This window comes from Dendropsophus ebraccatus, chromosome 13 (genome assembly GCF_027789765.1).
Source record: "Dendropsophus ebraccatus isolate aDenEbr1 chromosome 13, aDenEbr1.pat, whole genome shotgun sequence".
In the NCBI taxonomy this organism is placed as follows: Eukaryota; Metazoa; Chordata; class Amphibia; order Anura; family Hylidae; genus Dendropsophus; species Dendropsophus ebraccatus.
Genome location: NC_091466.1, coordinates 39,223,449 through 39,367,627, shown reverse-complemented (window position 1 = coordinate 39,367,627; position 144,179 = coordinate 39,223,449). Strand labels below are relative to the sequence as shown.

At 44.0% G+C, this 144,179-nt stretch overlaps 1 protein-coding gene and 1 long non-coding RNA gene across 2 annotated transcripts; one reads left to right on the top strand and one right to left on the bottom strand.

Annotated features, from left to right (window-relative positions):
• The first annotated feature begins 47,057 nt into the window (after window positions 1-47,057).
• On the top strand, window positions 47,058-133,861 carry OTUD7B (OTU deubiquitinase 7B). The gene is made up of 11 exons (XM_069951342.1): window positions 47,058-47,284; window positions 92,662-92,826; window positions 98,626-98,841; window positions 113,369-113,470; window positions 113,547-113,674; window positions 114,333-114,445; window positions 115,915-116,042; window positions 120,803-120,952; window positions 122,589-122,706; window positions 131,244-131,328; window positions 132,014-133,861. Exons 1-11 carry the CDS (start codon window positions 47,272-47,274, stop codon window positions 133,328-133,330), a joined length of 2,535 nt encoding a protein of 844 aa, XP_069807443.1. The 5' UTR covers window positions 47,058-47,271; the 3' UTR covers window positions 133,331-133,861.
• LOC138771537 (uncharacterized) lies at window positions 107,659-131,518 on the bottom strand. Its single transcript, XR_011359639.1, has 3 exons — window positions 131,468-131,518; window positions 112,715-112,849; window positions 107,659-108,174 (listed from the first exon to the last, which is right to left on the bottom strand). It is a non-coding gene; the product is annotated as an uncharacterized lncRNA (long non-coding RNA).
• Window positions 133,862-144,179: the final 10,318 nt, after the last annotated feature.

Genomic DNA, 144,179 nt, shown 5'->3' with positions numbered 1-144,179 from the left:
GCCTACCTTGGTTGTAACGGTTGGCTATTTGAGTCACTGTTGCCTTTCTATCAGCTCGAACCAGTCTGCCCATTCTCCTCTGACCTCTGGCATCAGCAAGGCATTTCCGCCCACAGAACTGCCGCTCACTGGATGTTTTTTTCTTTTTCGGACCATTCTCTGTAAACCCTAGAGATGGTTGTGCGTGAAAATCCCAGTAGATCAGCAGTTTCTGAAATACTCAGACCAGCCCTTCTGGCACCAACAACCATGCCACGTTCAAAGGCACTCAAATCACCTTTTTTCCCCATACTGATGCTCGGTTTGAACTGCAGGAGATTGTCTTGACCATGTCTACATGCCTAAATGCACTGAGTTGCCGCCACTGATTAGAAATTAAGTGGTAACGTGCAGTTGGACAGGTGTATCTAATAAAGTGGCCGGTGAGTGTATATATATATATATGGGAATACATGGGACTGTATGTATGAGGTTACATGGGATTGTATATTTGAGGGGGTTATCCTTTTTTTTTTTTTTTTATTTCACTTTTTTAAAATAAATAATTTATTGAAAAGACCTCTGCCAGGCATATTTACTTGAGGGCTTAAAAAGCAACTCTTGTGGTGATAAGAAGCTGATTTAAAACCCCCAAGAGTGAACTCCGTGAACTATATGTATAATATGTACTGGTTTAGTGTCATTTTGTGCCATTTTGGTTGGTGGTGTGCCCCGGGATTTTTTAAGTATAAAAAGTGTGCCGCGGCTCAAAAAAGGTTGAAAATCACTGCGCTATAAGAATGGGAATAGAGCGATTTTAAGGAACATATATTTGTTAACAATGTTTTACATTTTTTACAATCCATCAGATACAAGAAAAGTTATACATGTTACATATCGTTGTAATCGTAACGAATTGAGGAACATGCATAACAAGTCAGTTTTACCATAGGGCGAACGGTTTAAATGCAAAACTTCCCGAAGTTAAAACAAATTCCTTTTTTTTTTTTTTTTCAATTTGACAGCCAAATTATTTTTTTCCAGTTTTGCAGCATATGTTATGGAAAATTAATGCCTGTCATTGCAAAGTACAATTGGTTTCGCAAAAAATAAGGGCTCATGTGGGTCTCTAGGTGAAAAAATGAAAGCGCTATAGCCTTTTAAACATAAAGTGGAAAAAGCAAAAGTGCAAAAACGAAAATTGGCTTTGTCCTTAAGGGGTTAAAGTCCCATTAAATGTACGCAACAGCCACAAGTGAATAACATAAACATTAATTTGATGGCTGCTGTGAACAAATACATTTCTTTTCTCCACTTACCTTAGCTCTTTGTGCCGGCAAATTTGAAGTTGTTTCATGTGTTTGATGCTGAGTCCGGGGAAATCAGAGCCGGGGAGAGCGGAGGAGGCTGAGACGGGGACGGAAGCCGGAGAGAGAGCTAAGGGGCAGCGCCGGGGATCGGGCAGCAGGAGCCGGCACATATAGCAACAAGAAATCAATAGTCCAGGCGATTTTAAGAAACTTTGTCATTGGATCTATTAGCCGAAAAATGCATTTTTAACAAGCAAAAAAAGCAGTTTGAAACTCTCCCCCCTGTCCTCATTGTTCTCCTATGGAGAGAGCTAAATAAAAGACCAAAACAGGACAACAAAGAGTTAATCTACAAATCCCTCACCCTCTATCTCTTCTGACAGTCAGCACTGACCTCTCTGAGCTCTGATTACAGCTGTCACCCAGCTCCGTGCCGGACAGAATAAAGTTGTCTACTTGTTTTAGTTATACTCATAGCTTATTTCCAAGTGCGGTGTGCACCAATCCGGGTGTAGTGAGAGTTCACCCGGGAGGATCACCACGGGAGTCCACAACATACATGCCGGAACTGAAGACTCTGGGAGGACTTCCAGCAGTAGAATACCGCCTATCCTAATACAAGCGATCCGGGCAACGGGGGGGGGGGGGGGAGTAGGTCGATCTCTCCTCCGAGAAGTGAGTGAACATTGTTTTACCTTTCCTTTCATTGTACAATAGAGCTGGTTTAGAAGTTGATCGCTCCCCACTTTTATATTTTCCTTGTGCTTGTTGCCGCTTTCATCTACATCCACTTAGCTTGGTGAACTTCCCAGGAAAACCATCTAGGCCCACGTCACCAGGACCCACACTGCCACTGAATGCAAAAAAAGAGCTCAGTTGCCAGTGTTATAATGGGTGTGTTGGCGGCATATCAGGAGGAGACAAGTTTGCTAAATTAATGTATTTGCAAAAATATTCAACTTGATGAGCCCTACAAGTATGACTGTTAGTTGAGATGGGAATACATATTTAAGCGTGCACACATGCTTTTTCCAGACTACACTTGTTAGACACATCAAAGGTGTAGTCTGGAAAAAGAGAGTGTACACACGAAACATTTGTTTATTTGTGTACTGGGGTCTAGACCTGCTACAGTGTCTTCAATGTCCATTTTTAATTTGGCCAGTGCCGTTTCAAATTTTTCTTGTTTTGCAAGTTTGTATGATTCATTTACATTCTGTATAGAGAGCACCCCCAAAGTGACCATTTTTATGGGCTTTCCACTGTGAGTGGGAATAAGACTTGCTGGTCCCAGCAGGGTAGTGCCGGCCACTAATCCATGGTTTTATAGCCCCAAACGTAGTTTTGGAGAACACAGCTTTTATGACCAAGTTAACTGTGGCAATGCTCAGCTGCAGGGAAGTGGTAGAAACCCTCCACTTTCTACTCATGATCCCAAAGGTATACTCCATGAAGAAAGTGCCTGGCGCAGTCTCTCATTAAAGACTTTCCTTTGAGCATCCCGGGAAAGCCTGATCTGCTTCCATTATGAAGGGAATGTGAAGGTTGGTTAGCTGAAGAGGCCTTGGAGGAGGTAGAGTCACATGCTCTATTAGATTTCATCTCCCAAAAGTCCCCAGTACAACCATAGGCACAGACAACAATAGCTTGGTAATGATACGTGGCAGCAGCCCCCAGGACCACAGAAAGCAATCCTGACTGCAGTGGCTGTTGCACGTGTGTGTGCTTACCATCATCCATGCCTGTGCAGTGGGGGAAATTGGCCAAAGATCTAAAGCCTTCTGCTGCCTGCAACCAAATCTCCTCAGCTGGACTGGGCATCATGACGGGCTGCAAATGCTCCCAGATCACACTGCATGTGCAGCTGGTAATTCATGATATGGTAGACTTACCAACCCAGAATTGAAGGTGCATTAATATCTAACTCTGCCCTATTGCCAGAAATTTTAAACTTAAATAAATATCCAAATCACTCCATGAAGCTGCAAAAAAAAAAATATCACCTCAATGACGTTATATGCAGACAGGTGGCTACAGAAGTGATGGCTTGCTGCATGTGCGTATCTTGCCCCTGAAAATGTGGGGGCAACAGCTCCAGTAAATGGTCAGAGGCCTGAATGGGCATTCTTATGAAGTTATAAAAAAAAAATAAAAAATATTCTGACTATGAGCAAATCAGACAAATTGGGGGAGATTTATCAAACATGGTGTAAAGTGAAACTGGCTCAGTTGCCCCTAGCAACCAATCAGATTCCACCTTTAATTCCTCACAGACTGGGAAATGAAAGGTGGAATCTGATTGCTAGGGGCAACTGAGCCACTTCTAATTTACACCAGGTTGATAAATCTCCCCCATTGTCTTACATAGATTGAAAATTCTGGGCCATTGTGGGGAACATATGCTGGCAAAACCACTTCCCCATGGATTCCCTAATGGCCGCACTGTGTTGCCAGGACATTTGGCAACATTGTGTAGCCATCGGGGAAAGCAAGGGGACTCTTGTCCTTTTTGCCTTATGTAATCTGAATTTGTTTTGATGACACCTACATTTAGATGAATGGAAAAGTTACAGAAATTTCTGCAAATCTTTTGTGTGAAATTATATAGGAAACTCCCTGAGATCAGTGATCTGTTTCCCGTATGGTTCTACTAGGCATTGCTCCCAGCTAGCTAGAATCCTGCTCCACACTGATTAGGGGCAACACCCCGAAACAGCTGTCTGTGGATACCTGGACTTGGTTCTTCCCTTGTCATAACATTGCCTTTTAAGACCACTTACTATGGTGGTTTCCCTACAGGAGCCACCCTTTGGCTGGGCCCTTCCCGGAGGAATATCAGGCTAGTCCTGCACTTTGAGACTTTTAAATCAGGCTCCACTGGCACTGAAAGCAAAGTAGACTAAACATTTGGAACCCACTACGGTCATTGCCGCCATTGAGAAAATGCCAAGTTATCTCTATCAATTAAAGTGTCACTGTCATGAATTTTTTTTTTGCAGAAATCAATAGTCCAGGCGATTTTAAGAAACTTTGTCATGGGGTTTATTAGCCGAAAAATGCATTTTTAACATGAAAAAGCAGCTTGAAACTCTCCCCCTGTCTTCATTGTTCTCCTATGGAGAGAGCTAAATAAAAGACCAAAACAGGATAACAAAGAGTTAATCTACAAATCCCCCACCCATCATCTCCTCTGACAGTCAGCACTGACCTCTCTGAGCTCTGATTACAGTGTTCACCAAGCTCTGTGCCTGTAATCCTCTGTTATTTGCTTTCTGCTGTCGGCTAACTCCCTCCTTCCTCCTCCCCCCTCCCCTCTCCCTAGATCAGACTGGGTACGTCTGATGCAACAAGTCACAATTTCCTGATTTTTTTTGCAGTGGATGGAAAAGAGGATGGAGGGGGGGACCTGGGAAAAGGCTTTTTAATGCAGATAATGGCATATTTGGCTAATAATCAGAATTACAAAGTTTTTTAAAATCGCCTGGGATATTGATTTCTACCCGTACGTCCAGGGCCGCCTCACCGCGTTCAGAGCGGGGCCGGGCTCTGAACAGCCGCGGTCCCGGGTGCCGCTCGTAGCTCGGGACCGCAGGTATTAGCGGGCACGGTCCGATCGCCATGCCCGCTAATACAGTAATCGGATGCAGCTGTCAAAGTTGACAGCTGCATCTGATTACTGAATGCAGCCGTTCCCTGGTGTCTAGTGGGGAGGATCGCTCCTCCGGGAGAGCGATCCACACATCTTACCCCTTCCGGGGTCAGCGCCGTGATGGCGCTGATCCCGGCTCGGCACTCGATTGCTTCCGGCTGCAGCAGGCGGAAGCAATCAATGTGCCTATCTCATGGATCTGTGCTGCAAATCTATGCAGCACAGATCTCAATGAGAGATCAGTGCACTTATACTAGAAGTTCCCCAGGGGGGCTTCTAGTATAAGTGTAAAAGTTAAAATAAAAGTGTGGTTATTAGTAAAAAGCCCCCTCCCCTAATAAAAGTCAGAATCACCCCCCTTTTCCCATGTTATAAATAAAAAAAAAAATAAATAAACATGTTTTCTATCGCCGCGTGCATAATCAAACTATTAATCACATTCCTGAACTCGCACAGTAAATGGCGTAAGCGCAAAAAAATCACAAAGTGCAAAACTGCGCATTTTTGGTCGCATCAAATCCAGAAAAATTGTAATAAAAAGCGATCAAAAAGTCGTACATGTGCAATCAAGGTACCGATAGAGAGAACACATCATGGCGCAAAAAATGACACATCACACAGCCGCATAGACCAAAGGATAAAAGCGCTATAAGCCTGGGAATGGAGCGATTTTAAGGAACATATATTTGTTAACAATGGTTTGGATTTTTTACCGGTCATCAGATAAAAGAAAAGTTATACATGTTACATATCGTCGTAATCGTAACGACTTGAGGAACATGCATAACAAGTCAGTTTTACCCCAGGGCGAATGGCGTAAAAACGAAAACCCCACAAATAAAAGAAATGTGTTTTTTTTTTCAATTTCACCACACTTTGATTTTTTTCCTGGTTTCACAGTGTACTTTATGAAAAAATTCAGCCTGTCATTGCAAAGTACAATTAGTGGCGCAAAAATAAGGGCTCATGTGGGTTTCTAGGTGAAAAAATGCAAGTGCTATGGCCTTTTAAGTACAAGGAGGGAAAAACGAAAATGCAAAAGTTGAAATTGGCAGGGTCCTCTAAGGGTTAACCCTTTAAGGACGGGGCCAATTTTCGTTTTTGCGTTTTCGTTTTTCCCTCCTTGTGTTTAATAGGCCAAAGCACTTGCATTTTTCCACCTAGAAACCCACATGAGCCCTTATTTTTTGAGTCACTAATTGTACTTTGCAATGACAGGCTGAATTTTTGCATAAAGTACACTGCAAAACCAGAAAAAAATTCAAAGTGTGGTGAAATTTAAAAAAAAACACATTTCCTTTATTTGGGGGGAATGTGTTTTTACGCCATTCGCCCTGGGGTAAAACTGACTTATTATGCATGTTCCTCAAGTCGTTACGATTAAAATGATATCTAACATGTATAACTTTTCTTTTATCTGATGGCCGGTAAAAAATTCAAACCATTGTTAGGGTGCGTTCACACCTACAGGATCTGCAGCAGATCTGCAGCAGATTTGATGCTGTGTTCAGTTATTTAAATGAAATCTGCTGCAGAAAATAAGCTGCAGATCCTGTAGGTGTGAACGCACCATTAACAAATATACGTTCCTTAAAATCGCTCTATTCCCAGGCTTATAACGCTTTTATCCTTTGGTCTATGGGGCTGTGTGAGGTGTCATTTTTTGCGCCATGATGTTTACTTTCTATCGGTACCTTGATTGCGCATATACGACTTTTTGATCGCTTTTTATTACATTTTTTCTGGATTTGATGCGACCAAAAATGCGCAATTTTGCGCTTACGCCATTTACCGTGCGAGATCAGTAATGTGAATAATTAATAGTTCGGGCGATTACGCACACGGCGATAGTAAACATGTTTATTTATTTACTTATTTATCTATTTAAAACCTGGGAAAAGGGGGGTGATTCAGACTTTTATTAGGGGAGGGGGATTTTTACTTATAACAATACTTCCGGCCGGCAGCAGTAACGGACACCAGGGAAGTGCTGCATCCGGTAATAGGATGCAGCTGTCATGTTTGACAGCTGCATCTGATTACTGTATTAGCGGGCATGGCGATCGGACCGTGCCCGCTAATACCCGGGGTCCCGGGCTACAAGGGGCACCCGGAACCGCGGCGGTTCAGAGCGGGGTCACCGCGCGGCCCCGCTCTAAACACCTCTTACGGGCGCATGACGCACGGGTAAGTCATGCGTCCTTAAGAGGTTAAGTACTGCTCAAGTGCAAATAATGACTATGTTCACACATGAACGTCTGTTGTTTAACGCTACCCACGGCTGGAATTGATGATCATGATCATTAATTCTAGCCGTAGGTAGCATTAAACAACAGCCATTCACACGGAACAGCCGTCATTGCACAGCATGTGAACATAGCCAAAGAGACACCCTCTCGAGGGATAACTTTTATCGCTTGTCAAAGTATGGTGTGCAGGAAGTTGAGTTAGGGTTGCTGTGGTGACAACACAGGAATGCAATGTGTTTTAGGGTGCCTTTACACAGAGAGATTTATCTGGCAGATTTAAGAAGCCAAAGCCAAGAATGGATTTAAAAAAAGGCAAAATCTCAGTTGTTTCTTTATGACCTGCTCCCTGTTTATAGTCTGTTCCTTGCTTTGACTTAAAAAATCTGTCAGATAAATCTTTCTGTGTAAAGGCACCCTTAGAGGCAATCACTATACAACTGTTCTGTAAATGAGATGTCATTTTTTCTTATGACCAGTAGATGGTGCTATAATACAATGGTTTTGCATCATTTTGTAGATATTTTTATTGATTAACCCCTTAAGGTCAAAGCCAATTTTCGTTTTTGCTCTTTTGCTTTTTCCATTTTATGTTTAAAAGTCCATAGCGCTTGCATTTTTTCACCTAGAGACTTATATGAGGGCTTATTCTTTGCGAAACCAATTGTACTTTGCAATGACAGGCACTTTTTTTCCATAAAATATGCAGCGAAACCGGAAAAAAAATCATTTGCGCTGTCAAATTGAAAAAAAAAAAACCGAATTTGTTTTCATTTCGGGGAGTTTTGCATTTACGCCGTTCGCCCTATGGTAAAACTGACTTGTTATGCATGTTCCTCAAGTCGTTACGATTACAACGATATGTAACCTGTATAACGTATAACATTTATTTTATGTGATGGCTTTTAAAAAAATTCAAACCATTGTTAACAAATATATGTTCCTTAAAATCGCTCCATGCCCAGGCTTATAACGCTTTTATCCTTTGGTCTATGGGGCTGTGTGAGGTGTAATTTTTTGCACCATGATGTGTTCTTTCTATCGGTACCTTAATTGCGCATATACAACTTTTTGATCACTTTTTATTACATTTTTTCTGGATTTGATGCGACCAAAAATGCGCAATTTAGCACTTTGGGATTTTTTTGTGCTGACTGCGTTTACCGTGCGAGATCAGGAATGTGATTAATTAATAGTTCGGGCGATTACGCGCGCGGCGATACCAAATATGTTTCTTTATTAATTTATATTTATAAAATGGGAGGACTTTTTGGACTTTTATTAGGGGAGGTTTTTTTTTATTAATAAAAACACTTTTTTACTTTTTTTTTTACATGAACTAGAAGCCCCCCTGGGGGACTTATATATACACAGCAATGATCTCTCATAGAGATTAATGCTGTGTATATACACAGCAAAGATCGATTAGATCGGTCATAGATTGCTTTGGCCTGCTGCAGGCCACAGCAATCTATTGCCGAGCCGGGATCAGCGTCATTGAGGCCCTGCACAGGCAGAAGAACGGATCTCCCCCCCCGCGATCGCATCGAGGGGGGGGGGAGGTCCGTCCCACTAGACACCAGAGATATTGTGTATAAAGCACTTCAATGCAGCTGTCAGGTTTGACAGCTGCATTGAAGTGCTTTATTAGCCGGCGCGGCAACGGGACTCGCGACGGCTGATAGAGGCACTGCCCGGCTGCAGATTGCAGCCGGGAGCGGTGCCATTCAGAGCGGGGTCCCGCAGCACCATGACGTACCAGGTACGTCATGGGTCGCTAAGGGGTTAATGGTTAATCATTCTCTTACCATTGTTTTGGCAAATTTGGTGTTTTGGACGTTTGCGCTATTTTGTAAACACTTTATACCTGCTGAACTGATTTTTAGTTTTTTTGTGCTCGGTGGGGGTGTGGTTTCATGTTAGTTACTTTATTAGCCAGATTTATAATGTTCATTTTTTTTTTTTGCACAACCACAAAAAAAAGTGCAAGATTCATCAAGTACGGGGGAAAAACGCAAGCGGAGATGATAAATGTGACCCCATGTCCTCAGTTTTTCTTAACATGTTGACTACTCTTCCTTAGAGTCCTTTGCACACATTTGACAGATTTTTTAAGCCAAAACCAGGAACAGACTATAAACAGAGAACAGTACATAAAGAAAAGATTGAGATTTCTCTTCTTTTCAAATCCACTCCTGGCTTTAGTCTCAAAAATCTGTTTGCATCTCGGACTGTGCCATACACTCCATTCCTTGCACGGGCGGATTACGCCATCTGTCCAAAGAATGAACAGGTTCATTCTTTGAACGAATGTCAGAATCTGCCCAACCATAGAATAGAGTCTATGGCACGGGCTGAGATACGTGTAGTGGGGGCAAGCAGTGGAATCCGCAGGGGGTGATCCACCCGGATTCCTCAGTGTGCACATACCCTTAGGCTGCATTCACACGTCCAGTGTGCTGCCCATGAAACACGGACGTTGAATACAAACCCTGGTTTGTTTCCCTGGACAGCAAGACGCCATGATGATTAACATCGTTCCGGCAGTGGGAAAACTTTGAATCACCACTGCACAGTAATGGCAGAGCCGCGCGGCTGTGTCAAGACTATAAACAGATCAGGCCATAAAGAAAAAAAATAGATTTCTCCTCTTTTCAAATCCATTCCTGGTTTTGGCTGCAAAAAAATAAAATAAATGTGTGTGTGTGTGTGTGTGTGTGTGTGTGTGTAAAGGGACCCTAAAGCAACATATGAGAGGATATTGATGCAGTATTTAAGCTGTACTGTAAATGCATACAATTAAAACCCTAACCAAAACTTAAGCAGAAATTTGATAACCTACATTGGAGCAGAGTTTTCAGGCATGGTCTGCTTCCCAAAAGTGTTAATTTTTGACATTGTTAATGTCTCTTCTCCCTCCTGGCTGTAGTCCTCAATATAACAAAAGTTCAGCTCTGTCCCCTGGTCCTACCAGTACATCAGTATCCAGGACAGTTCAGTGGACACTGCTGAGCAGGAATTTTTTAATGATCGGCAGCATGGCCAAGTTTCTGAATAATTGGTGCTTGCCTACCAGACAAGCACCTTGTGTTATTTCAGGCTGCTGTATGCAACACTGTGTAATAATACAATGTACCCTCTGTGCTCGCTGTTCACTCACTATGTGACATTCCAGCTGTGGTGCATTCTGGGTAAGCAGTAATGACTTGGCCCACGTGTTCTCCAAGCAGGTTACTCATACACATTTAGTGTTCAATAGATACCTGAGTCACTGACTTACTCATCGGCACCTGATCATAGCTCCTACAGTGAACATACTGTCTTCCACAGTTACTTACCTAACCACAGCCTCTGCTGAAGTCAGCGCTCTTCCTGCTGGACCCTGAACTGCAGACACGTAATGAACTTGGTCTAAAACTCTAGTACTGTATGACTAGGCCAGACCTTGGTTGCAGCTGGATGCTTATTCAGTGCTACATTATAACATTGCGGGGAAAGTTTCTGTGTTACTGTGCTTCATGGCAGGGAATAGAGTACTGTAAAAATAAAACTGCATCTACCCTATTCTGCAGTAATATCTCCAGCTGGAAAAGGTGAGTTGCTATAAGAGTAGATTCAGACACAACATTTTTCTGTCAAAATGCAGACAAAAAAATTGTCAACACATAGGCCCAGATTTATCAAAGGATGTAAAATTTAGACTGGTGCAGACTGCCCACAGCAACCAATTACAGCTCCACTTTTAGCTATAGTAAAATAAAAGGAGCAATAATTGGTTGCTGTGGGCAACTTGCACCATTCTAAATTTTACATCCTTTTATAAATCCCCTCATAGAATTCTTTATTTGTGTCAATACAGGATCACTGATCTCAGTAGACCAGTCAAAGATAGCACTGTCGGCTGCTGGTTAAAGCGCTCAATACAGTGAAATCCAAGATGCATTGCTCCCTGGGAAACATGAATATGCAAAAATAAAAAGCCTGTGGAGCCTCATTTAAGAGTCTTGAAACACAGGACTAGCCAGATATCCCTCCGGGAAGGGCCCAGCCAAAGCGTAGCTCCCGTAGGGAAACCACCATATTAAGTGGCCCTATAATGTAATGACTAGAAAAAACAAGGCCCGATATCCATCCACATACATTTTTTTTCGCTGTGTTGCCCCTCATCAATGTGGAGCAGGATTCTGCCTAGGTGGGAGCAATGCCTAGTAGAGCCATACAGGAAACAGGTCACTGATCTCCAGCTAGAATCCTGCTCCACACTGATGAGGGGCAACAACCTGAAACAGGTGTCTGTGGATGTTAACCTGGCCTTGTTTTTTTCCTTGTGATTACATTGACTTATAGGGCTACTTCATATGGTGGTTTCCCTACAGGAGCCACCCCTTGGCTGGGCCCTTCCCAGAGGGATATCTGGCTAGTCCTGTGTTTTGAGACTTTAAAATTAGGCTCCACAGGCTTTTTATTTGCATATTCATGATTCCAAGGGAACAATGCACCTAGGATTTCACTGTATTGAGTGCTTTAACCAGCAGCACTTGAGATGAGACTTGAGAAAGAAACCGGTTTAGAAACGCTGTTAATGTTTTTACAATAAATTTTTAACCATTTATTTTGTGTATCCCTTGGATCTCCGCCTGAGCAAGAACACCCCGGTTGGAGGGAGTTTTTTTGTCTGCAATATTTTTTTTTTTATAATTGTAAATTTTTATTGTTTTTTTAACAAAAGTAAACAAACAATCTGACAGACTAGATAGGTCATAAACATTTCCATCAAAACATTGTAGTAGATCCAAACATAAAAGGCATTTAACAGACTCCAGCTATTATTCCTGAGTAGAGGAGAGGTATATCTCTTTAAAACATCACAGGTCACCCGGATTCCAATTGGAACATATAACGCTAACAGTTGCCTAAGGAGTTTCAAAAATGAAGAGAAGGAACTACGTAGCAGTCTAGTCACTTTGAGGACATATGACAAAACAAGGACGTAACATTGAAAAGGGGGGGGGGGCAGGGGGGGGAAGACAGCGAACAAGAAAGGTAGGGGAAGAGAGAGGGGTCTAGGATGTACCGCTGGTGGATGCCGAAGGAGAGCTGTAGGAGTCCCAAGGAGCCCAAACCAGGTCAAAGGTGTCCAATTTATTGTTTAAAGATGCCGTAAGGAGCGTAGCTCCCTGATCCTAGCTCGGAAGTGTTGGATAAAGGGGGGGGGGGGGAGTCTGCTTCCAGCATTTAGCGATCAAGGACTTTGCAGCTGTTAGTAAGACTAACAGTAATTTGGCTTGTTTTTTAAGAAGGGTCTTGGGGAATAGGTTATTTTGTCTGCAATATTAACCAGCAGCCGGCAGTGTTATCTTGGTCTGGTCTCCCTGAGATCAGTGATCTGTTTGCTGTATGGCTCTACTAGGCATTGCTCCCACCTAGCCAGAATTCTGCTCCACACTGATGAGGGGCAACACCTCAGAACAGCTGTATGTGGATGGATACTTGTCCATGGTTTTTCCCTTGTCATTACATTGACTTATAGGGCCACTTAATATGGTGGTTGGTGGTTTCCCTACAGAAGCCACCCCTTGGCTGGGCCCTTCCCAGAGGGATATCTGGCTAGTCCTGTGTTTTGAGATTCTTAAATGGGGCTCCACCGGCTTATTTGTGTCAAAACACTGCTGTCAGTTGTTATCTGGGAGTAAACTGGCAAATATGAAAAGCCATACCGACATGGCACTTTGTTTCTGATGGGGTTTTTTTCACCACAGCATGCTGTGGCTCAAAAGTCCTAAAAAAAAAAATCACATTAAAAAGCCTATACTAATAGACACTATCTTTTGAAAAAAAAAAAAAAATGCCACAAAAATTGTCTTATGGATAAATTTGTAAAGCATTTTTTTCACTCTTTCTAAAACTTAATGAATTACAAACAATAAAGCAATCACTAGAAAAAGATCACAAGGAGATGTGGGTCCATGGATGTTTAGGTACAGGCAGAAGACAATGCTGTCCCACAGGACAAGTCCTGGGAGCTTTGGTGCCAGCACAAACTTCATAAGCGGTTATATATGGTCCCACCTCTCTGGATAGAAATGGGCTACCAATAATTTTGGCCCAGCAATTTCTTTGTGTTATTCACTCCACAGTGCCCAGACAAAACGTAATTATGTAAAATGTAACGTAATTGGAACTGGGGTGGCACACAAATCTTGAACACAGGTGCTATCCCGTGCTAGAATCTCATGTGATTTTTGGGTAGAATGGGTTTTGAATTTTCCCAGTTGGGACTGAGTAGCACAAAAGTTCTTGAACAAAGCACTGGCATTAAAGGGGTACGCTGAAAAAATTCTTTCAAATCAACTAGTGTCAGAAAAAGGTAGATTTGTAATTTACTTTTATTACAAAAATCCCCAGTCTTCCACTACTTATCAGCTGCTGTATATCCTGCAGGAAGTGTATTCTTTCCAGTCTGACACCTCTGTCCGTGACAGAATCCATCCAGAGCAGTAACAAATCTCCATAAAACTCTCCTGCTGACTGGAAAAAAAATACACCACATCCTGCAGCATATACAGCACCAGGTACTGGAAGACTGGGGAATTTTTTAGTAGAAGTAAATTATAAATCTCTGGCACTTTCTGATAACAATTGATCTGAAAGAAACAGTTCTTTCACTGGAGCACCCCTTTAACAGTTTTAGACCTAGGTATATAAGTAGCAACAGTGCCCGGGGCGCATAGCGCATAGCCCAGCTATAGCAGAAGCCCCTAGATGCATGGAATCCTCAGAGGGAAATCCAGGGTAACAGGAATCGGAAAAGCAGTGGAGTCCCAGACTTCTTACAATGTCTCTCCCTAAAAAGTCGGTCAAACCTTACAGCTAGAGCCATTGCTTTGTCAAGGGTATGAGGGGGGAGGGTAAGCAACAAGCATGTCTTTTAAGTGATCAGCTAAACCCAACCTAAACTGGCATCTAAGTGCCAGGTCATTACACCCCGAAGGAATACTCCACTGGTGAAACTCAGAACAATACTCCTCGACCAGCCTTATACCCTTTCTCAGAGTAGTCAAGTGTGTCTCCACTACAGCTGCCCTGTCAGGGTCATTGTATAACAGATAAAGATGAGTGAACCTCGAGCATGCTCGAGTCGATCCGAACCTGAACTTTCGGCATTTGATTAGCTGTGGCTGCTGAAGTTGGATAAAGCCCTAAGGCTATGTGGAAAACATGGATATAGTCATTGGCTGTATCCATGTTTTCCAGACAACCTTAGAGCTTTATCCAAGTTCTGCAGCCCCCGCTAATCAAATACCGAACGTTCGGGTTCGGATTGACTCGAACCCGAACCCAGTTCGCTCATCTCTAATAACAGACTAAAAGCTGAAAAAAAATAAATCAACCGAGACTAATTCAGCAGCACCTGGAGACAATGGGAAGGTCCACTCTTGCGTTGGCCCCTGAAATACAAACTACAACCCTTGCGAAAGGTCCAAAAACCTTTTCTATCCCCACTTAACCTATCAGAAAGCTGAACTTGGGGTTTTTGTGGGATAGCATGAGCAACATAGTGTGACTGGGAAACTTCTTGCTGCTACACTAAATGAGTAAGGCCTTGCATTTGCTCTGCTACTGCAGTCATGACCTTTGGCCAGAAAGTCAGTTCTGGCTGGTGATATTCTCACATCCATAAGTGAACAGTGAACCCTAATTGATCCCAGCCCACTATCCCTGCCTACTTGGAAGTACTACCCTAGACCCAAACTAGGCAACAGTCCCTATACTGCTAAGTGCAGGGCCAGTCAGGGAGGACAGTCATCAGTAATGTACCAGGTACGTATAAGCCACAAATAGGAACCACAATCACAGTCAAAAAACAAGCCAGGTCATTGCAATGCAGTACAAAATCAGAACAAAAGGGAATACCGTAGGGCTGGGAAAAGGGATAGGCATATACTAGGGTGCAGGTGGAGGGGTGGAGTATCAGAGTAGATGTGGAGAAAACAAGGATCCTCTATAGCTGTCTGAGTGCCCTTTTCCAGACTGAAGTCATAATGAACTAATTAGAGCCTCTATCAGTCTGAATGAGAACTGAAACCTTCATTGGCAGAGGAGAAGGACTGCCTAGGGAGGGAGCGCAGCATATGGACTTGGAGCAAGGTGAGAGCCTAGTGAGAGGTGAGTGCTGCCCTGCTGAAGGTTCCCCTCTGTCCTATGCAGTAAGCAATACAGGATACTTATGGGTCAATTTACTCTAAATGTCCTATTGGTCATAGGGTTTCTTCTACATTTCTTCTGGTTTGTGGCACCAGTATGCTGTGTGTATTAATGGACTATACTGCAGCCTTGTTGCACTGTCCAGTCCATTTCTACAGAGATGACATACTGGTATAGTGCATAGCGCTGCATGCTGCACGTAGTTGTACCACATCAGCAGAACCAGAAACAAATGAAGATCACAACTATGTGACCAACAGGACATTTACAGAAATAAATTACATATTACATTGTGACTTACATGGAAATACTGCATTGGAAGGGAAATGTAGGAAATTGACAATAAAATTAGCCTTCTTCCACCTGTGTACTTCATCATGTCAAATTATGAGAAAGATGACATTCATCCTGTCCATTCCACTACCCTTGCTCCAGAAGTTTAGCACCTAGAAAATGCCAGGCAGCGAGTCTCCAGATCCTCTCCCTATCTCCATTACCCCTGGCTGCTGCTATGTCCTAACCTCCCCAGAGTTAACCCCCTGCCCGCATGAGAACATAACTGTATGTCCTGATGCTGGTGGGGGTGTTCAGAGAGGCGTCGCGCCCGCTAATTATACATTTAAATGCAGCTGTCAAAACTTACAGCTGCATTTAAATATACTATTGGCCCCTTTCCCTGGTGTCTGGTTGGAGGATCTGCCCCCACGATGCGATGGTGGAGGGGAGATCCCTTCTACTGAGACGGCCGAGGCTCGGAAATAGTTTTGTCTGGTCTGCACCAGTGATTAAAAAGTCGCATATACGCAAACAAGGTACTGATAGAAAGAACACATCATGCCGCAAAAAATATGGCCCCATAGACCAAAGGATAAAAGCGTTATAAGGCTGGGAATAGAGCAATATTAAACACATTTAGTTTTTTTTAAAAGGTTTTAATTTTTTAAAAGCTGTCAGAAATAATAAAAGTCATGTAAATTACTTATCGTTGTAATCCGGCTGACTTGAGGAACATATATAACATGTCAGTTTTACCATAGGGCGAATGGTGTAAACACAAAACCCCCAAAATGAAAACAAATTCCTTTTTTTTCCAATTTCACTGCACAAATAATTTTTTTCTGGAAAAATTAAGTCTGTCATTGTAAAGTACAAATATAGGCGCTAAAAATAAAGGCTTATGTCTGTAGGTGAAAAAATGCAAGCACTATGGCATTTAAAACGAGGTGAAAAAAACGAAAATGCGAAAATGAAAATTAGCCCGGTCCTGAAGGGGTTAAGGTAAGAGGTCATTAAAAGGGTACTCCAGGCAAGGGCCTTTTTGATATATGCCCGGGCTGTGTTAGGGTTTTACTCAATTAGTACCAGACCGTTCCAGACTGCTCCGAATTAAATACAGTGGTACCTTGGTTTAAGTGTAACTTGGTTGAAGAGCGTTTTGGTTTAAAGGGAACCAATCAGCCGGTTTGGGCTGATATGGTTCCCTTGAGCATTGTATAAAGCACCTGGAGCGGCCCCGGCACGTACCGACCACGGCCGCAGCAGGTGCTTTATAACGGAGAAAATGACTTTTATGTCATGGTGGGCGGCTCCCCACTCGTATCTAGTCACTGCGCTCTGCCTGTCAGCGCGCTCAGAGGGGATGACTGACAGGCAGAGAGGTCCGTTACTGGCCTCTCTGCCTGTCAATCATCCCAGCGAGCGCGCTGACAGGCAGAGCACAGTGAGTAGATAGGAGCGGGGAGCCGCCCACCATGACTACTACAATATTTGTTTATTATTAGTGTTACTCAAGGTTATACAGTATATCTGCAAGAAGCCAGAACAAAGAGATTTTACATTTGCATAGTAGCTTGTCATTACATAGTTCAAGGATTACATAGTTATAAACAGACTCTCTTATTTTGGTGTTGTCCAGGATATAGACACCATCTCTGGCACCTTTGGTATCTCACTGCTGACGGGCCAGCAACGTCACAACAACACGGGACAGAGAGGTAAGTGTTCTTTATTAACAATGAATAAAGGATAAAAGGAGGCACTCACCAGCAGTGTATTCAGACCATCCGGCTTTTATTGCTGTGCGCAGGGGGAGCGGGGGAGACAAGGTGGGTGACCGCAGTTTCGCGGCTTAGTGCCGCTTTGACGAACCCTCATGTGACTGGTACGTCACTTCCTTTTATGTGGAGTGTTCTTTATTATTTCTAAACAACCCATCCGTGGCATATATCAAAATAGGCCTTTGCCCAGAGTACCCCATTATTTATTTTTCTATGTTTGTATGACACTATGGGGGGAGATTTATTAAACATAGTTGACCATAGTAACCAATCAGATTCCAGCTGTGAGCAACTACCGTGTTTCCCCGAAAGTAGGACCCCCCCGAAAGTAAGGCAGGGTGAGGGTTTCGGGGGGGTCCGCCAATGTAGGGCACCCCCCGATTGTAGAGCAGGGTAGCTGGGAGGGGGGAATGTAAGGCCGCATATGGGTGGGGTCCCTGGGGAAAGTACAGGAACTGCTACGGTACCTCGCTCCATCCAGGAGCCGCCCGTATTCCGCCTTCAGTAAATGGCCTGCGGCGCATCCTGCTGCTCGAGCTGCGATTGGCCAGTCAGCTCGAGCTGCGATTGGCCAGTCAGCTCGAGCTGCGATTGGCCAGTCAGCTCGAGCTGCGATTGGCCAGTCAGCTCGAGCTGCGATTGGCCAGTCAGCCGGCTCGCAGCTGATTGGCCGAACGTCACCTCGTCAGCCCGGTACCGCAGAGGAATCGCGTTGAGACAGAAGAAAGGTAAGGTGTGTATGTGTGTGTGTGGAATGAGAAGGAACAGGGGAAATGGAGGGGAATGAATAAGAAGAAGGATAGGAAAGGAATAAGGAGGAGTGGGAGGAAGCATGAGAAATCCAAAGGATCAAAGAGGAATAAGGGGGAAATGAATGGGGATGTATACAGGAGAGGAATATGGAGGAGCGAGAGGAAGCATGAGAAGTACAGGGGGAATGAGGAGGAATGACAGAAAAAAGGAAGGGGAATGACTAGGAGGAAAAACAGTAGAGGAATTTGGAGAAGTGAGAGGAGGCATGAGGAGAAGGCCAGGTGGGGGTGGGGGGGGGGGGGTCAAAAGGAACGACAGGGAAAATGGAGGGAAGGTAGAAGAAAGCATAAGAAATCTAAAGGAATGAGAAAACAATGGGAGGCTGCAGGGATACTGTATGGGGAGGGATGTCGGACTGTACAACAATGAGGAGGCTGCAGGGATTGCTTGCTTGTTGAACAGTCTACCGTAATGTAAAGTACCGTACTGTAAAACAGATACGGAACCAGAAACAATGCTGATACCGTATATTTTTACCCCCAGATGAGCTCTTCCGGTCCCAGTAAAAGAAAAAGCTACTCTGTGGAGTACAAAAAAGGGATAGTAGAGGAATCTCGCGGCAAGAATCTTGCGGAATTCTGCAAACAAAAAATGCTGGCTGAACGTTTGGTCCGCAAATGGCGAGCTGATTATGATCGCCTCAGTGAACGAGCGGAGATCGGAAAGGCTAAAATGCGTAAGGTTGGATGTGGTCGGCAACCAATGTTTACTGAGCTGGAAGCCCTGGTCTCTGAGTGGGTTGCTGACAGGAGAGCGAAAACATTGGTGGTGAACAGGGCTCAGATTCAGGAATTTGCTCTTGCAAGTGCACCACAGTTTGAGATTTCCCCTGAGGAATTCAAGGCCTCACAGCACTGGGTGGATAACTTTCTTGAACGCAATGACCTATCTCTGAGAAGATCCACCACACTCTTTAGGCTGGAGGATGCAGAAATAGTGAAACGTGCTTTTGCCTACAAAAAGTTTGTGAATGACACTGACTTCACAAAGTACAGTCTCTCCAACATGATTGCCATGGATGAAACCGCAGTGTTCATGGGTCAAGCTGCTCAAACCACCATCGAACAACGAGGTGCCTCCTCCGTGTATGTTCCCTCCACTGCGTATGAAAGTGCACGTGTCACCTGCATTTTGGCAATTCGGCTGGATGGCACTAAAGTCCCACCGCTACTCATTGCAAAGGGCAAGAAGGACAAGATTGAGAGGGTGTCTGGCATTTATGTGCTGGAAACTGAGAAAGCCTGGGCCACACAAGCGGTTATAAGGAAGTGGCTTGATTTAATGCTGCCGCTTGTTATGCGAGGCACCCAAAGAGCAATGCTGATTTGGGATGCAGCCAGCACACACCGCGCCAAAAACATGAAGAACTTTCTTAATGAGCGACGAATCGACCAGATTATGATTCCGGCAGGGATGACGGCTTATCTCCAGACTCTGGATATCGCCATAAACAAGCCCTTCAAGGACAATCTCCGTGCCGAGATCAATGACTACATTGAGAACAGAATGGAGAGAAATGTGCGTGGGAACTTTGTGAAGCCCAAACTGCTAGAGATCGTGAATTGGGTCAAGAATTCATGGGCTAAGATCACGGACACTTGCATTCAAAATGCCCTACGAGCTGGCTACCTGGACAAGACCTGCTCATTTCTGGACAGTGCCGTAGCTAAACATGAGCGATATGGCCCAATGATTTTGCAGGAACTTGAGTCCCAAGCAATTCCAGAGGAACCTCAAAACTTGGATGTTTATGATGATGTTCCAGAAGAGGATGACATGGTTGTTCTTGAATAAATCTTGCTTTATGTTACGGTGTTACCGTACATACGGTATTGAGACTGTTCGTTACTGTTCATTGTTTTTCATATTGAAAATACCGTAATGATACAGAACTTTAGTACGTAAAAAGATATTCTTGAGACATAATTTGTTTGACCATACTGTTCAGCCTGTTAATAAATGTTAATTTTATTGTTAAAAAAAATATTTTTTCCATTTTTTTTCCCAATGTAAGGCCTCCCCCGAAAGTAAGGCAGGGTGGGACTTTTGGGAGTAAAATTAATGTAAGACAGGGTCTTACTTTCGGGGAAACACGGTAGAGTCTTGTTTCTTTGCACGATCCTCCCCACCCCCCTCCCCCATGTATTTATGCTTACTAAATCTGTCTAGTGAGTGTGTTGTATGTGATACAGTACATATGTATTAAAGGGGTATTCTTATTACAGCTTGTTGTCTCTTATCCACAGGATAGGAGATTATAAGATGACCGTGAGGGTCTGACCACTGGGATCCTTACCAATCCCAAGAAAGAGAACTCAAACATCCTCAGAAGGGTGCAGCATGTGGCAGTATTATATTTAGGATGTACAGTGTTTGGTGGTATTCACACAGGGCCAGTTTGCAGTGGTATTATACTCAGACGGTGCAGTATAGAACACTAATAGAAGCTGTCCTTAGTTTAGAGCATGAAGAAGGTTACGGCAAACTGAATCTTTGCCCCGGGTGCAGGAAAAGCAAGCTACACCTCTGGTTGTAGATACTGTTGATCAGGTAGCTTCTACTACTAAGACTGTAAAGTGAATTAAAAGAAACAAAAGATATAAATTATTTTTTTTTATTAAAATAAGCCCTCCAACCACCCACCCACCTACATTAACTATTTTATAACATAAAGATCCTCAAGACACTGTAGTCCACCAAATATGTAGTAGTCCTCAGGACATTGGTGTTTGGCACTTTGCTATAAATTACTGGGTTTTGGGTTGCAGTTTTGGCACTTGGTCTCTAAAAGGTTCTCCATCACTGTAATAAAGGAAGAGGAGCTGATGTAAATCATATGTAGATTTATAGGACTTGGCGCAGGATTTCTGACAGAGTCCTGATTATACCACCCCCACCAAGTGGCTGACAGTTTTGCCTGTATTGGTTTTGTTGTCAATCAGCGTGTCTTGTCCATCGCTCGAACACCTTTCTCACCACTGTCTCTCTGCACACGAGCGCTTTCTCCTTACTTTGCAGCTTCCTCTGTAAAATGTCGCTCTCATATGGAGGAGCATAAATAACCTGTTGGGTTCACTTTAAACTGGAGCAAGAGGTACATTAGGTAGGTACATAATGACTGGTATGGCAGTACATTATGCCAAAACCTATAATTACAGCTAATCATATCTTAATGTTATCCATATATCATGACCTGTATGGTGAAAGGTATGAAAAAAACTGAACGTAGCTCTGATTGTGGCCCCGTGTGTCTGGTATTGTATATGGAGAGACTCTTTATGAAGAGTTTTAATGGTATTGTGTATATTTTTTATACCATACCAGGGCCATACCAAATATGAGTTGAACTGGTAGATCAGCACTTGTTTACATAGCTCAGTTATACATAGCTGTTAATAACAGCTCAGGCTATCCCAGGCCGTTGTTCTTTCGTTTGGCTTGGGTGGGGGGCGGCCTGGGTTCCTTTTAGAGTCTTGATTTTATTGAAAAGCATTACCTCTATGACCTCTACCCAAGGGTACTCAATGTGGTATTTGAAACATATTGGGTCTTCTCTTAGTATTTCCTATCTTTAAAGCGTAACTGGCATGTTTTTGTTTGTTTTTTTGCAGAAATCAATAGTACAAGCGATTTTAAGAAACTTTGTAATAGGCTTTACTAGGCAAAAAAACCCTTTTTCTGTACTCAAAAGGCTTTTTCTAGACGGGTTCTGCTGTGTCCATTATAACCTATGGAGGGGGGAGGGGTTGAGGCAGAGGAGTGAGCAGGAAGAACAGATACACATACCAGCTGTTTACTCAGTGTCTGGGCACATGAAACGCTGGATTCACAGGTCAGAAAGGTCGGTGCTTATCTAGGAGCTTGGGGGGCAGGATTGCAGGAGGATAGAATGGACAGAGAAATCCTGCTTCATCGGAAGTGAGGGGGGTGGGGAGCTGGCAAACTGCTTTTTGAGTACAGAAGGTAACTCTTTTGCTTAATAAAACCTATTACAGAGTTTTTTAAAATCCCTTGTACAATTGATATTTATTGTTTTCTGATAAATGACCCTGAAATTACAGTTACGCTATAAAGCTGTGTTCACACTACGTATATTTCAGTCAGTATATTTCAGTCAGTATTGCAACCAAAACCAGGAGTGGATTAAAAACACAGAAAGGATCTGTTCACACAATGTTGAAATTGAGTGGATGGCGGCCATTTAATGGCAAATATTTGCTGTTATTTTAGAACAACGGCTGTTATATTGAAATAATGGCAGTTATTTACTGTTATATGGCGGCCATCCACTCAATTTCAACATTGTGTGAACAGATCCTTTCTGTGTTTTTAATCCACTCCTGGTTTTGGTTGCAATACTGACTGAAATATATCCACACCCTCCCCCCCCCCTTGGCCTTCATTATTAATGTTCTTGTATTATTAGGGTTATATACCCATCTTTCTTCTTTTCTTTGTTTGTGTTTCCTTGAACTGTCCCTTTTCCTTTTGTGTGAACCCCTCTCCGTGACTGGATATTCTGCCACTGGTAAATTGGTGAATAACTTGTACTGGTACTGGGATGGTCAGGTTACTTTCTGTAAACGTACATGGTCTTAACTCTAATGCTAAATGTAGATTAAAAACCCCTCACTTACGGGATAGTCCAATTCCTTGAAAGAGTACTATAGAGTCAATGTGGGTTCAGTTAGGTTCCCGGTGGTACTCCGGGAGCCGCATAAGACAGTAATGAGAGGACCTTTTATCTCTCTAAGTTTCAAGCTGAAGAAGGACAGAAATCATGTTATAGGAAAGTTTTCTGCTCATTTGCGTGCCCTGGAAACTAAGTTAATGGAGTCCCCTTCGGTGGCTCTGTTGCATAAGGTCATAGGCCTTAGAGTCAAAGTGAAGAGTCTAACTTTACATAAAGTAGAAAAACTGCTACTTTACACCAGAGATGTTATGAGAGGGGAACCAAAGCACACACGTTTTTTCTACTCAATTAAGGGCCCGCACTGAGCAGTAAACGCTGCCCTCAGGGACAGAGATGGTACCTTGATTCATGACCCCTCCGCCATAGTGGAGAAGTTCAGTGAGTACTTTGCCTAGTTGTATAACCAGCCGGATGTGCTACCCAGAGCCCCCATGGACGGAACAGCATTATTTGACGCTTTTCTAGAGAAATGTCAGATTACCCCCTGAAGCACAGGAAAGCTTATATACAGCATTAACGGCTGAAGAGCTAAAGGACATCCTTAAAGAACTGCCTACGGGTAAATCGCCAGGGCCAGAGAGACTTACATACTTACTTATACATATGTAAGTAAGTATACTTTCAGGCTATGTTCACACTACGTATATTTGAGGCTGTATGTTTGAGGCTGTATAGCAACCAAAACAAGGAGTGGATTGAAAACACAGAAAGGCTCTGTTCACATAATGTTGTAATTGAGTGGATGGCCGTCATTTAATGGCAAATATGTGCTGTTATTTTAAAACAACGGCTGTTGTATTGAAATAATGGAAGTTATTTACCGTTATATGGCGGCCATCCACTCAATTTCAACATTGTGTGGACAGAGTCTTTCTGTGTTTTTAATCCACTCCTGGTTTTGGTTGCTATGAGGACCTGACATGAGGACCAAATACAGTCTCAAATATACATAGTGTGAACCCAGCCTTAAGGCATTTGCTCCAATACTTACTCCCCACTTGAGTATTTAATGCTTTCTAGGCTGGAGAGCCCATTCCCTCAGCTATGTCCCACACTTACATATCTTTAAACCCCAAACCGCAGAAGGGTCCGTCAGAGTGGGGCAATTACCGTCCTATAGCTTTGCTTAATGCGGACCTTAAAGTATTTACTAAACATGGGGGAGACCCAAAATGTCTGATCTTTGTGGGGATTGAAAACATTAGACCACCAAAACGTGGTGGTGACTGGGAAAACTTAATTCTTCAGAAAGAATGTAAATGGATTTTTAGACTCAAAACGGTACAACCCCTTGGTCTGAACAAGCAGATTTAGTATGTTTGTTCTTTATCGATATATGTGGGGTGTAAAATAGTTTATGGGACGGTCATCCTATAAATATATAAAAAATTGTTTAGTGTTGGACATTAATAATCCTAAATGCCTCAAAGAATGAAAAAATAACATGATTGGAGTGGGCACTGGTTACTGGAGTCCGCAGATTGGAAAGGTTAAAAAAGTGAAAAGGGCGCCATAGGGTGATAACGTAAACAACAGATTGTAGGTTAGCTATGCTAACTTATACATGGGCCTCTTTGAAGAAGTCTTTATTTATTCCAATCCCATCTGGCTTCCGAAAATACTTTTGTTCAAACGGTATATTGATGACCTCATCCTTATATGGAATGGTACAATCGATGAAGCAAAAAATTTCGTATCTTACCTAAATGAGAACTCCTGGGGACTCACCTTCACGGCCACGTACTCCCGCGACCAAGTAGAATATTTGGATCTAGAACTCAGCACAGAAAAAGAGAAAGTCATCACAAAAACACATTTCAAAAAAGTAGACAGTAATAGTTATTTGGATTATCATAGTTCTCACCTGAAGAAATGGAAGGACAACATCCCCTTCAGTCAATTTAAGAGAATTAGAAAAAATTACACTAAAGATAGCGACTATGAAACGCAATGTGGTACTTTGAGGAATAGATTCGCAGCGAAAGGCTACCCTACAAAAGTAGTCGACTCAGCTCTAAGAAGAACTAATAATCTTACGCAAGAAGAGTGTTTACAACTATCACGACAGAAAACAACTGTAGAACAAGATAAAGTCAAACAGTTTAATTTAGCTTTTATCACTACCTTCAATTCGAACCATAAAAGAATGGAAGACCTCTTCAAGAAACATTGGAAGATTCTACTGTGTGATCCTATCCTCAAAAAAGAGATCCCACGTACTCCAAGGTTCATTTACCGTAGGGCAAAAACCCTTAAAAATTGTTTGGCCCCCAGTAAACGACGTCCAACCAAAATACCTACTAAAAATACTAACATCATAAATGAAACCAACAAATGCGATAACCCTAGATGTAAGTGCTGTGAGAACATCATATGTACAAACCAATTCTCCAGTAAAATCACTAAAGAAAAATTTCCTATAAAACATCACTTAACTTGTGCAACAGATTTTGTAGTATACTTACTCACCTGCCCCTGTGGACTTCAGTATATAGGGAGAACTATAATGCCCCTGAGAACAAGAATCAATAAACATCGTCATAATGTAAACACAGGGTTTATGAAACATAGCGTATCAAGACACGCTTCCATACACCACAGCAATGACTTCTCTGGCTTCAAAATCTGCCCAATTGATCATATACCCGCAGATGCTTCTAATCGATTCCAGAAATTAAAGAGATGCGAGATGTTTTGGATCTTTAAACTGGATACATTGTCTCCTAATGGCCTGAATGAAGCTTTCGAAATCAACCTTTAATATATTCTCTCAGCCATAATATCCTTTCACCTTACACCACCTTCCACCCATCCATAATAAAGTTTTAACTCAGTCCTATCCAGATCATTTAGCCTATTTAGCTTAATCTATGGTTACCCATTATCATAGGCACACATGTACCTCATGTATATGTATATTAATTAGACATGTTTTAATCCCCATTCCTTATGTCATTTTTTTTTTATAAAGTTATGCCACTACAAACAAATAAAAAGTGCATACAATAAAGTTTATTCAACCCCCCCCCCCAAAAAAAAAACCAATAAAAAAAAAACGATCATGTGATTTTTATCATTTGTTTTATAAATAAAGATATGCCCCTACAAACAAAGAAAAAAGTGCACACAATAAAGTTTATTCAAAACCACTATAAAAAAAAACAAAAAACTGATCAAGTGATTTTTATCATTTGTCTTATAAATAAAGTTATGTCTCTACCAACAAAGAAAAAAGTGCACGTGCAATAAAGTTTAGTCAAAATCACTACCAAAAAAATGAACATGTGATACGGACCTCTGTGATGTCACTTTTATTTTATTTTATTTTAAATAATAGAAATCGTGATTGTATGCACATAAGAGTCTTTTATACTTTCAACAAATGTAATCATGTTGTATTCAAGTGTATATTGTTAGCATTTGATTTGATCTGTTTCAGTCACCTCTGACCCCAGGGGGCGGCACCTTTTTTACAATTTCCTGCCAAACAGATACTTTGGCATATATATAAAGGACCCTCTGCCTATGATACACTATGTCTCTCCTACTTGACAAAGGGGCAATTAATGCCTCGAAACGCGTTGTTTATGAGACCATTAAAATTAATTGTTTTACTTCATTAAACCTGAAGCCGTGAAGCGCCGTCATTCTGGCTCCTGTGGTCCCCGCCTACCCCGGGGATCCGACACTTCATCTAGCAGATTGGAAAGGTGGCGTTTTGAGTAGTTTTAAACCTCAGGTAGTGAATATGTGATTAGGGCTGCCATACGCGGGTGCAAGACCATACTTGCAGCACCTCCAGAAGTGTTCTAGATACCCACTGTATTTGTTTTGAGTGGCAGGTTATGTCGCCTGAAGAGTTCCCCAATGGAAATGAAATGCATAGGGATTTGCATAGTTTGTATATAGGGTATATCAGGGGTAGTGTAGGGAAAGAGTGGCAGAGTCACCCTTATTAGGGCAGGAGCTCTGTCTGGAGGGGCAGTATTTTGATTTTAATTATAGTAGGGCATTGTAGGGACTGGCATCCTTATCTTTATGCTTTAACACTTTACCCTCCAGCCCAAGTTCCAGAATGATAGATCCGCCACTGATATGGATGTCGTAATCCCTCACGTCTCCTGGATCTGCTGCTTACTGTCATCAGAGTGGTAAGACAACAGAATTTTTGTTTATATTGTGTATAGTTGCCACATGTTTTAATAAGTAATAAATGAATAAGTATTAATAAAAGGTATTTTTTAGACTTCTTCTGTGAAATCTGGTTGTAATTGAAGATGCTTGTCCATTGGTCATTATTTAGTTTTCCAATTTCTTCCTCCCATTTTCTTTTACATTTAAAATCTACCTCCTCATTACCCTTTAAATTGGCGTAAAGCTTAGATATGACCTCCTTTATTATGTCTTGTCCCATAATCCAAGTGAAAAATGGGTGAGCTAGAAGCTTGAATTCTATAGATTTCTTGGTAATAGATAATGCATTGTATAATCTTACATATTCATACCAATACATTCCTGGCATATTGCACTCTAATTTAATATTCTCCCAGTTTTTAACTTTTCCAGTAGAAATCACATCTCTTAAACTCACAATGCCTGCCTCTATCACCCTTTCAATAATCCAATCTTTTTTACCTCAACTAGGTTATTATTAGACCATAGTCTTTTTTAATGGCTACCAAGTTTTCAAGATGGCATCTTCCCCCATACTCCGGTTTCTTATATTCTTTAAAAAAAATATATAAAGACTTATAAAACTTGCTTTGATGAACGTTCGTTAGGCAAAATATCTGGGAGGCAAGAAAATACTACTTCAAATCAGGAAGACCCAACACACCTCTTGCTTTTGAGATAAATAGAGTTGCCAATTTAATTTGGGCTCTCTTTCTACCCCATATTAGTGTATTGAGCAGGGCATTCATTCTCCTAAAAAACTTCTCCCCACTCCCACCCTTCTTTGTGTGTTATGTCTAGTCTTTCCCCGTCTTTCTACTTTCTATTTTATGAGCAGGTGATATTGCTTAACTCCCCAAAGTTTTTTTAATTGGACGATTTGAAACATGTTGAAAGATCACAATGAATGATTTCTCTCTTGTCGCTTGATCGTTCGCTGCGTTTACATGAGCTGATTATCACTCAGAAGCCATCGTTATTGTGAAAATTTGAGCGATAATCATTCCATGTAAATGCACCATAATTAAAACAAATTAAAGAATTTAAACAAAAATCTAGGTATACATTCCTTTTAAAGGGAATCCATCAGCTCCCGGGCACTAACTAAGGTGCTGACAGTGTGCTGTAGCTGGCAGCCCCCAGTGAGCATGGTGACTTTTTGGTAATTTTCCGTGCAGTGGATTATGTACAATCTTATGTCTCCTACTGTCACAGAACTGTTGTTCGTGCCACACTTGTCATGCATCCTCCTCCGTCTTCATGAATAATCAATGCTGCCCGACCTCCTGGCTCAGCTGTTAGATTGCAGATCAGTGCTCTATAGGCAGGTTATGTCTGAAAGAATCTTTCCTCTGTAATTTGTTGGACCTGTGGTCTAGGGGTAACTCACCTGTCTAGAGACCTGACAGCAGTTCATTTTCTGGTTCGAATCCCCTGATGGTAATTAAATAGATGTCTTTTTTTCCTCATTATTGTGTATACACAGTATTTTTGCTCAGTGTTTTGGTCAGTATTTTGCAACCAAAACCAGAAGTGGATTGGAAAGACTGAAAGGCTATGTTCACTGTTCACACACTGTTGAAATTGAGCAGATGGCCATCATTTAATGGCAAATAATTACTGTTTTTTTTTTTTTTAAACAACGTCCGATATTTGCCATTAAATGACGCCCATTTGCTCAATTTCAACAGTGTGAGAACATAGCCTTTCTGTGTTCCTAATCCACTCCTGGTTTTGATTTCAAAATACTGACCAAAATACTGAGCAAATGTGAACATAGCCTTAAAAATTATACAATAATGAGACAAAAAAAATAGACATCTATTTAATTTCCATCAGGGGATTCGAACCAGAGAATGAACTGCTGGCAGGTCACTAGACAGGTGAGTTACCTCTAGACCACAGCTCCAACACATTAGGGAAGAGATATTCTTTCAAAGATAACCTGCCTACAGAGGACTGATCTGCAATCTGAAAGCTGAGCGAGCAGGAGGCGGGGCAGCATTGATTATTCATGAAGAGGGAGGAGGATGCATGACAAATGTGGCACAAACAACAGCTCTGTGACAGTAGGAGACATAAGATTGTACATAATCCACTGCACGGAAAATTACCAATACAAATATAGATCCAGATTGCGGGAAAGTACCATATAAATTGCGTGTGCCAAACAATCTATCCCACATATCAATTATCCCAAATGTAACTGGAAAAACTCAAAACTACCATAATTTACCAAAAAACACCACTTGAGCTTACTTTCCTTAACTCCTTAAAATCATGTAAAGCAGAAATATCATACATAAAAAAATGAGGGGAAAAAATGATAACAGTACATTGGTCCAGGGGATCAGAATAAATATGGGTCATAAGACTACTTGAAAAATATATTGCATACATGAATATATTGTGACATTAAAAAGGCATCGGATAACTAACAGTTCAAAAAACTGTTAGTTATCCGATGCCCTTTTAATGTCACAATTTATTCATGTATGTAATATATTTTTCAAGTAGTCTTATGACCCATATTTATTCATTTACTTTTTCAGTAAACTAATATGTTGCTTCTGATCTCTTCTACAACTAACCTCAGATTGTGTTCCCATGTTCTTGAGTTCAGTTCTTTCTTTCAATTAAAGACACTTCCCTCTTGAACCTTATTTAACTAAGGAATGACAGCAGCTAGTAAGACAGGAGACGGCTCAAAATACTCATGGGGACTTGGTGAGTAACACCAGCTAGCATTTATTTTTTTCACTCTTAGGCTACAAACCCACTTGCCGGATCCGCAGCGAGTCCCCTTGCTGCGTATTTGCAGCGAGACTCGCTGCGGATCCGGCCCTATTCTTTCAGTGGAAGACAAAATCGCAGCAGGGATGTACATCCCTGCTGCGATTTTGTCTGCAGCCCGCCCCATTAACCCCCCGGCCGCTAGACATTATACATTACCGGGTCCCCGTTCCTGCTTGCGTCGGGGCTCCCGGTGTCTTTGCGGCCTGCCCGGCCAATCAGTGCGCTGCAGAGGGGCAGCGCACTGATTGGCCGGGCGGAACGTGCCGGAAGCCGCCCAAGCAAGCAGGAACGGGGATCAGGTAATGTATATCCTGCCCGCCCCCCTGCAGCCCCGAACGCCCCCAGCCCCCGGCCGCACGATCGCCCTCAGCCCCGCAGCCCCCGGCCGCACGATCGCCCCCAGCCCCGCAGCCCCCGGCTGCATGATTGCCTGGCGGGGGGGGGGCTGCAGGCGATCGTGCGGCCGGGGGCTGCGGGGGTGGGGGCAATGGTGCGGCTGGGGGCAATGGTGCGGCTGGGGGTGATCGGGGCTGCAGGGGGGCGGGCAGGATATACATTACCTGATCCCGGTCCTGATTGGCCGGGCGGGCCGTGGAGACACTAGGAGCCCCGAAGCAAGCAGGAACGGGGACCCGGTAATGTATAATGTCCGGCGGCCGGGGGGTTAATGGGGCAGGCTGCAGACAAAATCGCAGCAGGGATGTACATCCCTGCTGCGATTTTGTCTACCATTGAAAGAATAGGGGCCGGATCTGCAGCGAGTCTCGCTGCAAATATGCAGCAAGGGGACTCGCTGCGGATCCGGCAAGTGGGTTTGTAGCCTTAGGTGGATAACCCCTTTAAGCTGCGAAAAAACCCTACCAAGAAATTGCTACAATATTAGGAGAGGCAAAATCCACAGTTTGGTACATCCTGAAACTTTCCATGGTGAAGAGAAACCCCTTCACAACAGCCAACCAAGTGATCAACACTCAATCAATATCCAAATCTACCATAAAGAAAAGACTGCATGACAGTAAATACAGAGGGTTCACTGCACGGTGCAAGCCACCCATAAGCCTCAAGAATAAGAAGGCTAAATTGGACTTTGCTTAAAAACCATCTAAAAAAGCCAGCACGGTTCTGGAAGAACATTCTTTGTACAGATGAAACTAAGATCAACCAGAATCATGGAAAGAAAATTTGTTTGGTTATGGTGCGTTTACACTTACAGGATCCGCAGCAGATTTGATGGAGCAGATTAGAATCTGCAGCAGATCCTCAGCAGATTTGATGGGCCAGATTAGAATGCTTTCAGGCTGGGTTCACACTACGTATATTTCAGTCAGTATTGTGGTCCTCATATTGCAACCAAAACTAGGAGTGGATTAAAAACACAGAAAGGATCTGTTCACATAATGTTGTAATTAAGTGGATGGCCGCCATTTAATGGCAAATATTTGCTGTTATTTTAAAACAACAGCTGTTATATTGAAATAATGGCAGTTATTTACTGTTATATGGCGGCCATTCACTCAATTTCAACATTGTGTGAACAGATCCTTTCTGTTTTTTTAATCCACTCCTGGTTTTGGTTGCAATATGAGGACCACAATACTGACTGAAATATATGTAGTGTGAAACCAGCTAAATCTGCAACTTCAAATCTGCGCCATCAAATCTGCTGCAGATCTGCTGCAGATCCTGTACGTGTGAACACACCCTAAAGGAGTGGTACAGTTCATGATCCAAAACATACCACATCATCTATAAAACACGCAGAAGCAGTGTGATGGCTTGGGCATGCATGGCTGCCAGTGATAATGGGTCAGTAGTGTTTATTGATGATGTTAGACAAAACAGAAACAGATGAATAAATTCTGAGATGTTCAGAGACATACTGTGTGCTCAAATCCAGCCAAATGCAGCCAAACTGATTGGTTGATGCTTCATAATACAGATTGACAATAACCCAAAACATAAAGCTGAAACAACCCAGGAGTTTATTAAATCAAAGAAGTGGAATATTCTTGAATGGCCAAGTCAGTCAGCTGATCTCAACCCAATTGAACATGAATTGTACTTAACTCCAGACAGAAAGGCCACAGACAAAGGTTTTTCAACCGAGTATTAGAAGTTAACATTTTATATGTACTGTAATTATTTAATTTGTCCAGTTACTTTTGAGCCCCTGAAATGGAGGGACTGTGTATAGGAAATGCTTTAGTTCCTCATGTTGTTATGTAATCATTTTCTCCAACCCACTGAATTAAAGATCTGAACTTTAACTGCATCTGAACTGTTTTTGAGGGTATACTGAAAATGGGAGAATCCTGGTGCCATAACCTGTGCCAATAGTGGCTTAATTTGCGCACAAGGATGAGGCTGTTGAAAATCAACGTGCCTGGCCCTTCTCTTCCCTGACCTCTGCCTTTGGAGGAGAGTGAGGAGACCCCTATACACAATAGATGGTTGGTTGATTTCACTGAATTAGGCTTATTCAGCAGTCTTTACTTTACATTAATTTCACTCACCCCGCTGTCCCTGCCTACTTGCTTCAGAAGCCCTAAATGGCAATGGACAACTGGATGGCAAAACCCTGTACTCAACTAGGTGCAACATAGAGCACACACACAAAATAAGGTAATGTCATAGGTTCGGGTAAATAACTCACAAGCAGCGCAATACAATACAGAACCCAAGAGGGTAGTTGAATAGTCAAGAGCCAGAAGTCAGATAACCAGAAATGCAATGCAGGAAATAAAGTCAAGATACACTAGTAAATTAGGCACTATCGCAGGCAAGGACTGAGGCAGAGGGGAAGATACTGTAACGCCTGGAGTAGTGGATCCACTGGACCGGCACCAGCGATGGCACAAACCTCACCAGGGAGCGGAGTCTAAAGGGCCGCTGGTTTTCACCAGAGCCCGCCGCAAAGCGGGATGGACTTGCTGCGGCAGACGACCCCCAGGTCGCTACCCCTGGCTTGGTTGCTGGTGACGGCAGGCGAGGCGTGGCAGGAGTAGGTACTGACAGTGGCGTGTAGGCGTACCGCAGGTGACAGGCTGAACACAGGAACAGCAGTGAGACGGGAAGCAGGAACCAGGGACTAGGAGTAGGGACTGGGTAGCGGGCAGGAAACAGGAACAAGGACTAGGGACCAGGTAGCGGACAGGTATCAGGAACAACAGGGAGCTGGGCCAAACGCTATGGGAAGCATGTAGAGGCTCCAACACAGGGGACAGGGCATGCTGGGATTTATAGGGAGTGATTGGGTGCAACTATCAATTAGGGACGGACTGGCCCTTTAAATCTGAGACAGCCGGCGCGCGCGCGCCCTAGGAGGCGGGGACGTGCGCGCCGGCCGGCACAGACGGAAGGCGGAGCGGGACGAGGTGAGGCGCCCCCCGGGGCCGAACAGACCGCAGCGCCGGGTCCCTGCACCAGGACCCCGGCAGCTGCCTGGGCAGGATGGCGGTCGCGGCGGCGGCCCGGAGCACGGGACGCCGCCGCGGCCATGACAGTACCCCCCCCCCTTTGGCCTCCCCCTCTTTCTTGCCTGCAGGAATCCCTTGATGAGATCTTTATCCAGGATGTTAGCCTCGGGTTCCCAGGACCTCTCCTCAGGACCAAATCCTCTCCAGTCCACCAGGAAGAAACGTCTCCCTCTGACAGTTTTCATGGCCAGAATATCTTTAACAACGTAGACGTCGTCTGAGACGGCTTGTGGTACAGAGAACGGAGACTGATCGGAGAACCGGTTGAGGACCACAGGTTTCAAGAGGGAGACATGGAAGGCGTTCGGAATCCGCATAGTAGGAGGCAGGCGGAGTTTGTAGGTGACAGGGTTGATGCGTTTTAGCACCGAAAAAGGACCAAGGAATCGAGGACCCAACTTGTAGCTGGGAATCTTGAGTCGAACATATTTGGCCGAGAGCCAGACTTTGTCACCTGGACGAAAATTCGTGGCAGGTCTCCTCTTCTTATCCGCCTGGTCCTTCATGCGTTCAGAGGCTTTGAGTAAGGACTGTCGAGTTTGTTCCCAGATCGACTGCAGGTCAGATAACAGCTCCTCCACGGCTGGGACCCCAGAGGATGGAGAGAGAGGCAGAGGAGGACGAGGATGATGCCCGTAAACCACATAGAAAGGAGACTTGCCTGTGGAACTTGAGTCCAGATGGTTATAGGAGAATTCCGCCCATGGAAGGAGATCGGACCAGTTGTCTTGGCGGCTGGACACAAAATGCCGTAGGTAGTTACCCAGGATCTGATTGACTCTCTCCACCTGCCCGTTAGACTGGGGATGGTAGGCTGATGAGAAGTCCAGCTTTACTTGGAGCTGCGAGCAGAGGGAACGCCAAAACTTAGAGACAAATTGAGAGCCTCGGTCGGACACAATGTGAAGAGGAAGTCCATGCAGGCGGAAGATGTGTCGGAAGAACAACTGAGCCAGATGAGGAGCAGAGGGTAGGCCAGGAAGAGCCACGAAGTGAGCCATTTTAGAGAAGCGGTCCGTCACCACCCAAATAACTGTATTGCCCGCAGATGGAGGTAGGTCTGTGATGAAATCCATCCCAATGTGGTGCCAGGGATGGTCCGGGACTGGCAAGGGCAAAAGTAGGCCGGCAGGTCTTTGACGAGGAGACTTATTCCTGGCACAGACTGCACAGGAAGCCACAAAATCCTTGACATCCTGGAGGAGATTGGGCCACCAGTAGTGACGGGAGATCAATTGTCCAGTTTTTTTAGTTCCTGGATGCCCGGCCACCAAAGAGGAATGCCCCCACTTCAAGATGCGTTTACGGAGCGCGGGGCGCACATAAGTCTTCCCGGGGGGCAGTCTCTGCAGAGCAGAAGTAGCAACTGGTACTAGGCGGTCGGGAGGTATAATGTGACGAGGAGATTCCTCTTGCCCCATGACATCGGATGCTCGGGATAATGCATCGGCCTTTAGATTCCTCTCGGCTGGACGGAAATGGATGGTAAAGTTGAACCGAGAGAAGAAGAGAGACCACCTGGCCTGCCGAGGATTGAGGTGTTGAGCCGACTGGAGGTAGAGGAGGTTCTTGTGGTCCGTATAGATGTTAACGGGGTGTTTAGCCCCCTCTAGTAGATGACGCCACTCCTCCAGTGCCAACTTAATGGCCAGGAGTTCACGGTCCCCAATAGTATAGTTCCTCTCGGCAGGGGAGAAAGTCTTAGAAAAGAACCCGCAGGTTCTGGTCTCTCCTGATGAGTCCCTTTGCGAGAGAACGGCTCCTGCGCCCACAGAAGAAGCATCGACCTCGAGAGAAAACGGCCTGGAGACATCCGGGCGGACTAGGGCAGGAGCAGAGGCAAAGGCAGACTTGAGGCTATTGAAGGCTTGTTCGGCCTCTGGAGGCCAACGTCTGGGGTCCGCCTTCTTTTTAGTGAGAGCCACGATGGGTGCGACCAGGGTGGAGAAGTGAGGGATGAATTGCCGATAATAGTTGGCGAATCCAAGGAAGCGCTGGATAGCTCTAAGTCCCACAGGGCGTGGCCATTGGAGGACAGCTGAGAGCTTGGCCGGATCCATTTGTAGACCCTGATCGGAGACGATATAGCCAAGAAATGGAAGACTGCGCTGATGGAAAACACACTTCTCAAGCTTGGCGTATAAATGATTGGCCCGTAGTCTTCGGAGGACCTGACGCACTTGTGCCACATGAGTCTGCTGATCTGGGGAGAAGACCAAAATGTCATCCAAATAGACAATGACGCAGACATAGAGGAGGTCTCGGAAGATGTCGTTCACGAATTCCTGGAAGACCGCTGGGGCATTGCATAGGCCGAATGGCATGACCAGGTATTCGTAGTGCCCATCTCTGGTGTTGAAAGCGGTCTTCCATTCATCTCCTTTACGAATACGGATCAAGTTATACGCTCCCCTGAGATCCAGTTTGGAGAAGATCCTAGCTCCACGAAGACGGTCGAATAGTTCAGGAATAAGTGGCAGAGGATAGCGATTTTTAACAGTCACCTTATTCAAGCCCCGGTAGTCTATGCATGGGCGAAGGGAACCGTCCTTCTTCTGGACAAAGAAGAATCCTGCGCCAGCGGGAGACGTGGATTTACGGATGAAGCCCTTTTGTAAGTTCTCCCGGATGTAGGAGGACATGGCTTCCGTCTCGGGCACAGAGAGAGGGTATACCCGACCACGTGGAGGAGATGCCCCGGGAAGAAGGTCAATAGGGCAATCATAGGCCCGATGAGGTGGTAGAGAGTCCGCCTCCTTGGCCGAGAAAACATCACCGAAATCTTGATAGTCCTCCGGTAGACCGGCTAGAGGCTTGACATCAGCAGGTGACCTCGTAGAGCACTTGGGTTGAGGAGATCTCAGACACCGGTTATGACAGTCCTGGCCCCAGCTGAGAACCTCCCCAGTTCTCCAGTCCAGCTTAGGGGTATGAAATTGCAGCCAAGGAAGGCCCAGCAGGATGTTGGACGAGGAATGGCACAAGACATAGAAGGAGATCCTCTCCTGATGTAAGGCGCCCACCTGGAGGGCTAGGGGTGCCGTCTGGCAGTGCACAGTTTCGGTAAGAATCTCCCCCGTAACCGAAGAGATAGACCGGGGTTGGGCTAGCTGGATCACGGGTAGCCGCCATCTTTGGACCAAAGAAGCAGAGATGAAACTGCCAGCAGAGCCAGAGTCGATGAGGGCAGTAGTCTGGAAAACTTGCCCTGAAGGCGTCTGGATGGAGACGGGTATAGTCAACCTTGGAGAGGTGGCATTCACACCTAGGGAGGCCTCTCCCACCGGACCTAGGTGCGAGCGTTTCCCGGACGCTGAGGACGCTGGGGACATCTCTGCCGGTAGTGATCTGCACCACCGCAATAGAGACAGAGATTCAGCTCCATCCGACGGGCTCTCTCATCAGTCGTCAGACGAGCTCGTTCCACCTGCATTGGGACCTCTGGAGAAGACTGGGGTATAGGAGCAACGGGACTCTGGAACACCGGTGCCAGCCGAGGATGGCGACGGGGCAGGCTCAGTCGTCGTTCCTGCCGGACCTCCTCCTCTCTCTCGGAAAACCGGTTGTCGACTCTGGTAGCCAGTAAGATAAGATCGTTTAGAGAAGAAGGGAGGTCGCGGGCGGAGAGTACGTCTTTCACTCGGCTGGATAGGCCCTTCTTGAAGGTGGCTACAAGGGCGGCCTCGTTCCAGTCCAATTCAGCTGCCAGGGTGCGGAACTGGATGGCGTAGTCACCGACAGAGGAGCTCCCTTGAGAGAGGTTGAGAAGAGCAGTCTCAGGAGAGGTGGCACGGGCAGGTTCCTCAAAGACGGAGCGAAACTCGGCCAGGAAGGCCCGGAGATTGGCAGCAACAGGATCATCACGGTCCCACAGTGGCGTGGCCCAGGCCAGAGCTCTACCCTCCAATAGGCTGATGATAAAGGCCACTTTAGAGCGCTCGGTGGGAAACTGACTACTTAACAGTTCAATATGCATTGTGCATTGAGTCAGGAATCCCCTGCACAGCTTGGGATCGCCTCCATATTTATTCGGGAGGGCCAATCGAAGTCCCGAGGTGGCTGCAGGTGGTGGTGGGCGCTGGCCTGTAGTATGCTGCTGTAGGGCGGCAGTCAATTGCTGGATTTGCTGCGACTGCTGCTGGATCTGTTGAGCCTGTTGAGCGACCACTCTGGCGACGTCACGGAGATCAGGCACCTCGCCGGGATCCATGGTTGGAGCCTACTGTAACGCCTGGAGTAGTGGATCCACTGGACCGGCACCAGCGATGGCACAAACCTCACCAGGGAGCGGAGTCTAAAGGGCCGCTGGTTTTCACCAGAGCCCGCCGCAAAGCGGGATGGACTTGCTGCGGCAGACGACCCCCAGGTCGCTACCCCTGGCTTGGTTGCTGGTGACGGCAGGCGAGGCGTGGCAGGAGTAGGTACTGACAGTGGCGTGTAGGCGTACCGCAGGTGACAGGCTGAACACAGGAACAGCAGTGAGACGGGAAGCAGGAACCAGGGACTAGGAGTAGGGACTGGGTAGCGGGCAGGAAACAGGAACAAGGACTAGGGACCAGGTAGCGGACAGGTATCAGGAACAACAGGGAGCTGGGCCAAACGCTATGGGAAGCATGTAGAGGCTCCAACACAGGGGACAGGGCATGCTGGGATTTATAGGGAGTGATTGGGTGCAACTATCAATTAGGGACGGACTGGCCCTTTAAATCTGAGACAGCCGGCGCGCGCGCGCCCTAGGAGGCGGGGACGCGCGTGCCGGCCGGCACAGACGGAAGGCGGAGCGGGACGAGGTGAGGCGCCCCCCGGGGCCGAACAGACCGCAGCGCCGGGTCCCTGCACCAGGACCCCGGCAGCTGCCTGGGCAGGATGGCGGTCGCGGCGGCGGCCCGGAGCCCGGGACGCCGCCGCGGCCATGACAGATACTTATGGAATTTGGAGTCCCAGTCCCAGAAGTGATTGGGGCTGAGGTTCCAGGTCTGGCCGAGGTGCTGACAGCTGACTGGTCAATCAAACACATTATGCCAATCGGCCAGGGGCGGTGAAACCCTGGCCGTGACTACATCAAAAGTCACAGACGCTGTCAGCCTGCGTAGTTACCAAGGACGCCGTCGGCGTCTCCAAAAGCCCTTGAGGTCTAAGTCTATGTTCACGCCATGTATAACACTGGCCGTTCTGTGACCTGACCAGGTAACAGAACGGCCGATGTTACTAAAGATCATCCTGCCTGGTACTGCAGTACCGGCTGGATCATCTTCACTTCTGCGTGACACACACGCATTCAAATTCACAGAATTCACACAATAGAGTGTGACAAGTTCTCTGTGGTTGCTATTCAATGAATAACGGCTGCTGAGAACGGACACTGTCAGTTTTTTGCGTGGCTGCTAGCGATCCCAGCTGAAGTGTATGTGTATACACTCCGGCCATGATTCCATAGACGACAGCACAATGTAAATTCATATTAATCACGGCAAATCGGCCGTTGCAAATCGGCCGTGATTAATATAAAACTTACGTAGTGTGAACATAGCCTAACGGTGCGTAGACACATTTTTGAAGCCAAAGCCAGGAACAGACTATAAACAAGGAACAGGTTATACAGGAAAGACTGAGATTTCTCCTCTTTTCACATCTATTCCTGGCTTTGGCTTCGAAAATCTGTCAGATAAACCTGTTTGTGTAAACGCACCATTACATGATGGCTACTAGCAAGGCCAAACCCTTTCATTTCGGCGCTTAAACCTGGAACAAAAAATTGAAATAGTGATTGTGATCTGATTGTGTAATTGCAATGTGTCTGAAGGCATAGCAAACAATTTGTAACAAATGGTAACATAATGTACAGTCAGGTCTAATGAATACATTATCTTTCGGTGAATCATTACAGCTTGTGCCACCACTAAAACAATTTTACATTTAAAAAAAAATGTGATCGCAAAATATATTTGTACGTCCAGAGTTATTAGACTTTTTTTTTTTACAAAAAAAATCATAAGTATGTTTTATTGATGGTCATGCTATATTCAATCTTACAGCAACAAATATATTGATTTTTATAGCATTTAAAAAAAATAGGATTTTTTTTATTTTTTAGTTAGAATTGTGTTGTAATGTGCCTGATGACCTAATAAGTGACAAGCCTTTGTATACAAAATATATTCTAAGGGCATACAGGACAATTTGTTACAAATAACATAGGTACAGACAGGTATGTTGAATATATTAGCCTATGTAATGCCAATGAGTGATGTCACAGGATTAGTATTACAGGTAACACACGTTATTCCTGATTCACTTGTGCTCACAGGATCTCTGCTCCCTCAAGGCTTGGATATATGTTTTAGATATTTGTCAGTGTTTTGTTCGTTATATAATGCGCTCTCTAATATAACAGCAGAAGCTTCTATATGTTGTTAGTTTGTGCGACAAGAACACTAAGTGAAACCTGACCATTTCCAACTATATTTTATTATTTATGGGAATCTAATCTAATCTTCTACAGAGGATCACATCCAAGAGAGGTAAGACACCTATTATACTAGGACAAAGCTGCATGCAGTCCTCTGTTTTAAGTTCTTAGACTTTATTTTTATTATAAGAAATAAGCGTAAAATACTTTTAACCCTTTAATACGTGTTTGCATATGTAGAAACACACAAATTGTCTATGAAAATATTATTCTTCTATTTACATGTGAGTTTTATAGTCAAGGTAAAAAAAAAGGTGTAGAAAAAAGTAACTTCAAATAATATTTTTAAATGTGTAAAATATTTATATTTTTTTAATCACCAAATTAGAATTTAAATTTCAGATTGTTTTATAACTAATTTCTAATTAATTTCTAATGTTGGTATATAATTTGATCAAACCATATTGCCCCATTCACCACGTGTCGGTCTCCTGGCTCACATGGGTCCCTACACTATCTTCACACTGTGTCGGTCAGCAACCGCCAACCCCGCAAAGCGTGCACAAGCAGGGAAGGGAGGCCATAGAATGGCCCTGCAACCCCAATGTCACAGGACCAAACCCCACCTATATAGTATATAACACAATAAAACAAACACTTATACTCACCTGGGTCCGCCCTGTCAGTGCTGCTGCTGCATGTAACTGTGAGCGCTCTTTACGAGTGCTCATAGTTACAGTTCAGATCACAGAAGCGAGCGGGGCAGTGGCCCTGTTTAGAGACAAGAGAAGAGCGGGGCGTGGGAGCCCCCCTGGATGTTGGGGGCCCCAAGCAATTGCTTGGGGTGCTTGGTGCCAAAGACCGCTATTGTGTGCAACAGCTCCTTTCTCTCCATGTCCTAATTTCAAATTGTTATTAATCTGTTTTTGTACTATTTTACTATTTATTTTTGTATAATTAACACCTGAGGAGGTGTATAATGAACCTCCCTCCCATGATCAATACTTTGTACAATTCCTGCTCTGAGAATCTTTCACATACTGTACATTATTAATCCATAATAATGTGTATCTTTGTATATCATGTCTATACCACTTCAGGGTGTGTAAACCCTTACTGACAATCTCTTCACTTTATGTCGATTACAACTTACATACCAGGTGTTGCATTGGAAAAAAAAAATGTGGGCGTTTTACTGATGAGACTTTTTTTTTGCCCTTCAACTGTACCTGCAACAAGATCATAATGCGTGTGACCCCCATTGGATGCAATGGGGCCATGCCCATTATAGAATTCGACCGCTATCGTGCAAATTCGCTTGATAATCGTACTGTGTAAACGCAGCATTACTGTGCAGTCTTTGGATAATACAGAACACTTTGGCAGCAAATATATAATCTTTGTACAGGTAATAGTGCTCAACTGGGTCTGTGCTGCAGATTTACTTGAAAGTGCTGAATACAATAGAGGTAGTTGTAGCGGTGCTTGGAGAGTTTAAAGCAGCGTAGAGGAGAAGAGTTTGTCAAGGGAGTCCCAACCCAAAGTAGCATTAGGCTCTGCCGGCTCTTTGGAGAAATACTTGAGAGTGAGAAGTTAACTTATACCTGTGTTTAGACTGATGTCTGACCAACTTCTGCTCTACAGTGTCAAGTTTCCCATCCTAATAGGGTGATACAAGCCCTAGTCGTGGTTACCTGGGTCAAGCTAAGTGTTTGAGGTTTCCCGGTATCACCTACACTGCGAGATAGAATACGTAGACCTTCTGGTATCTTTGTTCCATCCAGGCTAGTTCCTCTGTAGATCAAGATACTGCCCTGTACTTTGTAGAGTAGTTCTCGGTGTGGGGTGGGTTTATCCCCGACTTTCTCCCTCTTGTAGGTTCTAGCACTGTATTGTGAAAATAGTGGATAGACGGGAAAAACTCAGTGTCTCTGGTCAATTCATACACGTGTCTTGACTCACTAAAAAAACTGGACTGTCTTGGACAGTGGTCCTGGCAGAGCCAGGCCCTGCCTTGGCTACAGCAGGAACGTATGCTCTGTATGTCCTTCTCCCACGAGAAACATGATAACACTGACGCTACACTTCCTGTCACAAAGTGACTACTTTTGACAGGGATGTGTAAAAGACCCTGTGAGTGGTGGAAAGGAATGTGTGCAAAGAAAAGAAGGAAAGAATAGGTCAGAAGAGTATATCTATTCGTCAATAAGAGTACATAGTAAGATAATAAGAAACAGTAACCCTTTGCTTACTTCAGCTGTGCAATAATAAAAAAGAAAGGAAAAAACTTTGGGAGCGGTTACACAGCTGTCCAATAGGGATGAAGAATTTTGTTTTGTTCATGTTGAGCTTTACAAAGCAGGAGGAGAAGGAGCATATAGCTCATAGACAATCTAGGATCCTGGATAGAGGAGAAGTGATATTTTTTGTGGTCTACTCCAGGCCAAATAGAGAAGAGTAGACGCCCCAGGATGCAGCCAAAAATGGAGGGGCGAGATGGGGAGGTGGTGTGGGAGACACTGTATGTACAGTTGGAAAGGTAAGATGAGGTTTAGAAGAGGGTCAGGCCACTGACGGTGAAAGATTAAAAAAAAATTTCAGGAAGAGGGAATAGTCAATTGTGTCAAACAGTGGTGTCGCTAGGCATTAATATTCGGTGCCTAAGCCCGAATGAATTCAGCCTAGCCCTGAAAGTTTTTTCGCTTGCTCGCGCTCCGACCACCCGTGTGCTGCTCCAGTGACATCACTCGTTCATTGGATACTGGCGCCACGGCCGGCTGCAGCCCCACGTTCCTGTGCTGGGACACGCACTCCAGTGACGTCCCCACGCTTCTGCCCCGCCGCGCTCCTTTACCTCGCAAATTACAGCATCCAGATGACCTGAACCGTAACATCTTGGTGAGTATCGTAACCGCAGGGGTGGGGGGAATGGATCAGGTGGGGTAGTGAGTGTGTGTGTGTGTGTGTGTGTGTGGGGGTGGGGAAGGGATGAGGGTCAGGTGGGGTAGTGTGGGGTAGGGGGTCTAGGATGTTTTAGGACCCTAGCAACATCCCTGGTGTCAAAGGCAGAGAACAGGTCAAGGGGGGCACAGAGAATTGTGAGGTGTGTGGGTTTGGCAGCTAACTGGCCATCAGTTTAGTGAGGGCAGTTTCTGTAGGTGGTCAAAGAGAGAGTTGGATGAAAAGTGGGAAGATAGTTCAAGGTAGAAGTGTTGTTCCAGAATTTTTTTAGGCAACGGGGCAGAGTGATTTGGGTGTGTAGCTGAACAAGGGAGATGGCTTCAGGGATGTTTTTTTTTGAGAATAGGTGTGACGTTTGCCTGCTTTAAACCACTAGGAATTTAACCATTAACCTCTTCAGTGCTCTTGACTACCAAGTACCACTTATTTGGATTAGAGTGGCCATATACATGCTATAGCTCTGGACAAACATTTGTTGAGCTAACAATCAGAACAATAAAAGACAGTAGCTGCACTCACCCTTATATGCCTTCACTTACTTTTTTATTCCAGTGCAAAAATACATACACCAAGGTTTATAAAAATCTACTGTCTATTATTATTCTGATTGTTGCACTTTGTTGCATATGAAGCTAGCAGCCCCCTGCTACCCATAGGAATGACTGACCTATACCTCATATTTTTGGCTTATATTGATGACATGTCACAAGTTATTTTGACTCTTTAATCTGACCTCTAAGCTTTGACATTTACATGTCATACTTTTCATTGTTTCAGCACTTTTTGCACAACTTGCTGTTCTCTTACAAGGAGTTTGTTAGGTGGTGCTTGGTGGTGGTGTTACAGTGTTGGCAGGTGTGTCTAGTCAATACAGGACTGCCCTACACTCTATGAATGATACAGTGACAGGACCATACTACTTAATGAATAACATCATTAATCCAGTCTTTGAGCCTTTGCATGAACAACATAGCCACCTAATTTCATTTTCATGGACAACAATGCTTCAGTTCATTGAAGACAGATAATAAGGGAACGGCTTCTAGAGACTAAGGTACCTCAAATCATAGTGCCTAGGCGGATCCTGCTGCTACACCCCCCATAGTTAGGTGGAACCTATGAAAACCCCTGCTATAGAGGAGATGATGTATTACATGGTATCAGTGAGTGCACAGATACCAGCAGGCTTTTATAACATGAGCTGCCCTTTCAAAATGGCTTCTATTCTGGATAAAAAGGGGTGGTTAATGGTGTATGGACTGTCACCATATTGGTTATCATGAAAGGATTCTGATTTCCGCAGAGATGTTCTGTTTGGAGAGAAGCCGCAACACTGGACAGAACTTCTACTGGGGATCGAGCCTCAAAGGAGAATTCTGGCGAAAATTTGTATTGTATTGTATTGCCCCCCAAAAGTTATACAAAGCACCAATATACATTTACTACGGGAAATGCTTATAAAGTGCTTTTTTCCCTACACTTACTACTGTATCAAGGCTTCACTTCCTGGATAACATGGTGATGTCACGACCCGACTCCCAGAGCTGTGCGGGCTGTGGCTGCTGGAGAGGATGATGGCAGAGGGATGCTCAGTGTCCCTCCAGTGCCCTGTGTCCCTCAGTGTCCCCCCTGCCATCATCCTCTCCAGAAGCTACAGCACGCACAGCTCTGGGAGTCGGGTCGTGACATCACCATTTTATCCAGGAAGTGAAGCCTTGATACAGTAGTAAGTGCAGGGAGAAAAGCACGTTATGTGCATTTCCCGTAATAAGAGTATTGGTGATTTGTATAACTTTTGGGGGGCAATACAATACTTTAATAAAAAACTTTCACCGGACTTCTCTCTAAGGGAAATCAGAGTCCTTTCATGACAGAATTTATTTATATATATCATGCGAACCACAGACTTCCTATAACTTGCTGTGAAACCAGGGCCATCTTAACAGTATTATGAGCCCCTGGGCAAAGCTTGGAACTGGGCCCACCGAACCGCCCCTCCTCCCCAGCCTCCCGCTGCAGCTCTGCTAAACAACTGTGCTGGGGGCCTCCACTGGACTGAGAGGGCCACGTGTCAATGTGTCATTCAGCCACTGTGAGCTTCCAGCGGTGGCTGTCAGGGACATATCCTTGGCATAAAGGTAGAATTAGAGGAATATTGTCCTCACTCAAGACCATTTACTGCTTGTTTTACTGTGTGTTTTTTCATATACAGCATATCCTTGTAGTAAGAGGTTACAATGAACTTGCTGCTGCAGCTAAATTCCTGTAATGTTTTCGATTCTGGCTGCAAATAATTTACTCCTTGTCAGCTGGACTTCAGTGTCAGCCATTCACAACATTGACCTCAAGAAAAAGATAAGAACAAGACTGGCTTCACAATGGCCTGTTAAAGGGGTAGTGCGGCGCTAAACAATTATTCACTAAATAACACACATTACAAAGTTATACAACTTTGTAATGTATGTTATGTTAGTGAATCGCCCCCTTCCCCGTGTTCCCCCCACCCACACAAGACCTGCCTCTTGCTGCTCAGCCAATCGCGGCTGAGCAGCTGATGATGCGGCAGAGGGCGGCCGGCACTAGGGTCGGTCGGAGCGGTTCGGCCGTCCGTCTGTCCGAAGATTACATCATTGGCACAAGATGGCGGAGGGGGGTCGGCAAGAGGCAGGTATGTATAGAGCACTACACTTCCGGGTCTAGCGTGGGTGGGGGGGAAACACGGGGGGCGATTCACTAACATAACATACATTACAAAGTTGTATAACTTTGTAATGTGTGTTATTTAGTGAATAATTGTTTAGCGCCGCACTACCCCTTTAAATACTAGTAGAGATCTAATATTATTCATTCATATGTGGTATCATTTTCTGCCCCATGCACTTCATGTCAGAAGTTGTCAGTAAACAAAAAAATGCAGGGACAGACAATCACTGTTATAGTCCATAATGAAGAGGTGTGGTGTGCTTGGCTTGGTTTGCACAGTGTATGTTTACAATTCTGGTTCTGCTAAGACTTATAGCTCTTAAAGGGGAACTCCAGCAAAAGATTTTTTGCTTCAAATAACTAGAAAGTTATACAGATTTTGTAAATTACTTCTTTTAAAGGTTATGTTCTTTTGTTTTGGCCATTTTGCTGCTGTTTTTTTGTACAGCTGTCATTTAGGCGCCAAAATGCAAGCGATTTATGCAAATGATGGCCATAATTTGCATAAAACCTGCATTTTGGCGCCCAGATCCCATAGCTTCCATTACATATCAGCTGCTGTACGCCCTGCAGGAAGTGGTGTATTCTTTTGCAGCCTGTCAAAGTGCTCTCTGCTGCCACCTCTGTCCAGAGCAGTAGCAAATCCCCATAGAAAACCTTTCCTGCTTTGGGCAGTTCCTGTCACAGACAGAGGGGGCAGCAGAGAGCACTGTGTCAGGGTGGGTTCTCACTACGGAATTCTCGCGGATAAACTCTGCGGAATTCCGCCGGCTGTACGTGCTCACAGACGCGTGCCTTTCTGCCGGCTCCATAGACACCATTCTATAACGCATTCCACCGAAAGAATCGATATGTCAGTTCTTTCGGCGAAATGCTGAATCAGCCGGCCCATAGAATGGTGTCTATGGAGCAAGCAGAAAGGCGCGCGTCTGTGAGCACGTACAGCCGGCGGAATTATGTGGAGTTTATCCGCGAGAATTGTGAACCCTCCCTCATACTGGAAAGAATACATGACTTCCTGCAGGACATACAGCAGCTGATGAATACAGAAAGACTTCGGATTTTGAATTTACAAATCCATATAGCTCTTCCGTTGATTTGAAAAAAATAAAATAAAAATAAAAGTTCCCCTTTAAGGGTATGTGAAGGTCAGGTCAGCTGGAAGGTTACCATGCCTGTATATATAAAAATTCTTATGTGCTATTTTGCAGCTCTTTCTTGCTGGGAGTTGTAGTTCTTATACAGAGCCTTAGTGCGTCGGGATTTATAGCCCCTGCTATGAGTTGTAGGTGTTTTTCTAGAGCTCTTTCTTGCTGGGAGTTGTAGTTCCTATTTGGAGCTTTGCTGTATTTGCAGAGTTCTTGTAGTCTTCATGGTGTAGGACAGTAGATGAGGCAGCTGGAGGAGCTCAGCCTCGCATTGAGCCTCCGGGATGTGAGGCGCACCACGAACCAGTGTCCCGGGGCGTGGCACCAAACCTAGTCACATGACCGGAGTGTCTGAGGTGCAGACTACAGGTCCCGTCATGCCGTGCAGCGCCCGCTGAGTAGTTGGATTGAGCTGAGCACCGTGGGGGGAGCCGGGAGCCGGGAGTCGGGAGTGTGGATCCGGTGCTGAAAAGCTACGAATAACCGGGGTGGAGGGGGAAGGCTTCAGGAGATGAGCGCGGCGCCTCGGCCTGAGGTGGCCGGTAGAGGACATGTTTCTCTGGGACTACTACCCTACTCAAGTGCCCGGCTTTGGCCTGGAGTAAGCGTGGAGCAGCCACCCATCACAGTGACTGTGTGACACCGAGGACAACATGACGTCCAAAGGTGAGTGGTGACGGCGAGGTGCCCGCCTGACACTTACTGGTCACGGCTAGGAGGGGGCGCCGCTGCGGACGGCAGGAGGTTTTCATTTGCCCGGTGTGGACGGTGGGCTTCTGGGGTGCCAGTGTCTCTGATAGCGCTGCCCTGGTGGTGGGACCACCTATACAGATACATGGCATCTCGGGCACATGGACCCTTTGTTGGGGGCTCCTGGGATGGTGCTGTGCCTAGGAGGTGGCACTATGCCGGTGGCTCTAAGTTGCAGTGACTACCCCAGTGAGTGGCCTGCTTGGCTACATGTCGGGTGAGTGGTCAGGTCATGTTGGCACCAGGGTAACTTGTTACGGTCACTTCCTGGTTGAATTGGGAAGGGTCTTTGCTAGTGACACTAAGTTCCTAGGTGACCTGTGCCCATCTTGTAGGATGGAACACTAGTTCAGTGACATCAAGGCATGGCACTGAGTTCTGGTGGTGGCGCCCAGCTTGGTGCCTTAGGGGGCACTTTGTAGATGTGGCTGTTATCCTCCTGCTTGGGTCGGGCAGTGATACCTGTTGTCTTTGTGGGCATATTTTGTTAGTGGCCACAGACTCGAGTTGCCGCCTTGGTTGGTAGCAGGCGCTCATTGGAGACTGCACGTTGGTGGGGGGTCTGAAGAGCGGGCACTATTGCCAGGGGTCAGTGAGGACTCTCTGTAGAAGACTTGGGCAGCACATGAGATTGCTCTCCATAGTGTGTGTGTAGGGTGAGCTCTACCACGGTGATGACTAGCGAAGCCTTTATCTTAAGGGCGGATTCACACATCTGCAAACCTTTACAAAACCGTAATCTTACATGTGGACTTTGATACAATCTGCGTGTGGTTTTGCCAAGGACTTGCTTGAGATTTCACCCTTTGTGCAGAAATCCACAGTACGTCCAGTAACACACCTGGATTTTGCGGACAATTTGCTAGACACAAGTCCATGGAATAACATGACTTTTTGGGGGAGATTTATCAAAGGGTGTAAAATTTAGATTGGTGCAAACTGGCCACAGCAACCAATCACAGCTCAGCTTTAGGCAGTGCTGAAAGGAAAGCTGAGCTGTGATTGGTTGCTGTGGGTAGTTTGCACCAGTCTAAATTTTACACACTTTGATAAATCTCCCCCTTTGTTTGTGAATTCACCCCTAGTGTCTGGGCCCCTGCAGGACAGTAGGTGAAGTATTGAAGGGCGGCTGGTTCAGGAAGGGTTCTACCAGCCCTTCATGTCTTGGAGTTCTAATGCTTTTTGTTTTAGGTTGTTTGCTCTAAACTGTACGTCTCCCTTTATTTGGGAGGCTGGCAGTGCCCTGTCCTGTGCCAGCTGTAGTTTGTAGGCTGGAAGCAGGTTAAAGGCCTGGGGCCGTTTGAGCAGGTGTAGCTGTTGTGATAAACCTTCCCTGCCTGTGTAGTTTCTGGTGACTACCAGGACAACCTCGGCCTCTAGTATCCATCACTAATCATAATTCAAATTAAATATGGTTTTTTTTTTTACAGTTGTTGCGTTTTAATGTTTACAGACTCCAAACAATAGAAACAAAGGTGGCTGGAGGTGTGATGGTTTTTGCAGCATCTGACTGCCATTGAAAGCTCCTCTTAAAGTGACTGTACCACCAGGCCCAGACTGAAGCACCGTTAGAGGGAAGAAACCCCAGCCCCTCCATGACGTGACTCCATTAGAATCAATGGAACCCTATCATAGAGGGGCTAGGGTTTCCTCCCACTTAGGGTGGGTCGGCCCGCCTCCAGTGCTTCTGCCTGGGCTTGGTGGTACAGTCACTTTAAGCATACCATTGCGGGACTGGTTAGTGCCCACCATAGTCACTTTTAGCCGGGACATCTCCTAAGGGTATGGTCCCACATTGAAAAAACTATGCCCACATGTGGCAGCCACTGGATACACAATTTTGCTGGTAAAACTACTATATTACCTGCAAAAGTGTAAACTTAGGCTGGCTTTATACTGCCTTAAATGCTATGGCGTTTTTTTTTTTTTTTTGCAAAAAAGCCATAGCCCTGATGTTAGCTGGAAGACGTTTATGACGTTTTTTTATTACTTTTTTTTTGTGCCATTTTTCTCTCCTCTCTGGCGCTTCCGAGGCTCTGTGGCAGTTGCTTGGCGTTTCATTTTCTACCATAGACGTCAATGGTAATGTTCTGGTTGTCACAAACATGCCATTGCTGTGTGTATAGTAAATACATCAGGATAACAGCTGTCTATGAATATCGGCTGTACGATTCAAGTTTTACCTTGCTGGGTGGTGCTTAGCCACAACCACTTATATAGTGGATGTGGCTAAGCACAACACAGCAAGTTGAACCTCGAATCGTACAACTAATATTCATATGGATATAGTCAACAGCCGAGGCTCCATAGTGCTATACCCACCAGCCGTGGATATGTATTCAAAATCCAAATCACCAAAAAGAATGCTAGCTGTCAACGCAGGATCTACAATCCAAGGATTTTTTAACACGTATACATATAACACGTTTCAAGGCCCTTGTCTCTTCGTCAGATAAAATGGACAGAGAATAAATAGACATAAATAAACAATAGAGAGTTATCAAACTGGTGTAAAGTAGAATTGGCTCAGTTGCCCCTAGCAACCAATCAGATTCCACCTTTCATTTTTCAAAGAATCTGTGAGGAATGAACGCTGGAATCTGGTTGCTAGTGGCAACTAAGCCAGTTCTACTGTACACCAGTTTTATAAATCTCCCCCATAGTATACAAAACGTTGCGATGTATTTCCGGATTTGCGACTTTTTATATACTATGCCTGAAGATATATATCTATTCTCTTTCCACTTTATCTGATAAAGAGGCAAGGGCCTTGAAACGTGTTATGCGTTTGGACTTTTAAATAAATTCCTTGGATTATACAGCCTGCACTGACAGCTAGCATTCTTTTTGGTGATTTGCACTGTATGTATGTATGTGCGTGTTTGTACCATTTTGGTCCAGTGACTATGTCATGTGTTGGCAGAAAAGTTCAGCCATCTTGGTGCGAACAAAAACACCTAAACCACAAAAAAGCTTATTAATACATAGTCAGAAATGCCAGAAAAATGCATAAAAAACAAACACAAGGTGAGGGCACCCTTAAAGTGGTTATCCAGCACTACAAAAACATGGCCACTTTTCCCCCTACTGTTGTCTCCAGTTCAGGTGCGGTTTGCAATAAAGCTCCATTTACTTCAATGGAACTGAGTTTCAAGACCCCACCCAATTTGGAGACAACAGTAGGGGCAAAGTGGCCATGTTTTTGTAGCGCTGGATAATCCCTTTAAAGGGGTTATCCAGTGCTACAAAAACATGGCCACTTTCTTTCAGAGACAACACGACTCTTGTCTCCAGTTCAGGTGCGGTTTGCAATAAAGCTCCATTTACTTCAATGGAACTGAGTTTCAAGACCCCACCCAATTTGGAGACAACAGTAGGGGCAAAGTGGCCATGTTTTTGTAGCGCTGGATAATCCCTTTAAAGGGGTTATCCAGTGCTACAAAAACATGGCCACTTTCTTTCAGAGACAACACGACTCTTGTCTCCAGTTCAGGTGCGGTTTGCAATTAAAGGGGTAGTCCACCAAAAAAATTTTTCTTTCAAATCAACTGGTGCCATAAAGTGCCAGAGATTTGTAATTCACTTCTATTAAAAAATCTTAAGTCTTCCAGTACTTATTAGCTGCTGTGTGTCCAGCAGGAAGTGGTGTTTTCTTTCCTGTCTGACCCCATGCTCTCTGTTGCCTCCTCTGTCCATGTCAGGAACTGTCCAAAGCAGGAGCAAATCCCCATAGAAAACCTCTCCTGCTCTCCAGACTGGAAATAATACAACTTCCTGTTGGGCATACAGCAGCTGATAAGTACTGGAAGGCTTGAGATTTTTTAATAGAAGTAAATTACAAATTTCTGGCACTTTATGGTAGCAGTTGATATGAAAGAAAATTTTTTTTGGTGGACTACCCCTTTAAGCTCCATTCACTTCAATGGAACTGGAAGAAAGTGGCCATGTTTTTGTAGCGCTGGATAGCCCTTTTAAGCATGTGGTTTTATCTGCATGCTGTACCTGCAATGTGGGCCCTTTCCTTACAGGAGTCATTCAGAAAAGTTTTCTTGGCCAGCAATAAGTACCTCCTTATACCACAGGCTGGTCATGGAGGTGTCTGTAGTAAACTCTAGGTTCACTGGCTCCCGGGTCTCACCTTGCTCTGTGATTTCCTTCTCCTGATAATGCAGAGACACCATTGGCATTCCTTAGACATGACTTACCTCAGTCCTTGAGGTTTCTTTTGGGCCCAGGCATCAGGCAAACCTTGTCTTTCCTGACATATTTTTTGCGATGAGAGTATTTCTCAATGATTCAGAGGGTGTATGTTGTACTGTACTGTCATTCTGAGGGGCAACATCCTTGGCTGAACGGTAGTTTTTTCTTTTTTTGTTTGTTTGTTTTTGAAAAATGACACTGCAGTTTTTGTGTCAAAACCAGAAGTGGATCCAACAGGAAAGAGAAGTACAAGACCTCCCTTGATATTTTCCATCCCATTTGAGTCCACTTCTGGCTTTGGCACACAAACTGCAATGGCAGTTTACCAAAATTTTTTCCAAAGGAATTTTCCACTTGATGCTGTGCAAAGACAACATATGCATCTGTCAGTGAATGGAAACACCCTGAAGCAGGAAACTTGCTCTGATCATGTGACATGGATTCCTTGTAATAGACACACTGTAACAAACCCTGATTCTATATTGGTAGACAGGGATAATTCCATTCTTCATGGGCAAGCAGAGGTTTGGATACACTAGATTAGAGTTTTCCATTATGGGATCAAGGTTATGTACAGAAAAGTTATATAGCTCTGCCGGTTTTGCTTTGCTAATGTTGTCTATAGGGTATGCCGCATGTAGATGTGTTGGACAGAAAGTGCACACATGAAGGTAACACACAACTCCTGGACAATGACATGGGGGAATGGGGGAGGTGGTATTGTGTAACATACCACTGCTTTATTAATAAGATAATGATAGTGATTACAGTAGTAATAAATCTCATGCCTGAGTCGTATTAATAGTGAATCACAGCAAAGAGGTTATTATGTAACCTGCAGTTATATATCAGGAAATGGCATGAATGGCAGCTGCCCAATATGTCTTCACCCATGTTCGTAACCTGTACCGTTCACCTTCTCTGAAGACTTTGGTATTATTCCAAGGGTTAGTGTGAATAATGGCTGAGCATACTAGGAGTTGTAGTTTTGCCATAGGTGTGAGATTTGTGATAGGGGTTGACTTCTGCTTTAAGGGTACAAACACACACGGCATATACGCTGCGTATTAACTGCTGCGATACGCAGCAGATTAGATCTAAATAACTGAACACAGCATCAAATCTGCACCATCAAATCTGCTGCAGATCTGCTGCATATCTGCTGTGTATACGGTGTGTGTGTTTGTACCCTTAAAGGGGTTATCTAGTGCTACAAAAACATGGCCCCTTTCTTTCAGAGACAATACGACTCTTGTCTCCAGTTTAGGTGCAGTTTGCAATTAAGCTCCATTCAATTCAATGGAACTGAGCAGCAAAACCCCGCCCAAGAAAGTGGCCATGTTTTTGTAGCGCTGGATAACCTCTTTTACACCAGTGCAATAGCGTTTTTGGAGTTGCTCTTAAAGCCGCTTCCTAATAAATAAGCGGAGGATCTCAACCCCTGTGAAAGTAGCCAATATCTCCATCTGTGTCATCTCTCCTGCTCATAATTGTAGAGTTCCATCATATTACGGTAGTATTTATGCAGTTTCCAGTATATTAGTAGAAGATAACACTTTCTTAGGTGTATTAGGAAATGGTTTCTTTTGCATTTAGCGATGGTAAAGGCAGCATACGTCTGAGTAAAGGAATTGCCTTTGTGCATTTCCCTGCAACCTCTATAGTACGATGGACCCTTACCTTACAATGGCCTCAGGTTACAATATTTTAAAAGGTTTATCCAGTGAAAAACTTTTTCTTTCAAATCAACTGGTTTTAGTTGTATAGATTTGTAATTGACTTCTATTTAAAAATCTCAAGTCTTCCTATACTTATCAGCTGCTGTATATCCTGCAGGAAATGGTGCATTCTTTTCAGTCTTACACAGTGCTCTCTGCTGGCATCTCTGGCCGAGACAGGAACTGTCCACAGTGGCAGAAAATTCCCATAGAAAACCTTTCCTGCTCTGGACAGTTCCTGTCTCGGACAGAGATGTTAGCAGAGAGCACTGTGTCAGACTGAAAAGAAAACACCATTTCCTGCAGGACATACAGCAGCTGATAAGTATAAGAAGGACTTGAGATTTTTAAATAGAAGTAAATTACAAACCTATATAATTTTCTGTCACAAGTTGATTTCAAGGAAAATTATTTTTGCTGGATAATCCCTTTAACATACATTTCTAGACTATTGTAACTTGAGACCAGACTCGGCATACATTGCTACAGGCAGTTGAGATTTGCGGTACATGTGAATAGTTACCGTAGATGATGGACCATTAAAAGTGGGCATTTTACGGGTAAACCCCAGTATTAGTGAAGTGCATGCAGTAGTTGGCTGTGTGGTAGCGCCTCCCTACAGTACAATGTTATACTACATGTCCTGTACTGCTCTTTACCTGTACCAGGATGAGCTGCCTCTTTTGGGCACCAGGTGAGGGCGGCTTAGTTTTATTTTTTCGGAACAATGTGTGATCTGTACAGGACCCTGAAAACACTCTGGTCTTCTATATAGAAAGTAATTTACAGATTCCAGTCACTCTTTCCGATGGTTGTATTAAGGACTTTATCCATATTAGTTATCTTTTTTTTGGATCAACATTATGGGGGCTTCAAAACCAATTGCCAGTTTTCCATATTGTTTTGGTGTAAAGATTAAATGGTCGTCCTGTTGCAACCTGTGGGACCCCTGCAAATGTGTACAGAGGAGTCGCTTTCTGCCTGTGCTGGTGTGAGATGGAATCTGATAGCTGAATGTCTGGGCTTTGTAATATGATGTGTGTGTGTGTGTGTTGGGGGTGGCTGCCCAATGTATTGTGACTAGCAGGCCAGATCTCCTATTTGCCCTCTATGTACAGACTGAGCAGTTGACCCCAGCCATGACGCACTGCTTCCATGCTTTCCTCCTGGGCCGCACCTCTTCCTGGTCTTGAACTCTGCTCTGGGTTGTGTAATCCTATCTTATTGCCTTCACTTTATGACACAATAATCTTGCCTGTTATAGCAAATAATTCATGTGCATTTCTAAAGCGTGTTACGTGTTCACCATGAAATCACCAACATTGAGATTTAGTCCCCACCTCGCTTTTCTTGCCAGCTCCACCACTAGTGCTAGGGAACCTGATATCTGGAAAAACAGCAGCATACTGAGGGCACTACTTGGCAAACAGTGACTAGTCCCATCTCACAAGGACAAGCTGGTTATTGAGTCTCCCGTGAAGTGGTTAAATGTATTTCAGGTAGTGATGGGTGACAGATATGACTGGCGACAACTTACCTGGCTGTGGTCATACGGCTCGTCCCTTATCCTGAATAAGAACTTTTGGTACAGGAGCAGCATTATTGATCTTGATGTGAGAAACTGTTCTTGTTGAATAAAGTATTAATCCATAGGAATTAGAGAAGACCCTGGTACATGGCACTTCCCAGTTTGTAGTTCGTGACTCTGAGGGCCTTGTATAAGAATCTTCTAGCTTCTCTGTTGGTCACCAGCTCTTTGCATAATGAGTTGATGCTGAGCTTTTCCTTTTTTGAAGCAGCCTAGGTAAGCAAAGCAGCAGTGTAAAGCATGAGCAAGTAGCAGAGCTATAACTGTTACATTGCTTCTCCCTGCTTTACACTTAGTGTCAATGTTGTTATAACTTTCAAAATCTAAATCAACAGTAGATGTGAAATAAAGCAAGTTTGCAATATACATTCATTATTTTTGCTTTTATCATGCTGTACAACAAAGCTGAACTTACCAGAAATCCAGGTCCAGTCTCCTGAAGGCAGATTTTCTGACTTGTGCTGGTTGAAAAAAAACAGACTAAACCCAGGAATTCCGGCCAGTACAGAGAGTCACGGCTCAATGTGTCCATCAATCCCATGACTGCCTTCTCTCTGTGAGCGCTCAGATGGCCTGCCATACACAGGACTTCCTGTTTTCTGAGAAAAAAAAAAGTCAGAAAACAGGAAATGCCGTGTTATCCATAATAGCTTAATAAATAAATAATGAATGTAAATTGCAAACTTGCTTTATATCGCATCTACTGTTGATTTAGATTTTGAAAGTTTTAATGACAGTGACACTTTAAGCTGTGCTTGTTGAAATCGACTGTCTAAGGCAGGGGTGGGGAACCTTTTCCATGTCGAGGGCCGGTCGGGCATTAATAAAATCATTCGAGGGCCGCATACCGTGCGCGGCAGTTAGTAGCGGGGGTTTGCAGCACCCAGGACAAGGCATAGTATTGTTCCCCTAGTGCCCCTGCTATTGTAGTTAACCCCCAGTGATGCCCCTTGTAGTCTAGTTAACCCCCAAGTCATGTCCCTGGTAGCCTAGTTAACCCCCATCAGGCATGTCCCTGGTAGCCTAGTTATTCCCCCCCATCAGTCATGTCTCTGGTAGCCTAGTTGTCCCCCCCATCAGTCATGTCCCTGGTAGCCTAGTTGTCCCCCCCCCATCAGTCATGTCCCTGGTAGCCTAGTTATTCCCCCCCCCATCAGTCATGTCCCTGGTAGCCTAGTTATTCCCCCCCCCATCAGTCATGTCTCTGGTAGCCTAGTTGTCTCCCCCATCAGTCATGTCCCTGGTGGCCTAGTTATCCCCCCATCAGTCATGTCCCTGGTAGCCTAGTTGTCCCCCCCATCAGTCATGTCCCTGGTAGCCTAGTTGTCCCCCCCCCCCCATCAGTCATGTCTCTGGTAGCCTAGTTGTCCCCCCCATCAGTCATGTCCCTGGTAGCCTAGTTGTCCCCCCCATCAGTCATGTCCCTGGTGGCCTAGTTGTCCCCCCCCCCCCCCATCAGGCATGTCCCTGGTAGCCTAGTTATTCCCCCCCCCATCAGGCATGTCCCTGGTAGCCTAGTTAACCCCCATCAGGCATGTCCCTGGTAGCCTAGTTGTTCCCCCCCCCCCCCATCAGGCATGTCCCTGGTAGCCTAGTTGTCCCCCCCCCCATCAGTCATGTCCCTGGTGGCCTAGTTGCCCCCCCCCCCCCATCAGTCATGTCCCTGGTAGCCTAGTTGTCCCCCCATCAGTCATGTCCCTGGTAGCCTAGTTGTCCCCCCATCAGTCATGTCCCTGGTAGCCTAGTTGTCCCCCCATCAGTCATGTCCCTGGTAGCCTAGTTGCCCCCCCCCCATCAGTCATGTCCCTGGGATCCTAGTTAACCCCCAAATAAAAAAATAAACATCCCACTCACCTTACCTCCGTTCCCACGCAGTCCAGGTCCTCTTCTCTCCCAGGTCCTCTGTGCCGGTCTTCTCCTGCAGGCGGCGCGCGATGAAATGACGTCATCGCGCGCGGCCCGCAGGAGACTAAAGACACGCGCCGCACTGCTGGGGAAGGAGCCGGCACAGACAGCATCCTCCTGTGTCTGGCAGCTGTCACAGACACCGGAGGATGCGGTGTATGCCGGCTTCTTCCCCAGCAGAGCGGCGAGCATCACAGGGGAGCTGCGGGCCGCGGGCCGCATCGGGAGGTCTCAGGGGCCGGATGCGGCCCGCGGGCCGGAGGTTCCCCACCCCTGGTCTAAGGTCTCCAAACAGGATCTGTAAATCTTATAGTGGATGCTACTATAACCCTCATAGTGCTGCCTAAATGAGGGTGAAAGATGCATTGAAAATCGCCTAGATTACAATAATACAGTTCTTAGTGGGGAGGATATCATTATATTTGTGGTAGTTATTCACATTATATCAGCCCCAGTGGTATATGCAGCACGGGGTCCTGCTCCATGACATAGACGGCGAGGTGTCGCTAAGCGTTGGCGGATAATTCAATCAACACTTCCAGAAATCTATTTATAATACGCTATTTGTGTCCTGGCCCCGGATTTTTCTAAGTCTAGCCTGAAGTGACTTGATCATTCCAACTAGTACAAAAGCCTGATGTTTCTATATCCCGAGAAATCCCATGCTAATGTGCTGTTCCAGGAGCCCCTTAGACTGGCACTATCCTTACATCATCTTATTATATGCAGTAACATTTAGAAGACCCATGTTCATCCTGACCAGTGATCCCAACTTGTGGCTCTGCAACAAAACTACAACTCCCATTATGTCCTATTTTGGGAACTGTGATCCTGAGCTTTCTGTGTACTACAGTGTAGAGGGATTAGGTGGAATCCTAACAATCAGTGCAGTCTTGTTTATCATGTTCTTCATCTGGCCTCTATATTCACATCCTTTCTGGTTTTGTTCTAGAACTACAACACAGTCCAGCAATGTTTCACTTTTGAAAATGTGGTCTGTTTCCTAAGACCTAGAATAGCATATAAATATTATTGCCTCCTCTCTCTTTTTGCACTCCATGTGAATTCCAGGTTTGCATACAATTATAATGAATCAGGGTGAACAGAGGCAGGAAGAATGGTTTACACTGCTGAAGTTCAATGGGATCTTAGGCATAAAAACAGGGATGAGGACTGCCACAGTCATGTCTCCTTAATGGTGTGGAGTACTCCTAATGCCTTAATGGCTGCCCATGTACCAGCCCCGTCCCTTCCGCCTGTCTCCAGACCATCCCAAGGGACCCGTCTCTTTCGAGGAATAGAGTTTTCCATGTTATGGTTGCTTAGAACACGTACACCAAGTCGCAGCCCCCCCCCCCACCTGTCAATATTGTGAGCAGCTTGACATTGGGAACGCTGAACACTCTCAGTCTTCTGAACAGAACTGCCACAGGCTCACATAGCTGGAAATCCAGGATGACAAATCAAGTGTTAAATTACTCCAATGCTAGGAGTCCCATGCAAGAAAACATTGGGAAAGGTGGCCAATAACAGGGCTCTGGGTGCTGACACACATTGAACTTCAGGGGTTTATATTTATCAGTCATATGATAGAAAGTTGTTTGTGATGTAATCCTAAACGGTTTTCAAGATTTCTGCTTGCTGTAAGGAAAAGGAAACATTCATTGTTTAGAATCAGAGGTGTTAAGACCTAATACTTCTCACAGCTAAGGGTTATAGTTGTACCCAGCACTGATACATTGGAACAGAGTTGTAATAGAGCTGATTGTTTTGGATTACAGACATTAGTGAAAATATTAGGTCTGTACTGGCTTTCAACTTCTATGTGAAACCAGAGCATCCCCATTCACTGACAGAGATCTTCATGTGGGATAGAAACACAAAGTACAGTATGTTACAGAGTTTCACATAACCTTGGAAAGAGCAGTTTGACCTTTAAGAGGCACTGTAGAATTCAGCAGGTGTTGATGATCGCAAGCAGTTTTGCAATATAGGTTTATTCCTGTGTTTAAATTAGTGTTATACATATGGCCTCTAGGTGTCTCCCTTCCTGTGAAATTGCAGTCCATGCTTACTCCATGAGACCAAACAGAGAAAGTTCCAGTCATAGTCATATGCATGGCTTGGTATCAATTGACAGCCATTCCCGCTTGCACATGGAGCGGGACAAGTCTTCATTGTGCATGTGTACAGCTGCTGCGTGTCTACATTCAGTAGCGGAGAATCCTGGGGGAGCTCGCATTGTATGGTCAGCTCTCCACACTGACATTATGCTGACTGAATTGTTGCATAACAAAGAGCATTGTCTCATGGTATAATATAATTGGCAAAATTTATTAATATAATTAGTCTAATTTAAAGAGGATGTACCATCAGGTACATCCTCTTTAATATGACCCACGGATAGAACGGCGCAGTCACGGGAAAGCCGGTGCCTGGCTCGGTTCCAGTGTACGGTGCCGTTCTCTCCACGGGTATCAGGCCGGGGCTGACGCACTGGAGGCGGGACGGCCCGCCACCAGTGGGAGGGAATTCCCTCCCCTCTATGACACGGCTCCATTAGAATCAAAGGAGCTGCGTCATAGAGGGGCGGGGGGTTCCCTCCCACTGGGGGCCAGCCGGCCCACCTCCAGTGCTTCCGTCCTGGCCCCATACCCGTGGATAGAACTTCGCCATGCACGGGAACCGATCTGTGTTTCAAAAAACGGACCGTGGCACCGGCTTCCCTATTACGACGTTGTTCTATCTGTGGGTCATATGTCATATTAAAGAGGATGTACCTGATGGTACATCCTCTTTAATTGCCCAGAAGTTGATATACAACAGGTGTCTTTTCTTGTGTGAGCGACAAAGGACTGGGACTTCCTGTGTTTGGTCTCCTTCACCCCCCCCCCCCCTCTTTTTGAACAGAGAATAGACTAAGGGCCAGATCGGCACTCTTTTACGGCGCCTATTACGTGGCTCGACTGTTGTGCAGCAAGGGCTGTATACGTATCATCAGTGATGTCTGTGCAGCCCTTGTCTGTGCAAAATAATAAAATAAATACACACTTTATGAATACACTTTATTATTTTCTTTACAGATTCATTAGCCATTGGCCGTGTGTCACTATTACACATAGCTATGCACGGTAGGTGGCTGATGATTTCAGGTCAGGACTAAAAGACATGATCAGCCAATGATTGTTGTCATCTGCTGATTGTTGTCTTTATTACACAGAGTGATAATCTGCCAAATCTGCGGATTATTGCTCCGGAGCAATAATTCGCCCAATCGAACGATTAACGATTTCAAAGTAACAATCAGCGTTTAGACGGAATGATATATCGTTTGGAAAAATTGTCATTGCCATAGTTTTTAAGATTGCTTAAGCCTATCTCACACAAAGGGTTAATAGGTGAAAGACTGTTTACACGAAGCGATTTGCAAATTTTTTGCGACGATCAACGACGATTTGAGAACATGTTGAAAGATCAAAATGAATGATTTCTTGATCGTTTCGATAGTTTTCTTGGTTGTTTACTGTGTTTACACGAGCCGATTATCGCTCAAATGCGATCGTTATCGCGAGAATTTGAACGATAATCGTTCCGTGTAAACGCAGCATAATAGGTCCCAAAGTATCATCTCGGGCAACAAGTATGAAGTCAGTCAAAAATTTTTATTAAAGTATTGTATTGCCTCCCAAAAGTTATACAAATCCCCAATAAACACTTATTACGGGAAATGCTTATAAAGTGCTTTTTTCCCTGCACTTACTACTGCATCAGGGCTTTACTTCCTGGATAAAATGGTGACGTCACGACCCGACTCCCAGAGCTGTGCCTGCTGGAGAGGATGATGGCAGAGGGATGCCTAGTGTCCCTCCAGTGCCCTGAGTCCCTCAGTGTCCCCCTGACTTCATCCTCTCCAGCAGCCACAGCCCACACAGCTCTGGGAGTCGGGTCGAGACATCACCATTTTATCCAGGAAGTGAAGCCTTGACGCAGTAGTAAGTGCAGGGAAAAAAACACTTTATGTGCATTTCCCATATTAAGTGTTTAATGGGGTTTTGTATAACTTTTGGGGTGCAATACAATACTTTAATAAAAATTTTCGACAGACTACTCCTTTAACATTTGTTGTTGTCCAACTTTCAAAAGGTTTTTAAGAACAAATGTAACTATTTAAACATTGAAATTCTGAACCCAGGGAAAGCTGGGTAATGACTCATGTAAGCTGCTACCCACCTAAGGAAATACCTATAATGGATCAATGCCCTGTTCATTTTAGATTTATCAGCTACTGCTAGTATTGTGCCCTCCCCCAATGCCATCTTCTGTGATGACAGGCTTTTTGCAGGAGCTTCGGGCATACGCCTGGCTGTCATGATGTAATGTGCTGCCATGTGTACAAGTCAGACAACACCCCCTGTGTTGTCTTATTACAGTAGCTTTCCATATTACCAGTATATTATATTATCAGTCATGTAGTAACACTCCTCTCTGGTAAATTCTGGATGGCCACGTTGGGGCGTAGATGACGTTCTCCAAAGTTTGTGCAGCAATGTAAGGTGGGTCCACATATACAACTAGAAGCCCCCATTGTCCTATCATATTTTTGAAATTGGGGCAGTTTCCCCCTAAACACATGGTGTAGACATAGACTGTCTTGCAATCTACATGCTTATTATGACACTAATTAAAGCTGGCTGACATCTGTCATGCAGGTTTTTTAGGCTCCAGAATGGCAAACTAGCCTAGATATGCAGTTACAGATTCCTCCCCACCAGCTCAGTTTGGTCACTCAGCTTTTCGAGACTCCTAATTGACAAGAAAAATAGGCCTAGGGTTGCATGGGAGGGATGTACCTTTTGTACAACTAGGCAAATGTACCGTTCAAGTGTCTAGGAAAGCTGGATGACAACCCTTTTGGGACTGCTTCGTAGCTTTTCACACCACACAAGCAGATAAGACATTCAGCTTTCTTACGCTCCTAAATATAGGACCTGCCCAGTTATTTAAGGGATGGATTTGGCTAAATAACTAAGCTACTGTGTAAACTGGGTGTGTGCTCACCCAGATAGTAATTGTAAATTCATATTGGCAATGCACGCCAGCTTTCCCAGAAGCAGATAAATGCAATAAATGTCTGGAGAGGTCATCTGAAGGACTCGTGTGGATCAGAGCATGCTGGGGCTTGTAGTTTCTCAAAAAGAAAGTAGATGTAGGGTGCGTTCACACCTACAGGATCCGCAGCAGATCTGCAGCAGATTTGATGGTGCAGAATTGATGCTGTGTTCAGTTATTTAAATGAAATCTGCTGCGGATCCGCAGCAGAAAATCAGCTGCGGATCCGGTAAGTGTGAACGTACCCGTGATCTAGATTCTGTCTTGTCTATAATGTTGGCAGTGCCTTGGCTGCATCTCTCATGATGCTCTGTGTCAGCACATGGGCTCTTGTACTGGTGCTGTGGGGGATGAGTGGAGAAATGCCATTAGCTTGAGACAATCTAGCAAGCTCCTAAGGTATTCTGGGCATACTTGGACTCTGATCTCATAGATCAGGGGAGGACTGCTGACCTTTCTCAAGATTCCTGTCCGCTTACAACTTTTAATGTTTAAAGGGAAGAAAGTGACAAACCTTTTGAAAAGCCAAGAATATTTACCAAATGAGAAAACACTGAGTACGGCTACGTTGGCTTGCTTATTTTGGTGCTTCAGATTCTTAACAAACTAGAAAACATGCAGCAACAAACACTGTATGTGTGAATGTACCCCAAAACTGACTGGGAAAGAACTTGAAGTTTAACAAAATCCGAGTCCAGCGTTCCGTCATCCAATTTGAAAGCTTTATTTGCGACACCATGTTCTGTGCACACAGTGCGGTTAGCCCCCAACAAATGCCTGCATGTTTCAGCCGCCTTACACAGCCTTAAAGGGAACCTATCACCCCCCTGGACTTCCGACAAGGATATCTCCGTCCCGGGACTGGCTCCAGGAGCGGGACTTGGTGAGATGGGGTAAGTATCTGGGGGTTGGGCCTTCACCCTGGCACGGGGGTGATGGGTTCCCTTTAATCATGGTGTCGCAAATAAAACTTTCAAATTGGATGACGGAACGCTGGACTGGATTTTGTTTTTGTGGGCACTGAAGGACACAGGGCACTGGAGGGACACTGACCATCCCTCTGCCATCATCCTCACCGGCAACCTCAGTCCGCACAGCTCTGGGAGTCGGGTCGTGACATCACCATTTTATCCAGGAAGTGAAGCCTTGATGCAGTAGTAAGTGGAGGGAGAAAAGCACTTGATGTGCATTTCCTGTAATAAGTGTATATTGGTAATTTGGTATAACTTTTGGGTGGCAATACAATACAAAAACTTTAGCCGGACTTCTCCATTAATAACTGAGGGGCAGTACAGAGTTTTCTCTCAAGATCTAATTATACCAAGGGCTGTATCTGAAACAAGGGGATATCCTCCATAGCTAGAGGAAAAAAGTTTTCACAACACCATAGAAGAGGATTTTTTACTGTAAGAGGAGCTAGTCTATGGAACAGGCTACTGAAAGTACTTGCTTAGCAGCTCCAATATCATAATTAATCATGATGCTGGGAGCTCCCAGGTCCAGTCCGCAGAACACGGTACATGTATGGACTGAATTCTACGGACATGTGAATGACCCCTTAAGTTTGATGATTTTGGATTACAGCCAAGGAAAACCCTAAATTCATTATCTCAGAAAATTAGAATAACTTAGCAAAGGCAAATTATATATATATATATATATATACATACACACACTTGCAGTGAAATGATAGAATCAGGGATTTGATTAAATCCGAAGAAATCATGAAATGTCCAAGCCCTTCCATCATTTCCCTGAAGATCAAATCACTGACCCCTTTCAGGGAAATGATGGAATGGAATTCTATCATTTCCTCTGCAACATACCTCCTGCTCTCCGCTTGCTGTGTGATGCTGCCTACTGCTCACGGCTATGCTCCCCTGTCCGATTCCAGTCTTGTGTGCTGTGTGATGCTGCCTCCTGCTCCCCGCTCTGCTCCCCTGTCTGCCTTCGGTCCTGTGTGCTGTGTGATGATGCCTCCTGCTCCCCTGTTCGATTCCGGTCCTGTGTGATAATGCCTCCTGCTCCCCGCTCTGCTCCCCTGTTCGCCTCCGGTCCTGTGTGCTGTGTGATGATGCCTCCTGCTCCTCGCTCTACTCCCCTGTCCAATTCCAGTCCTGTGTGCTGTGTGATGATGCCTTCTGCTCCTCGCTCTGCTCCCCTGTCCGCCTCCGGTAGTGTGTTGTGTGATGATGCCTCCTGCTCCTGCTCTGCTCCCCTGTCCGCCTCCGGTAGTGTGTTGTGTGATGATGCCTCCTGCTCCTCGCTCTGCTCCCCTGTCCGCCTCCGGTAGTGTGTTGTGTGATGATGCCTCCTGCTCCTCGCTCTGCTCCCCTGTCCGCCTCCGGTAGTGTGTTGTGTGATGATGCCTCCTGCTCCTCGCTCGGCTCCCCTGTCCGCCTTGGGTCCTGTGTGCTGTGTGATGATGCCTTCTGCTCCTCGCTCTGCTCCCCTGTCCGCCTCCGGTAGTGTGTTGTGTGATGATGCCTCCTGCTCCTCGCTCTGCTCCCCTGTCCGCCTCCGGTAGTGTGTTGTGTGATGATGCCTCCTGCTCCTCGCTCTGCTCCCCTGTCCGCCTCTGGTAGTGTGTTGTGTGATGATAGCTCCTGCTCCTCGCTCTGCTCCCCTGTCCGCCTCCGGTAGTGTGTTGTGTGATGATGCCTCCTGCTCCTCGCTCTGCTCCCCTGTCCGCCTCCGGTAGTGTGTTGTGTGATGATGCCTCCTGCTCCTCGCTCTGCTCCCCTGTCCGCCTCCGGTCCTGTGTGCTGTGTGATGATGCCTCCTGCTCTCCGCTTTGCTCCCCTGTCCTCCTCCGGTCCTGTGTGTTGTGTGATGATGCCTTCTGCTCCTCGCTCTGCTCCCCTGTCCGCCTCCGGTAGTGTGTTCTGTGATGATGCCTCCTGCTCCTCGCTCTGCTCCCCTGTCCGCCTCCGGTAGTGTGTTGTGTGATGATGCCTCCTTCTCCTCGCTCTACTCCCCGGTCCGCCTCCGGTAGTGTGTTGTGTGATGATGCCTCCTTCTCCTCGCTCTGCTCCCCGGTCCGCCTCCGGTAGTATGTTGAGTGATGATGCCTCCTGCTCCTCGCTCTGCTCCCCGGTCCGCCTCCGGTAGTGTGTTGTGTGATGATGCCTCCTGCTCCTCGCTCTGCTCCCCTGTCTGCCTCCGGTCCTGTGTGCTGTGTGATGATGCCTTCTTCTCCCCGCTCTGCTCCCCTGTCCTCCTCCGGTCCTGTGTGCTGTGTGATGATGCCCCCTGCTCCCTAAAAATTATCAGCTTAGCTACCTGTTTCCTTAGTTAATTAGTTTCGAATAAATAATTTTCGTTTCAATAACTATTGTTATGTTACAAAAAGCTTTTGTGAATTTTGCAGTTTTCAAACTTGAGTAAATTTTTCACCCGTTTAGGAAGTGGCTAAAAGTTTGTGCAATTTTTGTAGTATAGCACTAAATTGTCTAATAGAGCTGCATGGGATAAAAACTGCTTCAAATAATGAAAAAATCATAATTAAGAAAATCTTACAAACTATTCGTTTTACCATGCAAATTTTACTTTACAAGACAATGGAACAGGAAAAACAAGCAGACACAATGCACAAAAGCAATTATAAGTTTCCTTCCTACCGTTATTAGAAAGTTATAGAGAATGTTTCATTATACAGTGATGAAACGATGTACATGTAACCTAACAGTACAGAAGATGCCATTAGTGAGGGTGCATATAGTGTTCACATTAAGGGGATTGTCCCACTCCAGTCAATAGCTACTCCATTCTCTCCATTAACTGGGATCATCTCACAGTCCTTAAGCTCTTTTATTGTACTCTATAGATGTTGTCCTAATAACCTGAAGGGGACCTCAGTATATGGGATTTAGGGGTTATTCAGTGGCTGCTCGTTATGGGCAGTACTTTGTATTGTCTGGGTCCGATGTTCTGGATATGTTAGTTAATATAACACCTGTCTGGTTATTAACCGGGAAATTCACATTAATTGTCATGAAGCTGCAGGACGGGATCAGCTCGTCACCACATTGTGCTGAAGGCGGCATGGTTTTGTCATTGACATAAGCTGTCCTGAAGCATCTAGACAGTCATGTTACAAAGAGTTAAGTACATCTGTTCAGCAGGGAACAAGGTGTCCAGCGTGTGTGTGCCGCGTATAACGTTTCCGGTGGTTAAATAGCAGTGTGCCATCTGCTGCGGGCAGGGCCAGTTGTGGTCACTTCCAGGCTAAGCTGATTTACCACCACCCCCCATGGCCAAAGCTGCAGCAGAGCTCTGGGCTTGGCTATTGGCTTCTTGTTCAGTGGCATGAATAGGATGATATCCACCTTTTCAAGTGTGAATGATGGGGAATGTGGGGGATGCTAATTTTGGAACCGGACAATACTGGACACTGCCCTGGCCATCTGCTACTAGCATTGTGTCTTTTCAGTGTGAACATCTGCAGGATGCTCTTGTGAGGATGAAATCCTAGGTACATCTCAGGCTATGGGTCAGGTAGATCATCTACACCCAGTCCAAAGCCCCAGAAGCCTCTATTTGGATGCTCATCATCTCTTCATGTGTTTTAGGGAGCCACAAGAGCCTTGGCACTTCTGATGGATGACGGGTGACGTGCAACATCTCTATCATGTGCAGTGAATTTTTAGCACCCAACTGCAAGTGCTTCTGGTGGGAGGGAGGATTGAGTGATCAGTTTAGGACTCATGAGCCACATGGTGTTCTCTTCGCAGACATTGTCTTCTAATTATTTTGTAACTGGGCAAAGTTAAAAAAACACTGTCGGGCTATGTTCATAGATTTGACTCCTGATCACACTGCTATCAAAGGTTATAGGCTAGTATGAGAAAAACTTCAGTGGAGGTGCCCCCATGACAACAATTCCTTTCTGTGTTCAGCTGAGTGGTACTAAAGGGCTTTACAGCAACCAATCAGATCTGGTCTTTTAATTCCCTACATGTGCTATATAAATGACTACTGGATCCTAAATGGTAGAAAGTGTTGTGATGGGATGATCTTGTGAGCCACGATGCTTCTGGATTGCACATTTCAGATGCTGTATTTGTCAGCAGCGGCCTTAGCTGATGCAGTTGTTGTTCTCTTCGGCAGATATTTACTACTGACTTCTGCATCCAGCTTGTCTGCAGCCTTGGGGAAGTAATCTCACTGCGGCCATACTACTAATACTAATCATCTGCCAGAAGAGACACACTTTCCTCGCCATTTCTTCATGTCCGTGGGCAATACTAACAAGTCTTATATGTTTCCTTTGTTGCCCATAGCCACCAATCACAGCTCAAATTTGTTTTACCAAAGCACCATGTGAGAAATAAAAGCTGAGTGTAACTGGTTGCTATGAACAAGCTATTTCCCCCCTCCTCTAAATCTGTCAGTAAATGGGTTGAGTGTCCTGGAAGGTCTTTGTATATATCCCGTTGTTGCTGGACATACAGCACTCATATGCTATTGTTCTCTATTTTCAGCCATTATCACAGTCTGTCTTAAAGGGGTAGTGCAGCGCTAAGAAATTATTCACAGAATAACACACTTTACAAAGTTATACAACTTTGTAATGTATGTTATGTCTGTGAATCGCCCCCTTCCTGTGTCCCACCACCCCCGCACATGTACCCAGAAGTGTGGTGCATTATACATACCTGATCCGTGTCGCGCATGTCCGCCATCTTGTGCCAGGACGTCATCTTCGGCCGGCCGAACCGCTCCGACTTTCCCTAGTGCCTGCCGCCTTATGCAGCATTATCAGATGCTCAGCCGTGATTGGTACAGAGTCGCTTTAACTTCCTTGATGTGCGTCTTTATTATTTAGCTTGTTTGTTAAAACATGAAATATATTGGGTAAGGGGTTCCAGTTTCTATTCTAACTATGAATTGGATGTGCAGTTGGTCTCCCTATGGTAACTAAATAGCTTGCTTCATACTAGATTTGGGGCTCTGCCCCCAGAGGTTAAACATAGCTTATTACTTCTAGACTCTGTAAAGGCATGGCAACATAGTCGAAAGCTCTTGGGTTTCCCTTTCTTGGTGAGTGAGTTCATGGATTTGTGGCACCATCTGGAATTTGCTCAGGGCTCCCAGAACGCTCTGTTTAGGATGTGTAGATTAAAAGGTGTGACTAAAGCGTCTGAGTGTAGGTATCTCACATTTGAGGAAGCACAAGTAGCCTTTGCTCTCTCATCAAGTCATTTCTTAGTTTACCAGCAACTACCATTAACTGTGAACAATGGAGGGAATCTCATTTCAGGATTATGCACCATGCCATGTATGGCTTTACATTCCCCAGAACCCTTGAATACCCCTGACCGAATAACGGCCTGTGCTAACTGTGGGGAATCTACAAAAGATTTATATCATTTATATCATCTGTTTACATGCCCTTTGGTCACCGTGTTTTGAAATAACCAGATCTAATACGTGATAAACTGGATCTTTCTATTCCCTTGGACGCCCATCTCATGGTCTTGCATATCCCACCTGACAAGGGTGTTAAGACTACTGGTTCACATAATTTTATTAGTGGCAAAATGGTGCTTGTTGTCCAGATGGTTTACCTCTGATATGCCTACGGTAGCTTGTGTGGTACAACAAGTTAAACATTACTTACTTATGGAACAATTGGAGGCTCGAGAGAAAAGAGCTAAACAGTTTTTTAAAAAATGGAAGAAGTTTATATAAAATTTTCTAGACTCCGATGAAATACGTTGTATCACAACACTAAATGGTACCTTGAAGCAGATGTTGCTGGTATTCAAGGATGACTCAAACTACCTGATTAAAAAGAGGTGGTGATTTTTGGTAGCATTAGAAGAGGGGTGGGGGGACTCTGTTTTATGTATAAATGATATGTACATGTATCTTCTGCCTTTATAAGTTGACATCCTTTCTGGTAATGGTCCAGTATATGACTTAATTAAGGTGGGTTCACACTGCGTTTTTGCAATCCGTTTAACGGATCCGTTTTTTTTTAATGGTCAAAAAAGTAGTGTCAACAGTACTTTATTGTGCATAAAAAAAAAAAACGCATCCGTTTTGATCTGTTTTTTTATAATGGAAGTCAATGGAAAAACGGATCAAAAATGGATGCACACAAATGCATCCGTTTTTTGCAATCCGTTTTTTGCAAAAATTTGAAAATTTCAATGAAAATTATGTTTGAAAAAAAAATATTTTTTTTTTCGAGAATTTCCTTGGGAACTATTGAGCACCAAACCTACATTAAATTGCTTTACAAGCTTCTTAATACTTAGAAAATGATCAATTAAAACTGAAAATTTATTTTCTTTATTCACATTTGAAATTCCCTTGAATCCATCAATTCTAACTTACTGTTGCTGGACACTAGTATGGGATACACCATTACAAAAGAAAATCATCAGCAAAACACTTTTTTTTTTCAATAGAACCAATTCTGTGGGTAACATTTTAAATGCTTTATAATCAATAAATCCCAATTCTGAAGTTCCGGTATTCTTGGTAAGGCACCATGTGTGACAGAAATGCACACAACCTCCATTGGATAACAGTGGAGGTTGCATGCATTTCCGTCATGTGTTACCAAGGATTCTGAGCTGAGAGGTACTCTTTAAATGGAGCTAATATGTAATACCACACACAACCTGAAGAACAAAGGTGGGGCTGCTGTTGCAAGAAAGTAGCTGTGTTTTTTTCTAATCCTCCATAACACCTTTTAAGTGGACTCCCCCTGCGCCTCACTTGTCATGATTTACGCCTGCTCAGATGTAGACTTGGTACCCCGGGTGCACGGCTGGCCAGATTCATTAAGAGGTGTGCACCTCCATTATTTCTTCGGTTTAGAAAAATCATTCCTTTTAAAACAATTACAGTGTCCATTTTAAGTGTACCTATCACTAATGAAAACTTTTGACAAAAGTTATTGGTCAGGGTTTATGTGAGATTTTGTGGATTCATAAGGGCATAAGTATATTTTAGTTTTTTTTTTTATAGTTTACTTTATATTAGTCATATGGTGCTGTTGCGACCCAGTGTCCACCTCCTGTGTTGTCGCCAGAGCTCATCAGTGTTGTTTTAGTAGTAGATAGACCTCTTAAGAGCTGCGTGGTCTGTACTCAGTACAATAGCTGTCATGTGCTTGCTTAAGATATGCCCAAGAACAGGGATTTATTTGTCTGCCTCGTGGGCCCGGCCCAGCCCATTGTAAACACGAGTTGTAGAATGCACGGGGTTGTGTGGCTGCCATGAACCTCACAGCTCAGCCATCTAGGCTGAGTTTATATTCCAGATCCTGACATTCTTTACTAAGAGGGAGGTTTCCAGTCACTGAATATGCCAGCAGGATCAGGAGTAGGCTGCTGCAATGTAGTTTCCGCTATTTCGCTACAAAATATATAGAAACACACAGAGATGTATCTATAGGTGTCAGAACCAATGTGGCGCAACCTGTCAGGGCCATTGGTGGGTGCTTTCCAAGGCTGGAGTCGGAAAAAAATGTACAAACTCCAGCTTTAAAATATCTTTCAAAATTTTATTATTGAATTTTCAAATGGATTTTATAAATGTTTCTCATTAATAATATTTTATGTTGTATCAATCTGAGGACCTTTATTTATTTAGGGTGCCTTCACACCTACCAGATCCGTAGCGGATCTCACTTCTGCGGATTCGCACCGAGATCAGCTGCGGATCCAGTATCATTCACCCCTATGATAGCACAACATCATTAACATCCCGCTGTGAATATATGCTTTAACTCCCCGCTGTCCGCAGCCCCGCCGCCGCATCCCCCATCCCTGGCCGCATCAGCCCATCCCAGATCCCGCCTCCCGCTCAGATCCCGCCGCCGAGCAGGTAATGTATGTTCTCGGCGGCGGGCTGCAGGATGCGGCCGGGGATGGGGGGGTGCGGCGGCAGGGCTGCGGACAGCGGGGGGTTAAAGCACATATTTACAACGGGGAGTCAATCCCTCTGCGAGTATGTGATATCATAGGGGTGAATGTTACCGGATCCGCAGTGGTTCTCGCTTCGATTCCATAGAAGTGACATCCACTACGGATCCGGTAGGTGTAAATGCACCCTAAAACCAGAAAAACAAACTTTCTACCAGGGTGAAACATTTCTCTTTCTTATACAGGGTAAAACATTTCCTTCATATATCAGTAATAAAGCACTGGCCCTGTTAGATGAGGGTGGTTGGTGGTCACTATTTGGCAGTTTGTTATTGAGCTGGAAGAGTCCATTGTGTGTGTGTGGGAGATCTGTGCGGTTCTCTCCGTTGAAGTTTGATAATTATATATGAGCAGCAGTGTAATATGAAGATGTCTTGTGTAATATAGAGAGAGAGAAGGAGAAGCCATAAATAGTGTAGCAGTAAACTCTGTCCTCAATGGGTGGTTTCTCACCAGGAGAAGATTGTGTTTGTGTTTTTCTCCAGTGTGCTATGGCTGCAGCAGGCTGTGTGTGTTTGAAAGAGAGAGGCAGAAATTGAAGGGGAATTCTAGGCAACAGTGAAAAATTAATGGGGGAAAGGGGATGGTTGAACTATAATGAAGTCCTATTTACCCGTCCCTGTGCCCCTGCAGTGCAGCGTCACCGCGTCACGGCCCCACTCAACCGATCAGTGAGTGAGGCAGGACACAGCTGCAGTTACTGACTGGCTGAGCGGTGTAGTTGCTTTGGGGTCGTGATGACACTGACAGAGCGCCGATAAATCTGGGCCTATGTCTGACCTATATATCACAGGTATCTGGCATTGTTAGCAGTTTTTCTTTGTGTATGGTGAATATTTAGTTAGACTAGATAGAGCAGGTGGTCTCTTCCTGCTGTTTCTTATTTCTAATTTTCAGTTCTTCTAGGCATTGTGGCTTGAGACTGGCTGCATCCACTGCCCAAACACACACACACACAAATAAACAAAAACACACACAAACAAACAAAAACACACACACACACACACGAGAGTTTGCTATATATCTTTGCCTTATTTACTCAGAAGTCACCCCAAGATTATTTAGGACATTAGGAAGAAGCTACTGAGCCAGTTTTACTTGGCCATTTATGTACAAACTTTTTGTACTGAAGCCTCGCCGAACCCTCGAAATAATGCCTGGGCCTCACCAGATAGACCAAGACGATGCTGGGGCCTCACCATCTGTGGTGGAAGTCCATTCAAATATAAATCCTAAGTACAAAATAAGCCAATAACGTTCCTAAACCAGAAATTGTTGGAGGCAGGGACATCACTGTGCAGCCTATAGTCACTTTTGTGAAAACTCCCTTCCCAGCTGCGCCTCACCAGCAACTTTGGAGGGCGACAGCAACAGTTTGAGAAGCACTGGTCTAATCCATTCTTTCCCATGGCTCTATAACTGGAGTGTCTTTTACTTATTCTAGACTGCCTAAACCCTCAGTCCTTTAATCTTATATGCGTTAGCAATTCATATGTATTTTGTAAGTGTTCGTCAGAACATCGTTATTGGTTTGACTAAACGTGTTATGTCAGTAGATCGGTATTTTAGGATTAAGTCCTGTCAGATTGGTGTTCGATCCCATCAAAGTCATGGGACAAGTGTGGTACTGTTTCTGGAGGAAAGTGACTTTTAATTTTAACTCCTGTGTAATCCTTTAAAGGGCACCAATCTCTAGAAAATCGTGCCTGCTGCTATAAAACATTGTAATATATGTTAAATAAGTAAATAAGTAATCGCTATTCCCTGAACAAACACTTTGTAAATGATACCTATGTAGACATCGAGGCAGTCCTCTGTGAGTAAGTAGTCATGGATGGCGGGAAACATCCTGTCTAATTACGCTTTTCTGGGCATGGTTTTTAGCATAGAAGCCAGCAGCATCACAGAGGGGGCCGTCCCTGAGTGCTTACAACCACAGAGAGGTATGATTAGACAGGAAATTTCCTGCTATCCTCGCTGAGGACCGCCCAGATGCCTACATAGATATAATTTACAAAGTGCGTTTTCAGGGGGTAGCAGTAATGCCAGTAGTGATTACTTATATGATTGGGAACAGTGTCTTTTTTCTTATCATTGTATAATTTTTAAGTCTATGTTCACACGCTGTAAAACAGCTGGCATTGTTTGACACGGCCGCTGTTTGCAGTGTTAAACGGCTACTGTTTTAAATCTTCCTGCGGCTTTTACTGCCATATCTGCTGCAGGAACATTATTTTATTTCTGTTTTGATTGCGGGCACCTTTGGGTGTGCCTGCAATCCAATTAGCCATAGACTTTTGTGCAGTGCCAGCGCGGCCATACATTGTGTGCACAGAGGGTTAACTACGGCTGCTTTAGAACATTGACAAGTTCACTTTTTTCTATGGCTGCAGCAACAACACCTGTAGTGCACGCTGTATGTGAACACTATGGCTGTTGTTGCTGTGACAGCTGTGTTCCCAATGTGTTCCCAGTACAATGATATATTTCTCATTATTGTATTAGAAAACCTACCTGATTTGGACCTGATTGGGAATTATTTGCACTTTAGAAATGATACCATAATAAGAAAAGATAAAAAAAAAATTCATTTCCATCAAGGGAATTGAACCAAAGAAAATCGGTTGCTTGTCTCTAGACAGGTTATTTACCCTTAGGCCAAAGGCTAGGAGATTCAACCATATCTGATTGCAGATAAGTTCTCTATAGGCACATACTGACTGACAGCTAAGTGAGCAGGAGACCAAGCAGCTTTGATAATTCATAGAGAAGGGGGAGGAGGAAGAAATGGTGAGGCACAAATGCTTAGGCACAACTCCTCATTGATTCCTCCTCAGTGTAAAAGATGCAAGATGGTGCATAATCCGTTCCACTGAAAAATTACCTAAAAGCTACATGCTCACTAGAAGACTGACAACCACAGCACACTGTCAGCACCTCAGGTAGGGCTCAGGTGCTGACAGATTCCCTTTAAAAGCATTTTTTGAGAAAGTGCCGTTCCTGTGCAGTGACTATGTCTAGTATTGCAGCTCAGAGCTGGAAAAATTAAAAAACACTGGGGGCACACATAGTGTGTTACTGCAAACTGAATATTCGAATAAAAATGGTGGCTTTGGAACCGCTCCCCGGGGGTGGTCGTGCTATGAGCTTGACACCGCCGATCGCATAATCAAATATTGAGCCTCTTGAAGCCAGTCCGCAGGGCCGGTAGATCCCGGTGGAGAATCAAGGGAAGGTTATGCCAGCTGGAGGTGCAACCGTGCAAGGAGATCCGGGACTTTGGTGGCGCTCACAGCATCAAATGGACATCACTCCTTCAATGATGGGAGTAGTAGTACTTGATGTAAAATCAAAGCTTTATTACAAGATGATGTCCATCTGATGCCGTCAGCACCACCAAAGTCCCGGATCTCCTTGCACGGTTGTACCGCCAGCTGACATAACCTTCCCTTTAGTATTGCAGCTCAGGCTTAGTTACTTGAATACAGCAATCGCTCCGCACATCCTACGGGCAAGAGTGGTGCTGTTTCCTCAGACGTTATAGGCAGGGCTGCTAATAACCGGCACATTTTAGCATGTTATATCACAGCAAAAAATATTGATATATAGTTTTGTGGGATAAGCTTCAGGATTTGTTATTTGTTTATATGAATAACTGCACAATCTGGGTTTGTAGTCAAGTGGGCAGTTCTACTGAGCTCTCTATATGCATATTTATACTCAGATAACCTAGTAACACCACCCGCTTGACAACTTTGGCCGGAGTAAAGATTGAAAAAATGACAAGTTATCCTGGAACTTTTCCCATAAAACTATATAAATCAATCTGCTCAGCCCCCTGCTTTTTAACTTGCTGTCTGCAGGCAGGTTGGACTGTGTTCCATTGTGACAAGTTCCCTGTTAATAGGCCTTTCCAAAGATTCTCAGAACTGGAGATATGAAACAAAGTGATGATGGGGAGGCAGTCATTTTCTTTGCTAATTGCTACAATCTGCCTCCTCATATGGGGGGGGGGGGACACATAGGTGACTCTGTAGCAGCGATAAGAGTTTAGATGCAGCATCTCTTTAAGTAAGTGGTGCAGGCCGCGGACGTGGGTATGCGTTGTTTTGTGGACGGCAGCACCTGTAGGAGTTAGAACAATGTCCCCCTTTTGAGCCGGGAGGCGGGGTTACACAACGCTTTTGTGAAAAATGTGAACAAAGGGAAACCAGAGAACGTCTTCAGCCAGACGAGATCGCCGAGAGGGTTATTTATATCCCAGGCCGTGCTCGTGCTTTGTGTGTCATTGTGTTTTTGACTCTGTAATTGAAGCGGCGCAAGTGACATGAAGCCTCCTGCCTTGAACGTCTGCTGGGTGTGTAACACAAGCTTCTGTGCATTCTTTCAACCGTAGATTGAAGAGCTAAACTTTGATCTATGACCAACCTGTGTTCTTAATCTGCCTGAAAGGAGTTCATGATCACATGACCTGTGGACATGGATCTCGTCCTGTCAGATTTTGTGCGTTCAACGGGGGCGGAGCCTGGGCTGGCTAGAGATCTCCTCGAAGGTAAGGTTGGATGGTCACTGACTTGTTGTGCTTTGGCAGGGCGCATGGCTTGTTACCTGCTGTTACTAGTAAAATAAACAAAAAACTGCAGTAGAGACAAGTCCTTGAGTTGTCCTTTTCCGTCAGTCTGTTCTACATTCAAACTCTGTTTCTGGGAAAGCTGGGTCACAACTACTGTGCTCTAAGGGTACCTGTCATAAGAACTTTACAAATGTAAATCAACAGGGGATGTGATAAAAAGAATGTTTGCAATCTACATTATAATTTTTTTTATTATTTGTCATGCTATAAAACAAAGCTATACTTACTAGATATTCAGGTAAGTCTCCTGAAGCCATCTTTTTAGACTTGTGCTGGTTGAAAAAGAGAGACCAATTGCAGGTAGTCCAGCCAATACAGTGTGTAATGGCTCAATGCATCTGTCAATCAAATGACTGCCTTTTCTGTAAGTGCGCAGATGACTGGGAATTCCTGTGATTTTTATATTTATTTTTATAAACCAGCACAGGACCAAAAATCTGCCTTCAGGAGACTTACGTCTGGTAAGTATAGCTTTGTTTAACAGTATGATAACTATAAAAAAAATAGTAATAATGAAAATTGCAAATATGCTTTATATCACATTTACTGTCGATTTAGATTTTGAAAGTTATACCGACAGTGCCCATTTAACTCTACTACTTCCGGAGTCTTCAGGTACAGTTCTGTCTAATGGGATAGAACTTGTCACCACTCCTTACCTGTCTGTTCTAATGTAATATTCCTAAAATTATATTTTTGATTCCTTTTTTTTCTTAGAAGGCTCTGCTCCTGTTTTACTCCTCCTCAAAGTGTTTGACAAAATTCATACCTGGATGTTATTCCCACTTTTCAAAGGACTGTGACCTCAGCATTGATTGGACAGGCTTATCCAAATACTTACCTGCAGCTGCACAGTTAGGTGGTTTGGTTGTTGAGGATTACAAGAGAGTTGGGTGGCAATCCCTGGGAAACTTGAACTTCTACAGATTTTTTGCAGCGCAAGAAAAGCCAGGCCTATTTCCAAGTTTGCTCCAGCCTAGTGGCTACCATATGTCGCTGGCCATGCTGGTAAATTGCCTTTCTGCCTCTACTAATAATATGAAACTGGGTGACTTTTCACTGCATAATTAGGCTGGATTGCCACTCTGGTGCTGGGGAATGCTGGATTTCAACCAGTTGACGGCAACCAAATTGGTCCCTTATTTTACTTTCCCTGGATCCGCTATAACTTAACAATCTACTCAGACTACAGCAAAAGACAACTTGAGGACTTAACTTTACCTTGCATTGTCCTTTCTTTCGTCCTGTCTTCCCACCAGATTTCTTCTATGGGTTACAATTACAGTGAACCACCATACATCAGGTTACATGGAACATTCGCATTCTGTGGTGAAATTTTTTTTGCAGAAATCAATAGTCCAGGCGATTTTAAGAAACTTTGTCGTTGGGTTTATTAGCCGAAAAATAGAAAAATGTATAGTATGGTACCGTGTTAGCCAGAAAAATCCATATCGTGGTAAATACTTGAAATCAAAGTATTTTAGGAGTGATACCTTTATTGGGCAACAAAAAACTGTTAGAGCTGTGAGCTTTCGGGATTCACAAGATCCCTTCATCAGACAAGTTCACAAATGAATGACTTACAGAAACAGCACAACATTTTAGGGATGTTACAAGCCAGAAGGGAGAGACATCTGTGAATGTGGGGGGGTCTGAGGGGGTATATACATCACATAGATAAGCCAGGGCAATAAAAAGGACTTGTTGTAAATTAAAGGTTATTTGGAAGTCCAAGATTGTTGGTCAGTTCAGTCTTATCTGTGGAGTGTGTCCATGTAGTGGGTCATAAATCCAGGTACCAGGTTTAATCCATGTGTTAATGATTGGAATGTTTTTATCAATTTGAATTCCCACACTTTCCTCTCTCTGCCACTCTGAAAGTGACCTTTGTGGACCATAACCTTTAAATCTGTTATTCTATGGTCCAGTCCTGAGAAATTTTGGCCTACAGGGGTGTTGAGACTTCTTTTTATTGTATGTCTATGTAAGTTCATTCTAGTTTGTAGTTTCTGTTTTGTTTCCCCAATGTAAATCCCTGTGGGGCATCGTGTACACTTTATCATGTAGACCACATTAGAGGATGTACATGAGAAAGCATTGGTGATTGTGTAGTGTCGCTGTGTGTTGGGGATGCGGATTGTGTTTGTTTGTAATATGTGGGGACATGTGCTGCATTTTCTGTTGTTGCAGGGGAAGGTTCCAGTCTCTGTTGTTGATGTCAGAGCGCTTTCTACAAGGAGGTTTCTTAAATTCGGGGGTTGTTTGAATGAAAGAAGAGGTAATTCTGGGAAAATCTCTTTCAGTCTGTTGTCCCTCTGGAATATTGGTTGTAGTTCAGCAGCAATCTTTTTTAGGATCTTCATATTAGGGTTATAGGTGACCACCAATGGCACCCGGCTGTTCTCCTCCTTCTGCTTATTTTCCAGGAGGCTTTGTCTTGGAATTCTTTTGGCTCTGTGGATCTGTTCATCATCGGTTATTGGATGGTAGCCTTGTTTTAGGAATGTCTCTCTTAAAGATGATAGGTGGTGTTCTCTATCATCAGAACAAATCCTAATGTATCTGAGGGCTTGGCTATAGATGATGGACTTTTTTGTGTGGTTTGGATGAAAGCTGTTCCATTTTAAGTATGCTGGGTGGCCTGTAGGTTTTTTGTAGATTGATGTTTGTATGGTGTTGTTCTCTATAGATATGGTTGTGTCCAGGAAATGGATTTTGGATTTGGAGTAGCTGAGTGTGAGTTTGATGGTGGGATGGAAATTATTAAAGTTGCTGTGGAAGGTGAGCAGTTCCTCTTCCGATGCTGTCCAAATGATGAGTAAATCATCAATGTACCGGAAATAAGCTAGAGGTTTGATCATACAAGTATTTAGGAACTCCTCCTCCAATTTGGCCATAAAGAGATGGGCATATTGAGGAGACATTTTGCTTCCCATAGCACTTCCCATACATTGCAGATACAGGTCTTCCCCAAAACAAAAATAGTTATGGTTAAGCACAAACCTGATGAGTTGTGTTGTTGGTTCCATGGCTCTGTTGTGTTTCTGAAGGAAGTGTTGGCAGGCAGCAATGCCATCCTCATGGGGGATGTTTAAATACAGAGATTCCACATCCATGGTGGCCAATATTGTATCCTGTGGTAGTGGGCCCAGGGCTGACAGTTTGTAGAGAATGTCAGTGGTGTCCTGGACATAACTGGGTGTTTGCTTCACCAAAGGCTTTAAAATATTTTCAACCCAGCCAGAGATGGCTTCTGTTAGTGTCCCAATACCAGAGATGATTGGTCTCCCTGGATTACCTTCTTTATGTATTTTTGGTAGGATGTAGAAAGTCCCCTTTTTGGGATTGTCTGGTGGAAGGTCCAGTAGGTCAGGTTTGTGCTTAACCATAACTATTTTTGTTTTGGGGAAGACATGTATCTGCAATGTATGGAAAGTGCTATGGGAAGCAAAATGTCTCCTCAATATGCCAATCTCTTAATGGCCAAATTGGAGGAGGAGTTCCTAAATACTTGTATGATCAAACCTCTAGCTTATTTCCGGTACATTGATGATTTACTCATCATTTGGACAGCATCGGAAGAGGAACTGCTCAACTTCCACAGCAACTTTAATAATTTCCATCCCACCATCAAACTCACACTCAGCTACTCCAAATCCAAAATCCATTTCCTGGACACAACCATATCTATAGAGAACAACACCATACAAACATCAATCTACAAAAAACCTACAGGCCACCCAGCATACTTAAAATGGAACAGCTTTCATCCAAACCACACAAAAAAGTCCATCATCTATAGCCAAGCCCTCAGATACATTAGGATTTGTTCTGATGATAAAGATAGAGAACACCACCTATCATCTTTAAGAGAGACATTCCTAAAACAAGGCTACCATCCAATAACCGATGATGAACAGATCCACAGAGCCAAAAGAATTCCAAGACAAAGCCTCCTGGAATATAAGCAGAAGGAGGAGAACAGCCGGGTGCCATTGGTGGTCACCTATAACCCTAATATGAAGATCCTAAAAAAGATTGCTGCTGAACTACAACCAATATTCCAGAGGGACAACAGACTGAAAGAGATTTTCCCAGAATTACCTCTTCTTTCATTCAAACAACCCCCGAATTTAAGAAACCTCCTTGTAGAAAGCGCTCTGACATCAACAACAGAGACTGGCACCTTCCCCTGCAACAACAGAAAATGCAGCACATGTCCCCACATATTACAAACAAACACAATCCGCATCCCCAACACACAGCGACACTACACAATCACCAATGCTTTCTCATGTACATCCTCCAATGTGGTCTACATGATAAAGTGTACACGATGCCCCACAGGGATTTACATTGGGGAAACAAAACAGAAACTACAAACTAGAATGAACTTACATAGACATACAATAAAAAGAAGTCTCAACACCCCTGTAGGCCAAAATTTCTCAGGACTGGACCATAGAATAACAGATTTAAAGGTTATGGTCCTCAAAGGTCACTTCCAGAGTGGCAGAGAGAGGAAAGTGTGGGAATTCAAATTGAATAAAACATTCCAATCATTAACACATGGATTAAACCTGGCACCTGGATTTATGACCCACTACATGGACACACTCCACAGATAAGACTGAACTGACCAACAATCTTGGACTTCCAAATAACCTTTAATTTACAACAAGTCCTTTTTATTGCCCTGGCTTATCTATGTGATGTATATACCCCCCCCCCCCCATTCACAGATGTCTCTCCCTTCTGGCTTGTAACATCCCTAAAATGTTGTGCTGTTTCTGTAAGTCATTCATTTGTGAACTTGTCTGACGAAGGGATCTTGTGAATCCCGAAAGCTCACAGCTCTAACAGTTTTTTGTTGCCCAATAAAGGTATCACTCCTAAAATACTTTGATTTCAAGTATTTACCACGATATTAGCCGAAAAATGAATTTTTATCATGAAAAAGCAGTTTGAAACTCTCCCCCCTGTCTTCATTGTTCTCCTATGGAGAGAGCTCAATAAAAGACCAAAACAGGACAACAAAGAGTTAATCTACAAATACCTCACCTTTTATCTCCTCTGACAGTCAGCACTGACCTCTCTGAGCTCTGATTACAGTGTTTACCCAGCTCTGTGCGTGTAATCCTCTGTTATCTGCTTTCTGCTGTCGTCTAACTCCCTCCTTCCTCCTCCCCCTCCCCTCTCTATAGACCAGACTGGGTACTGATGCAACAAGTCACAATTTCCAGATTTTTTGCAGTGGATGGAAAAGAGGAGGGAGGGGGGGACCTGGGAAAAGTCTTTTTGAATGCAGATAATGGTATATTTAGCTAATAAACCCAATTACAAAGTTTCTTAAAATCGCCTGGACTATTGATTTCTGCAAAAAAAAAAAAAAAAAAATACGACTGTGACTCTTAAACTGAGCTGTTAGGGATGTGGTTTGTTGTCTGCTTTTGAAAACAACCCACAGAATTGTGAATGCAGTTCTGGAGTATAATAGAGGCTGTAACTCAGGGTCAGTACAGAATAAGTAATGTATGTACTTCACCAATAGAAAAATGCAGGATAAAGTATATACACAGTGACACAACTTGCAGAACAGTAAGTTCAGCGCTGTTGTATAAGGATACAGTTGTGCTCAAAAGTTTTCATACCCCAGCAGAATTTTTGCTTTCTTGTCCTTTTTCTCAGAGAATATGAATGATAACTCTCAAACTTCCACTCATGGTTAGTGGTCGGGTGAAGTAATTTGTTTCCAAATGATCCTGATCAAAAGTTTACATACCTAAGTTCCTAATACTGTGCATTGCTCCCTCTAACATCAATGACATCTTGAAGTCTTTTGTGGTAGTTGTGGATGAGGCTCTTTGTTTTCTCACATGGTAAAACTGCCCATTCTTGGCAAAAAGCCTCCAGTGCCTGTCTGTCTTGCTGAACTGCGTGCTTGAGATCTCCTGAGAGTTGCTCAATGATATTGAGGCCATGGGACTGAGATGGCCACTCCAGAACCTTCACTTTGTTCTGCCGTAGCCAATGACAGGTCTACTTGACCTTGTGTTTTGGATCGTTGTCATGCTGGAATGTACCTCCAATGTGCAGCTTCCAGGCTGATGAGTGGCCACCAGTATTTGCTTATTATGTCTTTAACCAAGTTTACTGCGCCTTTTGTAGCTCAAACATTCCTAAAACATCAGCGATTTATCTCTGTGCTTTACCGTAGGTATGGTGTTCCTTTCATCATAGGCCTTGTTAACTCCTCTTCAAATGTAACAATTATGGTTGTGGCCAAAAAGTAAAATTTTGGTGTCAACACTCCAAATGACCTTCTTCCAGAAGTTTTGAGGCTTGTCTCTGTGCTGTTTGGATGTATTTGGTAGTCATTATGATTTAAAAAGAGAAAGAGCCAGTAGCTTGTCAATAATTGGATTCACCCAACCACTGACCAGGAGTGGGAAAAAAAAGTTTGTGTTATCCTTTTTTCAGAGAATATAAATGATAAGATAGCAAACATTTTCTTGGGGTACATAAACTTTTCAGCACAACTGTATGCTTACACAGGACTCATGGTGCAGAATTGTTGCAAATTTTCTCACTTTATTGCTGTATTTTTGCAACCCGGAAACTCTATTATTGGTACTTCTTAAAGGCACTGCAAGAGAGCGCCAATCTGGCTGAAAGGTGCTCGTTTGCGGCCGTGGAAAAGGGCTCCAAGGTTTTACTGCAGATTTCGCATAGCTGCAGATTTGCTACTCATTGATTTCAGTGGGTAGCAAAACTTGTAGCTAAGATATAGGCTTTTAGCATCGCCACTTACCACCTCTTATAGCACCTAGGCTTACTGTACCAGAGCCAGACTCCCGTTTTAATGCCAGGAGCCCCTGCACTGAACTTGGTTTCCTGCTCAAGAGCAGAAGGCTGCTGCTTCTGAGGGGGCCATTGTCATCTTTGGCCTATCTTGGGCTGAGCATAGTCAGCCCAGGAAGTGAGTTGGGACACTAAGCAGTTTTTTATACAGTGTTTGGCACTAAAAGAGGCCTTGAGGCTTGCCGTGAAGCATGCTACTAAATGCTCTAAAAACAGCCCAGGCAAGATATCAACAAAAAATGTAATTTAAAAAATTACAGCCTGGGGCTGGGTTCACGCTACGTATATTTCAGTCAGTATTGTGGTCCTCATATTGCAACCAAAACCAGGAGTGGATTAAAAACACAGGCTCTGTCCACACAATGTTAAAATTGAGTGGATGGCCGCCATATAACAGTAAATAACAGCCATTATTTTAATATAACAGCCGTTGTTTTAAAATAACAGCAAATATTTGCCATTAAATGGCGGCCATCCACTCAATTTCAACATTGTGTGAACAGATCCTTTCTGTGTTTTCAATCCACTCCTGGTTTTGGTTGCAAAATGAGGACCACAATACTGACTGAAATATACATAGTGTGAACCCAGATTAGAAAAATAGATCATGTGTCAGTATCTGGACCTGATCAGTTAAAACAAAATCTAGGTGATACATTCTTTTTAACTTTCCAGCAGACTGGGCAGGAGGCACCCAATAAATGCCTCTTGCTCAAAAAGAGTTGGGCCGCTATCTGCTCTTTTACTAGGAAACCCTTCAGAGCAGGAACGCCTGCCATTTTGACAGGAGTCTGGGCTCTTGTACTATAAGCAACTCTCCATTTGACCTATGGGGTGTAAAACCCACAGCTTTGCTGTGAGTTATTCTAACAAATCTGCTGAAGATTCAAGGCAGAATCCATTGTATAGAATCTACAGTGAAATACGCCTGTGTTCTCCACGAAAACAAATTAATGTATATGCAATCAGTTGCAGTAAATCTGCAAATTCGAACATAGCCTAATGGTGGTTTTACACGGAACGATGTATCGTTCGAATTTGCCCGATAACGGTCGAATTCGAACGATAATCGTACGTGTAAACGCAGCGAACGATCAAGCGACAATCGAGAAATCGTTCATTTTGATCTTTCAACAAGTTTTCAAATCGTAGTTGATCGTTCGCAAAAAAATCGCAGATCGTTCAGTGTAAACAGTCTTTCAACGATTTCCCCTATGTGTGAGATAGGCTTAAGCGATCACAAAACGAATATTCCGTACGATGTATCGTTCCGTCTAAACGCCAATCGTTATAAAAAAAAAATCGTTAATTCAAAATCGTTAATCGTGCGATTGGGCGAATTATTGCTCCGTTTAAAACCACCATAAGAGCCCAATATTTATTAGGCACTATCAATTATATGGCTAGGCTGCACGAATGATCGCTGTATTGTTTGTGCACCCTAATAAAATGCATTGTTATTGGATTTAACTGTGGATAAGTAATGTTTGTGCAGAGTGACTCCACCAGCAGGATGGTGAAAGCAGCTCTGGAGTATATAACTCAGGATTAGAGATGAGTCAATCCAAACCCAAACTTTTGGCATTTGATTAGCGGTGGCTGCTGAACTTGGATAAAGCCCTAAGGCTATGTGGAAAACATGGATATAGTCATTGGCTGTATCCATGTTTTCCAGACAACCTTAGAGCTTTATCCAAGTTCAGCAGCCCCCGCTAATCAAATGCCGAACATTCATGTTCGGATTGACCCGAACCCGGTTCGCTCATCTCTACACAGGATCAATACCAAGTAAGCAATGTATGTACACAGTGTCTGTAGCTTTGGAAAAGAATCCAAACTGTAACTCGCGGTCAATATAGGATAAGTAATGTATTAACAAGATTGTCCACAGTGTATTTACAAGTTATAAATGCACAGTGTATTATAGTACCAGCATTGAGAATAAGATTACATAAAAACTTGTTGCTGGAAAAATCTGCATGGAATCTGTAAGATTATCCTGCAGTGCTGATTTCAGATATGTAGCATGTCACTTCATGTAATTGACCTCTTGCAGATTTATTGCTAACTCCTCGCATTGACTCTGAGGGGTATTCCAGCCATTTTTAACTTTTAATTCAAAAAAATATGTTGTGTGAACATTGCCTATGGCAGTATCCATGTTTTCCAGAACATCCTAGGGTGGCATCCAATTTGTACAGATGTTGGAAGTTTAATGCCAATTGGGCACTTTTCTGATGTTCACCTATGACTATATTTACACTTGAAGCCAAGATTGCTATATTTTCATGGCCCATGGTTTTAATGGGCAGTGATATTCCCAATTATCTCTGTATTGTTAAAAATAACCAGATCAAACAGCGAGTCACTTCTTGTTGGCTTCTCCGCAAATAGACCCATAAAGTATTCTGGAGCAGATTAAAGAGAATGTACCATCAGGTACATCACTTTTTTTTTTTTTTTGTTAAACCGCCGCACGGTTCCCACACACGACGTCTGTCTTTTCTGCACCCCCAGGCTCGAAGCACTGGAGATGGGCCCACCGGCCCCCAGTGTGACGAAACCCCCTCCCACTGATTCTAATGAAGCTGTGTCAGAGGTGAGATTGTCACACTGGGGGCCGGTGGCCCGCCCCCAGTACTTCATGCCGGGTGGTGCTCGGTAAAAGACCAGCGCTGTGTGTAGGAACCGTGCGGCAGTTTAAAAAAAAAAAAAAAAAAAGGACCATGACACTGGCGCCCATTAATTCAGGTAAAAAAAAACCTGATAGTACATTTGCTTTAAGGAATTCTCTCCCCTTTGTGGTTTTAGCTAAACCGTGACCCTAATCTACTTTTTCAGTGTTTACCTCTCTCTGTAGTTTAACCCACAATGATTCCACATCCTCACAATCAACACTCACTATTAAATATTTTACAGTCATATTCATACCATTTAGAAACCTACTCCTCCTCCCTGTCCCTGCAGAATAATGTAAATTCCTGAATATTGACAGCCCAGTCAAGTGGTGAGTCCAGGCATGTCTCAGTGGCACCAACATCAATGTGTTCCTCCTGAATCAAGGCCTCAAGCCCCACACTGAGGAATCAGTGCTGAATCGGCGAGGAAAGTGTTCTCACGGAATTCTGTGCGGTATCCACAAGGAAAGTGTTCCGCCTGGAATCACCTCTGGCGGAATTCTGTGCAAATTTATTTTTCATTTAATGAAATTCATTCATTGTTTTTCCAATTCCGCGCTGAATTTCTGCAAGTATTCCACACTGAAAAATTTCAGAGCAGAAACTCATTGCTCAATTCACTTGAAGGGGTTATTTATCAGGGTGGTGTGGTGCTCTCCCCATCATGGAGGCACCCCGTTGGCAACAGGCTAGAGATATCTGGCTATCCCGTGTTTTGAGACTCGTAACTGAGGCTCCACGGACTCTTGTTTTGCATATTTAAATTTTTGTGGGCATCAGTGGAGACTCTTGATTGAGTACTTCATTGGAATTTTTTTTCGCTGTTCTCCTTGAGTTCAGTGATTACTGTGTTTTGTTGGTTGATTTTTCATTGCCCCAACTAGCCAGAATCCTACCCCACACTGACGAGGGGCAAAAACCCCGAAACGGCTGTCTGTGGGTGGAAGCCTGCCTTTGCAAGCCCTTGTCATGATCGCAATACTCGCACCTTGAGTTAGACATTGACAAAAGGGGCCACCCTGTTGTTTCCCTGTCTATGTTCCAATACTCGCAACCGAGTGGGACTTAAGGGGTTATTTATCAGGGTGGTGTGGTGCTCTCCCCATCATGGAGGCACCCCGTTGGCAACAGGCTAGAGATATCTGGCTATCCCGTGTTTTGAGACTCGTAACTGAGGCTCCACGGACTCTTGTTTTGCATATTTAAATTTTTGGGGGCATCAGTGGAGACTCTTGATTGAGTACTTCATTGGAATTTTTTTCGCTGTTCTCCTTGAGTTCAGTGATTACTGTGTTTTGTTGGTTGAATGGGATTCTCCCAGCGGAATCTGGCAGAAGAATTGACATGTCAATTCTTCTTGCGTAAAGCGCATCCGCCACGGAATATTTCGCTGTTTGAACTGCAGAGCGCAAATTCCATTGAACTCAGTGGAATTTGGCTCTGCATTATATTTTCTGACGGAATTTTTAGTGAGGAATCAGCGCTGAAATTCAGCACTGATTCCTCAGTGTGAACTGGCTCTTACACCATAGCCTTAAAGGACAACTCCGGCGCTGATTAAAAAAAACTGAACTTAAGCTCAAGTTGGTGTCATTTTTTCTTCACTTCATGGTTTGGGATTTCCCATGATTCACTTTGTCTCCTGTGATGTCTAACTGACTCTGTAGAACTCTGTAGAACTGAGATTGCTTACAGCTTGCTCAGCCAATCAGAGCTGAGCAACCTGAGTAATCTGACAAAGGGAGGCTGGCCTAACAGGGCCTAGACCCGCCTCCCTCTTGATAATGTCATGGTCACAAAATGGCTGCCACAGAAAAGCCTGGGGTCAACAGTCATTAGGTAACAATAAGTTTACTTCACTTCCTGGTGGGGGGGGGGGGTGAGGGGAGAAAAGGTAGGGAAGAGGGGAAGATAGGTGATATAACTTTGTAATGTTTCAATTACTGGCAAAAAGATTTTGGGAAAAGCGAATATACCACCAGTTACATGTGCATAAAAAAAAAAAAGTTTGGCACTATTAGCGGTTCAGGTAAGTTGTAGGTGGAAATAACTGTTTTGCAAAATGATACTACAGTGGTTCTCTATATCAGTGCTTCCCAACCTTTTCCACCTCGGGGCACACCTTGGAAAAAAAAAAATTTCCTCGGGGCACCCCTACTAAATAATGTTTTACAAAATAAGAAAACCATCATACAGTGACTCACAGGTGACGTCTTCTTTGATCTGAGGAGTCACTTTCCCTTTTCCTCTCCATCCGCCATGATGATTTCTTCCAGCTACTTTTCACCTCTTCAGAACCTGTGAGACAAACAATTTAGGCTCCGCACATTTCTAGCAACTTCCTTTCCATTCTCCCTCCTGTCGGCTCCCAAAGGAACTGCGCTGTTTGGTGTTATGTGCAGTAAAGCGAGTAGGAATGTGGGATGCCCCCTGTATGTAGGATCCCCTGCTGTGATGAACTAATAATGCCCCCAGATGTGCCCCCATGAACTAATAATGCCCCCAGAGGTGCCCCCTATGAACTAATAATGCCCCCAGAGGTGCCCCCTATGAACTAATAATGCCCCCAGAGGTGCCCCCTATGAACTAATAATGCCCCCAGAGGTGCCCCCTATGAACTAATAATGCCCCCAGAGGTGCCCCCTATGAACTAATAATGCCCCCAGAGGTGCCCCCTATGAACTAATAATGCCCCCAGAGGTGCCCCCTATGAACTAATAATGCCCCCAGAGGTGCCCCCATGAACTAATAATGCTCCAGAGGTGCCCCCTATGAACTAATAATGCCCCCAGAGGTGCACCCTATGAACTAATAATGCCCCCAGAGGTGCCCCCTATGAACTAATAATGCCCCCAGAGGTGCCCCCCATGAACTAATAATGCCCCCTGCTCTGCCCCTAAAAAAAAAAAAAAAAAAAACATCCTACTCACCTAATCTGGGCTGTGTGGCTGCAGTTAGCAGCTCTTCCTCCTCTTCGGGCTCCATCTTGCGAACCGCGGGGACGGGACTTCCGGCAGGCGTGATGACGTCACATCATCACGCCTGCCGGAGAGGTCACGTCCCGGCCTCCCATAGGCTGCTGGTATGAAGTGCTGGCGCGGCCTATGGGAGTGAATATAGGAGCAGGACGCTAACACTTCCTGCTCCTATATTCTGCTTACTTTAATGTTCCGCCCGCTCATAGTGCGGGCGGAACATGAAAGTGATCCGTGCATCCCGAGAAGCTGCGCGGCCGCAGCTTCTCGGGATGCTTAAAGAGACAGCACACATTTCCCACCGGGATCCCGCGGCACCCCTGGCGGGTTCTCCCGGAACACCAGTGTGCCACGGCACCCCGGTTGGGAAACTCTGCTCTATATTGTAGAAACAGTCACAGGTATATAGTAAAGCAAAGTAGAAAGAGCAAATGGCACTCACTGAATAGCGTGTCTTCTATAAATGTTTTTTTTTTTAATTTTTATATTGAAGTTTTTCACACAGATGGGTAAACGAGAGGACGCATCCAGCATGGCAGCGATAGCTAGATCGTGCCCAGGGACTTCTTTAAGCTGTGTGCATCCATGCCCACCCCCAGTGCATGGCGAAAGATCAGCACCGATTTGCGTGAATCAGGCGCCGATTGGCCAATGTACAGGAAGAAAATGGATGTACCTGATGGTACTTTCGCTTTAAACTATGTCAGTTCTTGTTTTATCTAGCTGCAGTAATCTACACAATTGCTCAAAACAAATAATATACTCAGCCACTCCAAGCCCACAGAATGACAAGGAAATCCTCTAACTCCATTTATTCACAGACACTTAGCTGCAAGCCACAGAGTGGGCACATTATAGACTGAGTGGTGCCGCTGTCAGGGATAGAACATCAGATACAATATGGTTATATTGAATTTTCTTTGTAATTTTTGTCTTTAAATGGTAGATTGTGGTAAATTGTGGCTGTCCTCTGCTAGGGGTAGGTTCACACTGCAGTCTGATTTATCGTATTTGTTTAATGGGGAAAAAAAAACTGATACAATTGTGTGCCTTCGTTTGGATCCATTTTCCCACTGATCTCCTATTTATAACATATTTTTTTTAATTTTTCAGTGTACACAAAAACGTGGTTGACCATGTTTTTGTGTACATTATAAGTAACCATTAAAAAAACGTATCCATTTAACGGACTGCAAAAGTGCAGTGTGAACCTACCATAACTTTTCTATCCCTTCTGAGTACAATGGTACCTTGGTTTAAAAGTAACTTGGATTAGGCTTTTTGCAAGAAGTTTTTCAAAATTATAACTTTGATTAAGAGCATTGCTTTGGTTCAAGAGCTCCCTGTACTGGGTGGGAGGGAAAGTCGAGGAGGGGCATGGTCTGCATAGCGGGGTCTACAGCACTGTACTCTGACTCAGGAAGTCTCCCTCACCTTCCAAATCATAGCAGATCTACTTCAGGCTGGGGCTTACATCAGGGGACAGGACTGTGGAGGTAATCTCTTCATAGCTGTAACCCCTCTTTCCCCGGACAGAGAGTGCTGCATGTATGTGGCCACATCTGCCCTGCTCATTCCTTCATGCTCCATGCAGTCTTTTCAGCCCTTGTGTTTCCCTTCTCCATTCCTGCTATAATGTGCCTGCACTTACACTCAGCCATTCACACTGCTGTATAGAAAAGTTTGTCATTGTCCTCCTGCACAGCTCTGATTCTCACTTCCTGATTGGTCCATACTGAACACACATCCCTTCCCCATTGCTGTTATGTGACCACACAGACCTTTGACAGCACCCTGCTTCTCTATTCTAGCATGTTGTACTATTCTACTGCATTATAGGGATCTGCAGCTCCATCCTTTATCTACAAACCTCTTCTGTTGTTTTTCAGGTTTATGCCCTTACTATTCCTTTTACTCCACATGCTGATTGCTATACTGTACAGTAACTTATAATATGACCTATTAAGCTGTTTCTCAATGTTTGTTTCATCTGTTCTACATGTTGTTAACAATAAAAAAAAAAAATTATTTTTGGGGTGTGGAACCAACTATCTGAATAGCAATGATTTCTTATAGGAAAATTCGCTTTGATTTATGAGTGGATTTGGATTACAAGCTCAGCTCGTAATCCAAGGCACCATTGTATTTCATTGCTTTGTGAAGTATGTTTTTTCTGCCTTTTGTGTCTGTTTTTGTTCACTGATAAGTCACAACTTTTCACAAATATGTTGCCACAGGTCATGACCTGCACTGAGTTTGGTGTAAGTCCTTGTGGCACTAGCAGAGGCCGCATAGTGGGGAGAAGAGGCTGTGCATGTCTGAGGCCTTAGTGATCATAAAAATATGGCTCTTGCAGTGTAGCTACTTTTTGGAAGAACAGGTCAGTAGTCACTTCTTATCTCCCTTCATTCATCTCCTCTCTATTTTATATCCCCTTACTCTCTAAGGTGTCTCTGTATTGTGCTTCTTGTAAGTGAATGGTTAATGGACGTCCTCATTACTGCTCCTTTAACTTGTCAGGCTGAGTGGTGACTTCATCTCTTGGCTGACACTGAAGGTGCGGGGACTTTCCAGCAAGTCCAGATGGGAGGTGAGACTAAATTCAGCCTCTCTCTAATGGGCCAGATATTGAAGCAGATGATATTGGAGCCTGTGTTGCCGACTTTCTTTGCAACACATTAACCTTTTTGTGAAGTTTTGGGGTTTTAAATTGCAGTCGTGAATTTTAGGAAAACTATTATTCTATAACTTAATGGACAGGGGGAACCGCATGTCGTGGACATCTGTGTGGGTTGTGGAGGAATTTCATAGTTTGGTAATAGGTGTTTTACTGCAACCCTTGTTAGTCAAAGAGGCTTTCCAGAGCTGTAACACCTCCTTAGGGGCATTCACATGTTTGTTCCGAGTATACAGTCCATGCAAGAAAGATGTGCTACGGTCAGAATCACAGACCTCCAAGCATCATGGATCATTATGATGTATCAGTACGGGGAGGGCAAACATTTAAAATGTTATCGAACTCTCTGCACCATAATGATACATGATGCTGGGCATTCTGTGATTCTAGTCCGTAGTTCTATGCACAGACTGTAATCACGGAACATGTGATTACTTACTTCCTCCTCCCATTACTCTCCCCACCCATATCTGAACCCGCTTGGCACTCCTGGTGTCAATAAATCATGGAGGGGGCGAAAGCTTCCGGTTGCAGCTGTTAACGGAGCTTGGACTCCTTGTACCAGTGAATAAAAGCATTTCTCTACGTCTTGGAAGCACAGATGGATTGATGAAAGATACTTGTGTCTCCTTGACCATGAACAGCTATCAAAACTTTGGAACTTTAATTACAGCTGATATTACTTTTAATATTTATCAAACTTTATCTTTTTAAAATATCAAAGTGCACAGCATGGTACATAACAGCAACATTTACACAGAACCAAGCCAACATAACGGGTGCAAATGCAAACATCTGGTTGTGTGTAAAACTGGGTCTGGAACCCTTATGTGTGTGCCCTGTCAGAGCCCTGTGGTCCGCCCTTTTGACATTTACACTTTCTCAGGCTGAGCGGTGTCCTGTATACCTCTAGCCCCTGAATAATGGGAGACAAATTTTCATAATGGAGATGATGGGAGACAAATTGTTTTCTGACAATGTAATCAGACGGCTGACCTTTTTATAACTACAAGACTAAATTGTCCACCGCTATTATAGTATAATTCATCAGTGTCACATGAGGACTCTTCAAACCTCCCAAGTAGCTGGAAACTCTGCGGCTAAAGTGTTTCATCAGTGAAATTATTTCAGGCATGTCTGTTTCCATCATCCTCGGTGCTGTTCCCGTGCTGTTTATTCCTAAATCCTCTGCCAGGTAGGCTGATAGCAGCAAAAAGGGCGGGCCTACAGCGCACCGATTAGGCCCACTCCATCTTAACATTGATAATCATTAGAAGGGGCACAACCTTCCACCGCGTGCAGCGATCCACCCCCAATGATGATGAACAGGCGGGGGTAGATCATTGGGCGGGGGGGAGCGGTGGCACCCCATGCTCACTACGGAACTACCAGCAGGTTAGATTCGTCTAATGTGCTAATAGTTCCCCTATAACTATAATGTACTTGTGGAATGAAAATGTGGTTTTATGTGTGACTGATAAAGAATGAGAGTTGAGTAGCGTCACCCTGCTTGTTTGTTGGGAATCAGACCAGGCATGACAATGACCTAAAAAACACAGGCCGGATGCATAGAGCTTTGGCGCCAAATCCTTTGGTCTGTATTTGTTCCGTAGCAGCAGAACTTTTTTTTTTTTTTTTTTAGCAGTCTGGTTAGTTTACTGATGCTGTTTTATTGTGAGTCATGAATGCTCCTTATCATGTTATCATGTAAACTTGTCTCCACCAGCAGAATAGTGAGTGTAGCTCTAGAATGTTATTGGAGATCAGTACAGGATAAGCAATGTTTGTAGACAGTGACTTCTCTTGCAGAATAGTGAGTAGACATTTGCATTATAATACACGTTGTGGCTTGGGATAAATGTTTTTCATTGACTTTGTCATTTGTGGATATGGCAATCTTTATGGGCTGTCCTGTGTTTCCATTCTTGTCAGTTGTCTATTCCAGAGATATGTGGAATCATCCCAAAAATGTTCAAAAACCCGAAATATATTTTTTTTGTCTCCTAGGTAAACAATGGGACGTCAACGCTGCTCTGAATGACTATGACCAGCTCCGACAAGCCACTGCAGGTGGGCTGGCCCATAACTTCAACGACACTAGAAACTTCAAGCCCCCAGAAGTGGCTCGCCCTATGAGACCGGCACTGCAGAGGCAGGATGACATTGTGCAAGGTGATTATGGAATGTCTGTTTCAGGACGTTTGGTGTTATGTCATGAGGAAATTTCTTCCCACAGAAACCTCACATAAGTTGCTCTCTACAGGAGGGGGTTGGGGTAGCTATTGCACTGTTGTCTATAACAGTGATTTTCAACCTTTTTTGAGCCGCGGCACACTTTTTATACTTAAAAAATCCAGGGGCACACCACCAACCAAAATGGCACAAAATGACACTAAAACAGTACATATTATACATTTAGTTAATAATATAGATTCTAAATGTATTTATACTCACTCAGTGTGAAACCTGGGCCTGTTTTCTTCTCCCCCCTGTGCTTCTCTCCACCATACTTCTCCCCCTACTTCTCTCCTGTGCTTCTCTCCACCATACTTCTCCCCCCTGCTTTTCTCCTGTGCTTCTCTTTACCATACTTTTCCCCCCTGCTTCTCTCCTGTGCTTCTCTCCCCCATGCTTCTCTCCTGTGCTTTTCTCCACCATACTTCTCCCCCCTGCTTCTCTCCTGTGCTTCTCTCCACCATACTTCTCCCCCTGCTTCTCTCCTGTGCTTCTCTCCCCCATGCTTCTCTCCTGTGCTTTTCTCCACCATACTTCTCCCCCCTGCTTCTCTCCTGTGCTTCTCTCCACCATACTTCTCCCCCTGCTTCTCTCCTGTGCTTCTCTCCCCCATGCTTCTCTCCACCATACTTCTCCCCCCTGCTTCTCTCCACAATACTTTTCCCCCCTGCTTCTCTCCTGTGCTTCTCTCCCCCATGCTTCTCTCCATCATACTTCTCCCCCCTGCTTCTCTCCTGTGCTTCTCTCCCCCATGTTTCGCTGCGCATTGCCGGGGAACAAAACACAGGGGCACCATAGTTTGGGGAACTTTCCCCGCGGCACACCCGACCATGTGTCGCGGCACACTAGTTGAAAATCACTGGTCTATAATATGTACTGCTGTAAAGAAAAAAGACTCGCTCACCTGCATATTATAAGGGTTCACCAAGCACTGAAATACTGAAGATTTGTTGCTAATTTTGACTTCCCTGTTGAAGTTAACTGGACAAATCTGTAGAATTTCAGTCCTTTGTGAACACATCTTAATAAGGTTTGTTCCCTTCTTTCAGGTGGGGAGATGTATTACATTTAAAGTCAGTCAGCCATTGTGAAAGCCCTGGAGAAGTTTGTTTTGTCACCTTGTCACAGTATATTAACCTACACAAACATTTCCTTCTACATGCCTCTAATTCTTATGAATATCACTCCTGCAGGCACGCTCCTGTGTTTATCTGTACTCTTGGCAAGGCATTAAGAAATTCACCTAGGAATGCCATGATAGAGAAACCACTTAAATTTAACTTCTTATATGAGGTTGACTCTTTTCAGTGTTTTGCCTCCGCTCCAGAACCTTTCTTGTAAGGGAACATCTTCTTAAAGTGACTCTGTACCCACAATCTGCCCCCCCCACAAACCGCTTGTACCTTATTATAGCTGCTTTTAATCCAAGATGTGTTCGGGGTCCGCTCTGCAGGTGATGCAGTTATTGTCCTAAAAAAACAACTTTTAAACTTGCAGCCCTGTGTCGAATTGGCGTGGCCTAGAGTGTCAGTGTAGTAGACTTGCACCAGCCCTCCGTCCCTCCTCCCTGCCCTCTTCATCATTAGGAATACCCCAGGCATGTATTCTTCTATTCATCACCTGTAAGAACACTGCACATGTTCTAGACTGTTAAGGCACCTGTGCAATTTTCAGACAAGTGATAAATAGAAAAAACCTGCCCAGTGGTATTCCTAATGGTGAAGCGGGTGGGGAGGAGGGACGGAGAGGCGGTGCAAGCCTGAGCACAGACACTCATGGATATGGCAATTTGACACAGGGCTGCAAGTTTAAAAGTATATTTTTAGGACAATAACTGCATCATCTGCCGAACGGACCCCAGGACAGATCTTGTATTAAAAGCAGCTATCTGACTGTACAAGCTGTTAGGAGGGGGCAGATTGTGGGTACTGAGTCGCTTTTAAAGCTCCCTTTCTCTGCAAGCTCCCCAGCTTCACACACATCTTTTACGATGACATCGGAGTTCCTTTACTGTGACCACCGTTGTCTTGCAACGCTGATAGCTTTCCATTGCTTTTTAATCTCTGAATAAACAAGCCGCAGTCTGCCGTTGACCTTTACATCTGACTGCAACCACCGACATGAAGACATGACAATCTTATTACAACACTTGTAGCTGCAGAGATCCCTTGTACTTAAAGTATGAAAGGAATGTGTGTGTCAGTGTATCCTATACCCACACCTGCAGGTCTAGAACCTAGGATGTCCCTAAGCTCCAAGCATTTGCCCAAATTTAGAGGTATTTTGTAGTTTATTTAAAAAAAAACGCCTTATCCGTGTGCAATGAAGTTAAGCTACTTCCTAATATGTTATGCTTTACAATTCATTAATATTTAAAGTGTCACTGTCGTTTAATTTTTTTTTTCTTGCAGAAATCAATAGTACATGCGATTTTAAGAAGCTTTTAGCCGAAAAATGCATTTTTATCATGAAAAAGCCGTTGGAAGCTCACCCCCCCCCCCCCCCTTTCTTCATGGTTTTCTATGGAGAGGGGAGGGTGGAGGGAGATGAGGCATTAAAACAGGACAACAAAGAGTTAATTTACAGCTACATCACCAGGCTATCTTCTCTGAAGTCGGCACTGACCTCTCTGAACTCTGAATACCAGCTTTCATACAGCTCCCACTGTGTAATTGTTTGTTCTCTGCTCTCTGCTGGTGACTAATCTCCCTTCTCACCCTCCCCTCTCCATAAATTACACAGGGCTCGACTGATGTAAACTAAAATGAAAATGAGCAGTGAATGAGAGAGAGGAGGGAGGGGTGACTTGAGGAAAGTCTTTTTGAATGCAGATAATGGTATATTTGCCTAATAAACCCAATTACAAAGTTGTTTTTAAATCGCCTGGACTATTGATTTCTGCAAAAAATATTTCTGCAATAAATAAATAAAATAAAAAAACAGTGACACTTTAACATCCTTGCTGGCCCTCAGTGAATGAAAACACCCAGGACAGAAAACCCTGCAAAGGCCTAATGCTTCTCAAAGATAAGGGTTTGCTAGAATTTTCTAGATGCTAATAGATCTTAACAGGGTATAGACTTGAAACACCAAATACATTAGAAAGTTACAAAAGTTACTTAAACTTAAAGTGACACTGTCACCCCCTTTGTGCATTGTGACATTGCTACACAGGTGTAAAGGGTAAATTTAGCGGTTTTCATACCTTATTTCATATCATACATCATGGTGCTTGTTCAAGTAAAAAGTGTCCTTTTATCAACTGCAGATTGTATTAAGTTGTCCGTTGGCGCCGCCCCCTTGACGCCCATTGGTTGGTCGGCATAAATCGGTTGGGGTCTAGACCTTTCGGTCAGCCTGTTCCAATGGTCGCCAAGGGGGTGGGGCCAACTGTGACGTTGTGGGCGGGGCTCAGTGGCGCTAGTGCCGCGAGGCCCCGCCCACTTAACACAATCTACAGTTGATAAAAAATGACTTTTTACTTGAACAAGTACCATGACATATGATATAAAATAAGGTATGAAAACTGCTAAATTTACCCTTTACACCTGTGTAGAGATGTCACAATTCAAAAAGGAGGTGACAGTGTCACTTTAAGGATTAAGCAGGAAAAACGATGTAGGCTCTGTTCACAATATACTAGCCAGCATTTCACATAAATGCCAAGAAAAGCTCACCACACATCCCACTATATAGGCATATGATGGTATGTGTAGCAGATACAATCCCTTTTAAAAGAAGACCTTATACTGGCCATTATGTTTGTTTTTTGGGGTGTTTTTTGTACCTAAAGTATCTCTTTGTGGTATACCAGACTGATGGCATTAAAAAAAGGTGATCTTTTGACCTCCATCTGTCTAATGGAACCTTAGTAGAACCAATTAATGCAATCTGATTGTCTTTTGGGTACTTAAATGAAATGTGTAAACTATAGTTTTTTTACTGATTAGAGTCTGATATTAAGAGTTGTTTTTTTATTTTAATCTTTTTCCTTTTTTATTTTGCTCTTTATACATTGTTATGGGGGCAGTCATCTTACCTGAGCTGTTTTTAACAACATTTAGTGACATGCTTTACAGCAAGACTCATGGACATTACTGAGCGTGCTCTGTGACCTTTGAAGGGGTTATTTTACAGGGAGCTGCTTTTGTCTTGTATTAATATTGATCCACTAGTGTCACATGTCGCCGTTAGGCTATGTTCACACGCAGCATTTTTGTCAGTATTTTTTCAGCCCAAACCAGGAGTGGGTTGAAAACACAGAAACTGTGCAAATCTTAACTTTATAATTTTGAAGTAGATTTGCATTTTCAGGGAAATACATAGTGCTTGAAAAGAGTGCCCCTTTACCAGTGACTTCCAGAGCGCCCCTTTACCAGTGACTTCCTTTTAAGAGAAACTTTAACCCTGGGTGCCATCCCTTTAAAAGCGACATGGGTCCCGTCCCCTTAAGAGCGACATGGGTCCCTTTAAGAGAGACATGGGTCCCGTCCCTTTTAAGAGCAACATGGGTCCCTTTAATAGCTACTTGGGTCACATACCTTTTAAAAGCGTCATGGGTCTTGTCCCTTTAAGAGCGACCTGGGTCCCTCTCAAAGGGTCACGTCCCTTTTAAGAGCGACCCATGTTGCGTCCCTTTTAAGAGCGGCTCTGCTACTTAAAATGGTAAAGATCATTGCTCGGTTACCATGACAATCACACTCATGTCAAGGAGACAAAATCGTTAAGGACCTTCCATCTTCTACATCTTCTATTGGCCAATATTGGACATGTGACTGTGTGGATGGTGTGATAAATTGACTGACAAGACCTTAGAGTTCCTATTAGCTGCTATATTTCAGCTATTTGCATATGTGCTGTGATTTGCTGTTAGCGGTTAGAGTGTGGCCATTATTTCCAATGGGCCATTATTTTCTATGGGAAGTTAGGGGTCTTTAAACGTAAATTTCTTAAACGACAAATCCGATCGAAATGAAAAATAGCACACCTCACACCGCCGAGGGCTTCGAAACGCAGTTTGAACGGAGTCTGTGCGCAAAGCGGTTCAGCCTGTATTAATCGCAGTAAAATAGCTGGAAGAAACGGAAGAAGAAGAATAATACGGATTACAATATAGTGCTTTTCAAGCACTATAATAAACATCACAAATCTCTTCAGCTTTTAGTATAAAACGTTCACAATTTTATTTTGTTTTCTTTAAAATGCTGATGCGTTTTGGTCTTTTGTCATGGTTCTGTCTAAAACATGTTATATTTTATGTAGAGCCATGACTAAGAATTGTCCCGTCCGAAACGCGTCAGAATTTTAAAGGAAACAAAAAAAATTGTCAACGTTTTATACTAAAAGCTGAAGAGATTTGTGGTGTTTATTCAACTGTATATGAGCCTTGGAGTCCAGAGGGTTCACTTCATGCTGATTTGGTGATTCATATGTTATAAGACATAAAATAGGATACTAGAGTCAGGCCCCCTTCACATGTTCGGAAAACCTGTCCAGATTTCCGGACCCTTAGGAGTACATTAGTCACAGACACCCTTCAGGATTTCAGGATTATTTTATAAAATAGTAAAATGGTGAATTAGGAAAAAATTAATAAAAAAGCCTAAAATGTTAGACACAAAAAAATTATGTGAACAATAGGTAATTTTATGATGACACATTACCTCACTGTCCACTTGCCTGCTTTGTACTGTGGTCTGTATGATCAAAATACTGAATAAATGTTCTTATTTTTAGAGAAACGCCTGTCCCGGGGCATCTCCCATGCAAGCTCCTCTATCGTCTCTTTGGCTCGCTCCCATGTATCTAGTAATGGCAGCAGTGAGCACTCACTGGAGCCCCCTGTGTGTACCTTCCAGCTTCCCGACCTAACCACATACAATGATGATTTTCGGAGCTTCATTGAGCGGGACCTCATTGAGCAGTCCATGTTGGTGGCTTTGGAGCATGCTGGTAAGTACCATCTGGCAGATTATACTAACATTAGCACATCAGGGCTATCTGTTTAATGGACAGAGCCAGGTTGTTGTATATGTTGGTTATTTACTCTTCTTTTGTGGTGGAAGTAAACATTCTGGTCCCCTTCAAATCTTTGTATCCAGACCCTTTAATTTGCTTAAAGTGACACGGTCACCCCCTTTGTGCATTCTGACATCTCTACACAAGTGTAAAGGGTAAATTTAGCAGTTTTCACACCTTATTTTATATCATACGTCATGGTGCTTGTTCAAGTAAAAAGTGATCTTTTATGAACTGCAGATTGTGTTAAGTGGGCGGGGCATCGCGCCACTTAGCCCCGTCCATAACGCCACCGTTGGCTCTGCCCCCTTGGGGGCCATTGGCAGGCTGACCCAGAGGGGGTGGGGCCTAGACCTTTAGGCCAGCCTGTTCCAATGGCTGGTGAGGGGGTGGGGCCAACGGTGAATATGTGGGCGGGGCTAAGTGGCGCTAATGCCGCGAGGCCCCGCCCACTTAACATAATCTGCAGTTGATAAAAAAAAAAACACTTTTTACTTGAACAAGCACCATGACGTATGATATAAAATAAGGTATGAAAACCGCTAAATTTACCCTTTACACCTGTGTAGAGATGTCAGAATGCACAAAGGGGGTGACAGTGTCACTTTAAGGGGTGATTTATTAAACATGGTGTAAAGTGAAACTGGCTCAGTTGCCCCTAGCAACCAATCAGATTCTTTTACCTTTCATTTTCCAACGTGTCTGTGAGGAATAAAAAGTGGAATCTGATTAGTGACTAGAGACAACTGAGACAGTTTCACTTTACACCATGTATGATAAATATCCCCCATAAGTTCCAGATTGATCTAGCTTATATAGGGGATAGAAATCCCTAAACTGATATCAACATCAGTGCTAAAAATTAAAACTATAAATGTTCAGGTTGTTATTGCCATGTAAAGCATGTTATGCTTTTTAACATGGGATGAGCTTTTATTGTGCTCACTGGTGTAAAATGTTTACAGGAATGTTGTAGTAGATGAAGAGGTAAGGGAGTCATAAGTCTCCTTCAGGAGACTGCTAAGCCATGCAATACTCCCTGGGGAGAAAGTATGCAAAGTAACTCTCCTCCAGGAGATAAAAGGCTGGCTTTGCTGCACCATGTGTTGGAGAGAGCTTTTATGTTACTGCCTACAAACTTCTGCTTTTCCCCTATGGATTATAAGCCAAGTAAGAACAAGTGCACCAAACCAAAGAGCAGGTTTTTTGTTTTTTTGAGGATAGCCACTTTTGCATAGAAAATTATGAGACTTGTAGTACTACAGAGCGGCCAAGCTTTACCTCACGTTGCATTTTTCTTCCCTCCCTCCGATATGTCCTCTGAGCTGCACAGGAGCTTTATACAGCGCTCCAGAGAACTAAATCAACCTAATTGGGCTGAATGGTCCCCTTTAAGCAATTGATGCTGGCAGAGGGATCCCAGTCCCTGAGGTTGATATAGCCATATTACTTGGCTTGTGTAGGAAGGACACAACCTGCGTTTGAGCAGATTCCAGGAGGGTGATGTCACTTGTGTCATGCTCGGCGCTGCCTGCTAATTCATCAGGTTCCTCCATTACTAAACACTTGGGGGGGGGGGGGGGGTTACAAGAACGGCTGAACGTTTCCTTTAGGGTAATTATTCCATTTCTGCTTTGCTGTCTGTTACATCTTATAATTAAATGTGGTAATGATTCATGGGAATATTTTTTACATCACGTCTTACAAGAATTCACCCAGCCTGGCACCATCACCATTGTGTTGCGAGTTCTTAGTTAAAGAACGCCAGACATACACCTGCAGTCACTTGTATTGACCACGTAGGTGTAGAATCGCTGGAATGGGTCAGTACACTTGTGAGAACTTGTGCCAGTAGTTTTGGTTACTGAATGAATATTTATGAGGCTGAAGCCTAGAGCCAATGACATCACTCCATTGCTTAGAAGTCTGGGCCATTGATTGGGAACTACTGTCATGACTGATTGATGGAAGGCCAAGTAAGCAGAAGATTCCTTGGAGATGAGCGGCATTTCATTCACATGTCTCAAATACGGAAATTAAAGTAATTAATAATCCTGGGTGAGCCATGTTCCTCCCCAAGGCTTGTCCTGAGGCACCTTAAAGGGAAACTTAGCAGGTTAGATGAATCTAACCTGTTGTTAGCTTCCTATTTCACATAGGGTGCTGAGGATCAAGATAAATCTCTTACCTTCATCCTCAGTGCCTTTCCCATGCAGTCTGTAGTGTAGTCCTGTGTCTGGTAAGACCACTTGGAGCTCCCCAGTGGCCCACTGCTCTAATGATTATCATTAATTTATTAGTGGGTCAGAATTATACTACAAACTGCACAGGAATGGCATAAAGGAGGAAGGTGAGAGATTTACCTTCATCCTCAGCACCCTCTGCACAATAGGGAGCTATCAGCAGGTTACATTTCTCTAACCTGCTGATAGTTTCCCTTTTAACACAATGTGCTACTAATGGATGCTGCCATGTATAAAGAACAGGGGATATTCATGATTGGCAAACACTAATGACTGTGATACCAACCCTTAAAAAAGCTTGTGTTGGTCTCCTCCATTGTCTTCGCTTCCCCCTCACACCCAGACCACTGACTGTCGAAAATTATGTTTTAGAAGTGATATACCACTGCTTCTTCAGTCAGCAGATCAGCAGTGGTGCTAACTTTTATATCCCCACCAGTCTGATACTAATGGCCTTTTGTAAGTATAGACATCAATATTTACCCATTCAAAACCGGTCCAGAAAGTGCCTTAAAGCTTAACTGTCATTTCAGGGTCATTTTTTTGAAAACATTAAATATCAACAGAACAAGCGATTTTAAGAAACTCATAATAGGTTTTATAAACCAAAAGAGTTTCCTTCTGGACTGAAAAAGCAATCTCCCAGCCTCCCCCCTCACTTCAGAAGAAGCAGGATTTCTGTGTCCATTATGTGGCTATGGAGAGGGAGTTAGGAGTGACTGAGCACGGAGCAGTCTTGCAAAGCACAACACCCTGCAATCTTCTTTCAGTAAGTTCATAGATAACCACTGACCTTTCTGACCCCAGAATCCAGCATTTTAGGTGCCCAGACAGTCTAGAAACAGCTGACCTTCATGTGACCTCTTCCTGCTCCCTCATCTCCCTCGGCCCCTCCCCCCCTCCATAAGGATAGAATGGAGAGAACACAGCCCGTCTTCACTGGTTCTCTGTAATGAAGACATGTTTGCCTGATAATGCACAGATAAGAAGTCAGGGGGGGGAGGCTGGGAGATTGCTTCTTGAGCACAGAAAGAGGCTTTTTTGGCTGATAAAACCTATTACAGAGTTTCTAAAAATCGCTTATACTACTGATTTCTGCAATTAAAAAAAATATGACAGTTACGCTTTAAGGACCAGAGCCCATTTTTGTAGTCTGACCTGTTGCACTTTTCATGAGAAAAAAAAGACAAAATTAGCATTCTGTCATTTGGAATTTTCTGTGGTCACTGAGCGATTTTTCCTGTGTTAATTTTATTGGCAGCATTGTTACATGATACTAAATATATATAATTATTTATTTATTTTTTGTGTTTTTATTTTTTTAATATACTTTATTTTACTGTCCCTCCAAAGAAACTTTCACTAACTGATTGTCTGATGACAGGCAAGTTACATTGCAACAGAAAATTCCTGAACGGCACTGCAAAAATGGACGTATAGTTACATCCTTGGTCTTGAACTTGAAATAGATGCTCTTCATGATTGCTGTCATATTGGCTGTCCCAAATTAACAGTTAAAAGTAGGCAGTATATATATACTGGGGGCGGGTGTTCTTCTACTAAGGCTCATGTCATATTTTTTTCATTGGCTGTGTCACAAAAAGAGTTACTTGCTTAGCACTAGTCTTTACCTACATAAGCTTTGAGCAATGTAAAAATGTTTAGAAGGTCAGAGACCCATATTATAATGGCTTTACTAAATATACATAATATAATCATGCCATCCTTAGCCCCTTAATGTCCAAGCCCAAAATGGCCAATTTTCACTTTTGGAATTTTATTTTTACCTCCTAGGAGCTAAAGTGCTGTTAGTTGTTCATCTACAGGGCCTGTTGTTTTCTTTTCTGGAACAGGTGTACAGTAGGGATGCACCGAAAAATCAATACTACTGTCAATTTTCGGAGCTACAAAATAACGTAGCCTAACATAGAGTATAGTGCAGAGAACATGACAGGCAGCTACCAAAGCGCCTGTCATGTTCTCTCTGTGCCACTCCCCCCCCCCCCCTCCCCCAGTACATAACCCCAGTAAAGCAGGGCGGCACATCGCATGCTCACTCACCCGGGCCCAGATCTTCCACATACCATGTAGCTGCCTGGTCAACACTTCTGCCTCTCACATCGCCGCGGGGGACATGTGTGTCTCACTGCAGAGCTTGGCAGCTGCGGTAGTGCTGGCGTCCGGTGAGTGTCCAACGGGGGGTGCGCTGGATCCTGGGTCAGTGTTGATATTGGGGGGGGGGGGGGGGGCAAGCGTGGGGCAGTTGGGATTGGGGGGGGGGGGGAGTTTGCAGGTGGTGGTGCACGGGCTCCTGGGTCAGTGTCCAACGGGGGTGCTTGGGGCGGTGGGGTCCCGGCTCAGTATCCAAGGGTGGGTGCGCGGGGTGTATGCGCTGCTGGGGTCCTCAATATAAGGGGGATTATATATTGGGTGCAGGCACCAAAATATATGTCTCTGTTCACACCTGCATTACTGGGCACACACAACTCAATAAAAATATATGCTAAGAGCCTCAAGTTTAAATGTAATATACCAGAAGTGCAAGTCACATGTCTTAGAGTTTGCAGTGTGCTGATGTTTTATTTGTACGTTTGCACTGGCATTGTAGTTATGGTAGTGTGCACCTGTGGATTTTATTCATACTGCTGTATATGGAGGGGCTGATCAATTCTGGTTTTTGTATTTCACATCTGCACTATGGCTTCCAAGTATAAGAAAAGCCATGATGCTGTGCTTAATCTGCTGTTCAGTGGATACAGACAGTGCCAAAGAGACTCCATTAGCTTATAATGAGTTTCTTTCGTTTTGATGACAAGAAAAGAATGTTGCATTCTTTTTGGGGGTTGGTGTTGTGGGGTCCCGGGGTCAGTGTCCACGGGGTGCGCAGAGTTTAAGTGCTGCTGGGGTCCTCAATATAAGGGGGATTCTGTACTATATTGGGTGCACCAAAATATATGTAATATATACGTATACAATAAATATATAATATAATTATAATATATAAATACTGTATATAAAATTGGTGCCTGCACCCAATATAGTACAGCATCCCCCTTATATTGAGGACCTGGGCAGCACAACACACGTTAAAGATGAAATCGGCAACCCATGAAAGGATTAAACTGAGAATCTGAGCAGACTGTATCACGCCAGGCAGATGTAGATAGGGCAGCTACATCACATCCCAGAAATAAAATGTAATAAAAAAGTAATCAAAACATAACACATATGCAAACATGGTACCAATCGAAGCCACTCATCATGGCACCAAAAAATAACCCTCACACAGCCCTACATTTATTTTAAAGAAAAAAGGAACATTTTTTAAAAGTTGTAAAATAAAAGGAAAAGAAATTGTATAACTGTAATAGTAGGAGCTGAAAAATATAGATAGCATGTCAGATGGATCACACAGTGAGTAGTGTAAAAGCTGGGGACATTATGTTTGTGTTTTTATGTCTTTTTTAATAGGTTATTAAGTATCTAAATGGTATCTAGTATTGAAATAAAAAATGTTGGTGTTGGTATTGAATTTAAAATTTTGGTATTGTGACATCACTAGTGTACAGTACTTTGTAGTAGTGTTTTTTAATCCGCTATAAACCCAAAGATGATATTTATGGGGTACTGTTGGGGTGGGGGAATTGTAATTTTTTGGGGGGTGTCTGTGTCTACGCAATGCACTTTACAGTAAAACTGACATAATATCTTTATTCTATAGGTCAATCCAAATACAACATTATGCATATACAATGGAAGTATATAGCTACATTTTACATAACAGCAAAACTTTATTTGCAAATAATTATGATTAAAATTGCTGTATTTTTTACTCTTAAGGGTGCTTTCACACCTACCGGATCTACAGCGGATTTCACGCTGCGGATTTTCAGCGAAATCCGCTGTGGATCCAGTGCCATTCATCCCTATGATAGCACATACCCGCAGCGGGATTCACATCCCGCTGTATGAGCGTTAACCCCCTGCCGCCCCCAGGCCACAGCCCGCCACCGAGAGCATACATTACCTGCTCAGCGATTCGGATACATGTCAGGCTCCCGGCTCTGGTCCCGCTTAGCCAATCGGTGCACGGTAGCACTGATTGGCTGAGCTGGACCGGAGCCAGGAGCCTCACATGCAGCCGCGGCACAGAGCAGGTTATGTATGCTCTCAGCGTTGGGAGGGTTAACTCGCATACAGCGGGATGTCATGTATGAGCTCTCATAGGGATAAATGTCACTGGATCCGTAGCGTTTATCGCTGCAAATTTGCATCCTGAAATCCACTGTGGATCAAGTAGGTGTGAAGGCACCCTTAGAACACTTTTTTTTTTCACCCTCGGAGCTGTTTGGGGCGTCTTTTTTTTTTTTCTCCATGAGTACCATATTTGTGTAGCTGGGACTTCTTCTGGTAACTGGGATCATATACAGTGGTGCCTTGGATTACGAGCATAATTCGTTCCAGGACCGTGCTTGTAATCCAAATCCACTCTTAAACCAAAGCACATTTTCCCATAACAAATCATAGAAATACAGACAATTGGTTCCACACCCAAAAATAATGATTTATTATTCTGAATAACATGTAAAACAGATGAAACAAACATTCAGAAACAGCAGAATATTTGATATTATAAGTTACTGTACAGTAATGGAGACGATGGGAAAGACAAGGGCTGACAGAGACTGCAGGGAGTACAGGGAATGAGCAGGGTATATGTGGCAACATACATGCAGCGCACTCTGCCCGGGGAGAGAGGGGTTAGAGCTATGGAGAGATTACCTCCACAGTCCTGTCCCCTGATGCAAGCCCCAGCCTGAAGTGGATCTGCTATGATTTGGAAGGTGAGGGAGACTTCCTGGGTCAGAATACAGTGCTGTAGACCCCGCTATGCAGACCATGCCCCTCCTACACTCGCGCCCCCACCCAGTAAAGGGAGCTCTTAAACCAAAGCAATGCTCTTAAATCAAGTCACAATTTTGAAAAACTGTGAGCTCTTAAACCAAAACACTCTTATACCAAGTTACTCTGAAACCAAGGTACCACTGTATATATTTTTCCCCTGATAATAAAATGTAAGAAAAACATCAGTACTGGTATTTTTTTCCCCCTTTTGTTTATGCATGCTACTAATACCTGCAGTCATTAGATTGTATACACTGGTCCATAGCATTGTCTAATAGAGCCTGCCTGGAGGAGACTCTACCAGAAGACCGAAGATCAGATGTAAGCAGTATACCCCTGGCAGTCAAGCAATTTCTGTTTCATCGCCGCACCGTGGCATGTTACCGGAGCCTATCCCGTAGTCTAATTCCATAAACAGAGTCCAGGTGTCTGAGATTGCTCAGGCTCTCTTCCCACCAGCCTTACCTGTTAGTACTGTATAGGGATCCTATTTATGTACAAACATGGTCAGGGAGGCACCTGTGGCAAATAATACATCAAAACACTTACTGATCAGCAGTGATTCTTCACCCTGGATGTGTGTGAACACGGCAAGATGCAGTCCACGGCGTCCCGGCACTCACACTGCGCCTGTGCAAGGAAGTACGGGCACAGTGTGTGGCCGGAAGTCGCATCTTAAGGGCAAAGCGTCATCCAACAGTAAAATCTAACAAGTAAAGCGCTCACGCTCAGGGCTGATAATGCAAGGGCAGACACTTGTAGGTAAATCCAGATAATACACAATATATGATCAAAGTGCATAGGTGGCAACAAACAAACTCAGATCCACACGAAGTGTAACCACTATATTAATCAGTCGCCATAGGCTGTGTCCCAGTTTTCTAGGCGGTCCTCAGGTTGTATCCACCCTCTCCACGGAGCGGGCAGACAGCGGGAATCAGAAGCCAAGAGTTCAGGTTCATACGAACGCTAACCTCTGCAGGTTCGCTTATCTCTACTTGTGTTCTGGAAACAGACGCACAAACACCTGTTTACATAGGATGATGTTGGGCCGATAAAGATTGATTTTAAAGCTGGTTCCAAAGAGACAATTAGACGATAAATATGCCATTTGCCCAGTATTCAGCTGATCACTTTTAATTTTACACAAGCCAATAATCAGCTGCAGGAGTGTTTCTAGTGTTTTTGCATCTGTTTTCTTTTTTTCCCCTTTTTTTTTAAGCGTATATGTAAAATGAACAACAAAAATGCAAGTTAGAACTAGCCTTGTTTAGATTTTCAGCATCATGAATTAGAGATGATTTCTATTCACTGACAGCAAGCAGAAATCCTGTGAAAAACTAGCAGTTACACTAAGACTAATCTATTTTTTTTTTTTTTTTACACTGATGAATGATAAACAATTATGAACAAGTGCTTTTGGGAACGGCCTGAAATTGTTCACCATAATACATGGAATCATAGGCGTTCGTTACAAACAAATGTGTACATCAACCGAAGCGTTTGCTAGTGATTAACGAACGATTAATGATGATGGTCAGCTGAAAAGATGTGATCAACCATCATACAAACAAATTTTCGTTAGTGGTTTCATCATTGCCTGCATACACACAGAAAGATTATCAAATAATATAATGATTTTTTGTTCAATAATCTTTCTGTTTAATAGGACCCTTAGTCCTACTGGTGCTGTCCGAGGTCTGAGCTGACATCTGAGAATTGCTTGTCCACAGATGTGGATATTTCCATCCAACAGTAGTAAGACCCTGAGATCTGTCACTACTAAATGAATAATAAGAAACGTGGCCGTCACTTTACCAAATGCCCGGCATGCCTGAGGTGGTCACATGACTTGCAGAACAGAGCCCTGTCAATGCCTGCAGTCGCTCATAAGTACATTTCTTCATGTTGCTTCATGTGTCAACACAGGAGGCAGGATCTCTTCAGGGAGGTGTCTGGTTACATAAACAGATGGTGCTGCTTTTTGTCACAACATGAGACTTTGGTGAGGGGATAGATGATTCTTTCTCCCATCAGAAATAATGGCATCAACTTTCAGTTGTTTCCTATTAGGTGACTTCTTACAGTGTAACAGCATCAACACTGCAACAGGAATCGGCTGTAGGGATGTGAAGGAGGGAATATTTCTAATATCTCCAGTTGCAAATGATTGACAGGTGTCTGTAGACTTTGCAACCGCTACGCTACCCTGCATTAGATTCACTACTGTAACATCTTTAAAAACAGTTTACATACAGAATTATATGCATACCTGTCTTTTACTATTCTGCTAACAGAGTCAATATTTGGTCAATGGTACCTTACCACTAAGCTGAGTAAAAATAACATGCTGCAATCACAGACACCCAGGTTTCTTAATAAGTAAGCCCACTCCTGATAGGGGAGTCTCGCTAGCTGACTCCACCCTGGTGTACACCCCTATATTGAAGGGACAGTAAAGCAGGAAATGATCCACATGTTCCATATAGCTTCTCCAGGATGCAGCACCAGGCCGAGTGCCAAAACTTCTGGGGGGTCCTCTTTTTGTTCAATACACTTAAAGGGCATGTGTCACCTACATTTTCTTTACTAATTTGAGTCTGATACTAAAACTAAACTTGTTCTTTTATTCTAATCTGTTTCTGTTTAATCACTGAACTTTTTTTTTCTTTCACTTTTTGTACTTTGTTATGGGGGCTGCCATCTTACTTGAGTTGTTTTTAACAGCATTTAGTGACATGCTTTACAGCCTGGTTCATGGACACAGACGACAAAAGTCTGTCCCCTTGAGAAAATTGTGAAACATTACTAAGCATGATCTGTGACCTTTGAAGCGGTAATTCCACACGGTACTGCTATTGTCTTGTATTGATGCTCCTTATCTACTGGTGTCGCCTGCAATGCTATACATATCACTATACGGCAGCCTCCTCTCATCACCACAGACACAGGAAGTCTTAGCTTAGTTTGAAGTGTCACTGTCGTTCTAACTTTCAAAATCTAAATCAACATCTAAATCAACATTAGATGTGATATAAAGCAAGTTTGCAATATACATTATTTTTTTGGTTGTTATGCTGTAAAACAAAGCTGAACTAACCAGAAATCCAGGTCCAGTCTCCTGAAGGCAGATTTTTTTTGTTGGAAAAAAAAAAAAAGACTAAATACAGGAATTCCGGCCAAAGCAGAGTCACGGCTCTATGTGCCCATCAATCACATGACTGCCTTCTCTCTGTGAGCGCTTAGATGGCCTGGGAAACTCAGGAATTACTGTTTTTTGACTGCTTCCTGTTTCTTGACAGAAAAAACTGTCAAAAAACATGAAGTGTTGTGTTTTCAGTGATGGCTAAAAAAAAAAAAAAATGACTAAATTGCAAACTTCCTTTATATCACATCTACTGTTGATTTAGATTCTGAAATTTATAACGACAGTGATATTTTAAGCCCCAGTGGTGAGAATAAAAACTGCAATAATTTAGGAATATTTTATAATATAGATAGAAAATTGGAAAATTAGAAAAAAAATACAAAAAAATCTTTATAAATATGTTTACATAAAAATATAATTTAAGCAGTAAGGCATGTAAGGCAAGTAATTACAACTTCCTTTTAACCCCCCTCTCAGATCCTGACCTGTGTGGTCTCTGAGCATCAGGGGCTTCTGGAGATGGGTCAATTGAACCCTCTTGTCAAGGAATTTCCTTGACTTTGTCCTGATTTCCCACATTCCCAGACTTCCCATGCTTTGCACCTGATCTTTACACAAAATGTATGCTTCTTCTGTACGTTCGTTATTTGTCTGTGAATGTTTGAGGAACACTAACTGATCACGATAATTTTTATTTTTTTTTGTTCGTGTTCGGCTTCCGAACCAAACAACTGGATGTTCGCTCATCACTGGTCAAGACTAGATGCATTAGTTTCCTTCTCATGCCCTAATGCACACAATATCTATTCAGGGTCCTATTAGTGATTTTTAACAATTAACGATAAACAATCGCAAACAAGTTTTTTTTTTTTTTTTGTTTTTTTTTTTTGTTAGGATAGCGTCGCACATACCGCATCCGCAGCAGATTTCACACTGTGAGTTTGCAGCAAAATCCGCTGCGAATCCAGTAGTGTGAAGCTGAATGGGTCCCATACACGCAGCGGATCCGCTGTCTGTAATGGACCCGGCCCCTTTAACCGCCCTGCCATGCACAGCCCACAGCCCTGAGCATACAATACCTGCTCAGGGCCACGGCTGTGTGAAGCTCCCGGCCAATCAGTGCACGGTATCACTGATTAGCTGATGGGGACCTGGGAACTTGACGCACCCGCAGAGCCGAGCAGGTAATGTATGCTCGGGCTGTCGGAGACTGGGGGGGGGTTAAAGGGCCCGGGTCCCATACAGATCCGCTGCATGTATGGGACCCATTCAGCTTCACACTACTGGATCCGCAGTGAATTTCACTGCAAACTTGCAGGGTGAAATCCGATGCGGATCCGGTACATGTGAAGCTACCCTTAACCTGAAATTGTTCACCATATTACTTAGAATGATAGTCGTTAGTTACGATCGTTATAACGTTTGTTTACTCCATCTCAACACAGCAAAAGAAGGTACGATGTGGAATTACCCTGAATGATTAGTAAACCAATGCGGAATTATCGGAAACGATTAGCAATGATTTTAGGGTCAGATCTAAATCGGCGATCAATGACACACCAATGATTTTTCGATCGTTGCCTGCTATTACACAGGATGATTATCATTTAAATTCGAACAACATAATGATTTTCTGCACGATAATCGTCCTGTGTAATAGGGCCCTAAGGCTTGAGAGCTGGCGGAAGAACCTCCCACCACTCTGACTTACTTTTACATAGGCCCAGTAAAGGTACCCAAATATCCTCAAATAAATGAAACCTCCAGTGGCCTCTACCCATCTGGGGGGTCTCTGAAACATTCAAGGAAAACAAAATCAGAAAGTTGTCGGAGAACCCCACCTTCAACAGGGACACTAGAAGAACCTGCTTCTTTAAATGGGTCATAGAAAAGAAATGGTTGACATTTCACAGGGACGTGTAAAAAGTGGTACTGGTGGGGTCACTGTGTACACACATTAGATTACTATCCTATATCTTGCATTATATATCCAAGCTTTATTCACTATTCTACTGGTGAAGTTACTATGCAGGAGGTGGGACCACAGTCTTAAGTATTACTATGGGAGGTGGTCATATGAGACCAAAATAGAACTTTTTGGTATTAACTCCTTTTGCTGTGTTAAGTACCTGCAACTCTACCACTACAGGTACTTAACAGCAGGTTGATATGCTGATAGTTTCCCCCTAAACGTCCCTTCTTTCTAGCTGTACAGTTATTGTGCTGTACCACTTCTGCATAGTTAATTTCCCGGGAACTCCCCACGACACCCAATTTTGGCCACTTTTTGCGCTCTGGTTTGGTGGGGATTATCCTCTGTAAAATGCAAATGTCAGCCAGTATTTTTCTGGATGTATTGGACACAATGGATACATTTATTAAGGCTGCATCACTGTATAAAGAAAAGTTCTGCAACTGCCTAATATACAGTCTACATATGTGTTTCATTTGCGCACAAACTACGCTTTGTATTGAAACATTGCATTACTCATTACAGGTGTGTCAGAATTCACTGTCAGACAGCAGGCAGAGATTTTTAAGGCAAGGAATTAAAATACCAGGTATATTAGAAAGTTGCAGAGCTTTTCATTATACAGTCATAAAGCTTTATGGAAAATTATGGAAAGGCCCTATTCTCACATTAGTAATACTTTCTGTAATTGTAGACCTACAATTACAGACAGGATATGGATGTGTGTCCGTCCTCATCTGCACAAACCCAAGTCAAACCCATTGATTGACCTGGGTAAATCCGGATCACGACCCTTTACTTATCCATAACAACTACTGATAAAGAGTTCATACAAATCAGAGGGTACTATACCGTCCACAATTATGGATTCGTAATTGCGCAATTGTTTTCCATGGCAGACATCAGATTTCTTATGCTCGTATTTGGTTACGTTGAGAGCTTGCACTGTGACTGAATCCCGACAAGCTCACGTACCAGTGCCTGACATCTCTAAAAGTTATGTGCTGGTACTTAAAGCGTCATGGTCCTTTTACATGGAACGATTGATTGTTCGTTTTTGCACGACAACGATTGAGTTTCGAATGATAATCGTATGTGTAAAGGCAGCGAACGATCAAACGACGAGCGAGAAATCGTTTATTTTGATCTTTCAACGTGTTCTCATATTATCGTTGGTTGTTGGCACAAAATTCGCAGATCATTCCGTGTAAATAGTTTAACGATTCCACCTATGTGTGCGATAGGCTAAAACAATCGCATAACGATTTTTCCGTATGATGTATCGTTCCGTCTGATCGTTATAAAAAAAAACATCGTTCATTCAAAATCGTTAATCATGCGATCGGGCGAATTATCGCTCCGTGTAAAAGTACCATAAGTCATTTGTAGTAACTTCTGACATGTAATCAAATGGCAAAAATGGTAGGTCTTGCACCTGTGACCGGATGTGATCCCAAAAAGAAGCGAACGGGGCCCCTCCTGGTGTAGTATATACCAATGGGTGCTCAAATATGGTGAGTGTAGTATGTCATCACTCACCTGATCGATTTGTGCAAACGTATAGGCACAACTCTATAATATGCATCCAATAGAACTCTACCGCAGCTCCTCCCAGAAAACACCAAGCGCCAAGCGAGGTGTGTAGACTGTGCAGTGAAGGATCCAGATGTTATCCTGAGATTTAACCAGGAGTGAGACCTAATGCAATATGTATATTTTTAACATCTTTAGTGACATTAATATAGTAATAGTTTGGTCTGCTGCACTGTACATAGCTTGTCCCTATCCCCATTAGAGCTCACAATTTAAACTTGTCTATCTGTATGTTTTGAGTGTGCGAGGAAGACTCGCAGGAAACCAATGCAAACACAGGGAGAGCATGCCAAAAGCAAATTGTAGTTAGGCTGTCCTTCATCTGGGCAAAGATTCTGTAGCCATATACCCTAGGAGTGGTTTTGTTGGCGCATTCTCTTAGTACGCATGCTGCTATCAGCCATTCAGCTGCAAGTCTGAAAAAACTTTCTGAATCTGGTTTATTAAGATGTGTAAAAGCCATACCAGCTGGTACAACATATGGGCAATATGGTGGCAATAAAGGCATGGTTTAGAGTGTGGCATAATGGTCTCTGCTATGTATATATAAGCTTTCAGACACTATTGGTCATGTAATTGTGTGTATATATCTCTTCCCAGGTCGTCTCAATTGGTGGGCACAAGTCGACCCATCCTACCAGAGGCTTCTCCCATTGGCAACAACGGGTGATGGGAACTGTTTGTTGCATGCAGCCTCTTTAGGTAAGGCAAAAAAGAACTAAAGGGTACTCGGGTGGGAAATAACTTGGGGAAAGTAATAATTGACTGTCATTTTTAGGGATGTGGGGCTTTCATGATCGAGACCTCATGCTCCGTAAGTCTCTCTACACACTAATGGACAAAGGTGCAGAAAGGGAAGCACTGAAGAGGAGATGGCGATTTCAACAAACTATGCAGAATAAAGAGGTATGAACACATCACTGCTGGCATCTGGTAGATGGCATAGTATGGCTCAGCTGTTGCATAGATTTACAGGCTTCTATACTATCTGTTACTATACTGTAATGTAGAATTAATCTGGGTAATTTGAAATGTGTGATAGTAAAATTACAAGCTGCATGTAAAAGATTATTTAGGAGTGAGTTAGAGTAGTCACTGCAGGAGCCGACTAATGTAAAGCTGCAGTCTATATTATAGGCCACCCTGGCTGCTGCAGAACCTCATGAAGGATTAAGCTGCTTCGTAATCTATGTAAAATAGGAAAGTTATTGTCTAAGGGCCTTATTACTTCTACAGATATCTTACCAAAACCAGGAACAGACTATAAACAGAGAACAGGTCATAAAGTAAAGACTGGGATCTCTCCTTTTTTTTCAAATCCATTCCTGGCTTTTGCTTATAAAAATCTGTCAGATAAATTGGTCAGAAATCTGTTGGTGTAATAGGGCCCTAAATCAGTAAGTGAAGCTGTCCTAACCTCCTCACATTAAGGTTTTGCTTCCCCCTCCTTCTGTGTGACACCATAGATTAAAAGATTTTTTTCCCCAAGTTGTTCTTTACACAGTTTAAGTATGCTGGGAGGAACCACTCTTTTTATTCAGTATATCTCTCTATCTGCTTACAGTCTGGTCTTGTATACACAGAAGAGGAATGGCAGAGGGAGTGGAATGAATTGATAAAGCTGGCGTCTAGTGAGCCACGGATGCATTATGGAAACAGTGGTTCAAATTGTGGAGGGTAAGTAATGAGGTTTGTGGTGTGTACGGCCTGCCACATGCAAGGGGTGGATAGAAAATAATAGTCTTAACTTGTACATAGAAACATAAAAGATTTACTGCAGAGTCCCTGGTCCTTCTAACCTTAACTTCTTTATCCATCAAGTCTGTGACTTTTATACTATACTACTAAATGCTATGTTTATTGCGTCCATGACTCAGTAGAGCAGTTTAAAAAAAAAAGAAAAAGAAACGGTGATCAACATGCCATCAATGCTTATGGTGGACATCCCTTTGACTAGAGATCTCCTAAACTAGGGATAAACTTAAGGGTGCAGTTGTGTCCCAACGCAAAGTGCAGACATAAGGTTAAAAGGTAGTGTACGCCAGTTCTCTGTGTGAGCCACATTGGTCATGCAGCAGAGCTAAGTGGGTCATGTTATACAGTGGGGCTTATTGCTCCCTGATTGTCAGACACTAGTTTGACGCATTTAGTAATCAGTATCCATTGAAAGGAATCATGTGAAAGTAATGGCCTCCCCTTCAGTTAAATGCTGGAATCTTACAAGTGATGCGCTGAACTTTCTTGTTTACTCTGCTGCTGGGAGTGAGTTCCTTCCTCTGAGGGCTTTGGAAGCCTCCTGCCAGCAACTCGGGTCATTTTTAGGGCTTTCTCCAAAAAACTTGGCTAAATTTTGTCATCTTGACATCCTCGTCCGCATCCTTTCGTCACCTTTTTTACAAAGAACTTGTGAACTCTTTGTCGGTTTGGTTGATCTCTTCAGATCAGCTCTGAGGCCAAGTGACTGTATTCCTTCATGTGCTTTGGACATCTGCTTTACATACAATAAAATCTAACTAATATCTAAGATACAGTCTTAAAGCTGCTATTCCTAAGGTGGATTTACAAGGCATGTTTAGAATTGGAAAAATAGACCTGCATATTGTTATCAAAACTTGTCCAATGGCTGTGTTTGGAATTGCATAGCTCCCCCTTCATTCAGGTGGATATTGCATGGACAAGAGTGGTAAATTTTAAGGAAAAGAAAAAACTAATTTTTATTTCAAGTGTATGACATCTCTTTAGCTTACTTTAGCCAAGTAAGAGCAAAAAGCTTGCTGTCATTCTTTTAAATTACCGATCTTTTAACATGTCAGAGAGATGAGAGAAACTTAAACCGATGAAGCTCACAAGCTCACGATCTATTGCTGCCTAGGTCCGCAAAGGTACACTGTGACACCCCAATAGCAATACCTATTGTAAGCTGACTTCATCTTTTTGTGCAAAGCTACAGTAATGGTTGGTTACCCCTTCTTGTGATTAGTATCGGCCAATAAGCTATGCTGAGTGGTTATCACTGGCTTTAGGGATCTGTTTAAAACTGCCAAATGACTGACATAAGACCCCGAACAACATGCCTGAAATTTCAGGATGCCATAATAGTATCCTATGAACACCGAAAGAGCTTATTTGATCTTACTGTTTTGCAGAGTGGAGAGCTCGGAGGAGCCCGTGTATGAGAGTCTGGAGGAGTTCCACGTCTTTGTACTCGCTCATGTACTAAAGAGGCCCATTGTGGTGGTGGCGGACACGATGCTCAGAGACTCAGGAGGAGAAGGTAGCCCCACTTCCCTGCTGTCCATCAGTACCTTTCTATCTAAATTCTGTTTGGGCCATCATGGTGACTACAGAGTTTACTGCTGGTGAACTGTCTTTGGCCCTCCGTTCTCTGCAATCATCTCCAGGTTATATAGGAACACAAGTCCTAAATAAAGACTAGACAAAGTGTGGACTTCAGACCAGATCCTTAGTTAGTCTATCCACAGCCAGGTCTCTGTATAGTAATCCTCTGTTCAGTGCAGAAAGCCATTTCTTTTGATTGCTCTGCGTTAAACAGAGGAGTAGGGGGGGCTGTGGAAAAAGTGACTGAGCATAAAGGTACTATTACACGGAAGGAGAATTTGCCCGACTCGGCTGATTATCGCTCTGTGTAATAAATACAACGATCAGCCGATGACAACGCTCATCAGCTGATCGTTGATATAGGTTTGAACCTATAATTGTCAGGTGCCGACCGCGCATTGCTACGTGTAATAGTGGTGTGCGGGCGGCGACAAACGATTAACATTACCTATCCAGGCTGCAGAGCTCCTCTTGCGGTCTTCTCCCGGGTCCCGCGATCCAGCTTCAGAGCGGCCTGTCTGAGCTGAAAGGCCACTCAGCCAATCACTGGCCGGGACCGCCAGTAATTAGCTGAGTGGCCTGTCAGCTGAAACAGGTCGCTCTTAAGTTGGAGCGCGCAGGACCTGGGGAGAAGACCGCAAGAGGAGCCCTGCAGCCCGGACAGGTAATGTATAAATTAAAAGCAAGGGCTGCAAGGACATCGGTAACGATGTCCCTGCAACCCTTGTTAAACAATAATCAGGCCGTGTAATAGGCCCAGTAAAGGAGCGCCGGTCTAGCAGATCGGAGCTCATTTACAGTTATTGTCGGGCCCCTGTAATACTACCCTAAGTGTTGAGCAGCATGGGGGCTGTGCTTGGTGGACATGTACATCGCTTAACACTATGAAAAGCAAGGGGTGCCATATTATGAAAGTAAATCTTATAGCTGTATAAATGGATTGTTTTTTTAAAAGCATGTAAATTATACTGTTAATTTTTTATGAATGGTACAAAATGGTGGGACAGCTCTTAAAGGGGTTGTCCAGCTAAATTCTTTTTCTTTCATATCAACTGTTGTCAGAAAGTTATATAGATTTATAATTTACTTCTATTTAAAAATCTTCCCAATTTACTTTTATTTTAAAAGTCTTCCCATACTTATTGGCTGTATGTCAAGCAGGAAATGTTGTTTTATTTCCGGACTGACACAGTGCTCTCTGCTGATGTCTCGGCCAGAGATGTCAGCAGAGAGCACTGTGTCAGACTGAAAATAAAAGATTTCCTGCATGACATACAACAGCCAATAAGTATGGGAAGACTTGAGATTTTTTAATAGAAGTAAATTACAAATCTGTATAACTTTATGATATCAGTCGATTTGAAAGAAAAAGATTTTCGCTGGATAACCCCTTTAAGAGCTCTTCTTAAAACAACTCGGTACCCACATTCTGACCCCCCAAAACCACTTGTACCTTCAGATAGCTGCTTTTAATCCAAGATCTGTCCTGGGGTCCGTTCGGCAGGTGATGCAGTTATTGTGCTAAAAAACTTTTAAACTTGCAGCCCGTGCCAAACGGGAGTATCTGTGCCCTACCTTTGCACCACCCTTTGTCCCTCCTCCCCACCCTCTTCATCATTAGGAATGCCACTGGCACATTTTCTCCATGCTAAACATTGCACAGGTCCTTAATGATCCAGACCATGTACCGTGATTACCCAGGTGAGGAATAGAAGGCAATCTACCTGGAGCATTCCTAATGATGAGGAATGGCACGTTTGGCACGGGTTGCAAGTTTAAAAGTTGTTGTTTAGGACAATAACTGCATCACCTGCCGAACGGACCGCAGGACAGATCTTGGATTAAAGCTATCTGTAGGTACAAGTGGTTTTCGGGGGACAGATTGTGGGTACAGAGTCGCTTTAACGAAGTAGTACGGGCAAAACATATTTAGGTATGTAACTGCCCTACAAAAATTATACAAATTCTCAATAAACACTAATTATGGGAAATGCACATGAAATGCTTTTATTCCTTCATTTACTACAGCTTGAAGTCTTCAATTCCTAGCAAAAATAGTGTAGTTGGTGGGGATGGGAGCGTGAAGCAGGCTAACCTCTGGTAACAGCTCTGTAGCGGGACTGGATGATCTGACATGTGAATCGTCATCATAGTGGATAGCAGGGGGGAGCACAGGCTCACTGTTCTGACTGATGAGAGGAGAGCGGGTGAGAGCCGCTTACCTTGCAGTTGTCTATCCAGGTCTACTCGGCGCCCACACAATACAGATAATGACAGCTCCCGTGCGGGAGAGAGACCACTGGGATGATGATATTTCACATCATTTCAGGGCTTTCTCTCCTGTCCTGCACTGAAGCTGTTACTGGAGGTCACCCTGCTTCACGCGCCCGTCCCTGACGCACAGCCCAGCCCGCACCTCGTTACGTCACTTTTTTAAATATATGTTTTACTTGGACTGTACTCTCCCACAGTGTTTATAATTTAGTTTATATGCACAAGCCAAAAAGACAGAAATGGCTGCACATCGCACCCATGGCTGACACGAAAGCTTGTTCAGCTACATTTAAAACCAACATCAGAAGTTAGTATATAATTTGGCCAAACCATATTGCCTCATGTACCACGTGCAGGTCTTCTGATGAGTCCCTAACCAAACCTCATCACTGTGCCGGTCAGCGACCACAATCCCCGCAAAACGTGCGCAAGCAGAGAAGAGGGGCCATGGAATGGCCCTGCAACCCCATTGTCACAGGACCAGACCCAAAAGGGCACCCCAAACCCCGCAGGCGCCACCGGCGGAAAAAGTGGATGCCAAGCAACACAAGTGTGAACAAGCTCTTACCTCTCTCCATTCCTCTGCAGGTAGAATGGGAGAATACTAGGAGATCCTCCCCTTATGTACACAGGTGCTTCCTGCTAATTTGGATCACATAGGTCTTACACAGCACGAGTGCTAGCCACAATGAAAAAAGGGACAGAATACATAAAATATGCACAAGCCAAAAAGACAGAAATGGCTGCACATCGCACCCATGGCTGACACGAAAGCTTGTTCAGCTACATTTAAAACCAACATCAGAAGTTAGTATATAATTTGGCCAAACCATATTGCCTCATGTACCACGTGCAGGTCTTCTGATACACATGAGTCCCTAACCAAACCTCATCACTGTGCCGGTCAGCGACCACAATCCCCGCAAAACGTGCGCAAGCAGAGAAGAGGGGCCATGGAATGGCCCTGCAACCCCATTGTCACAGGACCAGACCCAAAAGGGCACCCCAAACCCCGCAGGCGCCACCGGCGGAAAAAGTGGATGCCAAGCAACACAAGTGTGAACAATTATAATTTAGTTTGACTGCTCCGTAACCCCTTGATGACCCATGGGGGAGTTCATAGGGGGGCTGCGCCGCGACCCTGCTGGGGATGGCGGCAATTATGGGGCACAGTCTGATCTCTGCATCCACTAATTAGGACAATTAAATACACTTGGTAAACATGACAGCTGCTTTTAAAAAGGACCTGTCACCCCTGTGCCGGGTCAGAGCCCGGCCGACCCCCCGCTAGAGCCCCTTATACTCGTTCCCGCCCCTTCATACGGTGATATCTCCGTCCCCGGACCGGCTCCAGGAACGGGACTTCGGGAACGAGGTGTGTATAAGGTGCTCTAGCCGGGGGTCGGCCGGGCTCTGACCTGGCATGGGGGGTGACAGGTTCTCTTTAAATGCCTTGTAAAGCGCAACCATGGTGGTCTAGTGGATGGATCAAACCCACCACCACCACTGTGAGTTTTAATTGCAGGGAGAAGATCCTTTGTTCCGTCCGGGCCTCGCCTCTGCATCGGAATGATACTGATCCCAGCCCAGCAATCGATAGATCTGTGCTGCAGCAGCCCAGAGTAATACACCACTAATGTAATCGGTCAGTGCTGTATAACATATACTACACCTATCTCTATGAGAGATCAGTGTCGTTTACCCCCAGGTTGAATTTTAATTAATGTAAATGGAAAAATGTGATTTTATTAAAAAAAAGCCTCTTCCTCTAATAAAAAGCTTGAATCCCCCCCCCCCCCCCCCCCCCCCCCTTACCATTTTATAAATAAAAATAGATAAATAAACAAGCATATTTGGTATCTTCACATGCGTATTCACCCAAACTATTAAATTAAATTCCTGGTCTCGATTGGTAAATGGCATAAGCGTAAATTGCAAAATTGCGCATTTTGGTCTCCAAAATCCAGAATTTTTTTTTATAAAAAGTGAACAAAAAGTCGCATATACGCAAACAAGGTACAGACCATTGGCGCATAAAAATCACACACCACACACCCCCATAGACCCATTAATAGCATTATAGGTATGTTAATAGAGCAATCTGGAGCCTCACCCAGATGAGACCAGATCACCAGACTGGCCAAGAGGATGCTGGGATCTCGCCACCTAAGGTGGAAGGCCATGCAAAAATGAAAACTATTGCTCAGTCTACTTTTCATTTGTCTCCTAAACTCTGTATAACATAAATGTTCCTAAACCAAATATTGTTGTAGCCATTGTTGCAGGACTGTGCAACTTGTGGTCACTTTTGTTACCCGCCTTCCAGTTTGAGAAGCACCGCATTAGACATTAGCTCCAGCTGCTGCTGTATTTTGATTTACTGTGTGTATGATTCTTATTTAATGCTCTGTTCACTTCCAGCATTTGCCCCAATACCATTTGGAGGAATCTATCTACCTCTAGAGGTTCCACCTAACAAGTGCCACAGCTCTCCGCTTGTCCTGGCATATGACCAAGCCCACTTCTCTGCCCTCGTATCAATGGAACAAGGTGACCAGAGCAAGGACCAAGGTACATCCCAGACCTGATACATGTCATGTTTTCAGTACAGCAAGATACCGAAGAATATACAAAACTACAAATATTCTGCCTTGTGCTCTGCTTTGATGTAATTGAACTGGTAAAAGGGAACATGCTATTACTTTTCTGAACAACAAGTCACCCAGGTGGTCTCTGGCAACTTCTCCTTGCCCCTTTAGCTTTCCTTGGTCTCCATTTTATATTTGCATGTAGGGGGAGATCCATCAATCAAGGCTCGTGGGGCTACTGAGGACTACCGTGATGACTTGTGGTTTAGGTAGCATGAAATTAATGACTGATTCTGTGTAAATCCTTGTTCTTCAAAGGGGAATGAACCTGCAAACAAATCTGCTGATATCCTCCTGCAACTCCATGCCTCATGTTTGTGGAGCTGTGAATCCTTTTTATGTCGGGCCTCCCGTTTTTGTGCTATTTTAGTAAATATGCAAATGTGCTTGTTAGGTGCAATGGGGGCATTTTTTAACACCACGGAGTGCCTCCCCCCTCGACCCACCCACCGCTTCCTTTTTAAGATGCCTTCCCTATTCATATTCTTGTATGCATAATAATGCCTGTTTTTGACGCGTTTCCCGACTGGCATGGTTATGCATACAGAAATATGCATAGGAAAGGAGTCACTGAAGGGGAGGATAGGGGTGATGTTCTGTGGTGCTGAAAAATGCCCCCAGTGCTCTTAATGAGCACATTTGCATATTTACTCTACTCAAACAGCACAAAAACTGGAGGCATGTAGCTGCAGAGGGATGTCAGCTGGTAATTTGCATGAACCTGCTGATAGTTTCGCTTTAAGGATACAAGACACAGAACGCGGGCACGTTCCGGTGTGCCCACATTTCAAATTACCATAGCTGACAATGTAAAGTGCGTCAAGAGCCTGCACTTTACTTGGTGTGCTTTGTCAGTCTTGTGCAGCCGCTATTCAAAGAATAGCAGCTACACAAAACTGACATGTCAGTTTTTTTGTGGGTCCGCTTGGAATACCGGCTGGAGTGTATACTCCATAGATTTTAATGTGATCTGTAATTCCGTTAAATAACTGCTGCAGTTGCAAAACTTCAACCACGGCCGTTGTTTAATGTGAACTTAGAATAAAAAAATCTTACAAATTTATATAACTTTACGACGCCAGTTGATTCGAAATGTACTTTTATTTAAAAACATCAAGCTTTCCTCTGTCACAGACAGAGGTGGCAGCAGAGAGCACTGTGTCAAACTGGAAAGAATACACCACTTCCTGCAGGACATACAGCAGCTGATAAGTACTGGAAGGCTTAAATAGAAGTAAATTACAAATTTATTTAACTTTATGACACCATTTTATTTGGAAGAAAAAGACAGGACCTGTATAATCTTCATCATAGACTCTTGAGTGGAACTGGGTCTCCATAAGAGTTTGGACAATATGCATGTTTCTGTTCTCTCAACTGGGTCAGAGGTTTATCGTGTATTGAGGTATTACTAGCTGAATTTTATAAACAGGATACTAGCTGCATGATAAATAAAAAATAAATTGCAGGAGTGATTCTTTAAGATTTTTCTGTTGGGAAATGTCCTGAAAGAAGTTTCATTTGATGACGTGAATTTCCTCCCCTTTCTTTATATACAGCGCCTTTTATCCCCCTGACGGACTCTCAGCACAAGTTACTACCAGTGCACTTTGCTGTTGATCCTGGAAAAGACTGGGAGTGGGGCAAGAATGACTCTGATAATGTCTGCCTGGCAGGGTAAGCAATTTTTTTTTCTTTCTTTTAATCTTAGTGACAGACCCCATGCACATTGTTTGGAAATGCTGCATCAGTGCTGTATGGATTCTCCACTCTTACCCTCCACCACCACCCCCAATCCCCAATAGATTGTTGAATAAAAAAAAGTATGCAGAGGTTTACTCTGTGCTGTGTGTAAAGTACTCAGCAACAAGTACCCTGCTATATATTGAAGAGAGACCAGAATTTTGAAACAGCAGTCTTCAGTGATGTAAAAAGTTATCTATTGAATCCGGTCGAGTCGGGCAGATATTGCTCTGCCTAATAAAGACAACAGTCTGCCGAGGAGCGAGCAATTATTAATTATGGGCCACTGGGGTACTCCAGTATATAGAAAATATTTAAAGAGCTTATACTTACCTCTCCACGCTTCCAACCCATTTCTGTAGTGACAGTCTGCTCAGCCAATTACTGACCAAGGCAGGACAGCACCATGGCCAGTAATTGACTGAGCAGGCTGTCACTTAAGAGGCTGGTTCGGAAGTGTCTGCTACGGGGAAGTGGGTGAAACCCAGATACAAGACAAAAGGCTATTGGGGGAGCGTGGAGAGGTAAGCATAATCTTTATAATTTTCTATATAGCGACACTGGAGTACCCCTTTTTATTTTAACTCTTATTTTATTAAGTTTTTGGTTTTGCAGAAATAAGGGTTACAGACATATCAGCAGAAACATTATGAGAGCACTCAAAGCATACAATGACTTAAAGGGACCAACAGTCCAATGGAGAGCCCTGAGCTGTGGGAACCAGATAGCGTCCATAGGGCCCTGCTGCCGTGTATGCATAACTCAGGAGTTCCAAATGAAATGCTCAAACTACTGCAAAAACATATATACATATATTCTCAGCATAATACCAGAAAACCAGAAAATAATACATGGCAACCATATAGAAACTGAGGTAGAAAGAAAAGGGTGGACAAACTAGACTAACACAGACAACAAACACAGGGGGTAATACAAAAGGGAACAGACAGAGTCAAGTGATGTACACAGAAAAGGACAGGCACTTCAGGAATGAGAGGCCTCTATCGTCATTAAACATACAAGGTGTGACCACAGAGCCCTCATTGCAGGAGAGAAAGAAAGTCGGGTGAGCTCTCAAAGAGGATCCATGGGGTCCATAGCTTAGATGCGTGTTCCATGCGATCCTGCACCTCGGCTACCAATTCCTCCGCCCTCTGTATGGCCCGTAACTCTTTATGCCACTCAGACAGCGAAGGAACCACTACCGTTTTCCAGTGGCGTGGAATGACAGACTTAGCTGCAGCTAGTATGTGTCGGAGCATGCTCTTTTTCTGTGAGGCAAGGGTGCCAGGTAGTAGGGAGAGGAGAGCAATCTGTGGGGTGTGTGGAATCGTTTTGCCTGCGTACTTTTCATAGATGGTAAAGACTCCTTCCCAAAAGCGTTGAAGCAGGGGACACTCCCACCAAATATGGAGAAGGGAGCCCTCCCCACTATGACATCTCCAGCACCTATCGGACACCTCTGGATACATGCGATGCAACAAAGTCGGACACCGATACCAACGAGATAGAATTTTATAATTCTTTTCCTTGGAGTGTGAGTCGAGGGACAGCCCATGTGAGAAGGAGCATATTTTTAGTTCGTCCTCCGGAGTAAAGGTGACACATAGGTCCCTCTCCCAGGCGGAGAAAAAGGGCGGTCTATCAGTGTTGCTCAGGGCAAGAAGAAGAGCATACAATCTGGACAGTGTGCCCGACTCACCCCCCGAGGACAGAATCCAATCATCCAGTTCCGTGAGTTCCGGGCTCGTAGGAAGACCCACTGAGGAAGCATGGAGAAAGGAACAGAGCTGATTGTAAGCAAACCAGGACAAGGTTCTATCGGGACATTGTGCCTGCAAGTCAGGTAGAGTTGGAATCTTAGAGGCTATCAGGAGTTGATGTAACCTAGGAGAGTCGCCTACCCGCCAAACCAGAAATGTAGAATGTGTCATACCGGGCCCGAAAGCCGGATTAGCAAACAAGGGGGTCATCGGTCCTGGGCGATAAGAAATTGCATGCCGAGCCACCCACAGGTCCCACACACAAAATACATGCTTAGCCAGGTATGGCCAACCCTGAACACAGTCCCGATCCGTCTGTATGAGCCAGGGCGAAGTGGCCAAAGTCAGAGGTGCTAAGGTCTCCTCGAGAGTCACCCATCGTTTTGTGGTCGAGTTATGGGACCAGTCAATTATCCTGGACATAACGGCCGCAGCATGATACAGGCGGAGGTCCGGTAGTCCCGTCCCCCCCCGCGATTTATGCTTAGTAAGGAGCTTGGCACTCAACCGTGCCCTAGTATTGCCCCACACGTATCTGGCAAAAGCACGTTGAAGCTGTCTAAAGTAAGAAACCGGGACATGAATTGGTACTGTCTGAAAGACATAGAGAAAGCGCGGTAATACATCCATTTTAATGACGTTCATCCGACCAAACCAAGAAAGGAAGGTACGGTGGTATGATTGGAGCATGTGTAATGTCTTACTCTGCAGTGGGAGATAGTTCAGCGGAAACAGCAACTCCAAGCGTGAGGGGATCTGAATTCCCAAGTAGGTAATACTCTCCTTCTGCCACTTGAAGGAAAAATTCTCCTGCAGCAGCGAAAGCTCATGAGGGGTCAGTGAGATGTTGAGACCCTCGGTTTTGGAAAGGTTCACCCTAAAGTTGCTGAGTCCGCCAAACCGCTCAAACTCCTTGAGGACTGCCGGGAGAGTTATGTGTGGGCGAGTAACATATAAGAGCAGGTCATCGGCATAGAGCGCCAGTTTATGATGATCACCCCTAGCCTCTATGCCTGTCACGTCGGGATTATTGCGTAGCGCTACAGCAAGGTGTTCCATCGTGATGATGTAGAGCAACGGTGATAAAGGGCACCCCTGTCTCGTGCCATTTTTAATTAGGAAGGCCTCCGACAGGGATCCATTAGTCCTGACCCTGGCCGAAGGGGAAGAGTACAGGGCCATAACTCTGGTGATGAAGTCGGACCCCAGACCCATCTGGGTCAGGGATGCAACCAAGAACTGCCAACGGACCCTGTCGAAGGCCTTCTCTGCATCAACCGAGAGAAGACAAGACCCGGTGGAGGTAGCGGCAGCATGAGCTATCAGCGTGATAGTGCGCAATGTGTTATCCCGCCCCTCCCTCCCCGGGACAAAACCGACTTGATCATAATTTATGGTCTGGGGGATAATCGTATTCAGTCTAGTAGCCAGGACCTTTGAGTACAACTTAATATCACAATTGATGAGCGAAATCGGTCTGTAGCTACTACACTGAGACGGATCCTTCCCTGCCTTAGGTAAAACCACAATGTGCGCCTCCAGGGCTTGCTTCGGGAACCCATTAACCGCCGAGATGGAGTTGAATACCCGTGTCATAAAGGGGAGCAGCCGCTCCTTAAACATTTTAAAAAACCCCGCCGTATACCCATCCGGGCCCGGGCTCTTTCCATTTTTCAGCGCCGTGATAGCTGCCCCTAATTCCCCCTCACCAAAGGGAGAATCCAAATCGTCCTTAGCCTCCTGATTCACCCTCGGCAAAGCCGTGGCCTCAACGTAGTCCCGTATCTTCCCTTCCAGAGTGCGCGCGGGGAGATCAGAATAACGCCCAACCAGGGCATAGAGGGAGCTGTAATAGTTTCTAAATTCAGCGGCAATCAGCCGGGGATCATGAACTTGTGCTCCCGCGCGGTCTCTAAGGAAAGGGACATACGTAGGACCCGTGCGAGGATGTAGATATCGGGCCAAGGCCCTACCACATTTGTTAGCGTTGGCATAAAGATAGCCCTGGTACCTACTCTTCTGATTATTATCAATAGTGGTGATGCAGGTTTTAAGTTGTGTCCTAACCTCTGCCAGCTGTTGCAACAATAGTGGATCTGATGTTCGCTTATGGTGTTTTGACAGGTTGTCTAGAGTACTAAGCAACGCCCTAATCTTAGCTGTGCGTTCCCTTTTCAGCCGGGAGCCCTGCTGAATACAGATTCCCCTTACCACACATTTTAGTGCCTCCCACTGCAGAGGGAGGGGGGTCAAATCATGCTCATGAACTCTTAGAAATTCCGCTATAGCTTTCTCTATCTCTGACTTACAAACCAGGTCCTTCAGCAGCGACTCATTGAGTCGCCATGTCCATTCAGTAGGAACGCCGCCCGGCACAGCCACAGAAAGAAACACAGGACAGTGATCCGACCAGAGTGCTGTGCCTATGGATGCGCTCGGAGAATGAACCAGAGCATTATGAGAGAGGAACAGCATGTCTATCCGACTGTGGGAAGCATGGGCGGGGGAATAGTAGGAATAGTCTCTGTCCGTCGGGTGCAGAATCCTCCATACATCCACTAATCTATAAGTACGGAGGGTATTTGCCACCGAGGTCACAACCGATTTAGGGACGACCGACCTCCCCGTCGAAGTGTCCAAGAGTGGGTCTAGGGTCAAGTTACAGTCGCCCCCCAGGATCAATATACCCTCTAGGAACGTGTCAACCTCTAAAAGTATGTCACTGAGAACCCTGCCCTGGCCCGAATTAGGGAGGTAAATAGAACCCACCGTGTATAAGGTGGAAGCTATACGTATTTTAGCAAAAGCGTACCGACCATTTTTGTCCACGAACGTATCCAGAAGGTCGTGCGGAAGTGATCTGTGGATGGCTATAGATACCCCCTTAGACTTTGCCTCCGGGTTGGTGCTATGTAGCCAGTAGGTGTAATGTCGATTCTGCAGCCGAGGTACATGGTCCGCACGGAAATGAGTCTCCTGTAGTAAAAGAATTTGAACATGTTGTTTATGCATAGAATATGTTATGTGAGACCGCTTCGCAGGCTCATTAAGGCCACGTACATTGAATGAGGCCACTTTGAGTGACACCGGAGCCATACTGGCATGAGGTCCAAAGACCAGGGGGGAGGACAGGAACACAGGGGAAAGGAGGGGGACACACAGACAGACAAGGACACCGAGAAACAAATACGAACAAAACACCATAGAAACAAGGGCTTCACAGAAGAAACCCTGTAACTGTAGAGATCTAGACTCTACAGAAAGAAAGAGGTAATTACCAACCAGCGCTCAACGCGCTAACCTATAAATGGAACCTGACTAGCACTGACAAGAGCGGCTCCCGCCGCGAGGTAAACATTAGTGAGTAAACTGATTACCATATCCATCCCCCCAATGAACAAGAAAATAAGTACAGATAGTGACCACAAAAGACAGAACAAACGGGTCATATAAAGACTATGTACCGGGCACCCAGCACTAAGATTCTACAGCCAGGGGCCGCAAAAGAGAGAGGAAAAAAAAAAAAAAAAAAAATGTATATCACATATGCATCATATTGAGAACAAGAGAATACAACAAACTCAAGCTGTAATCGTATAACGTGACAGCGAGGTAAAGTAGTGGCCACACATCCTTCTCAACCTTCAGCCCCCAAATTATTGGTCGGTGGCAGGTTAGCATATCCTGCATCAGGCATGGCCGGGACCAGAGACCACTCTGGTAGTCGCACTTCAGGTAATCCCAGGGCCTGTAGGAAATGAGGAACATCTGCAGGATCTTTGAGGATGTGGCGCTTGCCACCTTGCCTGACCACCAGCTGGAACGGGAACCCCCACATGTAGGGTATCTCTCGGTCACGCAGCATCTCCAGCACAGGACGCAGTGCACGGCGCTGAGACAAAGTATGCCGGGAAAGATCCTGTAGCAGGGTTAAAGAGGCACCATCAAAGTCAATGGATCCTTCCCCCCTAGCTGCCCGCATGATCTCCTCTTTTATGGAATAATAGTGGAGTCGACATATGACATCACGTGGTCTGTTAGGATCAGAGCTGACCGGGCCCAAGGCTCTATGGGCTCTGTCGATTTCCAATTCCTTAGATACCGGGCGTTTGAGGATAGAGCTGAACACCCCTTGCAGGGTAGGGATTAAGTCCACTGTTTTAGTCGCCTCGGGCAGACCCCGTATCCTAATATTGTTGCGCCTGCTCCTATTTTCGTTGTCATCGTGCAGGCGATACAGCTGAGCAATGTGATAATCATGCGCATCCACACGGGTCACAGCCTCCTCTAATTGCACAGAAACAGCAGCATGGTCTGCAGCTAACTCCTCCACCTTAGCATCAGTGGTTTGGATGGCTGTTCTAATAGATGTGAGCTCTTGTTTATAGGAGTTTTCAAGCCGCTGCACAAAATGTTCCAGCTCCTGCCGTGTGGGCAGTGATTTCATGTACTCCTGCCAGTCCCATGGCGGGGATGTCTGTGAGGGAGACTGGGTGAGGGCTGGGGTAGACCCTGGTGCTGTGAGGCCACCATGAGCAGGGAGGGAAGGAGACGCCATGTGCTCTGGGGAAAATGGCGCCGCCGCCACAGACAGCGTGCTGCTGCTGACTGCCTCCACCACAGGGGAAGCTCTTGGAGGAGTCTCCCCGCCACTCACCCTCGCCGGATCAATCCCGGAGTTCGCCGCTGCCACCGCACTGCCCGTAGCTGACCTTGGGCCCTTTTGCTTGCCCCGGGGCGCTTCCTGCACGTCCGCCCGACCGCCCCTCACTTCCGGCGGGGGAGCCCGCGGCCGCGCTCCGGCCTGAATAAAGGTGGCCAGGCTGCTCTGTCGGGGCGCCGAACGGAGACACCGGGTGCCTGCTTGTGTCTGCCGCCCGTTCCTGCTCATGTGGCCACCAGAAGAGCGAGTTGCAGGAGGGATGGAGCGGTGTAACGGAGCCTCGCGGCGGGAGCACTGCAGCTCTGCGTCCTCACTCCTCCATCGCTAGGCCACGCCCCCCTGGAGTACCCCTTTTTAAAGCAAATGCTGTAATGACACCGCAGGGTGCCAATGCATGCTGGGTTTTGTAGTGTTCTCACAAGTTGGGGCCCACTGTGCTATGGTGTGATTTGCTTCCTTGTCCTTGGGGACTGTCAGGACCTGGAAATATTGGAGAGAGTGTCATTTTTATTGAAGAAAGTGTGCTTTTTAGTTTTTAATCTTTACTGGGTGAATAGTTCTCATTCTGTTTGCATTGGGGAGGATAATATGTAGAATGGAGGAAGGCAAATATGTTTCCATTCTTGTAGACATTATGCCTCTGCCCAGGACTCTGCATCCTCTCCTTACAGTCCATTATGTCATCTTATCGCCTGTGCGTATTAATGTTTCATTAGCTATCCCAGCCTTTTAGCTCCTGTGTGGTGGATGTAATATAATCCGCATTTCACCTCCATCTGCTGCAGACACTTATTTCATGCCAAACCAGGACATGTTTTGAAGTGTATTACTGTATAGGAACCATAAACTGCTGAGCTCATAGGCTGGAGTGTCACACACAAAACATGGAGGCACACCCCACCACACAGCAAAAACACTCACAACCTTGTCACATGTTTGGTCTGACATGATACATGCAGTTCTGATAACTTGATTACTCTGTATAGTAATAATATCCATGTGCCCTGAGGTTGAATGTGATAGCAGTAGTTTTTGGAGTTATACCTTTTGTTTGTCACCATTACAGTTTATGGATAGTGTTGTATTACTATTAGTAATCAACATCTTAAAGCTTATGTTATGGTTCTGTGCAGCGTTCATACATTTAAAACAGTATAATCATCTGATTGCAATAGCCGTGTTGCATTATTAAGTACATGACTAAAGGTTAAAATACACTAACCTTCAGCTCCCTGATGTCCTGCTCAGCCGATCATTGGCTGCAGCAGGACAGTGCACTGATTGACTCACTGAGTGGGAGGTCAGGGAGCCGGGAGCCACAGAAGCAGGTTGGAGCACTGACTGGTAAAGTTTTCACCAGGTAGCGGTGGGTTAAGGAGGGTCAGGGCTTTACTGCTGTGAGTATGAAAACCTATACAGAATGACAGGACACAGGATCACAGCAGATTTCAAAGAAATCCACGGTGGATCCTGTACGTGTGAAGGCACCCTAAGACAATACTGCTGTTATTGCTGATACAAATATCTGCTTGTGTAAACGAGTCATTACTCCTAGATTGCAGCACCCAATCACCTCTTACCTGTAACCCCAGTAATCATAGCATCCCCCCTTTTAGTAGTCACAGCATTGTCCACTATATCCTTACAGTACGGTCTCTGTTCCTCTAGTATTAACAATTCCTTTCTCTTTGATAAAGGGCCCCTTCACTTGTGTCAGAATTGACTTATACTTTGCAAGAGATTCCACAGTCTGCATTTCATAAATGTGAATTGATCGTATAAAACTACTGTACTTTCTTTTGTAATGGTAAATTTCAGTACTGATTTTTGCTGTTGCGTGCACATAATTAGATTGTGCACAGAAAGGCACGAGAGGAGAAGAGTCCTCATGTGGTCCCTCAGAATTCTGCTGGTGGAAATTAAATACATGTCTCTCAGCATACCTTAGGGCTGTCATTGAAGATGCCTACTTTAGTTTTGGTACTGTTATGATACTGGTATGTAGGTATAGACATGTATATAAAATGTTTTTGTGTTATTTCTAGTGTCACTTTGTCATTGGAAGCGAAGCTAAACTTGCTGCACAGTTACATGACGGTCACCTGGCTTTCCCTACCATGTGAGATGCAGGTGAGTGAACAGACATTATGGCAATATAATTTAGGGGATGTGTTATTTTCTGTCCCTCTCTTTGGTCATAATGGGAGCAATGTATGAGGGCAGCATAAACTAGTGACACAAATGCTGAACAGATCGGTGTATTACTTACATAATTTTGTTCAGCTGTTCTTCTAATAAGCAGGGGAAAAGGATTCTTGCCACAACCCTCCCCCCCCCCACACCTTCTCGCTGCTGATTGACAGTTGACTGCCTATACACAGCATGGATAGCTAACTGCCAATCAGCAGCTGGTGGGTGGAGTTTTCTGCTTATCCAAGACTACTGGACTCACGCTTACAGTTTTCCCGGTCAACAATTACTGATATGTTCAGACTGTTGAAGAATAAGCTGCTTATTTGGCTGCAAAGCGATTTCTAAATTGATCTACCTTATACCATGACACAAGGTCAGATCTCTACCTCATGGTTTCCAACTAACCAGACTGCATGAATTGGTTTCATTGTTAGTTTGTATTATTGGTAAAGATCAGCTAGGAATGATAACCTGGTAAGAGCTCCTTGTGGTTCAGTGCACACTATAGTTTTAGCTCGGTGGTGTTGAAATAGACTACAATTCAGCAAATTCTTGCACTTTAATATAGATCTGGGCCTTGGATTTACGAGCGAGTTCTGATATTTCTGATGTATGTTTACAGGCTCCCCTTGCGCAGCCGGAGTCTCCAACTGCATCTGCTGGTGACGATGCCAGGTCTGCAGCAGAATCTGGAGAGTCTGACAAAGAGTCTGTATGCAGCAGCTCAGCAAGCAATGGAGGCAGTAAATCTGGGAAGGAGAAAGAGAAGGACAAGGAGAAGGAGAAGTCTAAAAAAGAGAAGGACAAAGAGAAAGATAAGAAGCGAGCAGACTCTGTGGCCAACAAGCTGGGTAGCTTTGGCAAAAGTTTGGGCAGTAAGCTGAAGAAAAACATGGGGGGCTTAATGCACAGCAAGAGTGGAAAGTCAGGAATAAGCAATGGACAAGGGGACACACTGGAGAAGAAAAAGAAAGGGTCCTTAAAGGGTCGAAAAGGCAGCAAAGAGGATTCCTCACAAGGTGACATCTCTACATCATCTGAGAAGTCCTCTGTCAAGTCGACAACGGACAAGGCCCAGGGTGATCCCTACAAATACAGCCATGATGTCAAACTGAGTCTGAGCATCTTGAGAGCGGCCATGCAAGGGGAGCGCAAGTTTATCTTTGCATGCCTCTTAAAAACCAGTGACCGTCAGCCTTACCAGAAGCAAATGATTCAGAGGTATCTGGCTGATGCCCATGAGAGGTTCATAGCTGAGCAGAAACAGAGAGAGGCAGAAAAAAAGAATCTAATGAACTGTGGCACAGCAAAGAGACTAGAGCAAGATATGGTGCAACCTAAAGCTGACGATCTTCTCCAGCTTCCAACATATTCCCAAGTGACTAATAATTATGGGATGCAGGGTATGGAATATGGTCCTGGCATGAAAGGCGCTCTACCTTCCAGTTATTCTGGGGGTTTTACCATCCCCAGACCTTCGATAGTTAACACTTCAGACAGTTCAAACGCCCACAGCTACCAGGACAGTAGACGGCAGGTAGCAGGTGGTTCTTGCAATAATTTGCCCTCCTATGCCACTCTTCCCCGGCACTGCATGCAGACCCGGCCTCATCCCTATCAGTCCAGCACGCAACACATGGGTAGGCTTTCTCCTTCAGAGTCAGAACTTCCCCCAGTTTATCCCACAGAAGATCAGACTGTTTGCATTGTGCACAGCAATGGCTACCAGGAATACACAGATCCCAGCTCAATCTCTAGAGTATTGTCCTCTGACAGCAGCAAGGTCCGGACACATTATAATGTCCAGCAGACCAAGTGTAAGCAGACGCACTGCAATTTTTACGGACATCCTGAAACAGGCAACTACTGTTCGTGCTGTTACAAAGAGGAACTAAGGCGGAAAGAGAGGGAAAAACAGGCTTTAATACACAGGTTCTGAGGGACGGCAACTATTTTGGATTTAAGAATCCACAAAGTGTTCCAGTAGGAGGCAGCACTGGGGGAGGATGCAATAGGTTTCTACAGACTTTTCCTTTAAGTGTTTTATGGTTTTTTAACTATGAAAATGAGGTGCGTAACAGCTGTACAAATTCTAGATTACTTCTAAAAGCAACCTATTAGCTCCTAGATAAGAAAGGAAATTTTTCAGGAGAAAAAGAAAAAAACTAAAAATAATGCAAATTTGGTAATTTTGTAAGTGATGACAACTTTGCATCCCTAGCACTTTAGGTAATTTCCCCTCCCCCTGTCTTTTTAATAAAACATGACTCCCATTGTTAATTGGTGTGGAAGGAGTTAATCCCTTGTGCCCTGGAAGCGTTGACAGGACTCTACAGTTATTAGGAAATTTTCTTCAGGCAACTGATTTTCTACAGTAAATCAATTCACAGTTACTGCAAACAAATTCTTTAAAGGGGTTATCCAGCGCTACAAAAACATGGCCACTTTTCCCCCTACTGTTGTTTCCAGTTCAGGTGCAGTTTGCAATTAAGCTCCATTTACTTCAATGGAACTGGGTTTTCAAACCACACCCAAACTGGAGACAACAGTAGGGGGAAAGTGGCCATGTTTTTGTAGCGCTTAATAACCCCTTTAATATTAGGATAGGCTGTCCCAATCAGCACATCACTGTAGATTTGGTAGTGGTTGGGCCAGGTACTGCATCTCAGTCCTGTTTAAGTGTTCACACATTGTTCACACATTGAGCTTTAGATGCGTTTTTGTGCCTTTTTTGCCATGGTTTTGCCAAAATTGCAGCAAAAACACCTCAAAAACTTAAATGTGGGAACACACCTTGACACTTGGTATAAATGTGGTACTAAATTGAAAAGCTGCTGTCCGTAGCAATTAATCACAGTATGGCTTAATTTTTATAGTGCTTTTGAAAAATGAAAGATATGCCAATTTTAATAGGTTTTTTATATGTAATATTTGTTTCATTAAAGGGGTTGGCCATTTTATAGTAAAATAGTTCAGTGTGCAGTATTAATAAGTGCCCTTACTGCATTTACTGACAGCAGCTCCCTGTGTACCTCATAGAGCTAAAATCAGACTCCCCTTCTCCAGGCTGTGCTGCACTGCTCTGTGGTGAGTCTGTCCATAAGATGGCCGACATGAAGAAGCATGTGACCGTGCCTCGCCCCCTGTGTCCACCCCTGAGCCTGTATAAGCCTACGAAGGACACTGGGAGCGGGGCATTATCACATGCGCCACTTCCATGTCTGACATTTTATCAACAGAATCACCACAGAGCAGGGTGACAGATCGGAGGAGGGGAGTTTGATTTTAGCTCTGTGGATATCCTCAGATTAACCCTCCAAGCATTACAGAAAAGCTACAATGTTGCAGATGTAGCCAGTCAGATGCCTGTTTACATCAGCCATCTTAGAAGGGAAGGAGGGAGAGCTCACACACAGATTTTTGTGTCTTCAGCAGAAAGCAGCAGCTGAGAACTGAGTGAAGGAGACTGAATAGATAATAACAAGTATGGAATGAATTGTTAGTCTCACCATGGGCAGCAGCATATGAAAAGTTATGTTTGAGTGGAATACCCCTTTAAGGGCCCATTCATACGTACAGGATCTGCAGCAGATTTGAATCTGCAGATAGTGATGTAGCTAAATGGTTGAACACAGTATTAAATCTTCTGCAGATCCTGTACATGTGAGTGTACCCTAAAGGTAAATGTTCACTAGAGGGATTTGCTGCAGATTTTTTGTGTGAACACTCAGCAGCAAATTACAGTACCAGATGTGCAGAAGTGATTTTTGATATCTCATACCTCACCTGGAATTTTTCCTGACTAAAATTGCGGTGCAGATTTTAAATTTGCAGCATGTCAATTTATGTTAAAAGTTTTTTTGCGGATTGCCCCATTGGGAGCAAATGGGAGAGTAAAATTTGCTGCAAATCCACAACAAAATCTGAACCATTTACTCTAAAAGGATTGTCTCTTGTAGGGGGGAGCCCTCTGCTTAGTACCCAGAACAGAGATCCTGTTCCGTACATCTGAGTAGTTGTCAACCATGCAAAATTACATTTCCCCCACAGTGCCCAATACCTGTCTGGCTTTGGTATTCAGTGGGGAACTGTGTACCTGAAGGGTTCTGGGAGTGACAACCATGATAATCCATGTGAGAGGTTGCCGATACTGAGGTGGCCCCTTTAACTGAGGCCTGTAAGAATTGACACTTTGTGGAAGTTTCTTCTACCCCCATATCCATAGTCATTGAGTTGTCAGGCCTCCCCCCCCCCCCCCTTTTATCAAGCTGCTAACTATATTACAGTCAGCCCTGCAATTTCCACACTACCTCTTTCATGGCAGATTAAAGGGGTTATCAGCCCTACAAAAACGTGGCCACTATCTTCCAGAGACAGCACCACTCTTGTCTCCATTTCAGATGTGATTTGCAATTAAGCTCCATTCACTTCAATGGAACTGAGTTACAAAACCCCACCAAAATTGGGGACGAGAGTGGTGCTGTCTCTGGAAGAAAGTGCTTTTGTAGGGCTGGATAACCCCTTTTAAAAAGAAATATATTCTATTAAAGATCGGAATAGTGTTCTATATATAAATCTCTATGCCTAACTGCTCTGTTCTGTAGAGCTGTAATTGTTCTAACTCACCTTGGGGGAGGGAAAAGAGATGGAAAATATATATTTTTTTATATTTTAAAGTTTTAAGATTAGCCTTTGGGAGAATGATGAGAATAATTTTTGAGGTCTTCATCTTTGTGTGTTATCAACTTTTGATTTCATTTGGGTTCAGACATCACTTACATCTTTTGATCCTTGTATTTGTTTGTTTGTTTTTTAAACAGATCAGCCATTGAAAACACTATGTTTATATGACTACGGCCTAATTGGATATTTTATGCAATGCTTTGAATGTTTGTTTTTTGCTGAATTTACTTTTTTTTTTTTAAGTTTGTAATGTTAAGAGGCACTTTCTCAAGTATGTACATTTACTGATTCTGACTAACAGCAAGGTTATTTTGTATACCTGGAAAGTAATGCTTTACCTGTATGAGTTACTTCACATAGTGGGGGCAGCCATTCTGTAGCATACATCAAGATTTATTAATAAAATTTTTTTCTTAAATTATTTTCTAAATATTACCTATTTTTTTTGTGTCTACCACATATGACTATGTATGCCAGCCTACATCTCTGCAGCTACTGCATGATGGGAGTTGTAGTTCTGCAATGCTGCCAGTAGGGGGAATGCTGTACTAATATTTTTATTCTAATAAGAATGTAATTCATATTTTATAGGACCTAGGGATAGCATCTGTATACAAAATGGCTACCTCCAGCAATGTTCAGGCTGTGGATTAAATTCACAGTAGTTTTTTTTTTTACATTGTATCCAGCTATGTACTAATGCTTTAGATGACATTTTTAGTTAATTTTTTAATGCAATGATGCATTTTGAATGTTGAAATATGCAAAATTTTCCAGTGTAAGTGTACAGATTGTGAGTGTTTTGCAGGAATACAGAGATGATGACACTGGCTTCTATTTGCACATTCTCCTGATTGATATATATATATATATATATATATATATATATATATCAATCAATTAGTCTTGTCCTTCTGAACTGACAACACAATCAGCAAACAAAAGCGCCCATAATGCGGTGAAACTTAGCAGTATTTGCACAAACCTTTCTAACTGTAGAGCACAATGTGGCAGCGTGCAGTTGTCATGACGACTTGTATTGTAACAGTGTGTTTGACCCTTCCCTCCCCTTTTTCCCTTTTCTTAACAAAAGCTTTAATAACAAACTCTTGTGTTGGTAGCGACAGCGTCACTTACAATGGATTGCAATAAAAGAATCATTAAACTAAGGTTTTGCCATTTTGCTAAATTTCATTTTTTTTTGTTAGACTCTTGTCTGCTGCCCCCAGTGGGTGGAGGCAAACATTACATGGAAATTTGGTCATTAGTTAAAGTGCCTTCAATAAACTATATTACGCAGTAGACAATTCTGGTTCCATGTCACCTTCATTCATGGTTTGCCTTGTGTGTTTGTCTTCCTCTATGGTGTTTGATCTATGGAGCTTCTGTGATGTACTCATGCAGTTTACTGAGCAAGTGGGTTTACCATCCTACAAGTGACCATCTTAAATTGCTTTCATCTGATGGCCTCAGGTAGCATTTTTAGATTGTGCTCCCACATTCTGTTTTGTTTCTTTGTTTACATAATAAGTACATAAGGGTCCTTTTACACGTACACATAAATTTCTGAAAGTGATAATGTCACCCCCTTTCTGTATGAGACCTTCTCTACACAACTATAAAGGCTAAATTCTTGAGTTTTCATACCTTTTTATAGTAGATTTCTTTGTGCTTTGTTCAGCGAAAGAGGCTTTTTATTGGTCGTAGATTGCCCCACCTAGATGGGGCTTTACAACTGCAGCGACACTTTGCCCCACCCACATCGGTGCCGTGGGCCCATCCTCTCCAAAACACTATCTTTGTCTAGGCCCTGCCCCCTGGTGGTCATTGGAGTGTGGCATAGACCTCTAGGCCAGCCCATTCCCATGGCCGCTGAAGGGGGGCCTAGACGTCTATGGTGTCACGGAGGGGCCTAGACGTCGATGTGGGCAAGGTGAAGTGGCTCTGTGGCCGTAAAGCCCCGCCCAGGTTTGACAATCCACCATCCGCAATCCGATTTTAAAAGCATTTTTCCCTGGACCAAGCACCAAGAAATCTATAGTGATGAGCGAGCATTCGAGAAAATGGCATCATCCTTTTCCTGTAAGTTTTGGCGCAATTTCTCAGCCAATCAACATGCAGGAGACTCTTTGGTACATCATGCGATGACGTGGGACCCATACATGTCAATAGCAGCGATTTGTTGGCCAGATCAGATGACCCGGGCATATAAAAATCTGGGTCGGCAGTGCTTGCCTCACATGCATACTGGATTAGCATAGGGACAGAGCTGCTGATTGTCAGGGAGAGTGTTAGGGAGGGAATTAGCGTTCCAGTAGGCAGGGAATACTAGAGAGAGAACCCAACAGCCCATGTAAGGGCTTAAAATCTTTTTTTTTTTTTTTTGGAGTACTCCTGACTGCTGGCTGGGACTTGCAGTGCAGCTACCATGATCTTAGCTGCACACTGTGGGGATCGACTGCTGCCAGAAACAGTGTTAGGAAGGGACTTAGCGTTTCTGTAGGCAGGCATACTAGAGAGAACCCAACAGCCCATGTAAGGGCTTAAAATCAGTGCAGTGCAACTAACAAGATCTTAGCTGCACACTGCGGTGATCGACTGCTGGCAGAAAGGGGACAGCAGGTGGTGCATACAGACCCCAAAGAAGTCCCCAGTACATTTTTTTTGTGGCTGGTGCTGCTGCTGTTGTACATTGTATTGTTGGCATTTGTAGTACAGCTGCATAGAACCTCACTGCTTATTGTCCTGTGTAAGTGATGCTTTACACCATAAAGCACCACTTACACACAGACTATACGACAACCTCCAAAAACTGGTGTGACCAGTATCTTTTGTCATCTGCAACCAGTCTGCAGGGCTGCTTCCTTTTTAAGTGCAGCCATATCTAACCTCACTGCTCATTGTCCTGTCTAAGAGGTGGCATACACCTAAAGCACCACTTACACACAGAATCTATACTAATACCTCCAAAAGTAGTCTCAGTAATATGCGGTTCATGGTTCAGTCTCAGTAATATATTTTCTTGGCTTGTTGTAATCTGTAGTGAAGCTATCTCAGTCTTGACTGTGCAGTGTCCATAAAATTGTGAACCCAAGGGGTAAGGGTCGAGGGTGTGGGGCTCCAAGCGATGCAGTGGGCAGGGTAACACAGCACACCTTGAGGAGAGAGCAGTGGCACACCGCAGACATTCACTCCCTTGCTTATTCTCGCAGCAGTGAGAACAAGTGATGACATGGATAGCGGATAATGTGTCCAGTAACTTATCCACCACCCAGGGTACCTATGCTCAATTCTTAGCTGATGAGCGTGTATGGCCTGAAGAGGAGGAATTGGTGGAGGAGGAAATTGAGAGTCAGCCTATTGAGGAGAGGGAGTTCTTGCATAGTGGGACCCTGGCGCACATGGCTGACTTCATGTTAGGCTGTCTTTCCCGTGACCCTCGGGTTTTTTTTTTTTTTTTTTTCTACAACACCGATTACTGGCTGTTCACCCACCTGGATCCTTGGTACAAGCAGAACTTTTCCACTCTCATTCCTGCCGAGGAACGAAGTATGAGAGTGAATCAATATCAACAGGCCCTGGTGCAGAAGCTGAAAAGCTGCCTTCTCCAACTTGTTTACTGAGTTCTCACCGCAATGCTGTGTCGGGCCTAATTTTTGGGAGGTTGAACGCCTGCGTCATCTACCTTGTTCACTGAGTTCTCACCGCCATGCTGTCAGGCATAATTTTTGGGAGGTTCCACGCCTGCCTCATCTAAAGGCCGGTAAAGGCCACTTTATGGGCTGTTTTAAAGGCCACTTTATGGGCTGTTTTTTAATTTTTGATTTCAAATCAAATTGACTTCAATTCAAATGCTATTTTGCAGGGCTGTCAGGTCATCTATTGTATCTCCAAGATACACGCCACAGCTAAAAGGAACAGAGTGAAAATGGTGGATCCTAATTTAGGATCCTTGTGTTGTCCATTTCGAACCATACCAATTGATGGATGACTTGCGGGTGTCCTCTGCAGTCCTTTCATTTTGTCGCTGTTTTAAAGGCAGTAGTCAGCAGCTCGGTAAAGGCCACTATGGCCTGTATTTTTTTAATCTTTAATTTCAATTTTCAAATCAAATCGACTTCAATTCAAATGCTATTTTGCAGGGCTGTCAGGTCATCTATTGTATCTCTAAGGTACATGCCACAGCTATTTTTATTGGATGATTGTACTGTCCATTTCATATTGCGTTATTGCTGGATACAAACTTTAACCCCTTAACGACATTGGGCGTATATTTACGCCCTCATGCCGGTAAGGACGTTCAGAGCGGGGCCGCGCGGCGGTCCCGGGTGCCGCTTGTAGCCCGGGACCGTAGGTATTAGCGGGCACAGTCCGATCGCCGTGCCCGCTAATGCAGTAATCAGATGCAGCTGTCAAACATGACAGCTGCATCCAATTACCGGATTCAGCTGTTCCCTGGGGTCTAGTGGCGGAGATCACTCCCCCGGGATGTTATCCCGGAGGAGCGATCTCAGTTTCTGAAGCCGGCGGGGACCGCTCCAAGATGGCGCCGTCCCCGGCTCGGCACTCGTTTACTTCCGGCTGCAGCAGCCGGAAGTAAACGAGTGCCTATCTCATGGATCTCTGCAGCATATCTATGCTGCAGAGATCTCTATGAGAGATCAAAGCACTTCTAATACTAGAAGTCCCCTAGGGGGGCTTCTAGTATAAGTGTTAAAGTAAAAAAAAAAAGTGTTGTTAATAGCAAAAAGGCCCCTCCCCTAATAAAAGTCTGAATCACCCCCCTTTTCCCATTTTATAAATAAAAGTAAATAAATAAACAAACATGTTTGCTATCGCCGCGTGCGTAATCGCCCGAACTATTAATTAATCACATTCCTGATCTCGCACGGTAAATGGCGTCAGCGCAAAAAAATCCCAAAATGCAAAATTGCGCATTTTTGGTCACATCAAATCCAGAAAAATTGTAATAAAAAGCGATCAAAAAGTCATATATGCGCAATCAAGGTACCGATAGAAAGAACACATCATGGCGCAAAAAATGACACCTCACACAGCCCCATAGACCAAAGGATAAAAGCGCTATAAGCCTGGGAATGGAGCGATTTTAAGTGACGTATATTTGTTGACAATGGTTTAAATTTTTTACAGGCCATCAGATACAATATAAGTTATACATGTTACATATCGTTTTAATCGTAACGACTTGAGGAACATATATAACAAGTCAGTTTTGCCCCAGGGCGAATGGCGTAAAAACACATTTCCCCCAAATAAACAAAATGCTTTTTTTTTTTCAATTTCACCACACTTTGATTTTTTTTCTGGTTTAGCAGTGTACTTTATGCAAAAATTCAGCCTGTCATTGCAAAGTACAATTAGTGACGCAAAAAATAAGGGCTCATGTGGGTTTCTAGGTGGAAAAATGCAAGTGCTATGGCCTTTTAAGCACAAGGAGGAAAAAACTAAAACGCAAAAATCAAAATTGGCTCTGTCCTTAAGGGGACAAACTCAAAATCAAATTATAATTCAAATTTAAAAAAGAAAAAAAGAAAATAAAAATAATTTTAAATTTGGCAGTTATAACAGAAGAGGTGGGGAGAAGTGGTGAGTAAAATTACCCCAAATGCTAAAGTAGTCAGGGGGTGTCATGCCTCAGCCCTGGTCAGTCTAGTAAATTAAAAAGACAAGTTATTAAGGGGGGAGGAGGGGAGCAGTCAGCTTGTCAGGCACTGGCAGGGGAACACTTTCCAAGGCCTTTGACCTTCAGGCCTTTGGCCTTGGTCGCATGTGCCTTGCCCATCTTGGTCTGTGTCAGCACTATTGTCTTGAGGTTGACCACCAGGCTGTTGCCCAAAATTTGGCGTAATGGTGTGATTAGGCAGCCTCAGAGGCATCCGTGCATGCTGCCTCTGCTGTTTCCTGTCCATTTCTGTGGTGGTTCCATCATTTTCTGAGGTTGACAGGTTGTCACACAACCTTCCCTGGGCCAAGCTTGGGTCCCCTGCAAAAATGCTCGAATCTCCCATTGACTTCAATGGGGATCGTTACTCGAAACGAGCAAGCGAGCATCGGGAAATATTCGACTCGAATATCAAGCACCTGAGCATTTTAGTACTCGCTCTTCACTAGTAATAAAGTAAGGTATGAAAACTGCAGAATTTAGGCTTTACAGCTTTGTATAAAAGTCCTTTTACAGAAAAGGGAACAAGTGATTTTTTTTTTTTTCATTTAAACGATAGGCGTTTCGATGAGAAGATATATATTGTGAACAATGGGTGTTTGCACTGAAAGACTTGATAATAAATAACAATGATTTTGAGGTCAGCTCAAGATGTGATCAACAACATATGATCAAATTTTTGTTTGATCATTTACACCATAAGATTATCGCCTAAATGTGAACCATTCAGTGATTTTTTTAATTTATTTTTTTTTTACATGATAAATGGCCCATGGAAAATTCCCCTAAGGGTGTGTGCACACAGTGAGTTTTGCTGCGAAACACACAGTGTGAAATCTGCTATCTGCTGCGATAGGCATTGTTCACACAACGTATGTTTAGCCTAAATCACGGCTGTTGTTGCAATTTGCAACAACGGCTGTGATTTATGCTAAACATACATTTTATTTGAATGAATGTAATCCTGGCTGGAGCGTACACACACACAGTATACGCTATGGCCCGGATTCCATCCGGCCGCACAAAAAATTGACATGTCCATTTTCTGCGGCCACTATTCATTGAATAGCAGCTGCACAGACATGTCACTTCACACAATGGAGCGTGCTGCTTTGCCCACATCCAAATTCACCAGAAATGAAGATCAAACGGTCGGTACTGCAGTATCGGCCAGGATAGTCTTCAGTAACACTGGCCATTCTGTGACCCGGCCATGTTACAGAACGGTCGGTGTTATACGCAGTGGGAACATGGCCATACTCTGTAACATTGCTGTATGGATTTTCATTCTGCTAGAATGAAGTGAAAGGCATGTTTAATTGGCACCTGGTAACTGCCAATGCTTACCTCCCCGTGCTCCTACTTCAGTCTCCAGGTCCCTGATCACTGATGGCCCGCTAAGTCAATCAATGAGCTGTCCTGCCACAGTCAGTGATTAGCTGAGCAGCCGTCATTGAGCAGGTACCCAAAGACTAAAGCAGGAGCACGGGCAGGTAAGCGTTAACTGTTTATTTAGCTGCAACTAATTAGTTAAATATAGCTTTCACTATGTTCTTGCAGCGGAATGAAAATCCACTGCATGAATGCAAGGCCATAGACTGTAATTCTACTGAGTCTCACAGAAGATTTTCTGTGACACCCGCAGCGTGAAATTTGCTGTGAAATCGCTATCTGTGAACGCATCGGTTGATTATGTGGGCTCTACAATTTCATCTAAATTGAAAGTTAACCTTTGCCATATGATTAGCATTACCAGGCTTCATCAGACTGTTTAGTACTGGAAAAACACCTGCAATTACACATGGTAATGCTGATCACAAATGCCTTTGGATAATATTGTAGAACCCCCATAATCGTGCTAATCATGTAAACAACAATAAAGCAAAACTGTGAGGCTGTTTCCACATTTGCATTCTTCTCCAATAGCTGTGCGATGTTGCCAAGAAATATGGGCATGATTTTCACAATTTTGAACACAAATGTAAGAACACAGCCTCACATAGAAGTTTGACAGTTTTTATAGCATTGACAGGGATTTACGAAGCATAATGTGCTAAAAAGTGGAATGCAAGACAGGTTTTGAAGAAAAAAATCGGAATTGTGTAAAAGGAATATGAAAACACCACATTGATCAATGTTGTGTTGTAATTAATGCCAGTCACTTTGGTGGCACAAGGAATCTAAGATGTCCAGCAGATGGCAACAAATTTAGTCATTGTATGCATGTATTCGGATAAGCTTGGCAATGTTCCTGCTTGCCAAATTAAAATAGCTTCAAGAGTCTTGATTGGTCTTCGTAATGCTGGTCTGTGTAATGCTGGGTTTACACGGAACGATTATCGTGCAAATTTGCACAATAACGATCGAATTCGAACGATAATCGTACGTGTAAACGCAGCGAACGATCGAACGACGAGCGAGA

Excerpts from the sequence above, each read along its gene's own strand:
- OTUD7B (XM_069951342.1), top strand. Across the intron at positions 113,471-113,546 it reads GTTGCATGCAGCCTCTTTAG|GGATGTGGGGCTTTCATGAT; the intron begins GTAAGGCAAAAA and ends TGTCATTTTTAG. Across the intron at positions 131,329-132,013 it reads CCCTACCATGTGAGATGCAG|GCTCCCCTTGCGCAGCCGGA; the intron begins GTGAGTGAACAG and ends GTATGTTTACAG.